Below are 144,179 nucleotides of genomic sequence, written 5' to 3'. Positions count from 1 at the left end.
TAGTATTCACACCCCTTTAGAAAGTATTCACACCTCTTTAGATAGTATTCACACCCCTTTAGATAGTATCCACACCTCTTTAGATAGTATAGTATTCACACCCCTTTAACAAGTATTCACACCCCTTTAGATAGTATTCACACCCCATTAGATAGTATTCACACCCCTTTAGATAGTATCCACACCCCTTTAGATAGTATAGTATTCACACCCCTTTAAAAAGTATTCACACCCCTTTATATAGTATTCACACCCCTTTGGATAGTATTCACACCCCTTTAGAAAGTATTCACACCTCTTTAGATAGTATTCACACCCCTTTAGATAGTATTCACACCCCTTTAGATAGTATTCACACCCCTTTAGATAGTATTCACACCCCTTTAGATAGTATTCACACCCCTTTAGATAGTATTCACACCCCTTTAGAAAGTATTCACACCCCTTTAGATAGTATCCACACCCCTTTAGATAGTATAGTATTCACACCCCTTTAAAAAGTATTCACACCCCTTTAGATAGTATTCACACCCCATTAGATAGTATTCACACCCCTTTAGATAGTATCCACACCCCTTTAGATAGTATAGTATTCACACCCCTTTAAAAAGTATTCACACCCCTTTAGATAGTATTCACACCCGTTTGTATAGTATTCACACCCCTTTAGATAGTTTTGACACCCCTTTAGATAGTATTCACACCCCTTTAGATAGTATTCACACCCCTTTAGATAGTATTCACACCCCTTTAGATAGTATTCACACCCCTTTAAAAAGTATTCACACCCCTTTAGATAGTATTCACACCCCTTTAGATAGTATTCACACCCCTTTAGATAGTTTTCACACCCCTTTAGATAGTATTCACACCCCTTTAGATAGTATTCACACCCCTTTAGAACATATTCACACCCCTTTAGATAGTATTCACACCCCTTTAGATAGTTTTCACACCCCTTTAGATAGTATTCACACCCCTTTATATAGTATTCACACCCCTTTAGATAGTATTCACACCCCTTTTATATAGTATTCACACCCCTTTAGATAGTATTCACACCCCTTTAAAAAGTATTCACACCCCTTTAGATAGTATTCACACACCTTTAGATAGTATTCACACCCCTTTAGATAGTTTTCACACCCCTTTAGATAGTATTCACACCCCTTTAGATAGTATTCACACCCCTTTAGATAGTATTCACACCCCTTTAGAATCTATTCACACCCCTTTATATTTTATAAATGCAATCTTTATTAAACTAGGCAAGTCAGTTAAGATCAAATTCTTATTTACAATGACAACCTAGTGGGTTAACTGCCTTGTTCAGGGGAAGAAAAACATATTTTACCTTGTCAGATCGGGGATTTGATCCAGCAACCTTTCGGTTACTGGCCCAACACTCAAACCACTAGGCTACCCTGCCGCCACATATTTCACATTTCATTGTGTTACAGCCTGAATTGAAAATGTATTAAATATGTTTTTTTTTTCTCACCCATCTACACTCCATACCTCATAATAACAAAGTAAAAACATGATTTTAGAAATGTTTGCACATTTATTGAAAATGAAATTCAGAAATATCTGATTTACATAAGTATTCACATCCCTCATTCAATACATGTTAGAATCACCTTTGGTGGCAACTACTGAGTCTTTAGAGCTTCTGGACACCTGGATTGTACAATATTTACAATATTTATATGTCCAATATTTACCCATTATCAGTTCTTTTTATTATTCAAGCTCTGTCAAGATGGTTGTTGGTCATTGCTAGACAGCCATTTTCAAGTCTTGCCATAGATTTTCAAGCCAATTTAAGTCAAAAGTGTTACTCAGTCACTCAGGAACATTCAATGTTGTCTTGGTAAACAACTCCAGTGTAGAGCTGGCCTTGTGTTTTAGGTTATCTTCCTTCTTTTCACCGTCAATTAGGTTAGCGTAGTGAAGTAGCTACAATGTTGTTGATCCATCCTCAGTTTTCTCATATCACAACCCTGAAACTCTGTAACAGTTTTAAAATCACCAATGGGCTCATAGTGAAATTCCTGAGCAGTTTTCTTCCTCTCCGGCAACTGAGTTAGGAAGGATGCCTGTGTCTTTGTAGTGACTGTGTACTGATACACCATCCAAAGTTAATAACTTGCCAAAAGGGATGTTCTATAATTTTTTACACATCTAACAATAGGCGCCCTTCTTTGCCAAGCATTAAAACCCTCCCTGGTCTTTGTGGTTGAAAATGTTTTAATTTACTACTCGATAGAGGGACCTTACTGATAATTGTATGTGTGGGGTACAGAAAACATTTAAACCACTATTATTGAACATGGAATGAGTCCATGCAACTTATTATGTGACTTGCTAAGCACATTTTAACCCTGAACTTATTTAGGATTGCCATAACAAACGGGTTGAATATATTTTCATGTGTGTGTAGATCAGTGACACAATAACTCAATATAATCCATTTTAAATTCAGGCTGTAACATGTGGAAGAAATCAAAGGGTGTGAATACTTTCTGAAGGCACTGTAGTGTACTACAGTGTGGAAGTGCAGTCTGACAGACATTCCCTGATAGAAAGGGTCTTTCAATAGGCACAGCCTGTCAGCCATTACTGTTGCTCCTCATTGCCACTGCAATGGTTAAAGCAGTGTGCTGCTGTTCCTAGCTACAGTATCCTGTCCCTTCCAATACCTACCACCCTGGACAAGACAACAGCTAAATACTGGAGCTGTCAACAAGTTGTGTCTGACATTCAAGCCGGGTTGTTCACCGAGCAAAGTCTGCCAGCCTTCACTGCTGCTGTGTTCTGCTATCTAGGGTACTGTAGGGGTTGAGGCTGTGTTCTGCTATCTAGGGTACTGTAGGGGTTGAGGCTGTGTTCTGCTATCTAGGGTACTGTAGGGGTTGAGGCTGTGTTCTGCTACAGTACTGTAGGTGTTGAGGCTGTGTTCTGCTACAGTACTGTAGAGGTTGAGGCTGTGTTCTGCTAGCTACAGTACTGTAGGGGTTGAGGCTGTGTTCTGCTAGCTACAGTACTGTAGGGGTTGAGGCTGTCTTCTGCTACAGTACTGCAGGGGTTGAGGCTGTGTTCTGCTACAGTACTGTAGTGGTTGAGGCTGTGTTCTGCTAGCTACAGTACTGTACAGGATAAGGCTGTGTTCTGCTACAGTACTGTAGGGGTTGAGGCTGTGTTCTGCTACAGTACTGTAGGGGTTGAGGCTGTGTTATTTTAGCTACAGTACTGTAGGGGTTGAGGCTGTGTTCTTTTAGCTACAGTACTGTACAGGATAAGGCTGTGTTCTGCTACAGTACTGTAGGGGTTGAGGCTGTGTTCTGCTACAGTACTGTAGGGGTTGAGGCTGTGTTCTTTTAGCTACAGTACTGTAGGGGTTGAGGCTGTGTTCTACTAGCTACAGTACTGTAGGGGTTGAGTCTGTGTTCTGCTACAGTACTGTAGAGGATGAGGCTGTGTTCTGCTACAGTATGAGTTAAGGCTAGGAGAGAGGAGATAGTGGTAGAGACTGTAATATGATATACCGTATGAGCTGTGCAGAGCAGCAATCACTGTTTAAAGAGGGTCTCTGCAATCAGATAAGTAACAGGTATGAAGAGATTGGTCTAGAGAGAGGAGAGGCAGACCGACAGGGGGGCTGGGGATGGAGATAGGATGGAGGGAGGGACAAAAGTAGGGAGGGAGGGAGAAACACCAGCAAATGTACAGAAACCCTTTTAGTCTTCACATTCAGATCCAGACAGCCACTGGCTGTTCACTTATACATTCAGTCACCCCAGTACTGGCTCGGCCCTCGCTTCTAGCTATACCGGAAGCCTGAAAATCACCATGAGATCTGACTGAAAGTCAACATGAGATCTGACTGAAAGTCAACATGAGATCTGACTGAAAGTCACCTTGAGATCTGACTGAAAGTCACCTTGAGATCTGACTGAAAGTCACCTTGAGATCTGACTGAAAGTCAACATGAGATCTGACTGAAAGTCACCTTGAGATCTGACTGAAAGTCAACATGAGATCTGACTGAAAGTCAACATGAGATCTGACTGAAAGTCAACATGAGATCTGACTGAAAATCACCTTGAGATCTGACTGAAAGTCAACATGAGATCTGACTGAAAGTCACCTTGAGATCTGACTGAAAGTCAACATGAGATCTGACTGAAAGTCAACATGAGATCTGACTGAAAGTCACCTTGAGATCTGACTGAAAGTCAACATGAGATCTGACTGAAAGTCAACATGAGATCTGACTGAAAATCACCTTGAGATCTGACTGAAAGTCAACATGAGATCTGACTAAAAGTCAACATGAGATCTGACTGAAAGTCAACATGAGATCTGACTGAAAGTCAACATGAAATCTGACTGAAAGTCAACATGAGATCTGACTGAAAATCAACATGAGATCTGACTGATAATCAACATGAGATCTGACTGAAAGTCACCTTGAGATCTGACTGAAAGTCACCTTGAGATCTGACTGAAAGTCAACATGAGATCTGACTGAAAGTCAACATGAGATCTGATTGAAAGTCACCATGAGATCTGACTGAAAGTCAACATGAGATCTGATTGAAAGTCAACATGAGATCTGATTGAAAGTCACCATGAGATCTGACTGAAAGTCAACATGAGATCTGATTGAAAGTCAACATGAGATCTGATTGAAAGTCAACATGAGATCTGATTGAAAGTCAACATGAGATCTGATTGAAAGTCAACATGAGATCTGATTGAAAGTCAACATGAGATCTGATTGAAAGTCACCATGAGATCTGACTTAAAGTCACTATATTCCACAGTAGGATTGGATAAAGCGTTTTTTAAAGATGAACAGTAAAACCATTTAAATCAAAAATTTGATAAATAAACATTATTTGTTAAAGAATACACAGTAGGTCAAATCATTTGAATACAGGGAGGGACCAGGAAATCTCGTCACAATGAGGACACAGTGGACGGACAACGAGACACAATTTAGACACATGCCTGAAAGTGATCTGAATGGACAAGACCACGACGGCTGTTAGAGCCAGGTATAGAAGAGGCTTTAGACTAGCGCCAGGTAGAGAAGAGGATTTAGACTAGCGCCAGGTATAGAAGAGGCTTTAGACTAGCGCCAGGTAGAGAAGAGGAGTTAGACTAGCGCCAGGTATAGAAGAGGATTTAGACTAGCGCCAGATATAGAAGAGGATTTAGGACTAGCGCAAGGTATAGAAGTGGATTTAGACTAGCGTCAGGTATAGAAGAGGATTTAGACTAGCGCCAGGTATAGAAGAGGCTTTAGACTAGCACCAGGTATAGAAGAGGATTTAGACTAGCGCCAGGTATAGAAGAGGATTTAGGACTAGTTATTAACACTTCCCCTGTTCAGTGATCATGTTCTATCTTCCCCTGTTCAGTGATCATGTTCTATCTTCCCCTGTTCAGTGATCATGTTCTATCTTCCCCTGTTCAGTGATCATGTTCTATCTTCCCCTGTTCAGTGATCATGTTCTATCTTCCCCTGTTCAGTGATCATGTTCTATCTTCCCCTGTTCAGTGATCATGTTATATCTTCCCGTGTTCAGTGATCATGGTACACACTCCAGCTTTGATGCAATAGACTGAAGATGAATATAGAATAGAACGGAATAAAACAGAATAGATTTGAACCGAATTGAACAGAACAGAATAGACAGTAGATTATAATGTGTATAGATATATCAGATAGAACAGAACAGAATGTAGATTATACTGTATATAGATATATCAGATAGAACAGAACAGACTGTAGATTATACTGTATATAGATATATCAGATAGAACCGAACAGAACAGACTGTAGATTATACTGTATATAGATATATCAGATAGAACAGAACAGAACAGACTGTAGATTATACTGTATATAGATATATCAGATAGAACCGAACAGAACAGGCTGTAGATTATACTGTATATAGATATATCAGATAGAACAGAACAGACTGTAGATTATACTGTATATAGATATATCAGACAGAACAGAACAGGCTGTAGATTATACTGTATATAGATATATCAGATTTAACAGAACAGACTGTAGATTATACTGTGTATAGATATATCAGATAGAATATAACAGAACAGAACAGACTGTAGATTATACTGTATATAGGTATATCAGACAGAACATAACAGGCTGTAGATTATACTGTATATAGATATATCAGATTTAACAGAACAGACTGTAGATTATACTGTGTATAGATATATCAGATGTAATGATCTGGCAGCTACTGTATTTGCCTTCATCAGGCTTTTCCACATTACCTGCATCTAATTCCTCAACCGATTTAATTTCCTTTTCACACATAATATTTTGATTTGTCAGTTATTTTCTAAACCTCTCTGTGATTTCTAAAGTAAGTCGCACATACAAATATGAAGGTAAATCTAGGATGTACTGTAAATTTGATACAGAAGCCAGAAGACTGAGCTGTAATTCCTTCCACAGTGATCCATTCCTCCATCCCACATTCCCTGTAACATCCTTAACCCAAAGCTCTTAAACTAATTGCGTTGCCACCCTCCCAGGTTCCCTCCCAGGTCTGCTACTCATTACATTGAGTTGAATCTCACACAGTTTCTACTGACTGATGAACAGAGAGTAGGGATCCAGGAGAAGACATGTACGCCATCTTGAGAAGCTGGTTATGTGGACCTAACATCAGTCTGGATTAGGATATGTCTCTCCTCTCCTCTCCTTTCCTCTCCCCAGGTGGTGGCTGACTGTTGGATTAAAACATCATAGTATTGCTTACGTCACATTCCACAATGAATGAAACCCTCTACACTGTCATTCTGTTTTTAAGGAGGAGAGTAGAGAGTGAGGGGGTACTAGAGTAAGCATAACATCTATAAATGCAACTAGCATCTTTTGTTGCTCGACTAAGAATGTGCTGGAAGGAGGAAATAGCCTATTTCTATGTAGCATAATTACAAAGTCCCCTGCTGTTAACCAATCAACACCCTACTGCCACCAGACCTGCTGTTACCCAATCAACACCCTACTGCCACCAGACCTGCTGTTAACCAATCAACACCCTACTGCCACCAGACCTGCTGTTACCCAATCAACACCCTACTGCCACCAGACCTACTGATACCCAATCAACACCCTACTGCCACCAAACCTGCTGTTACCCAATCAACACCCTACTGCCACCAGACCTGCTGTTAACCAATCAACACCCTACTGACAACAGATCTGCTGTTAACCAATCAACACCCTACTGCCACCAGACCTGCTGTTACCAATCAACACCCTACTGCCACCAGACCTGCTGTTAACCAATCAACACCCTACTGCCACCAGACCTGCTGTTAACCAATCAACACCCTACTGCCACCAGACCTGCTGTTACCAATCAACACCCTACTGCCACCAGACCTGCTGTTACCAATCATCACCCTACTGCCACCAGACCTGCTGTTAACCAATCAACACCCTACTGCCACCAGACCTGCTGTTAACCAATCAACACCCTACTGCCACCAGACCTGCTGTTAACCAATCAACACCCTACTGACAACAGATCTGCTGTTAACCAATCAACACCCTACTGCCACCAGACCTGCTGTTACCAATCAACACCCTACTGCCACCAGACCTGCTGTTAACCAATCAACACCCTACTGACAACAGATCTGCTGTTAACCAATCAACACCCTACTGCCACCAGACCTGCTGTTACCAATCAACACCCTACTGCCACCAGACCTGCTGTTAACCAATCAACACCCTACTGCCACCAGACCTGCTGTTACCCAATCAACACCCTACTGCCACCAGACCTGCTGTTACCAATCATCACCCTACTGCCACCAGACCTGCTGTTACCCAATCAACACCCTACTGCCACCAGACCTGCTGTTCACCAATCAACACCCTACTGCCACCAGACCTGCTGTTACCAATCAACACCCTACTGCCACCAGACCTGCTGTATCACCATTATCTCAAGTAACCTATCAACAAATACTGTACCTCTTACTGTCTCTAGCAATACTTTGTAAACCTGTAACCTCTAGACTAACTACCACCAATACCTCTTCCCCAGTCAATACTATATACCCCTGTAACCTCTAGACTAGCTACCACCAGTACCCCTGCCCCAGTCAATACTATGTACCCCTGTCACCACTAGACTAACTACCACCAATATCCCTGCCTCTAGCAGTACTGTATACCCATGTTACCACTAGGCTATCCCCAGTCCCTGGTTGTGATACAACTAATATATTTGTACAATGCAGAATTGGTGTGGTGCCTCCATAACACTATTGTAATTATTTTTGTTCAGCTAAACTCTCTGTTGTAATACAACCAGTGTCAAATGTTGTATAAGTAGACTGTGTACAGGGCTTCAGTACCTCATTGCTGTAGCATGATTAGCTACGCTGGGACACAATAAAACAAACCATCATCATAATAATACAACACTGGGAGTCTGAAGCGCGGCAAAAAATTGCACCCTATTCCCTACATAGTGCACTTCTTTTGACCAGAACCTGGACTCTCGTCAAAACTAGTGCACTGTATAGGGAATAGGGTTCCATTTTGGATTCACAATCATCTGTAAAGAGAGTCAGTGGGGGTTGAGATTGCTAATCTGATTGGTTATCACCATCCTGGGAGGCTCTGATAGTGTCCGATAAGGGTCCGGGCAGCTCGCGGCTGGGTTCCCCTTTGTAGTCCATAATAGTTTTCAAGCCCTGCCACATTCGACGAGCGTCAGAGTCGGTGTAGTAGGATTCAATCTTAGTCCTGTATTGACGCTTTGCCTGTTTGATGGTTCGTCTGAGGACATAGCGGGATTTCTGATAAGCGTCCAGATTAGTGTCCCGCTCCTTGAAAGCAGCAGCTCTAGCTTTTAGCTCGGTGCGGATGTTGCCTGTAATCCATGCCTTCTGGTTGGGATTATATACAGTACCAGTCAAAAGTTTGGACACACCCACTAAATCAAGGGTTTTTCTGTATTCTTACTATTTTCTACATTGTAGAATAACAGTGAAGACATCAAAACTATGAAATAACACATATGGAATCATGAAGAAACCAAAAAAGTGTTAAACAAATCCAAATATATTTTAGATTTGAGATTCTTGTGTAGCCACCCAGTTTTGATGACATCTATTAAACGAGAAAGATCCCATCAGCTTTCTATAGGCCTACTGTATTTATTTCTTAACTTTCCTAATATTAAGTACATTGCTTATCTTTACAACGGGAGTATAGCCTACCTGACTGGCATGAAAGTAAACCATGGGAAAAGTGTCCCTTTTTTCGCTTTAAGTGCATAGAGGACATGTATTTTTCCCATGCCCCTGTTTTGAGACAGGGGCATGACAATGGTCCATTCTAAATGAAAACAAACTTCACAAATATGTTATTTAGCATACAGTATGTAAAGAGAAGATTAAATCAAGGATCGTCTGATGGGTGACAATAATATCACTGCCGAATTATATATTATCCCAGCTTGTGTGCAATGAGGCAAGAAACATTACATTCCTGTTTTTCAAATCATAGTCTCACACCGTTTGTAGCCTAGCCTATATGTTTTAATAAGGTTTGCTTAACAACTAAAGTGGCCAAATAACTTAAAAACTTTTAAGCACATTGGTCCGCTTTACAACGGGTGTAGAGCCAAACTGGTATACATAAGCAGCGCGTGAGTTTGAAGTTTGGGGAAGTTAATGTTCACCATATAAATGCACCTTTATGATAAAAGCATTACCTGCATGATCACATTTGCGGTCACTTTTGATAATGTTGTTTTTCCGCTAATTGATAGCATTTTGGAAAATTAGCGCTTATGGCCTACTGCTGTGTCTGCGTTGCTCTGCTTATAATGTGAAGGAAATAGCCTAATAGTTTATCAACATTTTAAGCTAAACGTTCAGCGCTGTTGTCAGCCTCATTGCCTTTAAAAGTTGTTTTTTTATGTTAATGGTTATATTTATTTGGGATCTATCGCATCTCACAACTGTCTATGAATATTTATTTCTAGCACAGAGTAGAATAAGGTCAACGTTTGTACTATGGGGGAAAGGAGATTGACAAATTGATTGGCTTGTGCTTTTGCTATTGAGTAGGACTACTCATCTTGCTGGTTTATCAATATGTTTATCAATAAGTTTATCAATACGTTTATCAATATGTTTATCAATATGTTTATCAATATGTTTATCAATATGTTTATCAATACGTTTATCAATATGTTTATCAATAAGTTTATCAATATGTTTATCAATATGTTTATCAATACGTTTATCAATAAGTTTATCAATATGTTTATCAATAAGTTTATCAATATGTTTATCAATACGTTTATCAATAAGTTTATCAATACGTTTATCAATAAGTTTATCAATACGTTTATCAATAAGTTTATCAATACGTTTATCAATAAGTTTATCAATATGTTTATCAATATGTTTATCAATACGTTTATCAATAAGTTTATCAATACGTTTATCAATAAGTTTATCAATATGTTTATCAATATGTTTATCAATACGTTTATCAATAAGTTTATCAATACGTTTATCAATAAGTTTATCAATATGTTTATCAATATGTGCCTGGGAACGCCCACAGTTGGGTCCCCGATGTGTCTGTCTTCACATGTAGCCTGTGAGAACCCAGGACCCAATCACGTAACGGGCATTGTCTAATAAGAATTGAGATATCTGAGAGATAGAGCCATGTGAGTGAGAGGTGCATCGGAGCACGCAGCATGGAGAAGGGAAGTATAAATCTTAGATTCATCCCAAGGACACAACATCCACTGGCCACTAAAGGCATGGATTTTTTTTAGGGGGAATTACGGCCACACAAAGGGAATGCCGCCGATAATTAAAGCCTTTGTCAAATAGTGAATGAGAGACTGATGAGCTGTGTACAGACTGCCCAGAAAACAAAGCAGAGCTCATGACTTCATGCCCCTTTTTTCAAATCACCATTAGAGTCGCATCGTGCAACCTTAGAATGTATTAAACATCAAACATACAGACCAACATTTGTATCACAACTAAAGTTGCATAAAAAGCTCTTCATATAGTTGTACCTGTTTATTTGTTATCCGATCAACACAGAATAGCCGCACTCCCTCAGAAATCATTTGGAGAAAATATCCTTTCAATTTTATTTGGCTTTGTTCAATTGTATTCTTCATTACCATAAAATAATATAAAATAATGCCACAGAATTCTAAGCAAATCTAGTCTGCTAAATGAACTAGTGTAGCCCACAGCCATATGGCATAGCCAGATCAGGACCTAACATAAGAACAACTCAGAGTATGCTATTCTGTTCTTCTGAAATAAACTGCATTTTCTTCATATCATGTTTCTTTAGACCTGTGTCTTGTCTTTACTATCATTAAACTGAAGACTTCGTTTTTATCAAAGATTCTCTGTAATTAGTTACTCGCTTAAACTGAATAATCATGTAACTGTAATTAACTAGGAAGTTGGGGTACCAAGGAAAGTATTCAGATTACAAAGTTATAATTTCTCAATATAACCTTTCAGATATTTTCATATCTGATCAATAGTCTTCTGATTAATGATTTATTTATTTTACCTCACGTTAGTCTCATTCCAAACGTCATAAATTGTTGGTTATCTGCACAAACCCCGTCTTCACTATGAGTCCGATAATGGCGGCCATTTCCCCTTTGTCTAACAAGCCGCCATGCCGGTTCAGCCCACTAGGGCACATCCTCCTATCATTACATTTAACTTTGTTTGTTTGTCGACCAAGAAGTCACTACATAGTGATAATTATAACAATTCAAATGCTAATCCTTTACACATGAACGCTCACACATTCGGGAGCAATTGCAATCAATATATATATTTACGCTCAGTTTGTCGTCTTGATCGCTGGTGAAAAGTCTTTCTTTTGTAGAATTGTCCGTCTCTCTCCCTCTCTCTCTCTGTCTCGGTTAGAGGGGATAGTTCAAAGTGACATTCGTTATAGAATGGGTGCTTCGGCGGTTGTCATTCTTCGCGTTCAATGATACTGAATTCCTAGCTGTAGACTAATAATTAGTATCAAAGACTTGTTCTCATTCTGTCGGTATCGATAGTCTAAGAGTTTAACCACGTGGTATGGTTAAAAGATTCTGCAATGGTCTTACAACCTTTGTACTCCAGTGATTGAGAGAAACATGGTCTGACGATAATTTCTCAAAGTTGAGTTTTATTCAGAATGGCAGAAAAGGGCTGTCCCAGGATGTCTGACCCTAACTGGGCTCAGGGGCGGTCCTCTGATTTAGTTCAAATCAAAAGGGAATTGTATTTTTCTTCATTAAACAGTCCAAAATCATATTACACCATTATTCAAACAGTATCATCATCACTCATTCATCTTACACAACAATTAGATGTAAACCTCATATCTGAGGCTATTATATAAACAGCGTTATGGTAATGTGGCCACACCGTCTCTCTTGAGCTTCCCAAGTTGTTCCAAACGGACCAGTTCGTAGCTGGATTCTTCACCGATCTTTTACACTTTCTCTGGAACGTGAAATTTGTTCGTACCTCAAGTTCTGTGAGGTGGAAGGATTTCCTTTGTCTCCATGAAAACTACTCTCTATAACTGTGTGTCCAGTTATTTTTTAGACTTTTTAAACTGTAGATTTTCCAAAGGTCTGCATCTGTGGCTTGTAGGCTGAGTGGAAGCCAGGAGATGCTAAATGTATTTATATAAACTGACGGTCAATTACCGTGAGACCGACGGTTATTTGCTTGACAATCACCGACTGACAAAATGTCATGATCGCCACAGAGGAGGGAATCCAGAGTCAGAGGAGAAGTGGGCGTGTTGTTTGGCCGTAGCAATTAGCCATGTTGACAGATCACAGAAACCATGAGAAATGTGTTTGTCAAAAGACATCTATCATATTATGAGATAAAAAGACGCTGCTTTAAAATTACTACACAGAAACACAATAGAGGTCACATCAATCACAGTGAATTATTTGTATAATATTTGTCCATCAGAGGTCACATGGTGATCCCATTAACCCTTCTTCTCGACTAAATCACTCCGAAATGGAAGATTTGAGACAGAAATTACCATATGGTTAATACCATCCGGGATTCTTTTATTCATTATTGAGACTGATTGCTCTTGGGGAAGGACATTTCTCTCACTGTGGATTTATTGGGTTGATTAAAACATTTTGTTTAAGGGATAATTAAAGTCAGAAAATTCCAAAGTATAAATTACAAACTTCAGAAGCCTTTTTAAACTTTAAATACACTATAAGTTTGAAATCGAGGACCACTTTACTTTGTTTTTCCATCGAGGACCCCTTTATAAATAACTGTTTGAATTAATGAATCCATATCCTCTAGGCACCAAAGCATTGTGTTTAATTCATGTTTTTTTTACTCAATTAAAGTTGCAATATGTAACTTTAGGCGACCCACCCAAATTCACACAGAAATGAGAGTTATAGATCTGTCATTCTCATTGAAGTCTATTAGTCTAAGTATTATTTAACCTTTATTTATCTAGGCAAGTCAGTTAAGAACAAATTCTTATTTAGAATGACGGCTTACCGGGGTCAAACCGGGACGACGCTGGGCCAATTGTGTGCCGCCCTATGGGACTCCCAACCACGGCTGGTTGTGATACCCGGACAACGCTTGGCCAATCATGCGCCACCCTATGGGACTCCCAACCACGGCTGGTTGTGATACCCGGACAACGCTTGGCCAATCATGCGCCACCCTATGGGACTCCCAACCACGGCTGGTTGTGATACAACTATGTGAGCACTATTTCTTTGCTTCCAAGTCTTAAGTTTTGTTTTTGCGTTTTCTTTTCACGTTTGTACACTAGCTTCAAACAACTGAAAATATAATATTTGTTATGGAAAATATATTTCCCAGCAGTTTAGACGGTACAATGATTCTCTACACTACACTTGCTTGTTTTGTCGTAAACTATTAGCATTTTTGCAACCAGGAAAAGGCGGTGTGATTTCTGCATAGTGCATCTTTAAATTAAATTGCTTCACACTGTTTGAGAATCTGAGCGTGCATAAAAATATGCAGCAAAACCTATCCAATGTTCTCTGTTTAATATCCTAGCAGAGAGAAGGAGAGAGAGAGAGGACAGGGAGAGAGATAGGGAGAGAGGACAGTAGAGAGAGAGAGAGAGGACAGGGAGAGAGATAGGGAGAGAGGACAGGAGAGAGAGAGAGAGAGAGAGAGAGAGAGAGAGAGAGAGAGGATAGGGAGAGAGATAGGGAGAGAGGACAGGAGAGAGAGAGAGAGAGAGAGAGGACAGGGAGAAAGGACAGGGAGAGAGATAGGGAGAGAGGACAGGAGAGGGAGAGAGAGAGAGAGAGAGAGAGAGAGAGAGAGAGAGAGAGAGAGAGAGGGAGAGAGGACAGGAGAGAGAGAGAGAGAGGACAGAGGAGAGAGAGATGGAGAGCGGAGGAGAGTAGAAAGAGAAAGAGAGAGGGAGAGAGGACAGGAGAAAGAGAGAGGGAGAGAGGACAGGAGAAAGAGAGAGGGAGAGAGAGAGAGAGAGAGAGAGGGGACAGGAGAGAGAGAGAGAGAGAGGACAGGAGAGAGAGAGAGAGAGAGAGAGAGAGAGAGAGAGAGAGAGGGAGAGAGAGAGAAGACAGGGGAGAGAGAGGGGAGAGAGAGAGGACAGGAGAGAGAGAGGGAGAGCCGAGGAGAGGAGAAAGAGGAAGAGTGACGGTGTCCCTACAGCCCTTTAAGCTGAGGTGTCCCTACAGCCTTTAAAGCTGATGGTGTCCCTACAGCCTTTATAGCTGATGGTGTCCCTACAGTCTTTATAGCTGATGGTGTCCCTACAGCCTTTATAGCTGATGGTGTCCCTACAGCCTTTATAGCTGATGATGTCCCTACAGTCTTTATAGCTGATGGTGTCCCTACAGTCTTTATAGCTGATGGTGTCCCTACAGCCTTTAAAGCTGATGGTGTCCCCACAGACCTTTATAGCTGATGGTGTCCCTACAGTCTTTATAGCTGATGGTGTTCCTACAGCCTTTAAAGCTGATGGTGTCCCTAAAGTCTTTATATCTGATGGTGTCCCTACAGTCTTTATAGCTGATGGTGTCCCTACAGCCCCTACAGCTGATGGTGTCCCTAGAGTCTTTAAAGCTGATGGTGTCCCCACAGACCTTTATAGCTGATGGTGTCCCTACAGTCTTTATAGCTGATGGTGTTCCTACAGCCTTTAAAGCTGATGGTGTCCCTACAGCCTTTAAAGCTGATGGTGTCCCTACAGCCCTTTATAGCTGATGGTGTCCCTACAGCCTTTAAAGCTGATGGTGTCCCTACAGCCTTTAAAGCTGATGGTGTCCCTACAGCCCTTTATAGCTGATGGTGTCCCTACAGCCTTTAAAGCTGATGGTGTCCCTACAGCCTTTATATCTGATGGTATCCCTACAGTCTTTATATCTGATGGTGTCCCTACAGTCTTTATAGCTGATGATGTCCCTACAGCCTTTATAGCCGATTGTGTCCCTAAAGTCTTTATACCTGATGGTGTCCCTACAGTTTTTAAAGCTGATGGTGTCCCTACAGTCTTTATAGCTGATGGTGTCCCTACAGCCTTTATAGCTGATGGTGTCCCTAAAGTCTTTGAAGCTGATGGTGTCCCTACAGTCGTTATAGCTGATGGTGTCCCTACAGCCTTTATAGCTGATGGTGTCCCTACAGTCTTTATAGCTGATGGTGTCCCTACAGTCTTTATAGCTGATGGTGTCCCTAAAGTCTTTATATCTGATGGTGTCCCTACAGTCTTTATAGCAGATGGTGTCCCTACAGCCTTTAAAGCTGATGGTGTCCCTACAGTCTTTATAGCAGATGGTGTCCCTACAGCCTTTAAAGCTGATGGTGTCCCTACAGTTTTTATATCTGATGGTGTCCCTAAAGTCTTTATATCTGATGGTGTCCCTACAGTCTTTATATCTGATGGTGTCCCTAAAGTCTTTATAGGTGATGGTGTCCCTACACACCTTTAAAGCTGATGTTGTCCCTACAGTCTTTATATCTGATGGTGTCCCTAAAGTCTTTATAGGTGATGGTGTCCCTACACACCTTTAAAGCTGATGTTGTCCCTACAGTCTTTATATCTGATGGTGTCCCTAAAGTCTTTATAGGTGATGGTGTCCCTACACACCTTTAAAGCTGATGGTGTCCCTACAGTCTTTATAGCTGATGGTGTCCGTACAGCCTTTATAGCTGATGGTGTCCGTACAGCCTTTAAAGCTGATGGTGTCCCTACAGTCTTTATAGCTGATGGTGTCCCCACAGCCTTTAAAGCTGATGGTGTCCCTACAGTCTTTATAGCTGATGGTGTCCGTACAGCCTTTAAAGCTGATGGTGTCCGTACAGTCTTTATAGCTGATGGTGTCCCTACAGCCCTTTAAAGCTGATGGTGTCCGTACAGCCTTTAAAGCTGATGGTGTCCGTACAGTCTTTATAGCTGATGGTGTCCCTACAGCCCTTTAAAGCTGATGGTGTCCGTACAGCCTTTAAAGCTGATGGTGTCCGTACAGTCTTTATAGCTGATGGTGTCCCTACAGCCCTTTAAAGCTGATGGTGTCCGTACAGCCTTTAAAGCTGATGGTGTCCCTACAGTCTTTATAGCTGATGGTGTCCCTACAGCCTTTAAAGCTGATGGTGTCCCTACAGTCTTTATAGCTGATGGTGTCCGTACAGTCTTTATAGCTGATGGTGTCCCTACAGCCCTTTAAAGCTGATGGTGTCCCTACAGCCTTTAAAGCTGATGGTGTCCGTACAGTCTTTATAGCTGATGGTGTCCCTACAGCCCTTTAAAGCTGATGGTGTCCGTACAGCCTTTAAAGCTGATGGTGTCCGTACAGTCTTTATAGCTGATGGTGTCCCTACAGCCCTTTAAAGCTGATGGTGTCCGTACAGCCTTTAAAGCTGATGGTGTCCCTACAGTCTTTATAGCTGATGGTGTTCCTACAGCCTTTAAAGCTGATGGTGTCCCTACAGCCTTTAAAGCTGATGGTGTCCCTACAGCCCTTTATAGCTGATGGTGTCCCTACAGCCTTTAAAGCTGATGGTGTCCCTACAGCCTTTAAAGCTGATGGTGTCCCTACAGCCCTTTATAGCTGATGGTGTCCCTACAGCCTTTAAAGCTGATGGTGTCCCTACAGCCTTTATATCTGATGGTATCCCTACAGTCTTTATATCTGATGGTGTCCCTACAGTCTTTATAGCTGATGATGTCCCTACAGCCTTTATAGCCGATTGTGTCCCTAAAGTCTTTATACCTGATGGTGTCCCTACAGTTTTTAAAGCTGATGGTGTCCCTACAGTCTTTATAGCTGATGGTGTCCCTACAGCCTTTATAGCTGATGGTGTCCCTAAAGTCTTTGAAGCTGATGGTGTCCCTACAGTCGTTATAGCTGATGGTGTCCCTACAGCCTTTATAGCTGATGGTGTCCCTACAGTCTTTATAGCTGATGGTGTCCCTACAGTCTTTATAGCTGATGGTGTCCCTAAAGTCTTTATATCTGATGGTGTCCCTACAGTCTTTATAGCAGATGGTGTCCCTACAGCCTTTAAAGCTGATGGTGTCCCTACAGTCTTTATAGCAGATGGTGTCCCTACAGCCTTTAAAGCTGATGGTGTCCCTACAGTTTTTATATCTGATGGTGTCCCTAAAGTCTTTATATCTGATGGTGTCCCTACAGTCTTTATATCTGATGGTGTCCCTAAAGTCTTTATAGGTGATGGTGTCCCTACACACCTTTAAAGCTGATGTTGTCCCTACAGTCTTTATATCTGATGGTGTCCCTAAAGTCTTTATAGGTGATGGTGTCCCTACACACCGTTAAAGCTGATGTTGTCCCTACAGTCTTTATATCTGATGGTGTCCCTAAAGTTTTTGTAGGTGATGGTGTCCCTACACACCTTTAAAGCTGATGGTGTCCCTACAGTCTTTATAGCTGATGGTGTCCGTACAGTCTTTATAGCTGATGGTGTCCGTACAGCCTTTATAGCTGATGGTGTCCGTACAGCCTTTAAAGCTGATGGTGTCCCTACAGTCTTTATAGCTGATGGTGTCCCCACAGCCTTTAAAGCTGATGGTGTCCCTACAGTCTTTATAGCTGATGGTGTCCGTACAGCCTTTAAAGCTGATGGTGTCCGTACAGTCTTTATAGCTGATGGTGTCCCTACAGCCCTTTAAAGCTGATGGTGTCCGTACAGCCTTTAAAGCTGATGGTGTCCGTACAGTCTTTATAGCTGATGGTGTCCCTACAGCCCTTTAAAGCTGATGGTGTCCGTACAGCCTTTAAAGCTGATGGTGTCCGTACAGTCTTTATAGCTGATGGTGTCCCTACAGCCCTTTAAAGCTGATGGTGTCCGTACAGCCTTTAAAGCTGATGGTGTCCCTACAGTCTTTATAGCTGATGGTGTCCCTACAGCCTTTAAAGCTGATGGTGTCCCTACAGTCTTTATAGCTGATGGTGTCCGTACAGTCTTTATAGCTGATGGTGTCCCTACAGCCCTTTAAAGCTGATGGTGTCCGTACAGCCTTTAAAGCTGATGGTGTCCGTACAGTCTTTATAGCTGATGGTGTCCCTACAGCCCTTTAAAGCTGATGGTGTCCGTACAGCCTTTAAAGCTGATGGTGTCCCTACAGTCTTTATAGCTGATGGTGTCCCTACAGCCTTTAAAGCTGATGGTGTCCCTACAGTCTTTATAGCTGATGGTGTCCGTACAGCCTTTAAAGCTAAGCTGACACCATCAGCTACTGTCATTCCTGTGGAACACTTGGCACACATCTCTGAACCCTTTTTGTAAGACATTTAGGAATGACATTTGAGGCTGTGTTAGTCAGTTGTTCATATGTTTGTCAGCTGGTTTATTTCTCAATTGTCAGGACAGTGGAAAGAGGATAGATGGGGTATCTACTACAGTTGTTGTTAAACTGGCTTCTCTTTCTGTCTGCCAGAATTCTCTGGTGTCTCCTCTCTAAGGGCACTACATCTCTCTGGTGTCTTCTCTATAGGGATACTACATCTCTCTGGTGTCTCCTCTCTAGGGGCACTACATCTCTCTGGTGTCTCCTCTCTAGGGGCACTACATCTCTCTGGTATCTCCTCTCTAGGGACACTACATCTCTCTGGTGTCTGCTCTCTAGGGACACTACATCTCTCTGGTGTCTCCTCTCTAGGGATACTACATCTCTCTGGTGTCTCCTCTCTAGGGACACTATATCTCTCTGGTGTCTCCTCTCTAGGGGCACTACATCTCTCTGGTGTCTCCTCTCAAGGGACACTACATCTCTCTGGTGTCTCCTCTCTAGGGACACTACATATCTCTGGTGTCTCCTCTCTAGGGGCACTACATCTCTCTGGTGTCTCCTCTCTAGGGACACTACATCTCTATGCTGTCTCCTCTCTAGGGACACTACATATCTCTGGTGTCTCCTCTCTAGGGACACTACATCTCTCTGGTGTCTCCTCTCTTGGGGCACTACATCTCTCTGGTGTCTCCTCTCTAGGGGCACTACATCTCTCTGGTGTCTCCTCTATAGGGATACTACATCTCTCTGGTGTCTCCTCTCTAGGGGCACTACATCTCTCTGGTGTCTCCTCTCTAGGGGCACTACATCTCTCTGGTATCTCCTCTCTAGGGACACTACATCTCTCTGGTGTCTGCTCTCTAGGGACACTACATCTCTCTGGTGTCTCCTCTCTAGGGATACTACATCTCTCTGGTGTCTCCTCTCTAGGGACACTATATCTCTCTGGTGTCTCCTCTCTAGGGGCACTACATCTCTCTGGTGTCTCCTCTCAAGGGACACTACATCTCTCTGGTGTCTCCTCTCTAGGGACACTACATATCTCTGGTGTCTCCTCTCTAGGGGCACTACATCTCTCTGGTGTCTCCTCTCTAGGGACACTACATCTCTATGCTGTCTCCTCTCTAGGGACACTACATATCTCTGGTGTCTCCTCTCTAGGGACACTACATCTCTCTGGTGTCTCCTCTCTTGGGGCACTACATCTCTCTGGTGTTTCCTCTCTAGGGACACTTCATCTCTCTGGTGTCTCCTCTATAGGGATACTACATCTCTCTGGTGTCTCCTCTCTAGGTGCACTACATCTCTCTGGTGTCTCCTCTCTAGGGACACTACATCTCTCTGGTGTCTCCTCTCTAGGGGCACTACATCTCTCTGGTATCTCCTCTCTAGGGACACTACATCTCTCTGGTGTCTCCTCTCTAGGGACACTACATCTCTCTGGTGTCTCCTCTCTAGGGACACTACATCTCTCTGGTGCCTCCTCTCTAGAGACACTACATCTCTCTGGTGTCTCCTTTCTAGGGACACTACATCTCTCTGGTGTCTCCTCTCTAGGGGCACTACATCTCTCTGGTGTCTCCTCTCTAGGGGCACTACATCTCTCTGGTGTCTCCTCTCTAGGGACACTACATCTCTCTGGTGTCTCCTCTCTAGGGGCACTACATCTCTCTGGTGTCTCCTCTCTAGGGACACTACATCTCTCTGGTGTCTCCTCTCTAGGGGCACTACATCTCTCTGGTGTCTCCTCTCTAGGGACACTATATCTCTCTGGTGTCTTATCTCTAGGGACACTACATCTCTCTGGTGTCTCCTCTCTAGGGACACTACATCTCTCTGGTGTCTCCTCTCTAGGGACACTACATCTCTCCATGGTAATTGAGGTTTGAAGCCCAGGATGATTGTGTTATAGTGTACTGCCACCAGTTACCTCATATCACTGGATACCACAGCTTTATACTAGAACACAAAGGGAGGGTTGAATCTCTTCTGTCTCTTCTCTTGGGCTGAGCCTCTTTCTCTGTTAAATGTCAAACTCAGCCAAGTGGTAGCCTGTTGGACCTGCTGGTATTTAAGGCCCTTCCACTGACAGCAGAGATGGGAGGGGAGGACGGCTCTTAATAATGTCTGGAATGGAGTGAATGGAATGGTATCCAACAAACAATGTTTTTGATACCATTCCAATCATTCCTTTCCAAGCAGGGGCAGACTTAGTGATTTGGAGGCTCTAGGCAGAGGCAAGTCTGATGCCAACTTTGTATTTGTAGTCAACTTCATTGTGAAGTTATCGGCGGTCACAAAGAGACAGATAAACATCTTGATTCTATGTTTAACAGAGATATTTTTACGCTGTAAAGAAAATACTAATCTAACGACCATAGCCGCTGAATAAAAAAATAAAAAAAATAATTATAATAAAACCAAAATAAAATAAAACAATCCCAGAAATACTGGGCCTTTACAAGTCCTGTGTTAGTGGACCGACACAGGCTAAAAATAATGATTCTGCACCCACCCCCACCCCTTGACAAAGAAATCTCAGCACCCGCTGAAAAGATCGCAGCACCCCTAAACATCGTCCCACGGCAGTGCTGACAACGAACTCGCTGTCCTACGAGTGGTCTGAGGTAAATAACAAGTGTTTTCAAGTGCAACTTCAGAAACAAAGGATTTGGGAAACACGGTTTCTATGATGCTTTAACGATGCTTTTATGAAGGTTCTAACGATGTAGTTAGCCTTAGATACTTTTGGGGAACCGGGCCCAGAACCTTTATTTTAAAATCCTTAGGATCGTTGAATAAAGTTTGTTTTTACTTCCAAAAATATTCTTAACGTCTAGTATATGATTGTGTAATAATGCACTGTTGGGGTGGTGGGTAGCCTAGTGGTTAGAGTGTTGGACTAGTAATCTAAAGGTTGCAAGTTCAAATCCCTGAGCTCACAAGGTCTGTTGTTCTGAGTTTGAGTAATCCACTCGTTCAGCAGATGGGAATCTGAATATCTATCCCTGAACTTTGTTACAACAAGTCAAAACATGTTTTGCTTTCTGTCTTCATCTAGCGAGCATACACACATTTCCAAGACACATTTCCATTTCCTTCTACTAAAACTGGTATTTCTTATTCGTTTTTGAAGTTACAAGTCTGAAACCTTGAACATAGACTGCTGACACCCTGTGGAAGCCAAAGGAATTGCATCCAGGGAGCAAATTTTCAATATGACCTTTCTCTTGCATTTCTAAGAGGATGGTCTCTCTCTCAAAACAAATCTGGTTGTTTTTTCTTTGGATTTTCTCCTACCATATCTATTGTGTTATACTATCCTCCATTATTTTAACTTTTCTACGAACGTCAAAGTGTTTTCTTTCCAATGGTTCAAATTATATGCATATCCTGGCTTCAGGGCCTGAGATACAGGAAGTTTACTTTGGGCACGCCATTCAGACAAGAAATTGAGAAAAAAGGGGCCTAGCCCTAAGAAGTTCAGGGTCGTTGTGTCCACCTAGATCAAATTCTAGATGTCAGATTAAAACAAGACTATAGCTTCCATAAAGTGACCATCGGAATTAAAACATGTCAGATTTCCTGACTGAGTTTGTAGATGGAACAGTTTAAAAACTGTAAAATGTAGTCGCTCTCACGTGCCCATTTCTGTCCATTACAGAACCAACGATGTGCTATCTTTTCTAGCATTTCTGACAATGATAACATATTTTTCAGCCAAAGAAAAGAAAGGAAATTCACATGAGCATCACAATGCCTATTCCACCCACGCTCTACCAAGGTTTTCCAGCACACAGCTTTGACCTAATACAGTACCTACAGTATGTTGGTCTATTGTACTTCAAACAATGTGTATGCAGGTTACTTAAGATTCAAACGTATTACTATGTAGATCAGTAGTCTATACTGTATGTACAGTAACAAAAGGAAAACAACCTTCTGCCACTGAAAAGACAATGTGTCACTTGTGACACGAAACACGTCTCATGTTTCATGTGTATCAATACGGAGGGATCAGACACACTGCTTACTGGTTTGACACTTGGCCACAGGGTTCTCTGTCCAGATTGCTGACCAATGATGCTGAAGCACATGGGGGTTCTGTCCAGATTGCTGACCGTGGTGCTGAGTAGAGCAGATACATAATGTACATTAAACCTATCATCCTCAGACTTCTGGCCGTCTCAGGGATACATATTGGATGGAATCCCAAATGGCAGCCTATTCCATTTATAGGGCCCTTGTCGAATAGGGCTCTGGTCAAAATTGGTGCACTATGTAGGGAACAGGGTACCATTAGGGATGTGTACATTGGCTCTGGTGTGATCACTAAGCTGCTCCTCCGTCAGACTATTGGGTTTAAACTCATATCAAGTTTTTCTCTAAACAGTCAATGTGCTATAAATGGAGGTAGGCTGAATGGCTAAATCACCCTGAATGCAGGTACTTGCTGAAAACCTCATTATGCTGCTTCTGCATTTTGATATAGAAGAGACTTTTTGTTAGAGGAGACATCCCAAATTACAACCTATTCACGATATAGTACATTACTCAAGAACAGGGTCCATAGGGACAGTAGTTACACTTGACCAGGGCCCATAAGGACAGTCATTACTCTTGACCAGGGCCCATGGGGACAGTCATTACTCTTGACCAGGTTCCATAGGGACAGTCATTACTCTTGACCAGGGACCATAGGGACAGTCATTAGTCTTAACCAGGGCCCATAGGGACAGTCCTTAATCTTGACCAGGGCCCATAGGGACAGTAGTTTCTCTTGACCAGGGCCCATGGGGACAGTCATTACTCTTGACCAGGGCCCATGGGGACAGTCCGAGTGAACCACAGCAGCTCAGCTGTCTCTCCCTGATGAGACAATTTGATTATTCATTAGTATTTTTTTTTTCAGATTAAACTAACTGCCATTATTCTGTCATTTTGTAAATGTTCATGAAATTTGAGCCTGACGATTTTAATAGTAAATTATCCTGTTTTCCAATCTAAGATATCGAAGTCAAATCACATATTATTGCAGGTGTAGCGAAACACTTCTCGTGGACAGATGAAATGGTGAAAATCTGTCAAGGCTCACGTAGATTTGTGTGATTATTTGCAGCAGTAGTTCCTGGTTTTGGGTTTACCTCATTGATTATTTGGACAAATCAGGATTAGGCGAAGGTGATGCTTAAACTGGTGCATTGACTTTCAAGCCTGTGTGCAGATTAAAAAATATATCGTAACATTTTTGGAAAACAAAAATGTATTTTTTTGGTCATGATAAATATGGGTTTTTGGCTTAGAGTTTCCATTTTCAGGGAGGAGACTTCACTTCCTTCCTTTGCACAAAGGTAATCACAGTGTTTTTTTTATTTAACTAGGCAAGTCAGTTTAAGAGCAAATTCTTATTTACAATGACGGCTTACACCGACCAAACCCAGACGACGCTGGGACAATTGTGTGCCGCCCAATGGGACTCCCAATCACGGCCGGATGTGATACAGCCTGGATTTGAACCAGGGACTGTAGTGACACCTCTCACACTGAGATGCAGTGCCTTAGAACGCTGCTCCACTCAGGGTGGCTTATTAATCTACGTCACTACATCACACTCACTACATCACACACACTACATCACACACACACACACATACACAAACTGACACTCACAAGTGCCTGATATGACTGACTCTATTAGCCAAACAATGTTGTAGTCATGCTTTGTGTGTTTCCTTTCTTCATATTATGTCAACGATAAGCTTCCAAGATATTCCCAGGACATGTACAGTACATATCCACCTCAATTACCTTGTACCGCTTCACATCAACTCAGTACTGGTACTCCCTGTATATGTACTGGTACTCCCTGCTAATGCCCTTGTTTGAAATTAATAATATAAAATATTATTTGTGATTTGTTTTAAATTTTAGAAGCAATATATAAACATGTAATGTCATGAAATGTGAGATGCGTGTGTCTGCCGCCCCACCCCAACCCACATGAAATAGCCTGTTTGAGGCTGTTGAGGAGAGGGCAGGACCACATCAATGGCCAAAGTGAAATGGAGACAGTAGATACAGCTGGTCTGTTGTAATATAATAAAGACAGTAGATCTAGCTGAAATGTCATAATATAAAATAGATAGTAGATCTAGAAGGTCATAATAATATATTCAACCTCATGTTCCCTGTATATCTGTTTATTATACCTGTTATCTTGTTCATTTTAAAGATGATGATACAAAAATAAAATAAAAAAATGTATGTTTTTTTTCATTGTTTTATCTAAACCTATTTTGTGATATTCTCCTACATTCAATTCACATGTACACAAAATTCAGAGTGTTTTCTTTCAAATGGTACCAAGAATATGCATATCCTTGGTTCTGTGCCTGAGCTACAGGCTGTTAGATTTGGGTATGTCTTCAGGCGGAAATTGCACAAAGTAGGGGGGGAGCTGTAAGAGGTATTAACAAAGAGTTGCAGTCTGTTTTGGAAGAGGTGGTCAGTAATAAACTGTTCCTGAACATCTCTAAAACTAAGAGCATCATTCCAAATCATTCCTTAAGTGCTAGACCTCAGCTGAATCTGGTAACGAATGGTGTGGCTGTTGAACAAGTTGAGGAAACTAAACTGTCAAAACATATAGATTCAATGGTTGTTATTTGTTGTTTTTACCTTTATTTAACTAGGCAAGTCAGTTAACCTCACTAGGGTATGTGGACGCAAGCGTCCCACCTGCCCAACATCCAGTGAGATTGCAGAGCGCCAAATTCAAATACAGAAATACTCATTATAAAAATTCAGAAAAAATACAACTATTAAACGTAGGTTTAAAGATTAACTTCTTGTGAATCCAACCATGGTATCATATTTCAAAAATGCTTTATGGCGAAAGCATACCTTACAATGATTTGAGAACATAGCCCAGCAGACAAATCATTACCAACAGTAACCAGCCAAGTAGAAGAGTTACACAAGTCCAAATTGTATCCGCAAAGTTCATAGAAACATGTCAAATGATGTTTATATTCATTCCTCAATAATACTAGCTGTCACCATTGGCTAATGGGGATCTTAATTAATCTAATAAAACAATCCTAACCTTCTCTTAAGGAGGATTCTTAAGCAGTGTATGTGCAAAGTGATTGATCCAATGAACCATTGCATTTCTGTTCAAAATGTTGTATCAAAACTGCCCAAATGTGCCTAATTTGTTTTTTAATAACTTCCCATGTTCATAACTGTCCCTGACCATAGTTTGCTTTGTATGTTTCTATGTTTTGTTTGTGATCGGAGTGGGCATTTTATGTTGGATGTCTAGTTTGTCTGTTTCTGTGTTTGGGCCTGATATGGTTCTCAATCAGAGGCAGGTGTTAGTCATTGTCTCTGATTGGGAACCATATTTAGGTAGCCTGTTTTGTGTTGGGTTTTGTGGGTGATTGTCTATGTTGATTGCTTGTGTCAGCACAGTTCTAATTAGCTTCACGGTCATTATTTGTTTATTGTTTTTGTATAGTTTGTATTCAGTGTTCATTGCTTTCTTTAATTGAATATTCATCATGAACACATACCACGCCGCATTTTGGTCCTTCTCGCCTCTCCTCTTCAGATGAAGAGGAGGACGTCCGTGACAATAACTGTGCACTCTCCTCAAACAATAGCATGGTATTCTTTCACTGTAATAGCTACTGTACATTGGACAGTGCAGTTAGAGTAAGAATAATTTAAGCTTTCTGCCTATATCAGATATGTCTTTGTCCTGGGAAATGTTCTTGTTACTTACAACCTCATGCTCATCACCTTAGCTCAACCGTCCAGCGACGGGGACACCGATCCCGTAGTTAAAATCCAACCAGCCTTTATAGCTTGGCCTTTAATCAATGACACCTTTGTGTTTTATGTTATTGGATAACATTTGATCTCTTTCACTGGCTTCTTCTTCTTATGTTTTAAGTGTGTTGCTATTTTAAATAAACTTCATATGAAGTTTAAATTGAGGGTTGATTTGATGTTGGATCTTTAAATGATGATTGTGTGAATGTAGACTCCATTAACTTTATAGTCTATCATTCTTATTAAGTCATTTTTTAAATGTGTGAACTAGGTTATAGGCCTACTAAATACACTAGGTTATAGGCCTACTAAATACACTAGGTTATAGGCCTACTAAATACACTAGGTTACAGGCCTACTAAATACACTAGGTTACAGGCCTACTAAATAAACTAGGTTACAGGCCTACTAAATAAACTAGGTTACAGGCCTACTAAATAAACTAGGTTACAGGCCTACTAAATACACTAAGTTATATGTCCACTAAATACACTAGGTTACAGGCCTTTAGGGCTGGGTGTAGGCCTCAAATTTGATCACATATAGCCGACATTAGCGGGCTATAACATTTAGCCGATATTAGCGGGTTAGGCTTGGCTTTGGACCTCTGATTCCATCACATGTTCTCAGTGGTTGAGTATTTGCATCTTATATTCAAATGTACTGTACCTAACACTACATATATATATTTACCATCAGTTCATATTCCAGCAGGATTGTACAGAGAAAATAAGAATTTCTTGTGACACTCCTCGGTCTGATGTGCCGCACACACACACACACACACACACACACACACACACACACACACACACACACACACACACACACACACTCATCCCCACAGATAAGCATGGCGGTAAAATAAGACTTTTTTATTTATTTTGATGATATCTTGAAACTGCAGTGCATGAGGATTACTCAGGAGGAGGAGAGGAGACTCAGCACAGACTAGTGATCGGTCAGGAGGATTACTCAGGAGGAGGAGAGGAGACTCAGCACAGACTAGTGATCGGTCAGGAGGATTACTCAGGAGGAGGAGAGGAGACTCAGCACAGACTAGTGATCGGTCAGGAGGATTACTCAGGAGGAGGAGAGGAGACTCAGCACAGACTAGTGATCGGTCAGGAGGATTACTCAGGAGGAGGAGAGGAGACTCAGCACAGACTAGTGATCGGTCAGGAGGATTACTCAGGAGGAGGAGAGGAGACTCAGCACAGACTAGTGATCGGTCAGGAGGATTACTCAGGAGGAGGAGAGGAGACTCAGCACAGACTAGTGATCGGTCAGGAGGATTACTCAGGAGGAGGAGAGGAGACTCAGCACAGACTAGTGATCGGTCAGGAGGATTACTCAGGAGGAGGAGAGGAGACTCAGCACAGACTAGTGATCGGTCAGCAGGATTACTCAGGAGGAGGAGAGGAGACTCAGCACAGACTAGTGATCGGTCAGGAGGATTACTCAGGAGAAGGAGAGAAACGGCCAACCAAGTGAAAAATAAACCAAAAAAATTGCCATTTAAATCCTGTCTCCGACTGAATGGCACCCTATTCACTATTGGGCGCTGGTCAAGAGCCAATCGACATGAAGGAAATAGGGTGCCGTTTGGGACACAGGAAATGCCTGTTATTTTCTACTGGACTCAACATAATCCTCAGGAAATAGTACCGTCTTCCTGTGATCCTGATTACCGTCTTCATGTGATCCTGAATACCGTCTTCATGTGATCCTGAATACCGTCTTCCTATGATCCTGATTACCGTCTTCATGTGATCCTGATTACTGTCTTCATGTGATCCTGATTACCGTCTTCATGTGATCCTGAATACCGTCTTCCTGTGATGCTGAATATCGTCTTCCTGTGATCCTGATTACCGTCTTCATGTGATCCTGAATACCGTCTTCCTGTGATCCTGATTACCGTCTTCATGTGATCCTGAATACCGTCTTCCTGTGATAATGAATATCGTCTTCCTGTGATCCTGATTACCGTCTTCATGTGATCCTGAATACCGTCTTCCTGTGATCCTGATTACCGTCTTCATGTGATCCTGATTACCGTCTTCCTGTGATCCTGATTACCGTCTTCCTGTGATCCTGAATACCGTCTTCCTGTGATCCTGATTACCGTCTTCCTGTGATCCTGATTACCGTCTTCCTGTGATCCTGATTACCGTCTTCCTGTGATCCTGATTACCGTCTTCCAATGATCCTGATTACCGTCTTCCTGTGATCCTGAATAGCGTCTTCCTGTGATCCTGATTACCGTCTTCCTGTGATTCTGATTACCGTCTTCCTGTGATCCTGAATACCGTCTTCCTGTGATCCTGATTACCGTCTTCCTGTGATCCTGAATACCGTCTTCCTGTGATCCTGATTACCGTCTTCCTGTGAACCTGAATACCGTCTTCCTGTGATCCATTCATTGATTTATTTATTCAGGCATTTAGGATTGACTGAGCTATCAGTACTCATTAGTTCTGTATTTAATGTGCAGACCAAACCATCCAAACTGTTAACTTATATATATATATATATATATACACCTTTTTCAGCATCAAACGTCAAAGAAACATTTAAATATTAAAGTGTCACAGAGAATGTGATTCGCAGTCCTTACGCTCTCACTACAGTAAGTGATTATCAGTCCTAACAGCGTTCATGCTACTGGCCCAGTCCGCGGAGCAACAACAACCCAAACATTTGCAAATATAGGCCAACCGTTTTCGAAAATTCATGATTTGCTTAAGTTTTTTGTAATGTTGAGATTAGTTTAATTCTCAAGAAACTCATGATTTAAATGCGACTGTTATTGTGACATTTCAAATAAATTTTTAGAAAAGAAGCCAGCGAGCGATGAGTCTCAGCAAATCAAATCAAACTTTGTCACATGCGCTGAAAAAACAGGTGTAGTAGACCTTACCGTGAAATGTTACCTGACCGTGACGCCCTTAACCAACAGTGCAGTTCAGGAAAGAGACTAGCACAGACTCAGCACAGACTAGTGTGTGTTAATCGGTCAAGACACACATACATACACCCCCCCGCCCCCTTGCGAAAGTGCCTTGCGAAAGTATTCGGCCCCCTTGAACTTTGCGACCTTTTGCCACATTTCAGGTTTCAAGATATAAAACTGTATTTTTTTGTGAAGAATCAACAACAAGTGGGACACAATCATGAAGTGGAACGACATTTATTGGATATTTCAAACTTTTTTAACAAATCAAAAACTGAAAAATTGGGCGTGCAAAATTATTCAGCCCCCTTAAGTTAATACTTTGTAGCGCCACCTTTTGCTGCGATTACAGCTGTAAGTCGCTTGGGGTATGTCTCTATCAGTTTTGCACATCGAGAGACTGACATTTTTTCCCATTCCTCCTTGCAAAACAGCTCGAGCTCAGTGAGGTTGGATGGAGAGCATTTGTGAACAGCAGTTTTCAGTTCTTTCCACAGATTCTCGATTGGATTCAGGTCTGGACTTTGACTTGGCCATTCTAACACCTGGATATGTTTATTTTTGAACCATTCCATTGTAGATTTTGCTTTATGTTTTGGATCATTGTCTTGTTGGAAGACAAATCTCCGTCCCAGTCTCAGGTCTTTTGCAGACTCCATCAGGTTTTCTTCCAGAATGGTCCTGTATTTGGCTCCATCCATCTTCCCATCAATTTTAACCATCTTCCCTGTCCCTGCTGAAGAAAAGCAGGCCCAAACCATGATGCTGCCACCACCATGTTTGACAGTGGGGATGGTGTGTTCAGCTGTGTTGCTTTTACGCCAAACATAACGTTTTGCATTGTTGCCAAAAAGTTCAATTTTGGTTTCATCTGACCAGAGCACCTTCTTCCACATGTTTGGTGTGTCTCCCAGGTGGCTTGTGGCAAACTTTAAACGACACTTTTTATGGATATCTTTAAGAAATGGCTTTCTTCTTGCCACTCTTCCATAAAGGCCAGATTTGTGCAATATACGACTGATTGTTGTCCTATGGACAGAGTCTCCCACCTCAGCTGTAGATCTCTGCAGTTCATCCAGAGTGATCATGGGCCTCTTGGCTGCATCTCTGATCAGTCTTCTCCTTGTATGAGCTGAAAGTTTAGAGGGACGGCCAGGTCTTAGTAGATTTGCAGTGGTCTGATACTCCTTCCATTTCAATATTATCGCTTGCACAGTGCTCCTTGGGATGTTTAAAGCTTGGGAAATCTTTTTGTATCCAAATCCGGCTTTAAACTTATTCACAACAGTATCTCGGACCTGCCTGGTGTGTTCCTTGTTCTTCATGATGCTCTCTGCGCTTTTAACGGACCTCTGAGACTATCACAGTGCAGGTGCATTTATACGGAGACTTGATTACACACAGGTGGATTGTATTTATCATCATTAGTCATTTAGGTCAACATTGGATCATTCAGAGATCCTCACTGAACTTCTGGAGAGAGTTTGCTGCACTGAAAGTAAAGGGGCTGAATAATTTTGCACGCCCAATTTTTCAGTTTTTGATTTGTTAAAAAAGTTTGAAATATCCAATAAATGTCGTTCCACTTCATGATTGTGTCCCACTTGTTGTTGATTCTTCACAAAAAATACAGCTTTATATCTTTATGTTTGAAGCCTGAAATGTGGCAAAAGGTCGCAAAGTTCAAGGGGGCCGAATACTTTCGCAAGGCACTGTACATACACCCCCCCCGCCCCACACACATACATACACCCCCCCACCCGCCCCCACACATACATACACCCCCCACCCCCCCGCCCCCTCACATACATACACCCCCCCGCCCCACACACATACATACACCCCCCCACCAGCCCCCACACATACATACCCCCCCCTCCTCATACCCCCCCATACGTACACTCCCCTCCCCCCCACATACATACACCCCCCTCCCCCACACATACATACACCCCCTTCCCCCACACATACATACACCCCCCTCCCCCCGCCCCCACACATACATACAACCCCTCCGTCACCCGCCCCCATGTTATCAACAAACTCATATCAGACCATGTCTCTTTTCCAGTCTATTAGGATCGGACCCTTTTTTTCAATTTCCTCCTACCTAACATACCCAAATCTAACTGCCTGTAGCTCAGTTCCTGAAGCAAGGATATGCATATTTTTCATAACATTTTAAAGTTAACATGATGAAGTTTGTGGAAATGTGATAGTAATGTAGGAGAATATAACACATTAGATCTGGTAAAAGATAATACAAAGATAAAAACAACAGTGTTTTTGTATTTGTTTTGTATCATCTTTGAAATGCAAGAGAAAGGCCATAATGTATTATTCTAGCCCAGGTATTCTAGCCCAGGTGCAATTTAGATTTTGGCCACTAGACAGCAGCAGTGTATGTGCAAAGTTTTAGACTGATCCAATGAACCATTGTATTTCTGTTAAAATATTTGTATCAACACTGCCCAAATTTGCCTAATTTGTTTATTAATAACTTTTCAAGTTCATAACTCTGCACTTTCCTCAAACAATAGCATGGTATTCTTTCACTGTAAGGTATAGTGCAGTTAGATTAACAAGAATGTAAGCTTTCTGCCAATATCAGAGGGTGCCACTTTGGGACTCAACCCTACATGTGCCTTTCCATGACCTCTGATGTATTCACCATAACCATTTGGGAATAATCCCATTATCAGAGTTTTAAAATTAGAGAATTGGTTTGAGCAGGATATGTCTGCTACATTGACTTCTCATTGGATGATTGATTAGAGTGTGACTTCATACATGTCATCTTTGAATTGATTCTATTCCTGGGCTGGGAAATAAGAATCCTTTGTGTCACATGTATCATTTTGTCTGTCTGTCTAATATCTGTGTCTCCCTGTCTAATCTCTGTCTCCCTGGCTAATCTCTGTCTGTCTCCCTGTCTAATCTCTGTCTGTCTAATCTGTGTCCCCCCGTCTAATCCCTGTCTGTGTCTCCCTGTCTAATCTTTGTCTGTCTAATCTCTGTGTCCCCCAGTCTAATCTCTTTCTGTCTAATCTCTGTCTGTCTAATCTCTGTCTATCTAATCTATGTTTGTCTAATCTCTGTCTGTCTCCTTGTCTAATCTCTGTCTGTCTCCCAGTCTAATCTCTGTGTCTCTCTGTCTAATCTCTGTCTGTCTCCCAGTCTAATCTCTGTGTCTCCCTGTCTAATCTCTGTCTGTCTCCCTGTCTAATCTATGTCTGTCTAATCTGTCTAATCTATGTCGGGGTCTCTCTGTGCATGTTATTAAAGTCTAATCTCTGTCGGTGTCTCCCAGTCTAATCTCTGTCTGTCTCCCTGTCTAATCTATGTCGGGGTCTCTCTGTGCATGTTAAAGTCTAATCTCTGTCGGTGTCTCCCAGTCTAATCTCTGTCTGTCTCCCTGTCTAATCTCTGTCAGGGTATCTCTGTGCATGTTAAAGTCTAATCTCTGTCTGTGTCTCCCAGTCTAATCTCTGTCTGTGTCTCCCAGTCTAATCTCTGGCTATGTCTCCCAGTCTAATCTCTTTCTGTCTAATCTATGTCTGTCTAATCTCTGTCTATCTAATCTATGTTTGTCTAATTTCTGTCTGTCTCCTTGTCTAATCTCTGTCTGTCTCCCTGTCTAATCTCTGTCTGTCTCTCAGTCTAATCTCTGTGTCTCCCTGTCTAATCTCTGTCTGTCTCCCTGTCTAATCTCTGTCTGTCTAATCTGTGTCCCCCAGACTAATCCCTGTCTCGGTCTCCCTGTCTTATCTCTGTCTGTCTAATCTCTGTGTCCCCCAGTCTAATCTCTTTCTGTCTAATATCTGTCTGTCTAATCTCTGACTATCTAATCTATGATTGTCTAATCTCTGTCTGTCTCCCTGTCTAATCTCTGTCTGTCTCCCAGTCTAATCTCTGTCTGTCTCCCAGTCTAATCTCTGTGTCTCCCTGTCTAATCCTTGTCTGTCTCCCAGTCTAATCTCTGTCTGTCTCCCTGTCTAATCTCTGTGTCTCCCTGTCCAATCTAAGTCTGTGTCTCCCTGTCTAATTTCTGTCTGTCTCCCTGTCTAATCTCTGTGTCTCCCTGTCTAATCTCTGTGTCTCCCTGTCCAATCTAAGTCTGTGTCTCCCTGTCTAATTTCTGTCTGTGTCTCCCTGTCCAATCTATGTCTGTGTCTCCCTGTCTAATCTCTGTCCGTGTCTTCCAGTCTAATCTCTGTCTGTCTCCCTGTCTAATCTATGTCGGGGTCTCTCTGTGCATGTTAAAGTCTAATCTCTCTCTGTGTCTCCCAGTCTAATCTCTGTCTGTCTCCCTGTCTAATCTATGTTGGGGTCTCTCTGTGCATGTTAAAGTCTAATCTCTGTCTGTGTCTCCCAGTCTAATCTCTGTCTGTATCACTGTCTAATCTATGTCAGGGTATCACTGTACATGTTAAAGTCTACTCTCTGTCTGTGTCTCCCAGTCTAATCTCTGTCTGTGTCTCCCAGTCTAATCTCTGTCTGTGTCTCCCAGTCTAATCTCTGTCTGTGTCTCCCAATCTAATCTCTGTCTGTGTCTCCCAGTCTAATCTCTGTCTGTGTCTCCCTGTCTAATCTCTGTCTGTGACTCCCTGCCTAATCTCTGTCAAGGTCTCTCTGTGCATGTTAAAGTCTAATCTCTGTCTGTGTCTCCCAGTCTAATCTCTGTCTGTGTCTCCCAGTCTAATCTCTGTCTGTGTCTCCCTGTCTAATCTCTGTCTGTGTCTCCCTGTCTAATCATGACTGTGTCCCCCTGTGCATGTCAATGTCTACTCTCTGCCTGTGTCTCCCTGTCTAATCGCAGTCTCTCTCCCTGTCTCCAGTAGGTATATCTCACTGGTCACCCCCAAAGCCAATTCCTCCTTTGGCCGCCTTTCCTTCCAGTTCTCTGCTGCCAATGACTGGAACGAATTGCAAAAATCAATGAAGCTGGAGTCTTATATCTCCCTCACTAAATGTAAGCACCAGCTGTCACAGCAGCTCAGAGATCAGCCAGCTCTAGGAAGAGCCCAAACAGTTTTTAAGTTTGGGCTTTAATTTTGTTTGACCTCTTCTTGGGCACATTTAGTGGGCGTTCATGGTAGGTGTCTTTTAGGATCCCTATACAACTTTCAGTGGACACCCGCATGAATGTCTTTAAGAACCCCTCCTAAAACCACACCTCTTTCGTTTTGGTTATTGTGACCGTTGGTTCTGTTTGAGTGACATTTTTGTTTTGTTGCTGGGGAACATAATACTGTCTAATCTTTATTTAATAAACTAATCAACATTACATACAGTACAGTACATTCGGAAAGTATTCAGACCCCTTCCCTTTTTCACCTTTTGTTACGTTACAGCCTTATTTTAAAAACACAGAAATGCCTTATTTAAATATTTATTCAGACCTGTTGCTATGAGACTCGAAATTGTTTCCATTGATTATGTTTCCATTGATTATCCTTGAGATGTTTCTACAATTTGATTGGAGACCACCTGTGGTAAATGCAAATGATTGGACACGATTTGGAAAGGTACACATCTGTCTATATAAGGTCCCACAGTTGACAGTGCACATCAGAGCAAAATCCAAGCCATGAGGTCGAAGTAATTGTTCCTAGAGCTCCGAGACAGGATTTTTTTCGAGACAGAGATCTGAGGAAAACTACCTGCATTGAAGGTCCCGCTGAACACAGTGGCCTCCATTATTTTTAAATGGAAGTTTGGAACCACCAAGACTCTTCCTAGAGCTGGCTGCCCGGCAAAACTGAACAATTAGGGGAGAAAGTCCTTGGTCAGGGAGGTGACCAAGAATCCGATGGTCACCCTAACAGAGCTACAGAGTTCCTCTGTGGGGATAGGAGAACCTCCCAGAAGGACAACCATCTCTGCAGCACTCCACCAATCAGGCATTTACGGTAGAGTGGACTGAAGTAAATCACTTCTCAGTAAAAGGCACATGACAGTTGCCACATTAATCCAATAAGTGTCTCAACATATTGACAATCTAAATACAACTGGTTAACCTTGATCTCTGGAGTTCTCACTTTGTTAGTGGTTCATCACACCAAATGATTTAATCGGAACTATAGAAGTGATTCATAGTGAATGGTTTAGACCACATATGTCAGAGTCAAGGCCCGCGGGCCACATCCGGCCCGCAAGAAGGTTTTTTACGGCCCCTGGGATGATCTTGATTTATTATTAGAACCGGCCCGCAGCAAGCCGGCAGCCCGCAGATCTTTTACACGCACCAATACTACATTTCCCACAATGCAAAGGTGACGCACCGAGCAGTAGGCTGCTTCATTTCAATATTTATTGGCACAGCAGTCGTCAGCATCACAGTAAAATTAACTTTCAGATACCCATCAAAAATGGCAAAACGGAAGGTGGATACTGAGAACCGGGGGTTTCAAACAAGGTGGGAGTCGGAGTATATGTTCACGAAGGTAGCTGGAAAACCTGTGTGTCTTCTGTGTGGAGAAAGTGTGGCGGTACTGAAAGAGTATAATCTGAGACGACATTATGAAACGAAACACGCGGACACACACGCGGACGCAACTGTCAAGGCCAGTTTTATTTTGGCAGAAGAGATCGCTAAATCAGCCCGGCCATTTACGGAGGGGGATTTCATCAAAAACTGCATGATTAAAGTTTGTGACGAAGTTTGCCCAGAAAAAAGGCAACTCTTTTTAAATGTGAGTCTGAGCAGAAACACCATTGCCGAGAGAGTAGACCAGTTGTCCATCAATCTAAAAGAGCAGCTTGTGAAAAAGGGAAAAGATTTTATTGCATATTCCTTGGCTGTGGATGAGAGCACCGACATTTCTGACATTGCCCAGTTGTCAATTTTCATCCGCGGAGTGGACTCCAACCTAAGCGTGACAGAGGAGTTTTTGGCTTTACGTCCTATGCATGGCACAACTACGGGGCATGATTTGTATGAAGAGGTGTCAAGATGTGTAAATGAGATGGAGCTGCCTTGGGAAAAACTCGTGGGTTTGACAACCGACGGAGCACCTGCGATGTGTGGACACAGGAGCGGACTGGTGGCGAAGATACGGGAAAAGATGCAAGAGGAAAACGCGACAGGTGAGCTGACAGCTTATCATTGTATCATACACCAGGAAGCGTTGTGCGGTAAAGCCTTGAAAATGGAGCATGTAATGAGCATCATCACGCGCACAGTTAACTTTATCAGAGCCAAAGGTTTGAATCACCGCCAGTTCAAGGCATTTCTGACGGAGTTAGAAACGGAGCATGGTGATTTGCCTTATCACACAGAGGTGCGATGGCTAAGCCAGGGAAAGGTGCTTCAAAGATGTTTCGAGCTTCGTGAGGAGATTTGTCTGTTCTTGGACAGCAAAGGGAAAGACACAACACAACTCCGAGACGAAATGTTTCTGTGTGAAATGGCTTTTCTGTGTGACATTACGAGTCATCTGAATGCAATAAACTTGCAGCTGCAGGGTCGGGATCGTGTCATCTCTGATATGTACAGTACAGTGAAGGCATTTAAAACCAAACTGACTCTGTGGGAGACGCAGATGCGGAAAGAAAATTTGAGCCACTTTCCCAGCTGCCAGACCATGAAAGAGAAGCTCTCTACCAGTGCGTTCCCGAGCACACAGTTGGCTGATAAAATAGGTATGCTTGCCGCTGACTTTCGACGCCGATTTGCTGACTTTGAAGCACAAAAAAGCAGGTTGGAACTGCTCGGTAACCCATTTGCTGTTGACGTGGAAAGCTCACCACCAAACCTCCAAATGGAGTTGATTGACCTCCAATGCAATGATGCACTGAGGGCAAAATATGCGGCAGTGGGTGCTGCGGAGTTCGCCCGTTTCCTCCCCGGCACAATGCCCCAGCTGCGCATCCAGGCTGCTCAAACGTTGTCTATGTTTGGCAGCACATACCTGTGTGAACAACTGTTTTCTTTGATGAACCTGAACAAAACATCACACAGAAGTCGACTTACTGCTGAACACCTCCACTCAATTCTGAGGATTTCTTCAGCTCAGAGCCTTACCCCGAACATTGATGAACTTGTGGAAAAGATGGGACACCACCAAGTATCACCCTCAACCTCAAACAAGTGAACATTACTGTGCAATCACATATTTAGAGTTTTTACTCAATTCAAGTTTAAAAGTTAAAATTTAATATTTGTTTTCACTGCATGTTACTTCTCCTTAAACAAAGTGTTGTTTTTGATTAATAGATTTTTGCACTTTATTTTTTTGTATTTCAATCCAATTATATTTTAAAAATATTTCAGTTGAGTGGATGATAGAAAATTGCTATTATTGTTTTTTCTTTGAAGTAAATTTAGCCCACTTTTGCTAAAATAGAAAATATAGTCTACTGATGGTGCCTTGAATACCGGTTTCTTTCATTTAATGTTCATGTTATGGGGATATTTATATAAAGGAAATTTGTCTTTTGTGTCTGTTGAAAATTAAAGATTACTGACAGAGCCATAAGAAAATATTGCTTTATTTATCTGATCATATTGTAATATATTTGTTAGGTTTTCAGTAGGTTCAATTAGGTTCACTAGACTATATGCGTCATTTAAAAAATTTTCAATGAACATTCGAACAGTCCGGCCCTCGTCTTGTAGCTGATTTTTTTATTTGGCCCTCCGTCCATTTGACTTTGACACCCCTGGTTTAGACGTATGTTTTTTTCAGAAAACATTATTATGAAATAGTCTCGATATTAGTCACAAGAAATGTTCGTCGGGAGCTTAATGAAATGGGTAGCAGCACACAAGCCTAAGATCACCATGCGCAAAGCTAAATGTTGGCTGGAGTGGTGTAAAGATCGCCGCCATTGGACTGGAGCAGTGGAAACGCATTCTCAGGAGGGATGAATCACGCTTCACCATCTGGCAGTCCGACAGACAAATCTGGGTTTGGCGGATGCCAGGAGATTACTACCTGCCCCAATACATAGTGCCAACTGTAAAGTTTGGTGGATGAGGAATAATGGTCTGGGGCTGTTTTTTCATGGTTTGGGCTAAGCCCCTTAGTTCCAGTGAAGGGAAATTTTAACGCAACAGCATACAATGACATTCTAGATGATTCTATGCTTCAAACTTTGTGGCAACAGTTTGGGGAAGGCTCTTTCCTGTTTCAGCATGACAATGCCCCTGTGTATAAAGTGAGATCCATACAGAATTGGTTTGTCGAGATTGGTTTGAAAGAACTTGAGAGCACTGACCTCAACCCCATCTAACACCTTTGGGATGAATTGGAACGCCGATTGTGAGCCAGGCCTAATCACCCAACATCAGTGCCCGACCTCACTAATGCTCTTGTGGCTGAATGTAAGCAAGTCCCTGCAGCAATGTTCCAACATCTAGCGGGAAACCTTCCCAGAAGAGTGGAGGCTGTTATAGCAGCAAAGGGGGGACCAACTACATATTTATGCCCATGATTTTGGGATGTTGAGATGTTGGACAAGCAAGTGTCCACATTATTTTGGTCATGTAGTGTATATAGGCTAAACACCAGTCATGTTTGACAATGATAATGCAGGATCATTAACAGTAACAGTCTACAGTCTTGATTCCGTTGACATACTCGAGGCACCATTCTTTCAGATCAAACGAGCGTAGAGAAAGACCAGTGCCTGTTACGCACCGTACACATCAGCCACCTTGCAATCGGAACGGAGCCAGTCAGCAATCAAAGATCCTACCCAAATTAGCAACGCGTGTTGCATCTGTAGACCTCCCCTCTTTCTAAATTTCAAATCAATATTTTATTCTCTGTCAGGACTCTGCTCACATGGGCTGTGCATGTTATAGTATGGTGTGTTATAGTATGGTGTGTTATAGTATGGTGTGTTATAGTATGGTGTGTTATAGTATGGTGTGTTATAGTATGGTGTGTTATAGTATGGTGTGTTATAGTATGGTGTGTTATAGGATGGTGTGTTATAGTATGGTGTGTTATAGGATGGTGTGTTATAGTATGGTGTGTTATAGGATGGTGTGTTATAGTATGGTGTGTTATAGTATGGTGTGTTATAGTATGGTGTGTTATAGTATGGTGTGTTATAGGATGGTGTGTTATAGTATGGTGTGTTATAGTATGGTGTGTTATAGTATGGTGTGTTATAGGATGGTGTGTTATAGTATGGTGTGTTATAGTATGGTGTGTTATAGTATGGTGTGTTATAGTATGGTGTGTGATATAGTAGCATTATAGTAATGCTTATTGCATTTTGTAACATTTCACTCAGCTGCCTGCTGCAGTGCTCTCTCAACACCAATGACAATACTCAACACTCACTCCCTCAGCCCTCCCCACCTCTCCCTCAGCCCTCCCCACCTCTCCCTCAGCCCTCCCCACAGCTCCCTCAGCCCTCCCCACCTCTCCCTCAGCCCTCCCCACCTCTCCCTCAGCCCTCCCCACCTCTCCCTCAGCCCTCCCCACCTCTCCCTCAGCCCTCCCCACCTCTCCCTCAGCCCTCCCCACAGCTCCCTCAGCCCTCCCCTCCCCACCTCTCACTCAGCCCTCCCCACCTCTCACTCAGCCCTCCCCAACTCTCACTCAGCCATCCCCACCGCTCACTCCCTCAGCCCTGCCAAACCCTGCTGACAGACTCCTGCCAAACCCTGCAGACAGACTCCTGCCAAACCCTGCTGACAGGCTCCTGCCACACCCTGCTAACAGACTCCTGCCACACCCTGCTGACAGACTCCTGCCAAACCCTGCTGACAGACTCCTGCCAAACTCTGCAGACAGACTCCTGCCAAACTCAGAAGACAGACTCCTGCCAAACCCTGCTGGCAGACTCCTGCCAAACCCTGCATACAGACTCCTGCAAAACCCTGCAGACAGACTCCTGCCAAACCCTGCTGACAGACTCCTGCCAAACCCTGCAGACAGACTCCTGCCAAACTCTGCAGACAGACTCCTGCCAAACTCAGAAGACAGACTCCTGCCAAACCCTGCTGACAGACTCCTGCCAAACTCTGCAGACAGACTCCTGCCAAACTCTGCAGACAGACTCCTGCCAAACCCTACTGACAGACTCCTGCCAAACCCTGCTGACTCCTGCCAAACTTATTTGACCTGCAAATGTATCAGTGTTTCCTCTGTATACATTTTGCAGCCACTCACAATTTTTGTATTTAAAAAAAATGATAACTGGGCTGGTCAAACGTTTTCAGTGCATAATTAAAGGACTAAAACTAGATATAGATATAGAGTAAAACAGATAACAGACCTATATATATATATATATATATTAAATAAGATCCTCTTTAAGAACTAACAATCACCAAAATAGAAACTAGACTGTCGAGGAGAATCTAAAATTCGCCAAATGATTTTGTTATGTTTGAGTTACAAAGATAGCTTAATTAAGAACACTGCATAAGAACACTGCATAAGAACACTGCATAAGAACACTGCATAAGAACACTGCATAAGAACACTGCATAAGAACACTGCATAAGAACACTGCATAAGAACACTGCAAGAACACTGCATAAGAACACTGCAAGAACACTGCATAAGAACACTTCAAGAACACTGCATAAGAACACTGCATAAGAACACTGCAAGAACACTGCATGGCAAAATGTGTAGAATTGCATGAAACCAGCTTTAAAACTACATTTAGTGCCTCTTTTCTTGGCCATGTAAAATGTATCAACTCTTACAAAATATCAATGAATTATAATCCACATAATAATTCACATGTACTGTTGTTGCAGGATTATTTTGGCTCAATTTAGGACCCTAAATCTGTAAACATCAGGAAGATTTCCAGCAGCACACATATGTGCAGTTTGTGCACATCAAAGCAGAATTAAATCAAATCAAATTTTCTTTGTCACATACACATGGTTAGCAGATGTTAATGCGAGTGTAGCGAAATGCTTGTGCTTCTAGTTCCGTGCAGTAATAACAAGTAATCTAACTAACAATTCCAAAACTACTGTCTTGTACACAGTGTAAGGGGATAAAGAATATGTACATAAGGATATATGAATGAGTGATGGTACAGAGCAGCATAGGCAAGATACAGTAGATGGTATCGAGTACAGTATGTACAAATGAGATGAGTATGTAAACAAAGTGGCATAGTTTAAAGTGGCTAGTGATACATGTATTACATAAGGATACAGTCGATGACATAGAGTACAGTATATACGTATGCATATGAGATGAATAATGTAGGGTAAGTAACATTATATAAGGTAGCATTGTTTAAAGTGGCTAGTGATATATTTACATCATTTCCCATCAATTCCCATTATTAAAGTGGCTGGAGTTGAGTCAGTGTCAGTGTGTTGGCAGCAGCCACTCAGTGTTAGTGGTGGCTGTTTAACAGTCTGATGGCCTTGAGATAGAAGCTGTTTTTCAGTCTCTCGGTCCCAGCTTTGATGCACCTGTACTGACCTCGCCTTCTGGATGATAGCGGGGTGAACAGGCAGTGGCTCGGGTGGTTGATGTCCTTGATGATCTTTATGGCCTTCCTGTGACATCGGGTGGTGTAGGTGTCCTGGAGGGCAGGTAGTTTGCCCCCGGTGATGCGTTGTGCAGACCTCACTACCCTCTGGAGAGCCTTACGGTTGAGGGCGGTGCAGTTGCCATACCAGGCGGTGATACAGCCCGCCAGGATGCTCTCGATTGTGCATCTGTAGAAGTTTGTGAGTGCTTTTGGTGACAAGCCGAATTTCTTCAGCCTCCTGAGGTTGAAGAGGCGCTGCTGCGCCTTCTTCACGATGCTGTCTGTGTGAGTGGACCAATTCAGTTTGTCTGTGATGTGTATGCCGAGGAACTTAAAACTTGCTACCCTCTCCACCACTGTTCCATCGATGTGGATAGGGGGGTGTTCCCTCTGCTGTTTCCTGAAGTCCACAATCATCTCCTTAGTTTTGTTGACGTTGAGTGTGAGGTTATTTTCCTGACACCACACTCCGAGGGCCCTCACCTCCTCCCTGTAGGCCGTCTCGTCGTTGTTGGTAATCAAGCCTACCACTGTTGTGTCGTCCGCAAACTTGATGATTGAGTTGGAGGCGTGCGTGGCCACGCAGTCGTGGGTGAACAGGGAGTACAGGAGAGGGCTCAGAACGCACCCTTGTGGGGCCCCAGTGTTGAGGATCAGCGGGGAGGAGATGTTGTTGCCTACCCTCACCACCTGGGGGCGGCCCGTCAGGAAGTCCAGTACCCAGTTGCACAGGGCGGGGTCGAGACCCAGGGTCTCGAGCTTGATGACGAGCTTGGAGGGTACTATGGTGTTGAATGCCGAGCTGTAGTTGATGAACAGCATTCTCACATAGGTATTCCTCTTGTCCAGATGGGTTAGGGCAGTGTGCAGTGTGGTTGAGATTGCATCGTCTGTGGACCTATTTGGGCGGTAAGCAAATTGGAGTGGGTCTAGCGTGTCAGGTAGGGTGGAGGTGATATGGTCCTTGACTAGTCTCTCAAAGCACTTCATGATGACGGATGTGAGTGCTACGGGGCGGTAGTCGTTTAGCTCAGTTACCTTAGCTTTCTTGGGAACAGGAACAATGGTGGCCCTCTTGAAGCATGTGGGAACAGCAGACTGGTATAGGGATTGATTGAATATGTCCGTAAACACACCGGCCAGCTGGTCTGCGCATGCTCTGAGGGCGCGGCTGGGGATGCCGTCTGGGCCTGCAGCCTTGCGAGGGTTAACACGTTTAAATGTCTTACTCACCTCGGCTGCAGTGAAGGAGAGACCGCATGTTTTGGTTGCAGGCCGTGTCAGTGGCACTGTATTGTCCTCAAAGCGGGCAAAAAAGTTATTTAGTCTGCCTGGGAGCAAGACATCCTGGTCCGTGACTGGGCTGGATTTCTTCCTGTAGTCCGTGATTGACTGTAGACCCTGCCACATGCCTCTTGTGTCTGAGCCGTTGAATTGAGATTCTACTTTGTCTCTGTACTGGCGCTTAGCTTGTTTGATAGCCTTGCGGAGGGAATAGCTGCACTGTTTGTATTCGGTCATGTTACCAGACACCTTGCCCTGATTAAAAGCAGTGGTTCGCGCTTTCAGTTTCACACGAATGCTGCCATCAATCCACGGTTTCTGGTTAGGGAATGTTTTAATCGTTGCTATGGGAACGACATCTTCAACGCACGTTCTAATGAAGTCGCACACCGAATCGGCGTATTCGTCAATGTTGTTATCTGACGCAATACGAAACATCTCCCAGTCCACGTGATGGAAGCAGTCTTGGAGTGTGGAGTCAGCTTGGTCGGACCAGCGTTGGACAGACCTCAGCGTGGGAGCCTCTTGTTTTAGTTTCTGTCTGTAGGCAGGGATCAACAAAATGGAGTCGTGGTCAGCTTTTCCGAAAGGGGGGCGGGGCAGGGCCTTATATGCGTCGCGGAAGTTAGAGTAACAATGATCCAAGGTCTTTCCACCCCTGGTTGCGCAATCGATATGCTGATAAAATTTAGGGAGTCTTGTTTTCAGATTAGCCTTGTTAAAATCCCCAGCTACAATGAATGCAGCCTCCGGATAAATCGTCTCCAGTTTGCAGAGAGTTAAATAAAGTTCGTTCAGAGCCATCGATGTGTCTGCTTGGGGGGGGATATATACGGCTGTGATTATAATCGAAGAGAATTCTCTTGGTAGATAATGCGGTCTACATTTGATTGTGAGGAATTCTAAATCAGGTGAACAGAAGGATTTGAGTTCCTGTATGTTTCTTTCATCACACCATGTCACGTTGGCCATGAGGCATACGCCCCCGCCCCTCTTCTTACCAGAAAGATGTTTGTTTCTGTCAGCGCGATGCGTGGAGAAACCCGTTGGCTGCACCGCTTCGGATAGAGTCTCTCCAGTGAGCCATGTTTCAGTGAAGCAAAGGACGTTACAGTCTCTGATGTCCCTCTGGAATGCTACCCTTGCTCGGATTTCATCAACCTTGTTGTCAAGAGACTGGACATTGGCAAGAAGAATGCTAGGGAGTGGTGCACGGTGTGCCCGTCTCCGGAGTCTGACCAGAAGACCGCCTCGTTTCCCTCTCTTTCGGAGTCGTTTTTTTGGGTCGCTGCATAGGATCCACTCCGTTGTCCTGTTTGTTAGGCAGAACACAGGATCCGCGTCGCGAAAAACATATTCTTGGTCGTACTGATGGTGAGTTGACGCTGATCTTATATTCAGTAGTTCTTCTCGACTGTATGTAATGAAACCTAAGATGACCTGGGGTACTAATGTAAGAAATAACACGTAAAAAAACAAAAAACTGCATAGTTTCCTAGGAACGCGAAGCGAGGCGGCCATCTCTGTCCTCGCTGGGTTCTTAGTGGTGAATCAGACAGCATTACAGACAATATGTTGCTGTCCAGACAGGTGTGATGCTGAACTCCTCAGTCAGACAGGTGTGATGCTGAACACCTCAGTCAGACAGGTGTGATGCTGAACTCCTCAGTCAGACAGGTGTGATGCTGAACTCCTCAGTCAGACAGGTGTGATGCTGAACTCCTCAGTCAGACAGGTGTGATGCTGAACGCCTCAGTCAGACAGGTGTGATGCTGAACGCCTCAGTCAGACAGGTGTGATGCTGAACTAATCAGTCAGACAGGTGTGATGCTGAACGCCTCAGTCAGACAGGTGTGATGCTGAACTCCTCAGTCAGACAGGTGTGATGCTGAACTCCTCAGTCAGACAGGTGTGATGCTGAACTCCTCAGTCAGACAGGTTATGTGGGGTGGCCAGTCCTCTTCTGGCTGTGCCGGGTGGAAATTATAACAGAACATGGCCAAGATGTTCAAATGTTCATAAATGACCAGCATGGTTGAATAATAATAAGGCAGAACAGTTGAAACTGGAGCAGCAGCACAGCCAGGTGGACTGGGGACAACAAGGAGTCATCATGTCAGGTAGTCCTGGGGCATGGTCCTAGGGCTCAGGTCCTCCGAGAGAGAGAAAGAGAGGAGAGAATTAGAGAACGCACACTTAGATTCACACAGGACACCGAATAGGACAGGAGAAGTACTCCAGATATGACAAACTGACCCTAGCCCCCCGACACATAAACTACTGCAGCATAAATACTGGAGGCTGAGACAGGAACTCCTCAGTCAGACAGGTGTGATGCTGAACTCCTCAGTCAGACAGGTGTGATGCTGAACTCCTCAGACAGACAGGTGTGATGCTGAACTCCTCAGTCAGACAGGTGTGATGCTGAACTCCTCAGTCAGACAGGTGTGATGCTGAACTCCTCAGTCAGACAGGTGTGATGCTGAACTCCTCAGTCAGACAGGTGTGATGCTGAACTCCTCAGTCAGACAGGTGTGATGCTGAACTCCTCAGTCAGACAGATGTGATGCTGAACACCTCAGTCAGACAGGTGTGATGCTGAACTCCTCAGTCAGACAGGTGTGATGCTGAACTCCTCAGTCAGACAGATGTGATGCTGAACACGTCAGTCAGACAGGTGTGATGCTGAACTCCTCAGTCAGACAGATGTGATGCTGAACTCCTCAGTCAGACAGGTGTGATGCTGAACTCCTCAGTCAGACAGATGTGATGCTGAACTCCTCAGTCAGACAGATGTGATGCTGAACTCCTCAGTCAGACAGATGTGATGCTGAACACGTCAGTCAGACAGATGTGATGCTGAACACGTCAGTCAGACAGATGTGATGCTGAACTCCTCAGTCAGACAGATGTGATGCTGAACACGTCAGTCAGACAGATGTGATGCTGAACTCCTCAGTCAGACAGGTGTGATGCTGAACTCCTCAGTCAGACAGATGTGATGCTGAACACCTCAGTCAGACAGGAGTGATGCTGAACTCCTCAGTCAGACAGATGTGATGCTGAACACGTCAGTCAGACAGGTGTGATGCTGAACTCCTCAGTCAGACAGATGTGATGCTGAACTCCTCAGTCAGACAGGTGTGATGCTGAACTCCTCAGTCAGACAGATGTGATGCTGAACTCCTCAGTCAGACAGATGTGATGCTGAACTCCTCAGTCAGACAGATGTGATGCTGAACACGTCAGTCAGACAGATGTGATGCTGAACTCCTCAGTCAGACAGGTGTGATGCTGAACTCCTCAGTCAGACAGATGTGATGCTGAACACCTCAGTCAGACAGGAGTGATGCTGAGCGCTTCAGTCAGACAGATGTGATGCTGAACACCTCAGTCAGACAGGAGTGATGCTGAACTAATCAGTCAGACAGATGTGATGCTGAACACCTCAGTCAGACAGGAGTGATGCTGAACTCCTCAGTCAGACAGATGTGATGCTGAACACCTCAGTCAGACAGGAGTGATGCTGAGCGCTTCAGTCATTAATGTAAGTATTTTTTTTAAATACATTTGACTCTCTTGGTGGCTCATTTCTTTCCTTTTTAGATAAAAACAAACCTCTGTTTTCCACCACGTGAGACTTACAGAAGTCTCTACCGCCCTCTTGTGGAGAACTACCTTCTACACAGTTGTACAGGACTGGAGCAGGAGGCCAGCCTGGATCAGAAGGGACCAAAACATAACTCTGACCTATAGAAGGAGACATCTGCACACGGAAAGGCTCTTCCTTCACTGATAACAGTCAGAAAAAGGTTTCCTACCCCATCACAACCAGGGCTTCTTCATAGTGCTTCAACAAGTCAATGAAAATAGTCATTCATAATACGATAATACGTTCAGATCCTGCTGATCTCTAATGGTTGTGTCTCAAATGACCTGAGGTCTGGTCAGAAGTAGTGGACTAGATAGGAGATAGGGTGCCATTAGGTCCTGGTCAGAAGTAGTGGACTAGATTGGAGATAGGGTGCCATTAGGTCCTGGTCAGAAGTAGTGGACTAGATAGGAGATAGGGTGCCATTAGGTCCTGGTCAGAAGTAGTGGACTAGATAGGAGATAGGGTGCCATTAGGTCCTGGTCAGAAGTAGTGGACTAGACAGGAGACAGGGTGCCATTAGGTCCTGGTCAGAAGTAGTGGACTAGATAGGAGATAGGGTGCCATTAGGTCCTGGTCAGAAGTAGTGGACAAGATAGGAGATAGGGTGCCATTAGGTCCTGGTCAGAAGTAGTGGACTAGACAGGAGATAGGGTGCCATTAGGTCCTAGTCAGAAGTAGTGGACTAGACAGGAGATAGGGTGCCATTAGGTCCTGGTCAGAAGTAGTGAACTAGACAGGAGATAGGGTGCCATTAGGTCCTGGTCAGAAGTAGTGGACTAGATAGGAGATAGGGTGCCATTAGGTCCTCGTCAGAAGTAGTGAACTAGACAGGAGATAGGGTGCCATTTGGTCCTGGGAATAACTATCTTTGCTACATTCCAGCTGGTCATGTCTGAACTCAGGGTTAGTTTTGGTTGGTTAAATGTCTGAACTCAGGGTCAGGGTTAGTTAGGGTTGAGTTAGATGTCTGAACTCAGGGTTAGTTAGGGTTGAGTTAGAAGTCTGAACTCAGGGTCAGGGTTAGTTGGGGTTGAGTTAAATGTCTGAACTCAGGGTTAGATAGGGTTGAGATAGATGTCTGAACTCAGGGTCAGGGTTAGTTAGGGTTGAGTTAGATGTCTGAACTCAGGGTTAGTTATGGTTAGTTAAATGTCTGAACTCAGGATTAGAGTTAGTTAGGGTTGAGTTAGATGTCTGAACTCAGGGTCAGGGTTAGTTAGGGTTGAGTTAGATGTCTGAACTCAGGGTTAGTTATGGTTAGTTAAATGTCTGAACTCAGGGTTAGTTATGGTTAGTTAAATGTCTGAACTCAGGGTTAAGGTTGAGTTAAATGTCTGAACTACCCCTCACCCCGCCCAGGGCAGGACAGCCTCCCCTCTACCCCCACCCCACCCAGGGCAGGACAGCCTCCCCTCTACCTCCACCCCACCCAGGGCAGGACAGCCTCCCCTCTACCCCCACCCCACCCAGGGCAGGACAGCCTCCCCTCTACCTCCACCCCACCCAGGGCAGGACAGCCTCCCCTCTACCCCCACCCCACCCAGGGCAGGACAGCCTCCCCTCAGCATCTACCCCTCTACCCCCACCCCACCCAGGGCAGGACAGCCTCCCCTCTACCCCCACCCCACCCAGGGCAGGACAGCCTCCCCTCTACCTCCACCCCACCCAGGGCAGGACAGCCTCCCCTCTACCCCCACCCCACCCAGGGCAGGACAGCCTCCCCTCTACCCCCACCCCACCCAGGGCAGGACAGCCTCCCCTCTACCTCCACCCCACCCAGGGCAGGACAGCCTCCCCTCTACCCCCACCCCACCCAGGGCAGGACAGCCTCCCCTCTACCTCCACCCCACCCAGGGCAGGACAGCCTCCCCTCTACCCCCACCCCACCCAGGGCAGGACAGCCTCCCCTCAGCATCTACCCCTCTACCTCCACCCCACCCAGGGCAGGACAGCCTCCCCTCTACCCCCACCCCACCCAGGGCAGGACAGCCTCCCCTCTACCCCTCACCCTTCCCAGGGTAGGACAGCCTCCCCTCAGCATCTAACCCTCCCCTCTCCCCTCTCTCAGAACAGCCTCATCACTCAACCCCCCGCTGGGCTATGTTGGTCTCTAATAGGCTCCATGGCTTGGTCTCCGGGTGCCCCTCATCTGTCAAACTCTCTCCCCGTTAGAGGGATCGGAGCTGAGAGTAGCGCAGGGACCCTGGGAAAGTCAAACAACCATTTAAATACCAAACCACCAGGCTCTAAACAGGCTCTGTCCAAATGGGCTCCCTATTCTCTATATAGTGCACTATGGGAGCTGGTCTAAAGTAGTGCAGTACATAGGGAATAGGGTGCCATTTGTCCTGGTCTTAAGTAGTGCAGTACATAGGGAATAGGGTGCCATTTGTCCAGGTCTAAAGTAGTGCAGTACATAGGGAATAGGGTGCCATTTGTCCTGGTCTTAAGTAGTGCAGTACATAGGGAATAGGGTGCCATTTGTCCTGGTCTAAAGTAGTGCAGTACATAGGGAATAGGGTGCCATTTGTCCTGGTATAAAGTAGTGCAGTACATAGGGAATAGGGTGCCATTTGTCCTGGTCTAAAGTAGTGCAGTACATAGGGAATAGGGTGCCATTTGTCCTGGTCTAAAGTAGTGCAGTACATAGGGAATAGGGTGCCATTTGTCCTGGTCTTAAGTAGTGCAGTACATAGGGAATAGGGTGCATTTTGTCCTGGTTTTAAGTAGTGCAGTACATAGGGAATAGGGTGCCATTTGTCCTGGTCTTAAGTAGTGCAGTACATAGGGAATAGGGTGCCATTTGTCCTGGTCTTAAGTAGTGCAGTACATAGGGAATATGGTGCCATTTGTCCTGGTCTTAAGTAGTGCAGTACATAGGGAATAGGGTGCCATTTGTCCTGGTCTAAAGTAGTGCAGTACATAGGGAATAGGGTGCCATTTGTCCTGGTCTAAAGTAGTGCAGTACATAGGGAATAGGGTGCCATTTGTCCTGGTATAAAGTAGTGCAGTACATAGGAAATAGGGTGCCATTTCAGATGCAGATTCTCTGCTATAGATACCAGGCAGATCATAACATCAGAGGGTCAGAAGACTGGCATGGCTGTCCTCTTCCTCCTGCTCTTCTCAATTGGTTGTTTACATTAGAATTACATTTTTGTCATTTTTCAGACACTTTTATCCATATCCACGTTGTCATAGCTATAATCGACCCACTGGTGTTTAAAATGTTTACAGTGTGAATCCCGGAAAAGGTTATGCTAACATGTTGACCCCACCGCTCGCACACATGTGGATTTTGTCCACCCATACCAGATGCGATCAGGACACACATGTTAATTTTGTCCACCCATACCAGATGTGATCAGGAAACGCCTGTTGATTTTGTCCACCCATACCAGATGTGATCAGGACACGCATGTTGATTTTGTCCACCCATACCAGATGTGATCAGGACACGCATGTTGATACACCAGATGTGATCAGGACACGCATGTTGATTTTGTCCACCCATACCAGATGTGATCAGGACACACATGTTGATTTTGTCCACCCATACCAGATGTGATCAGGACACGCATGTTGATACACCAGATGTGATCAGGACACGCATGTTGATTTTGTCCACCCATACCAGATGTGATCAGGACACGCATGTTGATACACCAGATGCGATCAGGACACGCATGTTGATTTTGTCCACCCATACCAGATGTGATCAGGACACGCATGTTGATATACCAGATGTGATCAGGACACGCATGTTGATACACCAGATGTGATCAGGACACGCATGTTGATTTTGTCCACCCATACCAGATGTGATCAGGACACGCATGTTGATACACCAGATGTGATCAGGACACGCATGTTGATACACCAGATGTGATCAGGACACACATGTTGATTTTGTCCACCCATACCAGATGTGATCAGGACACACATGTTGATTTTGTCCACCCATACCAGATGTGATCAGGACACACATGTTGATTTTGTCCACCCATACCAGATGTGATCAGGACACACATGTTGATTTTGTCCACCCATACCAGATGTGATCAGGACACGCCTGTTGATACACCAGATGTGATCAGGAAACGCCTGTTGATTTTGTCCACCCATACCAGATGTGATCAGGACACGCATGTTGATACACCAGATGTGATCAGGACACGCATGTTGATACACCAGATGTGATCAGGACACGCATGTTGATACACCAGATGTGATCAGGACACGCATGTTGATTTTGTCCACCCATACCAGATGTGATCAGGACACGCATGTTGATACACCAGATGCAATCAGGACACGCATGTTGATTTTGTCCACCCATACCAGATGTGATCAGGACACGCATGTTGATACACCAGATGTGATCAGGACACGCATGTTGATTTTGTCCACCCATACCAGATGTGATCAGGACACGCATGTTGATACACCAGATGCAATCAGGACACGCATGTTGATTTTGTCCACCCATACCAGATGTGATCAGGACACGCATGTTGATACACCAGATGTGATCAGGACACGCATGTTGATTTTGTCCACCCATACCAGATGCGATCAGGACACACATGTTGATTTTGTCCACCCATACCAGATGTGATCAGGAAACGCCTGTTGATTTTGTCCACCCATACCAGATGTGATCAGGACACGCATGTTGATACACCAGATGTGATCAGGACACGCATGTTGATACACCAGATGTGATCAGGACACGCATGTTGATACACCAGATGTGATCAGGAAACGCCTGTTGATTTTGTCCACCCATACCAGATGTGATCAGGACACGCATGTTGATACACCAGATGTGATCAGGACACGCATGTTGATACACCAGATGTGATCAGGAAACGCCTGTTGATTTTGTCCACCCATACCAGATGTGATCAGGACACGCATGTTGATACACATTATTGGCAAATGAGCTAGCTAGCTTGTTGTTGAAAGCTCATTTGTTATGGGAAATACACAATTGTGTTGATATTGGTTGATATTATAGCTGGTTGTTTGATACTATAGCTGGTTGTTTGATACTATAGCTGGTTGTTTGATAATATAGCTGGATGTTTGATATTATAGCTGGTTGTTTGATAATATAGCTGGTTGTTTGATATTATAGCTGGTTGTTTGAAACTATAGCTGGTTGTTTGGTACTATAGCTGGTTGTTTATTGGAGGCTTGATACCATAGCTGGTTGATTATTGGAGGTTTGATACCATAGCTGGTTGGTTATTGGAAGTTTGATGCTATCACAGGAGGTTTAATACTATATCTGGTTGTTTGGTACCTTAGTTGGTTGTTTGGTACTATAGCTGGTTGTTTGATACCATAGCTGGTTGTTTGGTACTATAGCTGGTTGTTTGATACTATACCTGGTTGTTTGATACTATACCTGGTTGTTTGATACTATAGCTGGTTGTTTTATACTATAGCTGGTTGTTTTATACTATAGCTGGTTGTTTTATACTATAGCTGGTTGTTTGATACTATAGCTGGTTGTTTGATACTATAGCTGGTTGTTTGATACTATAGCTGGTTGTTTGATACTATAGCTGGTTGTTTGATACTATAGCTGGTCGTTTGATACTATAGCTGGTTGTTTGATACTATAGCTGGTTGTTTGATACTATAGCTGGTTGTTTGATACTATAGCAGGATGTTTGATACTATAGCTGGTTGTTTATTGTAGGTTTGATACGATAGCTCGTTGTTTGTTTGTGTAAGCACTAGCTGGTTGTTTATTGGTGTAAGCACTAGCTGGTTGTTTATTGGTGTAAGCACTAGCTGGTTGTTTGTTGGTGTAAGCACTAGCTGGAGGGAGTTTCCACCATTGTCAAATCCATGTGAGAAAGTGTGCAAGTCCACACTTCTGGAGAAGGGTGCAGAATTGGGATACAACCAAGCCTTTGTTCTGAATGGAGCCTAGACAGGTCACTTGTTTTACTAGTTAGTATTCCACATCCACCCATATCTGAAGACATCAGGAGATGACGTGGAAACCGGCCACTTGGGGCAGCAGTGAGCGCTGTTACCTTCAAGTAGGTTTCTGTTTGCTAAACTTAACTCGGACCGTAAACATTTCTTCCAAATCTGTTGTGTGAGAAACATGGATGAACATGTAATTCTGACATTAGACTGTCAGAGCTGGTTGGTAAGACAACACTAACAAAAAGTACTGCAATACTGATTATATCCACTAGATGGCACTAGCCACAACACACATCTATTCAGGGGTAGCCTGTTATGGTCCATCAATATAATAACATGCCAAATCCCACTGTTTTCCACAGGAAAATAAAATATAATCTGGGTTAGAGATACAGATTAGACAGATTCCTTATAAATTTACAAACAAAAAACAAAGACATTGTCACAACTGTTAAAGTGATGAAACAGCCTAGGCTACTACTTTTGTGATGAATATTTTTAGTTTGATCTGTTCACTACTAGATCGACATGATCTAAGTACAACATGAGTAGACACACAACCTGTCAGTCAGTCAGTTTAACGTCCTCTAGTCTCAGGAGCCTGTCAATTACACTCAGTTTTGTTGTATGTGACCATAGTTTACATTTTACAGTACGTATACATTTGTATATACATTTTTTATATATATATGTTTTGCAATGGATACTACTTTACTGTGAATGAAGTATGTGTAAATTACCGACAGAAGGCTGAAGGTGAAATCATGTTAAACCACCAGAGGGCGCCCTCTCATTGGTGCTTTTCTTTCTCTAGTCAGCCCAGCCAGAACAGAGAGAAGCTACAGTTGGCTACAGTAAACGTGGCAGCAGTGATGGGGACACTGCCAGGAGCCAGGAGACCAAACTGCTGATGTTTTCTTTATTTTTGTGGAGCTCGCTGTCTTTGTTTAAAAGCTGTGATATTTTAAAGGCTGTTGACAAATGACATGTTTATTCATGATACGTTTAAATACCAAATGGTCACACCCTCCCTTTCTGCCTCCTTCCCTCAGTCCTTCCCTCAGTCCTTCCCTCAGTCCTTCCCTCAGTCCTTCCCTCAGTCCTTCCCTCAGTCCTTCCCTCCCCTAGGATAGAAGGAGAGGAGAAAAAGGAGGAGAAAGTCAACAGCAGCAGTTAACAGCTCTAATGTTCACACCCTGGATCTCTGCCAAATTACAACACAAGCACTTAGACTGAGGCAAGAACCACACAGACAGGCTAGAGAAACTGTTCTATAGGTGAAGAGAACTTTGTGCAGAGAGATTTAGTACAGACAACTGTAATTATTACTAAACTGTGTGTGCATGTGTGTGCGTGTGCGTGTGTGTGCACCAGCATTGGATACAGGCACAGATGCATTTCTCAACCATTTTCAGTCAAGACTTTGATTTCTGTTCAAACAAACAGAAAGGGGGACTTAGAAAACATCTGCCAGAAAAAGTCTTAAACAGTATTAGAAATACATCAAAACACATTCATGTTGAAGTAAATACCTCTGCCAACTGACAATGCAACAGCCATTAATGAGGTCATGAGGTAGTCAATGTAACAGCCATTAATGAGGTCATGAGGTAGTCAATGTAACAGCCATTAATGAGGTCATGTGGTAGTCAATGTAACAGCCATTAATGAGGTCATGTGGTAGTCAATGTAACAGCCATTAATGAGGTCATGTGGTAGTCAATGTAACAGCCATTAATGAGGTCATGTGGTAGTCAATGTAACAGCCATTAATGAGGTCATGTGGTAGTCAATGCAACAGCCATTAATGAGGTCATGAGTTAGTCAATGTAACAGCCATTAATGTGGTCATGAGGTAGTTAATGTAACAGCCATTAACGAGGTCATGTGGTAGTCAATGCAACAGCCATTAATTAGGTCATGAGGTAGTCAATGTAACAGCCATTAATGAGGTCATGTGGTAGTCAATGTAACGGCCATTAACGAGGTCATGTGGTAGTCAATGCAACAGCCATTAATTAGGTCATGAGGTAGTCAATGTAACAGCCATTAATGAGGTCATGTGGTAGTCAATGTAACGGCCATTAATGAGGTCATGATGTAGTCAATGTAACAGCCATTAATGAGGTCATGAAGTGGTCAATGCAACAGTCATTAACGAGGTCATGTGGTAGTCAATGCAACAGCCATTAATGAGATCATGTGGTAGTCAATGTAACAGCCATTAATGAGGTAATGTGGTAGTCAATGTAACAGCCATTAATGAGGTCATGAGTTAGTCAATGTAACAGCCATTAATGTGGTCATGAGGTAGTTAATGTAACAGCCATTAATGAGGTCATGAAGTAGTCAATGTAACAGCCATTAATGACGTCATGAGTTAGTCAATGTAACAGCCATTAATGAGGTCATGAGGTAGTCAATGTAACAGCCATTAATGAGGTCATGAGGTAGTCAATGTAACAGCCATTAATGAGGTCATGTGGTAGTCAATGTAACAGCCATTAATGAAGTCATGAGGTAGTCAATGCAACAGCCATTAATGAGGTCATGAGGTAGTCAATGTAACAGACATTAATGAGGTCATGTGGTAGTCAATGCAACAGCCATTAACGAGGTCATGTGGTAATCAATGCAACCGCCATTAATGAGGTCTTGTGGTAGTCAATGCAACAGCCATTAATGAGCTCATGAGGTAGTCAATGTAACAGCCATTAATGAGGTCATGAGGTAGTCAATGTAACAGCCATTAATGAGGTCATGTGGTAGTCAATGTAACAGACATTAATGAGGTCATGAGGTAGCCTTTTACTTAATTTAGAATTATCATTGTTCTTCTACCTTTGCTGTAAAAGTACAAGGAAGTTGTTGAGAGCAGTTTTGATTCTGAATTTAGAAACTGAATTTGAATATTGAATTAAATAGAAATGACATTTTTATTCAATTTAGTTTCAAATCATGGAATACAAGTTCAATTTAGTAATTATTATAAATGTAATTGTTTTTAGTTTAACCTTTATTTAACTTTAATGATTCAAATTGTGCTTTATGAAATCAAATACAATATCCTAACATAAATTCCAAATGATACAATTCAAATACAATATCTGTTGGTACTGAAATCGCTCCATAGGGAGAACAGTAGCAGGTGACCAAACTGTGGTTTGTGACTATTATGATGTCCCATTGTGGCCAATTCAGCTGCAATACTCCAATTACTGGTTTTTGGTCATTCTGTAACCAATTTGGTAACAGATTTAAGAATTTAATGATTCAATTTGTGCATTATGAATTCAAAAATATTGAATTCAAATTCAATACCCTAACATAGATTCAAAATTATAAAACTGAAATACAAATTTTGTTGGCACTGAAATCGCTTCATACCTCCCTTCCACTGGCATCCTGTTCAGCATACAGCTCTTTTCTTTGTCTTGAAGTTGTCTGGTAGTCAAACCAAGAGTGTTATAGCAGTCTGTGTCTGGACAATCCTTCCTTCTCTCTCACATGACTGGGAATACTGTTAGTCACATACACCTTCAAAAAAAGGTATGGGTGTGGATCAGAAAACCAGTCAGTATCTGGTGTGACCCCCATTTGCCTCATGCAGCGCGACATCTCCTTCACATAGAGTTGATCAGGCTGTTAATTGTGACCTGTGGAATGTATGCATTATCATGTTGAAACATGAAGTGATGGCAGCGAATGAATGGCACGACAATGGGCCTCAGGATCTCAAATTGCCAGTACAATACAATCCAGTAGTACAGTACAATGCAATACAATAGTACAGTACAATACAGTAGTACAATACACCTCTACGCAGACGACACCATTCTATATACTTCCGGCCCGTCCTTGGACACTGTGCTATCTAACCTCCAAACGAGCTTCAATGCCATACAACACTCCTTCCGTGGCCTCCAACTGCTCTTAAACGCTAGTAAAACCAAATGCATGCTTTTCAACCGTTCGCTGCCTACACCAGCACGCCTGACTAGCATCACCACCCTGGATGGTTCCGACCTTGAATATGTGGACATCTATAAGTACCTAGGTGTCTGGCTAGACTGTAAACTCTCCTTCCAGACTCATATCAAACATCTCCAATCGAAAATCAAATCTAGAGTCGGTTTTCTATTCCGCAACAAAGCCTCCTTCACTCACGCCGCCAAACTTACCCTAGTAAAACTGACTATCCTACCGATCCTCGACTTCGGCGATGTCATCTACAAAATTGCTTCCAACACTCTACTCAGCAAACTGGATGCAGTTTATCACAGTGCCATCCGTTTTGTCACTAAAGCACCTTATACCACCCACCACTGCGACCTGTATGCTCTAGTCGGCTGGCCCTCGCTACATATTCGTCGCCAGACCCACTGGCTCCAGGTCATCTACAAGTCCATGCTAGGTAAAGCTCCGCCTTATCTCAGTTCACTGGTCACGATGGCAATACCCACCCGTAACACGCGCTCCAGCAGGTGTATCTCACTGATCATCCCTAAAGCCAACACCTCATTTGGCCGCCTTTCGTTCCAGTTCTCTGCTGCCTGTGACTGGAACGAATTGCAAAAATCGCTCAAGTTGCAGACTTTTATCTCCCTCACCAACTTCAAACATCTGCTATCTGAGCAGCTAACCGATCGCTGCAGTTGTACATAATCTATCGGTAAATAGCCCACCCATTTTTACCTACCTCATCCCCATACTGTTTTTATTTATTTACTTTTCTGCTCTTTTGCACACCAATATCTCTACCTGTACATGACCATCTGATCATTTATCACTCCAGTGTTAATCTGCTAAATTGTAATTATTCGCCTACCTCCTCATGCCTTTTGCACACAATGTATATAGACTCTCCTTTTTTTCTACTGTGTTATTGACTTGTTAATTGTTTACTCCATGTGTAACTCTGTGTTGTCTGTTCACACTGCTATGCTTTATCTTGGCCAGGTCGCAGTTGCAAATGAGAACTTGTTCTCAACTGGCCTACCTGGTTAAATAAAGGTGAAAAAAATACAAAAATAAAAAATAAACAATACAGTAGTACAGTACAATACAATACAGTAGTACAGTACAATACAAAACAGCAGTACAGTACAATACAAAACAGTAGTACAGTACAATACAGTAGTACAGTAGAATACAATACAGTAGTACAATACAATACAGTAGTACCGTACAATATAATACAGTAGTACAGTACAATACAATACAGTAGTACAGTACAATACAATACAGTAGTACAGTACAATACAATACAGTAGGACAGTACAATACAATAGTACAATATAATACAGCAGTACACTGCAATACAGTAGTACAGTATAATACAGTAGTACAATACAATACATTAGTACAGTACAATGCATTTGTACAGTACAATACAGTAGGACAGTACTACAGTACAATACAGTAGAACAATACAATACAGTAGTACAATACATGTAGTAACATAAAATACAGTAGTACAATACAATACAGTAGTACAGTACAACACAATTCAGTATTAAAATACAATAGCGTAGTACAGGACAATACTGTTGTACAATGCAATACAATAGTACAGTGCAATACAGTAGTACAATACAATACAGTATTACAACACAATACAGTAGTGCAATACAATAGTACAATACAATACAGTAGTACAGTATAATACCGTAGTACAGTGCAATACGGTAGTACAGTACAATGCAGTATGAGAGTACAAACAGTAATACAAAACAATAAAGTAGTACAATATAGTACAGTAGAACTGTACAATACAGTAGTGCAATACAATACAATACATTAGTACAGTACAATACAGTAGGACAGTACTAAAGTACAATACAGTAGAACAATACAATACAGTAGTACAATACAATACAGTAGTACAATACAATACAGTAGTACAGTACAATACAGTAGTACAATACATGTAGTAACATAAAATACAGTAGTACAATACAATACAGTAGTACAGTACAACACAATTCAGTAGTACAATACAATACATTAGTACAGCACAATACATTAGTACAGTACAATACAATACAGTAGTACAATACATGTAGTAACATAAAATACAGTAGTACAAGCCAATACAGTAGTACAGCACAATACAGTACAGTAAGGAAAAGTAGAATAAAGTACAGTAGAATATAGTACAGTATATTGTACTGAAGTATACTCAACTTTACTGTATCAATCTCTACTGCACTGTAATAAACTCAACCGTGCTGCCTTGATGTGCTGTATTCTATTGTACTGTACTCTACATTTCATTGTTGTGCTGCGCTGTGACGTCCAAACTTGTGAAACGTGAGAAGATTGACATTCATACCCGTAATTATGCATTTGTATATAGTACAGATCAGGGACTGTTACTGTAATTTAATTACCGGGTGCAAATCCACTTCACTTACTGTAGTTCAATAATCAAAATATATTTTTTTCAAACTCAAGGTGTCATATCATAGCCGACACCTCATTCTTTCTGCAGACATCTTTGAATCTTAGTTTAAGAGACGATATTTTGGCGTTTTTTGGTAAACGTGGTAGCATAAAAACCTGAGGGAGATTTGGCTGTAATTCCCTTACCGAAGTTTGCATCTGCACAGTTCTTACACTAAATTGTTTTTGAAAATGTTTCAGATTAAATTTTTAAAAGTAGTCATTGTGTATATAGTTATATGGTTTGATAAACTTTGAAAACATTGGTTTTTGTTTGGCATCCATTTTACAGTGAAACAGCTGCTTGAAAGCTCATTTACCGTGGAATTGCCTCTTGAAAGAACAGTTCAAGCTAATACCCCCAGCAGCATCTGGTTCCCTGCAAATCTTTTTCACTTCATATATTTATAACATATTTGAAATGTTTTATGTGAGTCTACTGTCGAGTTTGTATCTTGGGTTTAGTCATGATGTAGAGATTATATCTTGGGTTTAGTCATTATGTAGAGATTATATATTGGGTTTAGTCATGATGTAGAGATTATATCTTGGGTTTAGTCATTATGTAGAGATTATATATTGGGTTTAGTCATGATGTAGAGATTATATCTTGGGTTTAGTCATGATGTAGAGATTATATCTTGGGTTTAGTCATGATGTAGAGATTATGTATTGGGGTTAGTCATGATGTTTAGTTCATTTCTTGGGTTTAGTCATGATGTTTAGTTCATTTCTTGGATTTAGTCATGATGTTTAGTTCATTTCTTGGGTTTAGTCATGATGTCAGCTGCTGTAGTTACATTTACAGCATCTTGGGAAAGATGGGAACAGAGACTGCATTCCAAATAGCACCCTATTCCCTATGTGCCCTGGTCAAAAGTAGCACACTACATAGGGAACAGGGAATAATAGGATGCAATGAAATTCAGCTAGTTCTGTGAATATTATGGCAGTAGGGAGTAGTTGTACGGTCTACATTCACACAGCTAGTTCAGTGAAGAGTAGTTGTACGGTCTACATTCACACAGCTAGTTCAGTGAAGAGTAGTTGTACGGTCTACATTCACACAGCTAGTTCAGTGAAGAGTAGTTATACGGTCTACATTCACACAGCTAGTTCTGTGAAGAGTAATGGTACGGTCTACATTCACACAGCTAGTTCTGTGAGGAGTAGTTATACGGTCTACATTCACACAGCTAGTTCAGTGAAGAGTAGTTGTACGGTCTACATTCACACAGCTAGTTCTGTGAAGAGTAGTTATACGGTCTACATTCACACAGCTAGTTCTGTGAAGAGTAGTTATACGGTCTACATTCACACAGCTAGTTCTGTGAGGAGTAGTTGTACGGTCTACATTCACACAGCTAGTTCTGTGAAGAGTAGTTATACGGTCTACATTCACACAGCTAGTTCTGTGAAGAGTAGTTGTATGGTCTACATTCACACAGCTAGTTCAGTGAAGAGTAGTTGTACGGTCTACGTTCACACAGCTAGTTCAGTGAAGAGTAGTTGTACGGTCTACATTCACACAGCTAGTTCTGTGAGGAGTAGTTGTACGGTCTACATTCACACAGCTAGTTCTGTGAAGAGTAGTTGTACGGTCTACATTCACACAGCTAGTTCTGTGAAGAGTAGTTATACGGTCTACATTCACACAGCTAGTTCTGTGAAGAGTAGTTGTACGGTCTACATTCACACAGCTAGTTCTGTGAGGAGTAGTTGTACGGTCTACATTCACACAGCTAGTTCTGTGAAGAGTAGTTATACGGTCTACATTCACACAGCTAGTTCTGTGAAGAGTAGTTGTACGGTCTACATTCACACAGCTAGTTCTGTGAAGGTAAGTTATACGGTCTACATTCACACAGCTAGTTCAGTGAAGAGTAGTTGTACGGTCTACATTCACACAGCTAGTTCTGTGAAGAGTAGTTGTACGGTCTACATTCACACAGCTAGTTCTGTGAAGAGTAGTTGTACGGTCTACATTCACACAGCTAGTTCAGTGAAGAGTAGTTTTACGGTCTACATTCACACAGCTAGTTCTGTGAAGAGTAGTTGTACTGTCTACATTCACACAGCTAGTTCAGTGAAGAGTAGTTATACGGTCTACATTCGCACAGCTAGTTCTGTGAAGAGTAGTTATACGGTCTACATTCACACAGCTAGTTCTGTGAAGAGTAGTTATACGGTCTACATTCACACAGCTAGTTCTGTGAAGAGTAGTTGTACGGTCTACATTCACACAGCTAGTTCTGTGAAGAGTAGTTGTACGGTCTACATTCACACAGCTAGTTCTGTGGAATGACTCCATTCCTCTCTTTATTGTAATGGATGTATTACACATTCAATCCTATCCTTTACTTTTTTCCCAACCTCCATATTATGATAGTGGAGGGGTGTTCACACAGCTAGTTCTGTGAATAGACTCCATTCCTCTTTATGCTTCCTGTCCAACTCAAAGGTCTCTCTTATTTGAACAGATGTGGCCAGACACAGCGCCCCCCCCCCTTCCCCCCATCTCCGCTGCACCCCGACGACCCTAACGTGCACTTCCTGTGCAGTAAGCTAACACCCAGCACCAGAACAATCCCACTTTGTACCCAATGCTACGCTAGACGTTCCCCTCTATAGTGCTTCCACTGTGGGCTCTATAAGAGAAGAGCTTCAACTGAAGGTGAAGGTCAGAGGGAGACACCATTACTCAGTTTCCTCTCTTACATGTATGACTCTGGTAGTAGTGTTAGGGTTAGATATATTTTTTGTCAAGTGTTAGACAAAATAAATGAATGTTTATCTCCTGTGTGGTCCAGGGAGTTGTTAAGGTACACTACTTTCCCGAAAGGGTTCACACCCCTCCACTTCTTCCCCATCGTGTTGTTACAAAGTGGGATTAAAAATGGATTGAATTGTCTTTTTTGTGTGTGTCAACGATCTACACAAAATATTCTGTCACAGTGGAAGAAATCTTCTAACCTTTATAAACAAATCTTTACAAATAAAAACATTCATATATCTTAATTAGATAAGTATTCACCCATCCCCCCCCCCCTCCCTCAGACAGTACATGTTAGAAACACCTTTAGCAGGGATTAAAGCTGTGGGTCTCTGTAAGAGCTTTCCACACCTGGATTGCACAATATTAGCCCATTATTATTTTTACAATTCTTCAAGGTATGTCAAGTTGGTTGTTGATCATTGCTAGAAAGCTATTTTCATGTCTTGCCATAGATTTTCAAGCTGATTTAAGTCCAAAATGTAACTACGCCACTCAGGAACATTCAATGTTGTCTTGGTAATCAACTCCAGTGTAGATTTGGCCTTGTGTTTTAGGTTATTGTCCTGCTGAAAGGTAAATGGGTCTCCCAGTGTCTGGTGGAAAGCAGACTGAACCAGGTTTTCTCTAGGATTTAGCCTGGGCTTAGCTGTATTCCATTTATTTTTTATCCAAAACAACTCCCTGGTCCTTGACGATGGATAAACTTACTCAAATGGATATTCATGGTTTGTTTTTTTATATTTACACATCTACCAATCGGTGCCCTTCTTCACAAAGGCACTGAGGAACCTCCCTGGTCTTTGTGGATGAATCTGTACTTGAAATTCACTACTCGATTGAGGGACTTTACAAACCACTGGAGGCTTCTCAGAGGAGGAAGGGGAGGACATTCCTATTCAGTGAATTTCAAAAAAATAGTGAGACAATTAAAAAGTTATCCTTTTTAGATAAAACTATACTAAATATATTCATGTCACCAAATAATTTATTAAAACACATTGTTTTGCAAGGTCTACAGTAGCCTCAACAGCACTCTGTGACAACATGGTGTACATGGTGTATTTACCACAGGTGTTTGTAGCATGCTAGATAGCTAATTACCACAGGTGTTTGTAGCATGTTAGATAACAAATTACCACAGGTGTTAGGAGCATGTTAGATAACTAATTACCACAGGTGTTAGGAGCATGCTAGATGACCAATTACCACAGGTGGTTGTAGCATGCTAGATAGCTAATTACCACAGGTGTTTGTAGCATGCTAGATAGCTAATTACCACAGGTGGTTGTAGCATGCTAGACAGCTAATTTAATAGGTGTTAGGAGCATGTCAGATAACCAATTACCACAGGTGTTTGTAGCATGTTAGACAGCTAATTTAACAGGTGTTAGGAGCATGTCAGATAACCAATTACCACAGGTGATTGTAGCATGTTAGATAGCTAATTAGCACAGGTGGTCCCTCTGTCTTCGGTAAACACTCGCTGTAACATCGAGATATCGGCGTGTGGGAACACTAACCCTAACCCCATAAAGGTGTGTATCAATTAAATGATTTGTTTTCTGGAAATTATTTCTCGCTGATATGAAAGATAAGTTCCTTAATGTTCAGACGGAGCGTTGCTCTGAGCAAAAATCTCCCCTACAGGAGACGCCTTCGGCCAATGACTTTTACGCGTAATGTAAAAGATCAGATGATCATGACTAAGGGCCTACATGAGCGTTTTGTTTTGTAATTGTTTTTACAGTCATGACTGATTGTGTTTATACCACGTTAAAAGGTAGGCTAATACATTTTAAAAGTTAAACGACATATCAGGGCTACTAAACCCATAGAGATTATATTGAATGAATAGGGATTCTACATGTAGCCTAATTGTATGATTACAAGGGGGTGGGTGGGGGGGGGCACTCCAACCCACTAAACCTGGGTAGGCTCCTCTCCTTCCCCCCTCTCCTAGCTGCTGCTGTGTATGACTGCCAGAGATGGATCAGGTCAAGGTTGGCTTGAAACCCGACCACCTGGGTTCAAGAAGTAATTGTTTACTTTCAAATACCTCAATACCTTAGCCGCCGCTCTTATCGAGCTTTCCTGTTGAAACAGAATCGATGGAACAGTTCCGAAACCTACCCATCTGACACTCCAGGCAGGCTATCTGAGTATTTTGAAAGAAAACAAACACTACGTGAAAGCAAAGCTGAGGCTGGGTGGAAACGTGTCTAACTGTGCTGTAGCAGGGGAACTCCTAGTACCAAGGGAGGATGTAACGGTAGGGCAGATATCTTACTTTTTCCCTCTTTAACTTCCTCCCAACCTTTCTACAGTGCAGCCAGTATGGGGATAGGAGAGGGTGTAACACTGCTCTATTCTGTCCAGGGCTCCGACCTGTTGACTGGGCTTGGCTACAGACAGTAACCACCTTCCTCCCAACCTGGGGAGAGTGATATCCTGCTGATTCCATGGGATAAGTCATTTAGGTGAAATACATTAGAATTCAGGGTGTTTTTTTCCTGTAATGAGCATGGGGCTGACATAATGCTCAACCAAGTACCTCTCCTCATACTATATAGTAGTTGATCTGATTAACAAAACAAGGTATTGATGAAATCATCACCCACATGTTCCTGGTTATCTGACATCATCACCCACATGTTCCTGATTATCTGACATCATCACCCACATGTTCCTGATTATCTGACATCATCACCCACATGTTCCTGATTGTACCATCTGACATCATCACCCACATGTTCCTGATTGTACCATCTGACATCATCACCCACATGTTCCTGATTGTACCATCTGACATCATCACCCTCATGTTCCTGATTATACCATCTGCTTTTTTTTTTTACCTATAACCGGGATTGGTATTAAAAAATAACATTTTTGGCAAGCAATTATTATTTGTTGGCAAACAACTACTGTGATTCATCCAATACATTCCAGCATTACCCCATAGCAACAGATGTAGAATACATTCTATACTGTCCCTAACATAATTTCCCCATAGCAAAAGATGTAGAATACATTCTATACTGTCCCTAACATCATTACCCCATAGCAACAGATGTAGGATACATTCTATACTGTCCCTAACATCATTACCTCATAGCAACAGATGTAGAATACATTCTATACTGTCCCTAACATCATTACCCCATAGCAACAGATGTAGGATACATTCTATACTGTCCCTAACATCATTACCCCATAGCAACAGATGTAGGATACATCCAATACATCCCATAACATCATTACCCCATAGCAACAGATGTAGGATACATCCAATACATCCCATAACATCATTACCCCATAGCAACAGATGTAGTATACATTCTATACTGTCCCTAACATCATTACCCCATAGCAACAGTTGTAGGACACACACACACTCACCACCCTTCCCCCACAAACAACGACAAGCTCAGATGTTCAACAGTTGCTCCATCCTGAGCCCATCCTGAGCCTCAACAGAAGACTTAATGTCTGAATGCATATACAGTTGTAGCTTTTTGAGAAGGTATGCAAAATTCAGCAAGAATGGGTAGATTTGATTAACCAATGGTAAGTCCTAGCTGATGGAGAACAGATACTACCCCTTCTCCAGAAACACACACACACTGGTCCCCCATTGTGACCATTTCCCACCAGGGCCACAATAATTTGCCACCTCTCTGATTGTCAGAGTGTGACCCCCCTCCCCATAGGTTACTGCTGCCAGCACTGCCACTACCTGGAAGGGGGCAACCCACCGGAATTCACATTCCTTCTGAAACGAGAGTCTCAAACAAATGCGGAATTTCAAACTCAAAAAAAAAAAATGGGGAATGACAACTGCAAGGGTAGGTTTAACCAGCCAATCCAAGCGTTCGAAATATCAGGAGGAATTTACCAGTAGGTGCATCATCCAAATCAAATCAATTTGTATTTGTCACATGTGCCGAAATAACAGGTGTAGGCCTTGAAATGCTTACGTAAAAGCATTTAACCAACAATGCTTTAAGAAGTTTTAAGAAATAAAAGTGTTAATAAGTAAAAAATAGAAAAGTAACAAATAATTAAAGAGCAGCAGTAAAATATCAATGTGGAGGCTATATACAGGGGGAACCGGTACAGAGTCAATGTGGAGGCTATATACAGGGGGTACTGGTACAGAGTCAATGTGGAGGCTATATACAGGGGGAACCGGTACAGAGTCAATGTGGAGACTATATACAGGGGATACCGGTACAGAGTCAATGTGAAGGCTATATACAGGGGGTACCGGTACAGAGTCAATGTGGAGGCTATATACAGGGGGTACCGGTTCAGAGTCAACGTGGAGGCTATATACAGGGGGTACCGGTACAGAGTCAATGTGGAGGCTATATACAGGGTATTACGGTACAGAGTCAATGTGGAGGCTATATACAGGGGGTACCGGTACAGAGTCAATGTGGAGGCTATATACTGGGGGTACCGGTACAGAGTCAATGTGGAGGCTATATACAGGGGGTACAGGTACAGAGTCAATGTGGAGGCTATATACAGGGTATTACGGTACAGAGTCAATGTGGAGGCTATATACAGGGGGTACCGGTACAGAGACAATGTGGAGGTTATATACAGGGGGTACCGGTACAGAGTCAATGTGGAGGCTATATACAGGGGGTACCGGTACAGAGTCAATGTGGAGGATATATACAGGGGGTACCGGAACAGAGTCTATGTGGAGGCTATATACAGGGGGTACCGGTACAGAGTCAATGTGGAGGCTATATACAGGGGGTACCGGTACAGAGTCAATGTGGAGGCTATATACAGGGGGTACCGGTACAGAGTCAATGTGGAGGCTATATACAGGGGGTACCGGTACAGAGACAATGTGGAGGCTATATACAGGGGGTACCGGTACAGAGTCAATGTGGAGGCTATATACAGGGGGTACCGGTACAGAGTCAATGTGGAGGATATATACAGGGGGTACCGGTACAGAGTCAATGTGGAGGCTATATACAGGGTATTACGGTACGGAGTCAATGTGGAGGCTATATACAGGGTGTTACGGTACAGAGTCAATGTGGAGGCTATATACAGGGTATTACGGTACAGAGTCAATGTGGAGGCTATATACAGGAGGCACCGGTTAGTCGAGGTAATATGTACATGTAGGTAGAGTTAAAGTGACTATGCATAGATAATAAGTAAGAGAGTAGCAGTAGTGAAAAACTGTGAGATGTGGGGCAATGCAAAATGTCTGGGTAGCCCTTTGATTAGCAGTTCAGGAGTCTTATGGCTTGGGGGGTAGAAGCTGTTCAGAAGCCTTTTGGACCTAGACTTGGCACTCCGGTACCGCTTGCAGTGAGGTAGCAGAGAGAACAGTCCATGACTAGGGTGGCTGGAGTCTTTGAAAATTAGGGCCTTCCTCTGACTCCGCCTGGTATAGAGGTCCTGGATGGCAGGAAGCTTGGCCCCAGTGAATTACTGGGCCATACGCATTACCCTCTGTAGTGCCTTGCGGTCGGAGGCCGGGCAGTTGCCATACCAGGCAGTGATGCAACTAGTCAGGATGCTCTCGATGGTGCAGTTGTAGAACCTTTTGAGGATCTGAGAAGCCATGCCAAATCTTATCAGTCTCCTGAGGGGGAATAGGCTTTGTCGTGCTCACTTCACTACTGTCTGGACCATAATAGTTTGTTGTTGATGTGGACACCAAGGAACTTGAAGCTCTCAACTTGCTCCACTGCAACCCCATTGATGAGAATGGGGCATGCTCAGTCTTCATGTTCTTGTTGTCCACAATCATCTCCTTTGTCTTGATCACGTTGAGGGAGAGGTTGTTATCCTGGCACCACACGGCCAGGTCTCTGACCTCCTCCCTATAGGCTGTCTCATCGTTGTTGGTGCTCAGGCCTACCACTGTTGTGTTGTCGGCAAACTTGATGATGGTGTTGGAGTCGTGCCTGGCCATGCAGTCATGAGTGAACACGGAGTACAGGAGTGGACTGAGCACGCACCCCTTAGCAAAACAGTCATGTAGCTTAGCATCTGCTTCATCTAACCAATTTCTTGTTGACCGACTCACTCGTGCTTCAGTTTTTGCTTATAAGCAGGATTCAGGATGATAGAATTATGGTCAGATTTGCCAAATTGAGGGCGAAGGAGAGCTTTGTACATGTGTGGAGTAAAGGTGGTCTAGAGGTTTTTTTCCCTCTGGTAGAAATCAGGTCAAAAGGATTTGAGTTTTCCTGCATTAAAGTCCCCGGAAACTAGGAGCGCTGCCTCTGGATGAGCGTTTTCCTGTTTGCTTATGGCCTTATACAGCTCATTGAGTGCCAGCATTGGTTTGTGGTGGTATAGTGGCAAGCAAAAGTATTCACCCCTCTTGGCATTTTTCCTATTTTGTTGCCTTACAACCTGGAATTAAAATAGATTTTTGGGAGGTTTGTATCATTTGATTTACACAACATGCCTACCACTTTGAAGATGCAAAATATGTTTTATTCGTGAAGTAAACAAGAAATAAGACCCCAAAACATTACAACTTGAGCGTGCATAACTGTTCACCCCCCCAAAGTCAGTATTCTGTAGAGCCACCTTATATAGTATTGCAGCTGCAAGTCTCTTGGGGAATGTCTCTATAAGCTTGGTACATCTAATCACTGGGATTTTTGCTCATTATTCAAGGCAAAACTGCTCCAGCTCCTTCAAGTTGGATGGGTTCTGCTGGTGTACAGCAATCTTTAAGTCATACCACAGATTCTCAATTGGACTGAGGTCTGGGCTTTGACTAGGTCATTCCAAGACATTTAAATGTTTCCCCTTAAACCACTTGAGTGTTGCTTTAGCAGTATGCTTAGGGTCATTGTCCTGCTGGAAGGTGAACCTCCATCCCAGTCTCCAATCTATGGAAGACTTGTTTCCCTCAAGAATTTCCTTGTATTTAGCGGTATCCATCATTCCTCCAATTCTGACCAGTTTCCCAGTCCCTGCTGATGAAAAACATCCCCATAGCATGATGCTGTCCCCACCAAACTTCACTGTGGGAATGTTTTTCTCGGGGTGATGAGAGGTGTTGGGTTTGCGCCTGATATAGCATATTCCTTCTTTACGAGGTGAGTAATGGCTGTCCTGATATCTAGAAACTATTTTCGGTCATAAGACACGGTGGCAGAAACATTATGTACAAAATAAGTTACAAATAACGCACAACAACATACACAATAGCACAATATCGTGATTGTAAAATGGCTGCCATCTCCTTTGTCGCCATTCTCATTCAATGTGTTCTGGGCTCTGAAAGCAGAAACACCATGCCGATGAATCAATAGACTTTTACCAGAGGAAGGAAGGAGAGCTGGAAGGCTGTGGGGCCAAAAGATAACTCAGCAAACCACAATCCCCACCAGAGCTGAAAAGGCATCCTATGAAGTTCAAGACCACAGTCCAAAAAGCCACATACAATGGGGAAAACCCTAATCAAGCCCACTGCAGTGGCCATGTATGGTGCTAAAATAGCCTGTGAGCTTAAACAGTCCTGCTGTATAATGACATTGTTGCTCAGTGTATTAATGACATGGCAAATGATTGACAGGGTGAAGGGAGGGAAACAACATGTTTTGCAGCTAGATGAGTCAACTTGTATTCATCAGTTTTGATGGAAAACTTGACGAGGACATGCTTTTCGCACAGATCCACAGATGATGCAATCTCTATTGCACTCCACGTTGCCCTTTCCCTCTTGGACAAAAGGAACATCTACGTTAGAATGCTATTCATTGACTCCATTCAACACCATAGTGCCCTCAAAGCTCATCACTAAGCTAAGGACCCTGGGACTAAACACCTCCCTCTGCAACTGGATCCTGGACTTCCTGACGGGCCGCCCCCAGTTGGTGATGGTAGGTAACAACACATCTTCCACGCAGATCCTCAACACGGGGGGCCCCTCAGGGGTCCTTGCTCAGTCCCCTCCTGTACTCCCTGTTCACCCATGACTGCATGGCCAGGCCCGACTCAAACACCATCAATACGTTTTCTGACGACACAACAGTGGTAGGCCTGATCACCGACAACGATGAGACAGCTCATAGGGAGGAGGTCAGAGACCTTACAGTGTGGTGCCAGGACAACAACCTCTCCCTCAACATGATCAAGACAAAGGAGATGATTGTGGACAACACACACCCCCAGCACACCCCCATTCTCATCAATGGGGCTGTAGTGGAGCAGGATGAGAGCTTCAAGTTCCTTGGTGTCCACATCAACAACAAACTAGAATGGCCCAAACACACCAAGACAGTTGTGAAGAGGGCACAACAAAGCCTATTCCCCCTCAGGAAACTAAAACGATTTGGCATGGGTCCTCTGATACTCAAAAAGTTCAACAGCTGCACCATCAAGTGAGTCCTGACTAGTTGCGTCACCGCCTGTTACGGCAACTGCTCGGCCTCTGACCGCAAGGCACTACAGAGGGTAGTGCATATGGCCCAGTACATCACTGGGGCAAAGCTTCCTGCCATCCAGGACCTCTATACCAGGCGTTGTCAGAGGAAGGCCCAAAAATTTGCCAAAGACTCCAGCCACCCTAGTCATAGACTGTTCTCTCTGCTACCGCACTGCAAGCGGTACCGGAGCGCCAAGTCTAGGTCCAAGAGACTTCTAAACAGCTTCTTCTCGCAAGCCATAAGACTCCTGAACCTCTAATCAGATGGCTACCCAGACTATTTGCATTGTCCCCACCCCCTCAAACCCCATTTTTACGCTGCTGTTACTCTCTGTTTATTATCCATGCATAGTCACTTTACCTACATGTACTGTACGCTCTCGTTGGCTGGCCCTCGCTTCATACTCATCGCTAAACCCACTGGCTACAGGTTATCTACAAGCCTCTGCTAGGTAAAGCCCCGCCCTATCTCAGCTCGCTGGTCACCATAGCAGCACCCACTCGTAGCACACGCTCCAGCAGGTATATCTCACTGGTCACCCCCAAAGCCAATTCCTCCTTTGGTCGCCTTTCCTTCCAGTTCTCTGCTGCCACTGACTGGAACGAACTGCAAAAATCACTGAAGCTGGAGATTCCCATCTCCCTCACTAGCTTTAAGCACCAGCTGTCAGAGCAGCTCACAGATCACTGCACCTGTTCATAGCCCATCTGTATACAGCCCATCTATCTACCTCATTCCCATACTGTATTTATTTATTTTGCTCCTTTTGCACCACAGTATCTCTACTTGCACATCCATCTTTTGCACATCCGCCATTCCAGTGTTTAATTGCCATATTTTAATGACTTCGCCACCATGGCCTATTTATTGCCTTAACTCCCTTATTTGCACACACTGTATATATACTTTTTTTATTTTTTTTCTACTGTATTATTGACTGTATGTTAGTTTATTCCATGTGTAACTCTGTGTTGTTGTATGTGTCGAACTGCTTTGGCCAGGTCGCAGTTGTAAATGAGAACTTGTTCTCAACTAGCCTACCTGGTTAAATAAAGGTGGTGTAACGGTTCTCTTCTTGTGAAGTAGAGGCGGACCAAAGCGCAGCGTGGTGGTTGTTCATTGTATTTTATTTACGATACATGAACAAACTAACGAAAAAACAATAAACGTGAGAACTCAAAACCTAATACAGCCTATCTGGTGAACACTACACAAAGACAGGAACAATCACCCACCAACAAACAGTGAAACCCAGGCTACCTAAGTATGATTCTCAATCAGAGACAACTAATGACACCTGCCTCTGATTGAGAACCATACTAGGCCGAAAACATAGAACTGCCCCAAAACATAGAAAAACAAACATAGACTGCCCACCCAACTCACGCCCTGACCATACTAAATAAATGCAAAACAAAGGAAATAGAGGTCAGAACGTGACAGTACCCCCCCCCAAAGGTGCGGACTCTGGCCGCAAAACCTTGACCTATAGGGGAGGGTCTGGGTGGGCGTCTGTCCGCGGTGGCGGCTCTGGCGCGGGACGCGGACCCCACTTCGCCATTGTCTTAGTCCGCCTTATTGTCCGCCTCCGTGGCTTACTCACCATGCCCACCCCTCTCAATGACCCCACTGGACAGAGGGGCTGCTTGGGACAGAGGGGCAGCTCGGGACAGAGGTGAAGCAGCTGCTCGGGACAGAGGGGCGGCAGCTGCTCGGGACAGAGGGGCGGCAGCAGCTCGGGACAGAGGGGCGGTAGCTGCTCGGGACCGAGGGGCGGCAGCAGCTCGGGACAGAGGGGCGGCAGCAGCTCGGGACAGAGGGGCTCTAGCGGCCCCTGGCTGACTGGCGGCACTGGCGGCCCCTGGCTGACTGGCGGCCCCTGGCTGACTGGCGGCACTGGCGGCCCCTGGCTGACTGGCGGCCCCTGGCTGACTGGCGGCACTGGCGGCCCCTGGCTGACTGGCGGCACTGGCGGCCCCTGGCTGACTGGCGGCACTGGCGGCCCCTGGCTGACTGGCGGCACTGGCGGCCCCTGGCTGACGGGCGGCACTGGCGGCCCCTGGCTGACGGGCGGCACTGGCGGCCCCTGGCTGACGGGCGGCACTGGCGGCCCCTGGCTGACGGGCGGCACTGGCGGCCCCTGGCTGACGGGCGGCACTGGCGGCCCCTGGCTGACGGGCGGCACTGGCGGCCCCTGGCTGACGGGCGGCACTGGCGGCTCCTGGCTGACGGGCGGCATTGGCGGCTCCTGGCAGACGGGCGGCACTGGCGGCGCTGGGCAGACGGGCGGCACTGGCGGCGCTGGGCAGACGGGCGGCACTGGCGGCGTTGGGCAGACGGGCGGCGCTGGCGGCGTTGGGCAGACGGGCGGCGCTGGCGGCGTTGGGAGGTGGGTAGAGAGGTGGGTAGAGAGAGGTAGGGAGGGGTATAGAGGTGGGTATAGAGAGGTAGGGAGGGGTATAGAGGTGGGTATAGAGGTGGAGGTAGAGAAGTGGGGTAGAGAGAAGTGGAGAGGTGGAGTAAAGAGAGAAGGGGGTAGAGGGAGGGAGAGGCAGAGAGGAGGGGGTAGAGGGAGGTAGAGAGAGGTAGAGAGGGGTATAGAGGTGGGGTAGAGAGAGGTAGAGGTAGAGAGAGGTAGAGGTAGAGGTAGAGAGAGGTAGAGTTAGAGAGGAGGGGGTAGAGAGAGGTAGAGGCAGAGTAAGGTGTAGAGGCAGAGAGACGTGGGGAGGTAGAGAGAGTTAGAGTGGGCGTTTACAGCCAGTCTGTGTGGAAAGAAGGGTAATTGTTTCCTGGTGTCAAGTTTCTGCTCTTTGCCTGCTTCTCTAAATAATAGGCCCTTTTCCATTCCTCCGATCTGAGGGTGGCTGGAGTTCTTTCTAGAAGTATGTGTGTGTGTGTGTAGCAGTTTAGCGTGGCGCTAAAGATGCTAATCAGATTCATGTTTCAGCTGCTGCTCTACCCCATCTCCACTCAGTCTCCCAGTCAGACTGAATGACTCAACTCTGGGGAATGTAGTTACCGCTAGGTTTCTTCTAACACAAGGCTAGCCTATCCCACTACTGCTACGGCTAGGTTACTGCTAACAAGGCTAGCCTATCCCACTACTGCTACGGCTAGGTTACTGCTAACAAGGCTAGCCTATCACACTACTGCTACTGCAAGGTTACTGCTAACAAGGCTAGCCTATCACAGTACCACTACTGCTATGTTACTGCTAACAAGGCTAGCCTATCCCACTACTGCTACGGCTAGGTTACTGCTAACAAGGCTAGCCTATCACACTACTGCTACTGCTAGGTTACTGCTAACAAGGCTAGTCTATCCCACTACTGCTACGGCTAGGTTACTGCTAACAAGGCTAGCCTATCACACTACTGCTACTGCTAGGTTACTGCTAACAAGGCTAGCCTATCCCACTACTGCTACTGCTAGGTTACTGCTAACAAGGCTAGCCTATCCCACTACTGCTACTGCTAGGTTACTGCTAACAAGGCTAGCCTATCACACTACTGCTACTGCTAGGTTACTGCTAACAAGGCTAGCCTATCCCACTACTGCTACTGCTAGGTTACTGCTAACAAGGCTAGCCTATCCCACTACTGCTACTGCTAGGTTACTGCTAACAAGGATAGCCTATCACACTACTGCTACTGCTAGGTTACTGCTAACAAGGCTAGCCTATCACACTACTGCTACTGCTAGGTTACTGCTAACAAGGCTAGCCTATCACACTACTGCTACTGCTAAGTTACTTTTATATTTACTTCACCTTTATTTAACCAGGTAGGCTAGTTGAGAACAAGTTCTTATGGCCAAGATAAAGCAAAGCAGTGTGACACAAACAGCGGAGTTACACATGGAATAAACTAACATACAGTCAATAATACAGTAGAAAAAGTTTATATACAGTGTCTGTTAATGAGGTAAGATAAGGGAGTAAGGCAATAAATAGGCCATGGTGGCAATTTAATCACAATATACCAATTAAACACTGGAGTGATAGATGTGCAGAAGATGAATGTGCAAGTAGAGATACTGGGGTGCAAAGGAGCAAGATAAATAAATACAGTATGGGGATGAGGTAGTTGGATGGACTATTTACAGATGGGCTGTGTACAGGTGCAGTGATCTGTGAGCTGCTCTGACAGCTGGTGCTTAAAGCTAGTGAGGGAAATACGAGTCTCCAGCTTCAGTGATTTTTGCAGTTCGTTCCAGTCATTGGCAGCAGAGAACTGTAAGGAAAGGCGGCCGAAGGAGGAATTGGCTTTGGGGGTGACCAGTGAAATATACCTGCTGAAGCGCGTGCTGCAGGTGGGTGCTGCTATGGTGACCAGTAGGCTGAGATAGGGCGGGGCTTTACCTAGCAGGGTCTTGTAGATCACCTGGAGCCAGTGGGTTTGGCGACGAGTATGAAGCGAGGGCCAGCCAACGACAGCATAGAGGTCGCAGTGGTGGGTAGTATATGGGGCTTTGGTGACAAAACAGATGGCACTGTGATAGACTGCATCCAATTTGTTGAGTAGAGTGTCTCCTCCTTTGAAGAGGGGGATGATCGCGGCAGCTTTCCAATCTTTAAGAATCTCAGACGATACGAAAGAGAGGATGAACAGGCTAATAATAGGGGTTGCAACAATTTCGGCAGATAATTTTAGAAAGAGAGCGTCCAGATTGTCTAGCCCAGCTGAATTGTAGTTGTCCAGATTTTGCAGCTCTTCAAAACATCAGCTGTCTGGATTTGGGTGAAGGAGAAGCAGGGGGGGGGGGGGGGGGGGGCTTGGGCCAGTTGCTGTGCGGGGTGCAGGGCTGTTGGCCGGAGTAGGGGTAGCCAGGTGGAAAGCATGACCAGCTGTAGAAAAATGTATCAGTGGTGACAATGTTCCCTATCTTCAGTGCAGTGGGCAGCTGGGCGGAGGTGCTCTTATTCTCCATTGACTTTACAATGTCCAATAACTTTTTTGAGTTTGTGTTACAGGATGCAAATTTTGCCTTAACTTTCCTAACTGCCTGTGTATATTGGTTCCTAACTTCCCTGAAAAGTTGCATATCATGGGGGCTATTCGATGCTAATAGGATGTTATTGTGCTGGTCAAGGGCAGGCAGGTCTGGAATGAACCAAGGGCTATATCTGTTCCTGGTTCTTAATTTTTTGGTGAGGAAGGCACTTTTAAAGAATAACCAGGCATCCTCTACTGACAGGATGAGGTCAATATCCTTCCAGGATACCCGGGCCAGGTCGATTAGAAAGGCCTGCTTGCTGAAGTGTTTTAGGGAGCGTTTGACAGTGATGAGGGGTGGTCGTTTGACCGCAGACCCATTACGGATGCAGGCAATGAGGCAGTGATCGCTGAGATCCTGGTTGAAGACAGCAGAGGTGTATTTGGAAGGGCAAGTTAGTTAGGATGATATCTATGAGGGTGCCTTTACTCTGAGATGAGTCATAGTGGCTGTCTAATGGAACAGGGAGGTTGTCAACTCTACTCTGAGATGAGTCATAGTGGCTGTCTAATGGAACAGGGAGGTTGTCAACTCTACTCTGAGTTGAGTCATAGTGGCTGTCTAATGGAACAGGGCGGTTGTAAACTCTACTCTGAGATGAGTCATAGTGGCTGTCTAATGGAACAGGGAGGTTGTCAACTCTACTCTGAGATGAGTCATAGTGGCTGTCTAATGGAACAGGGCGGTTGTAAACTCTACTCTGAGATGAGTCATAGTGGCTGTCTAATGGAACAGGGAGGTTGTAAACTCTACTCTGAGATGAGTCATAGTGGCTGTCTAATGGAACAGGGAGGTTGTAAACTCTACTCTGAGTTGAGTCATAGTGGCTGTCTAATGGAACAGGGAGGTTGTAAACTCTACTCTGAGATGAGTCATAGTGGCTGTCTAATGGAACAGGGAGGTTGTAAACTCTACTCTGAGTTGAGTCATAGTGGCTGTCTAATGGAACAGGGAGGTTGTCAACTCTACTCTGAGTTGAGTCATAGTGGCTGTCTAATGGAACAGGGAGGTTGTCAACTCTACTCTGAGATGAGTCATAGTGGCTGTCTAATGGAACAGGGCGGTTGTAAACTCTACTCTGAGTTGAGTCATAGTGGCTGTCTAATGGAACAGGGAGGTTGTAAACTCATCTCCATTGTGTTGCCATTTCACTATGTCACACTCTGTCCTGACATCACTACGTCTCCTGGCTGGAGAGTGATTAGACCAGACCGGCGGGGAAGAAGTGAAACACATTCAGTCACTGACTTCTCAGCATCTGGGCTGTGCAATTTAGACTGACAGACTGAAAAACAGTAATTACATAAACCTCTCTAAAGCCACAAGCAACTCAGAGCAAACTGAAGGAAACAACAGCGACATTCAACTTGTTGATGATTCCTGACTGACGGCCACAGGGGATAATCTCAGGTAGCAGGAAACGTGGAAAAACCAAAGGAAAAGGAAGAAAAAAAATAGTGGATCCCGAGTTCCCCAGAGAATAGGGTGTCATATGGGACTTACCCTTAGTTCCCCAAGGAAGTGACCCCCCACCCCCTCTACTGACCCCCCACACCCTCTACTGACCCCCCACCCCCTTCACTGACCAACCACCCCCTCTACTGACCAACCACCCCCTCTACTGAACCCCCACCCCCTCTACTGACCCCCCACCCCCTCTACTGACCTACTGACCCCCACCCCCTTCACTGACCCCCCCACTCCCTCTACTGACCCCCCACCCCCTCTACTGACCCCCACCCCCTTCACTGACCACCCACCCCCTCTACCGACCACCCTAGCCCCTACACTGACCACCCTAGCCCCTCCACTGACCACCCTAGCCCCTCCACTGACCACCCTAGCCCCTGTACTGACCCCCCACCCCCTCTACTGACCCCCCCACCCCCTCTACTGACCACCCTAGCCCCTGTACTGACCCCCCACCCCCTCTACTGACCCATACAGTCATGAGTGGAGGTAAACTGACTGTACTAAAGACAGGAGGCTGGTGGTATCTTAATAGGGAAGGATGGACTCGTGGTAATGGAACAGAATAAGTGGAATAAGTGTGTTTATGTAAACACAAACAGAACACAACTAAAGAGATTTATCTAGGTAATGTGTTTTTGTAAACAGAACACAACTAAAGAGATTTAGCTAGGTAATGTGTTTTTGTAAACAGAACACAACTAAAGAGATTTAGCTAGGTAATGTGTTTTTGTAAACAGAACACAACTAAAGAGATTTAGCTAGGTAATGTGTTTTTGTAAACAGAACACAACTAAAGAGATTTAGCTAGGTAATGTGTTTTTGTAAACAGAACACAACTAAAGAGATTTAGCTAGGTAATGTGTTTTTGTAAACAGAACACAACTAAAGAGATTTATCTAGGTAATGTGTTTTTGTAAACAGAACACAACTAAAGAGCTTTAGCTAGGTAATGTGTTTTTGTAAACAGAACACAACTAAAGAGATTTGTCACAACTTGCAGACTTGTTTTTGAGTTGCTGTGCGTTTTGTTGCCAACCTGTTTTGCTACCTGACAAATTTACGGTTTTTACTTTTTAATTACTGTTTATATATATATATTTTTTTCCTCAACTTTTTCACTCCGGACGCTTTATCTGGACACGATTCGTCAGGACCTCCAACAGCCGAAGCTAAGTAGTAACAATAACATGATGCCTTCTAATTGCAGTCGCTGTACTCGCCTTACGGCGAGGATAGCTGTGCTGCGAGCCCAGCTTCAGACGCAATCGTTAGGCAAGGGTAATTTCAGTGTAGGAAAGGATGAAACAGCGTCTGTGCCACCAGTAAGTACAGATAGTAGTATAAATCCCCTGGCACAGTCCCTGCAGCCGAACAACTTTCTCTTACTTACTTTCTCTTACTCGACTTAAAACGAATCATCCAGCGATCATACACTGTTTACCGGGGGCAGGGCTACCGACGTTAAGGCTAATCTGAAGATGGTGCTGGCTAAAGCTAAAACTGGCGAGTGTAGAGAGTATAGAGATATTGTTATCCACGTAGGCACCAACGATGTTAGGATGAAACAGTCAGAGATCACCAAGCGCAACATAGCTTCTGCGTGTAAATCAGCTAGAAAGATGTGTCGGCATCGAGTAATTGTCTCTGGCCCCCTCCCAGTTAGGGGGAGTGATGAGCTCTACAGCAGTCTCACAACTCAATCGCTGGTTGAAAACTGTTTTCTGCCCCTCCCAAAAGATAGAATTTGTAGATAATTGGCCCTCTTTCTGGGACTCACCCACAAACAGGACCAAGCCTGACCTGCTGAGGAGGGACGGACTCCATCCTAGCTGGAGGGGTGCTCTCATTTTATCTACCAACATAGACAGGGCTCTAACTCCTCTAGCTTCACAATGAAATAGGGTGCAGGCCAGGCAGCAGGCTGTTAGCCAGCCTGCCAGCATAGTGGAGTCTGCCACTAGCACAGTCAGTGTAGTCAGCTCAGCTATCCCCATTGAGACCGTGTCTCTGCCTCGACCTAGGTTGGGCAAAACTAAACATGGCGGTGTTCACCTTAGCAATCTCACGAATAAAGACCTCCATTCCTGTCATTATTGAAAGAGATTGTGATATCTCACATCTCAAAATAGGGCTACTTAATGTTAGATCCCTTACTTCAAAGGCAATTATAGTCAATTAACTAATCACTGATCATAATCTTGATGTGATTGGCCTGACTGAAACATGGCTTAAGCCTGATGAATTTACTGTGTTAAATGAGGCCTCACCTCCTGGCTACACTAGTGACCATATCCCCCGTGCATCCCGCAAAGGCGGAGGTGTTGCTAACATTTACGATAGCAAATTTCAATTTACACAAAAACAAATTGACGTTTTCGTCTTTTGAGCTTCTAGTCATGAAATCTATGCAGCCTACTCAATCACTTTTTATAGCTACTGTTTACAGGCCTCCTGGGCCATATACAGCGTTCCTCACTGAGTTCCCTGAATTCCTATCGGACCTTGTAGTCATAGCAGATAATATTCTAATCTTTGGTGACTTTAATATTCACATGGAAAAGTCCACAGACCCACTCCAAAAGGCTTTTGGAGCCATCATCGACTCAGTGGGTTTTGTCCAACATGTCTCTGGACCCACTCACTGTCACAGTCATACGCTGGACCTAGTTTTTTCCCATGGAATAAATGTTGTGGATCTTAATGTTTTTCCTCATAATCCTGGACTATCGGACCACCATTTTATTACGTTTGCAATTGCAACAAATAATCTGCTCAGACCCCAACCAAGGAACATCAAAAGTCGTGCTATAAATTCACAGACAACACAAAGATTCCTTGATGTCCTTCCAGATTCCCTCTGTCTACCCAAGGATGCCAGAGGACAAAAATCAGTTAACCACCTTACTGAGGAACTCAATTTAACCTTGCGCAATACCCTAGATGCAGTTGCACCCCTAAAAATTAAAAACATTTCTCATAAGAAACTAGCTCCCTGGTACACAGAAAATACCCGAGCTCTGAAGCAAGCTTCCAGAAAATTGGAACGGAAATGGCGCCACACCAAACTGGAAGTCTTCCGACTAGCTTGGAAAGACAGTACTGTGCAGTACCGAAGAGCCCTTACTGCTGCTCGATCATCCTATTTTTCTAACTTAATTGAGGAAAATAAGAACAATCCGAAATTCCTTTTTGATACTGTTGCAAAGCTAACTAAAAAGCAGCATTCCCCAAGAGAGGATGACTTTCACTTTAGCAGTGATAAATTCATGAACTTCTTTGAGGAAAAGATTATGATTATTAGAAAGCAAATTACGGACTCCTCTTTAAATCTGCGTATTCCTTCAAAGCTCAGTTGTCCTGAGTCTGCACAACTCTGCCAGGACCTAGGATGAAGAGAGACGCTCAAGTGTTTTAGTACTATATCTCTTGACACAATTATGAAAATAATCATGGCCTCTAAACCTTCAAGCTGCATACTGGACCATATTCCAACTAAACTACTGAAAGAGCTGCTTCCTGTGCTTGGCCCTCCTATGTTGAACATAATAAACGTCTCTCTATCCACCGGATGTGTACCAAACTCACTAAATGTGGCAGTAATAAAACCTCTCTTGAAAAAGCCAAACCTTGACCCAGAAAATATAAAAAACTATCGGCCTATATCGAATCTTCCATTCCTCTCAATTTTTTTTAGAAAAGGCTGTTGCGCAGCAACTCACTGCCTTCCTGAAGACAAACAATGTATACGAAATGCTTCAGTCTGGTTTTAGACCCCATCATAGCACTGAGACGGCACTTGTGAAGGTGGTAAATGACATTTTAATGGCATCGGACCGAGGCTCTGCATCTGTCCTCGTGCTCCTAGACCTTAGTGCTGCTTTTGATACCATCGATCACCACATTCTTTTGGAGAGATTGGAAACCCAAATTGGTCTACACGGACAAGTTCTGGCCTGGTTTAGATCTTATCTGTCGGAAAGATATCAGTTTGTCTCTGTGAATGGTTTGTCCTCTGACAAATCAACTGTAAATTTCGGTGTTCCTCAAGGTTCCGTTTTAGGACCACTATTGTTTTCACTATATATTTACCTCTTGGAGATGTTATTCGAAAACATAATGTTAACTTTCACTGCTATGCGGATGACACACAGCTGTACATTTCAATGAAACATGGTGAAGCCCCAAAATTGCCCTTGCTAGAAGAATGTGTTTCAGACATAAGGAAGTGGATGGCTACTTTTAAACTCGGACAAAACAGAGATGCTTGTTCTAGGTCGCAAGAAACAAAGAGATCTTCTGTTGAATCTGACAATTAATCTTAATGGTTGTACAGTCGTCTCAAATAAAACTGTGAAGGACCTCGGCGTTACTCTGGACCCTGATCTCTCTTTTGAAGAACATATCAAGACCATTTCAACGACAGCTTTTTTCCATCTACGTAACATTGCAAAAATCAGAAACTTTCTGTCCAAAAATGATGCAGAAAAATGTATCCATGCTTTTGTCACTTCTAGGTTAGACTACTGCAAATGCTCTACTTTCCGGCTACCCGGATAAAGCACTAAATAAACTTCAGTTAGTGCTAAATACGGCTGCTAGAATCCTGACTAGAACCAAAAAATTTGATCATATTACTCCAGTGCTAGCCTCTCTACACTGGCTTCCTGTCAAAGCAAGGGCTGATTTCAAGGTTTTACTGCTAACCTACAAAGCATTACATGGGCTTGCTCCTACCTATCTCTCTGATTTGGTCCTGCCGTACATACCTACACGTATGCTACGGTCACAAGACGCAGGCCTCCTAATTGTCCCTGGAATTTCTAAGCAAACAGCTGGAGGCAGGGCTTTCTCCTATAGAGCTCCATTTTTATGGAACGGTCTGCCTGCCCATGTCAGAGACGCAAACTCGGTCTCAACCTTTAAGTCTTTACTGAAGACTCATCTCTTCAGTGGGTCATATGATTGAGTGTAGTCTGGCCCAGGAGTGGGAAGGTGAACGGAAAGGCTCTGGAGCAACGAACCGCCCTTGCTGTCTCTGCCTGGCCGGTTCCCTTCTTTCCACTGGGATTCTCTGCCTCTAACCCTATTACAGGGGCTGAGTCACTGGCTTACTGGGGCTCTCTCTTGCCGTCCCTGGAGGGGGTTCGTCACCTGAGTGGGTTGATTCACTGATGTGGTCATCCTGTCTGGGTTGCCCCCCCCCTTGGGTTGTGCCGTGGCGGAGGTCTTTGTGGGCTATACTCAGCCTTGTCTCAGGATGGTAAGTTGGTGGTTGAAGATATCCCTCTAGTGGTGTGGGGGCTGTGCTTTGGCAAAGTGGGTGGGGTTATACCCTTCCTGTTTGGCCCTGTCCGGGGGTGTCCTCGGATGGGGCCACAGTGTCTCCTGATCCCTCCTGTCTCAGCCTCCAGTATTTATGCTGCTGTAGTTTATGTGTCGGGGGGCTAGGGTCAGTTTGTTATATCTGGAGTACTTCTCCTGTCCTATTCGGTGTCCTGTGTGAATCTAAGTGTGCGTTCTCTAATTCTCTCCTTCTCTCTTTCTTTCTCTCTCTCGGAGGACCTGAGACCTAGGACCATGCCCCAGGACTACCTGACATGATGACTCCTTGCTGTCCCCAGTCCACCTGGCCGTGCTGCTGCTCCAGTTTCAACTGACCTGAGCCCTAGGACCATGCCTCAGGACTACCTGACATGATGACTCCTTGCTGTCCCCAGTCCACCTGACCGTGCTGCTGCTCCAGTTTCAACTGTTCTGCCTTATTATTATTCGACCATGCTGGTAATTTATGAACATTTTAACATCTTGGCCATGTTCTGTTATAATCTCCACCCGGCACAGCCAGAAGAGGACTGGCCACCCCACATAGCCTGGTTCCTCTCTAGGTTTCTTCCTAGGTTTTGGCCTTTCTAGGGAGTTTTTCCCTAGCCACCGTGCTTCTACACCTGCATTGCTTGCTGTTTGGGGTTTTAGGCTGGGTTTCTGTACAGCACTTTGAGATATCAGCTGATGTACGAAGGGCTATATAAATACATTTGATTTTATTTGATTTGATCTAGGTAATGTGTGTTTATGTAAACACAAACACAACACAACTAAAGAGCTTTATCTAGGAAATGTGCTTATGTAAACATATCTCGTGTTCAAAAATACTTACACGTTTCTGATGCCCCCCTCATCCCTGAAAACATGTCACCTACTGTTGCATAACATAAATCTAGCCATGTTGTTCAAAGCAAACTTTATCAGGAAATCATGCAGATATCTGTTGTCACCTGCTTAATTAAAAATAAAATATGCATTTTAAACTAATTAGGCATGCATGAGTAGCAGTTCTGTCTTAAATTAATTTTCAATTTGACTAGCTATGATGCTGCGTCATGTGATGCTCATTAGCGTCACTGTAGACCTAACGTTTGCGTGCCAATACAACGTTATTAAAAACAATCTTTCTATGTATTTAATCTTAGCCTATAATATCACAAAGAAAAATAAAACGACCTAAATTAGAACATATAGGAAGCTAATTGGTAAATAATACAATCGCGTGTCTCCCCCCCCCTCGCGCTACAAAAAAGAGTGTTTTCAATTATGCGCTCAAGAAAAAAGTGTGACGTCATACAGCGGTCCAGTCCCGTCGAGTGGCGAACAGGACTCTGAGACGCTGCAGAGGAGGACGCAAGGGAAGTAGAGAGCCACCATAACTATGCAATCACAAAAACACAGTCGTCTCTATGGACTGTAAAATGAAAAGATCACACATCCTCAACTTGGATTGGAAGAAACAACACATGCGACTCTGATGACCAACACAATAACGGAATTCACTTTTTGGAGTTTGGGAGTTCACTCCGAAATAATCTTTTGGCGTTTCAAGCAACAGTTTGTAAATATCGCTGAGACAGAACGACTGTAAGTAGGAATTTATTTGTTTATCTCGAACTTAAAACATTTTAATCTCCAACGCGTAGCCTATAGATATTTACGAGATGTGTCCATTTTTCCTTCTCCCTCGCGCACCTTCAGCTGCATCTTCAGGTGTCTATGCAAACGTAGGTAGGTTGTTTTCAAAAGTCGAACTAGTATGTTACCGGCCACGTATTATCATTCACAATCAATTGACAACTGTTTAATGGTAGTTACCGCCGATGTCGTGTTCCTGGTCAACGTCTATTTAATATGTCTGGATCTCACGGCAGAAAACCGTACAGCTGAATCATAACTTGTTGCGCCTGTGCAGCGCCATGTCAAGCTATTTAATTTTTTACATTAGTTCAATATATGAATCTTCGTTTTTGCATCGACAAAAAAACAACAGATGAAATGTGGGTTTTAGAAAATGGGAATAACTGTTACCTGGGTTGATTGATTTGGGCAATTTTTTTCACTTTTTCTTCCATGAATCCTTGGTAGACTAATTATTCAGAATAAAACACCTGGGTCCTGTAATCCCCCAGGCTCTATCCTGTCGTCCTGTAATCCCCCAGGCTCTATGCTGTCGTCCTGTAATCCCCCAGGCTCTATGCTGTCGTCCTGTAATCCCCCAGGCTCTATGCTGTCGTCCTGTAATCCCCCAGGCTCTATGCTGTCGTCCTGTAATCCCCCAGGCTCTATGCTGTCGTCCTGTAATCCCCCAGGCTCTATGCTGTCGTCCTGTAATCCCCCAGGCTCTATGCTGTCGTCCTGTAATCCCCCAGGCTCTATGCTGTCGTCCTGTAATCCCCCAGGCTCTATGCTGTCGTCCTGTAATCCCCCAGGCTCTATGCTGTCGTCCTGTAATCCCCCAGGCTCTATGCTGTCGTCCTGTAATCCCCCAGGCTCTATGCTGTCGTCCTGTAATCCCCCAGGCTCTATGCTGTCGTCCTGTAATCCCCCAGGCTCTATCCTGTCGTCCTGTAATCCCCCAGGCTCAATCCTGTCGTCCTGTAATCCCCCAGGCTCTATCCTGTCGTCCTGTAATCCCCCAGGCTCTATCCTGTCGTCCTGTAATCCCCCAGGCTCTATCCTGTCGTCCTGTAATCCCCCAGGCTCTATGCTGTCGTCCTGTAATCCTCCAGGCTCTATGCTGTCGTCCTGTAATCCTCCAGGCTCTATCCTGTCGTCCTGTAATCCCCCAGGCTCTATGCTGTCGTCCTGTAATCCCACAGGCTCTATGCTGTCGTCCTGTAATCCCCCAGGCTCTATGCTGTCGTCCTGTAATCCCCCAGGCTCTATGCTGTCGTCCTGTAACCCCCCCAGGCTCTATCCTGTCGTCCTGTAATCCCCCAGGCTCTATCCTGTCGTCCTGTAATCCCCCAGGCTCTATGCTGTCGTCCTGTAATCCCCCAGGCTCTATGCTGTCGTCCTGTAATCCCCCAGGCTCTATGCTGTCGTCCTGTAATCCCCCAGGCTCTATGCTGTCGTCCTGTAATCCCCCAGGCTCTATGCTGTCGTCCTGTAATCCCCCAGGCTCTATCCTGTCGTCCTGTAATCCCCCAGGCTCTATCCTGTCGTCCTGTAATCCCCCAGGCTCTATCCTGTCGTCCTGTAATCCCCCAGGCTCTATCCTGTCGTCCTGTAATCCCCCAGACTCTATCCTGTCGTCCTGTAATCCTTCAGGCTCTATGCTGTCCTGTCGTCCTGTAATCCTCCAGGCTCTATGCTGTCGTCCTGTAATCCTCCAGGCTCTATGCTGTCGTCCTGTAATCCTCCAGGCTCTATGCTGTCGTCCTGTAATCCTCCAGGCTCTATGCTGTCGTCCTGTAATCCTCCAGGCTCTATGCTGTCGTCCTGTAATCCTCCAGGCTCTATGCTGTCGTCCTGTAATCCTCCAGGCTCTATGCTGTCGTCCTGTAATCCTCCAGGCTCTATGCTGTCGTCCTGGAATCCTCCAGGCTCTATGCTGTCGTCCTGTAATCCTCCAGGCTCTATGCTGTCGTCCTGTAATCCTCCAGGCTCTATGCTGTCGTCCTGTAATCCTCCAGGCTCTATGCTGTCGTCCTATAATCCTCCAGGCTCTATGCTGTCGTCCTGTAATCCTCCAGGCTCTATCCTGTCGTCCTGTAATCCTCCAGGCTCTATGCTGTCGTCCTGTAATCCTCCAGGATCTATGCTGTCGTCCTGTAATCCTCCAGGATCTATGCTGTCGTCCTGTAATCCTCCAGGATCTATGCTGTCGTCCTGTAATCCTCCAGGATCTATGTTGTCGTCCTGTATTCCCCCAGGCTCTATGCTGTCCTGTCGTCCTCTAATCCCCCAGGCTCTATGCTGTCCTGTCGTCCTGTAATCCCCCAGGCTCTATCCTGTCGTCCTGTAATCCCCCAGGCTCCATCCTGTCGTCCTGTAATCCCCCAGGCTCTATGCTGTCGTCCTGTAATCCCCCAGGCTCTATCCTGTCGTCCTGTAATCCCCCAGGCTCTATCCTGTCGTCCTGTAATCCCCCAGGCTCTATGTTGTCATCCTGTAATCCCCCAGGCTCCATCCTGTCGTCCTGTAATCCCCCAGGCTCTATGCTGTCGTCCTGTAATCCCCCAGGCTCTATCCTGTCGTCCTGTAATCCTTCAGGCTCTATGCTGTCCTGTCTTCCTGTATTACTCCAGGCTCTATGCTGTCGTCCTGTAATCCTCCAGGCTCTATGCTGTCGTCCTGTAATCCTCCAGGCTCTATGCTGTCATTCTGTAATCCTCCAGGCTCTATGCTGTCGTCCTGTAATCCTCCAGGCTCTATGCTGTCGTCCTGTAATCCTCCAGGCTCTATGCTGTCGTCCTGTAATCCTCCAGGATCTATGCTGTCGTCCTGTATTCCCCCAGGCTCTATGCTGTCCTGTCGTCCTGTAATCCCCCAGGCTCTATGCTGTCCTGTCGTCCTGTAATCCCCCAGGCTCTATGATGTCCTGTCGTCCTGTAATCCCCCAGGCTCTATGCTGTCCTGTCGTCCTGTAATCCCCCAGGCTCTATGCTGTCCTGTCGTCCTGTAATCCCCCAGGCTCTATGCTGTCCTGTCGTCCTGTAATCCCCCAGGCTCTATGCTGTCGTCCTGTAATCCCCCAGGATCTTTGCTGTCGTCCTGTAATCCCCCAGGCTCTATGCTGTCCTGTCGTCCTGTAATCCCCCAGGCTCTATGCTGTCCTGTCGTCCTGTAATCCCCCAGGCTCTATGCTGTCCTGTCGTCCTGTAATCCCCCAGGCTCTATGCTGTCCTGTTGTCCTGTAATCCCCCAGGCTCTATGCTGTCCTGTTGTCCTGTAATCCCCCAGGCTCTATGCTGTCCTGTCGTCCTGTAATCCCCCAGGCTCTATCCTGTCGTCCTGTAATCCCCCAGGCTCTATGTTGTCATCCTGTAATCCCCCAGGCTCCATCCTGTCGTCCTGTAATCCCCCAGGCTCTATGCTGTCATCCTGTAATCCCCCAGGCTCTATCCTGTCGTCCTGTAATCCTTCAGGCTCTATGCTGTCCTGTCTTCCTGTATTACTCCAGGCACTATGCTGTTGTCCTGTAATCCTCCAGGCTCTATGCTGTCGTCCTGTAATCCTCCAGGCTCTATGCTGTCGTCCTGTAATCCTCCAGGCTCTATGCTGTCGTTCTGTAATCCTCCAGGCTCTATGCTGTCGTCCTGTAATCCTCCAGGCTCTATGCTGTCGTCCTGTAATCCTCCAGGCTCTATGCTGTCGTCCTGTAATCCTCCAGGCTCTATGCTGTCGTCCTGTAATCCTCCAGGATCTATCCTGTCCTGTAATCCTCCAGGATCTATCCTGTCCTGTAATCCTCCAGGATCTATCCTGTCCTGTAATCCTCCAGGATCTATGTTGTCGTCCTGTATTCCCCCAGGCTCTATGCTGTCCTGTCGTCCTGTAATCCCCCAGGCTCTATGCTGTCCTGTCGTCCTGTAATCCCCCAGGCTCTATGCTGTCCTGTCGTCCTGTAATCCCCCAGGCTCTATGCTGTCGTCCTGTAATCCCCCAGGATCTTTGCTGTCGTCCTGTAATCCCCCAGGATCTTTGCTGTCGTCCTGTAATCCCCCAGGCTCTATGCTGTCCTGTCGTCCTGTAATCCCCCAGGCTCTATGCTGTCCTGTCGTCCTGTAATCCCCCAGGCTCTATGCTGTCCTGTCGTCCTGTAATCCCCCAGGCTCTATGCTGTCCTGTCGTCCTGTAATCCCCCAGGCTCTATGCTGTCCTGTCATCCTGTAATCCCCCAGGCTCTATGCTGTCGTCCTGTAATCCTCCAGGCTCTATGCTGTCGTCCTGTAATCCTCCAGGCTCTATGCTGTCGTCCTGTAATCCTCCAGGCTCTATGCTGTCGTCCTGTAATCCTCAAGGCTCTATGCTGTATTCTTGTAATCCTCCAGGCTCTATGCTGTATTCCTGTAATCCTCCAGGCTCTATGCTGTTGTCCTGTAATCCTCCAGGATCTATGCTGTCGTCCTGTAATCCTCCAGGCTCTATCCTGTCCTGTAATCCCCCAGGCTATATGCTGTCGTCCTGTAATCCTCCAGGCTCTATGCTGTCGTCCTGTAATCCTCCAGGCTCTATAATGTCGTCCTGTAATCCTCCAGGCTCTATGCTGTCGTCCTGTAATCCTCCATGCTCTATCCTGTCGTCCTGTAATCCTCCAGGCTCTATGCTGTCGTCCTGTAATCCTCCAGGCTCTATGCTGTTATCCTGTAATCTCCCAGGCTCTATGCTGTCCCGTAGCTCTTACAGATTAGTTCAGTCTTTTGCTTAAACATTGTCTAGGACAGATTGATAGTCATCAAACATTCCTGTTGGTTTTTGGCATGTCCCCAAAGTCTACGCCTTGGTGTAGTCTCTCTCTGGCTCTGAGAGGCCTGTGTTCAATGCTGGGTGCCGATCTGAGGTCTCAATAACAATGGTTTGGACATTTGACAAAAGTAATCCTTTTTTTTTTTCACTTTGTTTTGCTTTGAATCAGAACTACCTTTATTTGCCAATACATTAAGATGTACATGGATTTGATATGGTGCTGACAACGCCTTAAAATTAACTGAATATTGAAAATAGAATTTGTCAGATCCTGTCATCTAATACATGGACTACATGACCGAAAGGATGTGGACACCTGCTCGTTGAACATATCATTCTAAAGTCATGGGCATTAATATGGACTTGCCCCCATCCCCGCCCTTTGCTGCTATAACAGCCTCCACTCTTCTGGGAAGCCTTTCCACTTGATGTTGGAACATTGCTGCTATAACAGCCTCCACTCTTCTGGGAAGCTTTTCCACTTGATGTTGGGACATTGCTGCTATAACAGCTTCCACTCTTCTGGGAAGCCTTTCCACTTGATGTTGGAACATTGCGGCGTGTCCAACAGCTTTAGTGAGGTCGGGTACTGATGTTGAGTGATTAGGCCTGGCTCGCAGGTGGCATTTCAATTCATCCCAAAGGTGTTAACCCCATCTAAGGTTAGGGCTCTGTGCAATCCAGTCAAGTTTTTCCTCTTCGATCTCGACAAACAATTTCTGTTTGGACCTCGTTTTTCTGCACGGGGGAATTGTTGCCACAAATTTGGAAGCACAGAATCGTCTAGATTGTCATTGTATGCTGTAGCGTTTAAGATTTCCCTTCACTGGAACTAAGGGGTCAAGCCCGAACCATGAAAAACAGCCCCAGGCCATTATTCCTCCTCCACCAAACTTTACAGTTGGCACTACGCATAGTCTTCTCCTGCCATCCACCAAACCCAGATTTGTCCGTCGGACTGCCAGATGATGAAGCGTGATTCATCACTCCAGAGAACGTGTTTCCACTGCTCCAGATTCCAATGGCGGTGAGCTTTACGCCTCCCCAGCCGTTGCGTGCGTGGCAGAACAGTTTGTAGGACAAACCGTTCCAGATGATTTTGTGAGAAGACTGTTTTTCGTGATGTCTCATGGTCTGTGCAGACACCGCTCTGTCATCTTTCACAGCAGATGCAAAAGTGCGATATAGGCAGATGTGGTAGCTTGAGACATTTGTTTAGTATTATGCTATTTAGATTTCCGCGGGGGCGTAGACATCGACCATAGCAGGTTAAGTGTTAAAATTTGCCTTCTGAAAATGTATCTGTAATCGGCTTTATAGCCGCTAGTCGGAAACACTGCATGGGTTTCACCACGTTAACACAGTGGGCATCATAGTAAGAAGACCCTGGTATGGGTTTCACCACGTTAACACAGTGGGCATCATAGTAAGAAGACCCTGGTATGGGTTTCACCACGTTAACACAGTGGGCATCATAGTAAGAAGACCCTGGTATGGGTTTCACCACGTTAACACAGTGGGCATCATAGTAAGAAGACCCTGGTATGGGTTTCACCACGTTAACACAGTGGGCATCATAGTAAGAAGACCCTGGTATGGGTTTCACCACGTTAACACAGTGGGCATCATAGTAAGAAGACCCTGGTATGGGTTTCACCACGTTAACACAGTGGGCATCATAGTAAGAAGACCCTGGTATGGGTTTCACCACGTTAACACGATGGGCATCAGTATCACAGGGACGTGAGGCAGGAAGTAGATTAAAGGCACCTCGGTGGTTTTCTAAATGGCTTGCCCTTTTATAGGGGTGTGGTCTAAAGTAGTGTACTATATAGGGCTCTGGTCTAAAGTAGTGTACTATATAGGGCTCTGGTCTATAATAGTGCACTATATATGGAATAGGGGCTCTGGTCTAAAGTAGTGCACTATATAGGGAATAGGCCCTGGTCTATAGTAGTGCACTATATAGGGAATACGGTGCAATTTGGGACTGTCCCTGTCTTTTTGTGAATGTGACAAATGATGAGTGGTGATAGTGATTGTTGGTGCTGTCAAACCAACCAGATGGGAAGAGCCTGCACCGGCCGGTAGGTCAGATGGAATGCAGGTCAGTCACAGGAGAGACCTGCGTCCTGTCCCAGCCTCAACCCCAGCCCCTTCCTAAGCTCTCCCAGGGATGGCTTCATGTTCATTGGGCAAGTAAACATGTAACACCCCTCACACTGTCTGTCTGGTGTATTATATACCCACGTCGGTCACACTCCATGCCAAACTTGGAGGGAGAATAACACGTGGTTACTCTGTAGTAGAGGTCAACCGATTAATCGGAATGGCCGATTTCAAGTTTTCATAACAATCGGAAATCGGTGTTTTTGGGCGCCGATTTGTATTTATTTATTTTTACACCTTAGTTATAGTAGTGGTAGTGACTGGTTATAGTAGTGGTAGTGACTGGTTATAGTAGTGGTAGCTACTGGATATAGTAGTGGTAGTGACTGGTTATAGTAGTGGTAGTGACTACAGTAGTAATGGTAGTGACTGGTTATAGTAGTGGTAGTGACTACAGTAGTAATGGTAGTGACTGGTTATAGTAGTGGTAGTGACTGGTTATAGTAGTGGTAGTGACTGGTTATAGTAGTGGTAGCTACTGGATATAGTAGTGGTAGTGACTGGTTATAGTAGTGGTAGTGACTACAGTAGTAATGGTAGTGACTGGTTATAGTAGTGGTAGTGACTACAGTAGTAATGGTAGTGACTGGTTATAGTAGTGGTAGTGACTGGTTATAGTAGTGGTAGTGTCTGGTTATAGTATTGGTAGTGACTGGTTATAGTAGTGGTAGTGACTGGATATAGTAGTGGTAGTGACTGGATATAGTGGTGGTAGTGACTGGATATAGTAGTGGTAGTGACTGGTTATAGTTATAGTAGTGGTAGTGACTGTTTATAGTAGTTGTAGTGACTGGATATAGTAGTGGTAGTGACTGGTTATAGTAGTGGTAGTGACTGGTTATAGTAGTGGTAGTGACTGGATATAGTAGTGGTAGTGACTGGTTATAGTTATAGTAGTGGTAGTGACTGGTTATAGTAGTTGTAGTGACTGGATATAGTAGTGGTAGTGACTGGTTCTAGTAGTTGTAGTGACTGGTTCTAGTAGTGGCAGTGACTGGTTCTAGTAGTGGCAGTGACTGGTTCTAGTAGTGGCAGTGACTGGTTCTAGTAGTGGCAGTGACTGGTTCTAGTAGTGGCAGTGACTGGTTCTAGTAGTGGCAGTGACTGGTTCTAGTAGTGGCAGTGACTGGTTCTAGTAGTGGCAGTGACTGGTTATAGTAGTGGCAGTGACTGGTTATAGTAGTGGTAGTGACTGTATACAGTAGTGGTAGTGACTGTATACAGTAGTGGTAGTGACTGGTTATAGTTATAGTAATGGTAGTGACTGGTTATAGTAGTGGTAGTGACTACAGTAGTAATGGTAGTGACTGAATATAGTAGTGGTAGTGACTGGTTCTAGTAGTGGTAGTGACTGGATATAGTAGTGGTAATGACTGGTTATAGTTATAGTAGTGGTAGTGACTGGTTATAGTAGTGGTAGTGACTGGTTCTAGTAGTGGTAGTGACTGGATATAGTAGTGGTAATGACTGGTTATAGTTATAGTAGTGGTAGTGACTGGTTATAGTAGTGGTAGTGACTGGATATAGTTGTGGTAGTGACTGGATATAGTTGTGGTAGTGACTGGATATAGTTGTGGTAGTGACTGGATATAGTAATGGTAGTGACTGAATATAGTAGTGGTAGTGACTGGTTCTAGTAGTGGTAATGACTGGTTATAGTTATAGTAGTGGTAGTGACTGGTTATAGTAGTGGTAGTGACTGGATATAGTTGTGGTAGTGACTGGATATAGTAGTTGTAGTGACTGGTTCTAGTAGTTGTAGTGACTGGTTCTAGTAGTGGTAGTGACTGGTTATAGTTATATTAGTGGTAGTGACTGGTTCTAGTAGTGGTAGTGACTGGTTATAGTTATATTAGTGGTAGTGACTGGTTATAGTAGTGGTAGTGACTGGTTATAGTAGTGGTAGTGACTGTATACAGTAGTGGTAGTGACTGGATATAGTAGTGGTAGTGACTACAGTAGTAATGGTAGTGACTGGTTATAGTAGTGGTAGTGACTGGTTATAGTAGTGGTAGTGACTGGTTATAGTAGTGGTAGTGACTGGTTATAGTAGTGGTAGTGACTGTATACAGTAGTGGTAGTGACTGGATATAGTAGTGGTAGTGACTGTATACAGTAGTGGTAGTGACTGGATATGGTAGTGACTGGATATAGTAGTGGTAGTGACTGGTTCTAGTAGTGGTAGTGACTGGTTATAGTTATATTAGTGGTAGTGACTGGTTATAGTAGTGGTAGTGACTGGATATAGTAGTGGTAGTGACTGGATATAGTTATAGTAGTGGTAGTGACTACAGTAGTAATGGTAGTGACTGGTTATAGATATAGTAGTGGTAGTGACTGGTTATAGTTATAGTAGTGGTAGTGACTATAGTAGTAATGGTAGTGACTGGTTATAGTAGTGGTAGTGACTGGTTATAGTTATAGTAGTGGTAGTGACTGGATATAGTTGTGGTAGTGACTGGATATAGTAGTTGTAGTGACTGGATATAGTAGTGGTAGTGACTGGTTCTAGTAGTGGTAGTGACTGGTTCTAGTAGTGGCAGTGACTTGTTCTAGTAGTGGCAGTGACTGGTTCTAGTAGTGGCAGTGACTGGTTCTAGTAGTGGCAGTGACTGGTTCTAGTAGTGGCAGTGACTGGTTCTAGTAGTGGCAGTGACTGGTTCTAGTAGTGGCAGTGACTGGTTCTAGTAGTGGCAGTGACTGGTTCTAGTAGTGGCAGTGACTGGTTCTAGTAGTGGCAGTGACTGGTTCTAGTAGTGGCAGTGACTGGTTCTAGTAGTGGCAGTGACTGGTTCTAGTAGTGGCAGTGACTGGTTCTAGTAGTGGCAGTGACTGGTTATAGTAGTGGCAGTGACTGGTTATAGTAGTGGTAGTGACTGGTTATAGTTATAGTAATGGTAGTGACTGGTTATAGTAGTGGCAGTGACTGGTTATAGTAGTGGTAGTGACTGGTTATAGTTATAGTAGTGGCAGTGACCTGGTTATAGTAGTGGTAGTGACTGGTTCTAGTAGTGGTAGTGACTGGTTATAGTAGTGGTAGTGACTGGTTATAGTAGTGGTAGTGACTGGATATAGTAGTGGTAGTGACTGGTTATAGTTATAGTAGTGGTAGTGACTACAGTAGTAATGGTAGTGACTGGTTATAGATATAGTAGTGGTAGTGACTGGTTATAGTGGTGGTAGTGACTGGATATAGTAGTGGTAGTGACTGGATATAGTAGTGGTAGTGACTGGATATAGTAGTGGTAGTGACTGTATACAGTAGTGGTAGTGACTGGATATAGTAGTGGTAGTGACTGGTTATAGTTATAGTAGTGGTAGTGACTGGTTATAGTAGTGGTAGTGACTGGATATAGTAGTGGTAGTGACTACAGTAGTAGTGGTAGTGACTACAGTAGTAGTGGTAGTGACTGGTTATAGTAGTGGTAGTGACTACAGTAGTAGTGGTAGTGACTGGTTATAGTAGTGGTAGTGACTGGTTATAGTAGTGGTAGTGACTGGTTATAGTAGTGGTAGTGACTGTATACAGTAGTGGTAGTGACTGGACATAGTAGTGGTAGTGACTGGATATAGTAGTGGTAGTGACTACAGTAGTAATGGTAGTGACTGGTTATAGTAGTGGTAGTGACTGGTTATAGATATAGTAGTGCTAGTGACTGGTTATAGTAGTGGTAGTGACTGGTTATAGTAGTGGTAGTGACTGGATATAGTAGTGGTAGTGACTGGTTATAGTTATATTAGTGGTAGTGACTGGTTATAGTAGTGGTAGTGACTGGTTATAGTAGTGGTAGTGACTGGATATAGTAGTGGTAGTGACTGGTTATAGTAGTGGTAGTGACTGGATATAGTAGTGGTATTGACTGGATATAGTTATAGTAGTGGTAGTGACTTGTTATAGTAGTGGTAGTGACTACAGTAGTAATGGTAGTGACTGGATATAGTAGTGGTAGTGACTGGATATAGTAGTGGTAGTGACTGGATATAGTAGTGGTAGTGACTGGATATAGTAGTGGTAGTGACTGGATATAGTAGTGGTAGTGACTGGTTATAGTAGTGGTAGTGACTGGTTATAGTAGTGGTAGTGACTGGATATAGTAGTGGTAGTGACTGGATATAGTTATAGTAGTGGTAGTGACTTGTTATAGTAGTGGTAGTGACTGGATATAGTAGTGGTAGTGACTACAGTAGTAGTGGTAGTGACTGGTTATAGTAGTGGTAGTGACTGGTTATAGTAGTGGTAGTGACTGGTTATAGTAGTGGTAGTGACTGGATATAGTTATAGTAGTGGTAGTGACTGGTTCTAGTAGTGGTAGTGACTGGTTCTAGTAGTGGTAGTGACTGGTTATAGTTATAGTAGTGGTAGTGACTGGTTCTAGTAGTGGTAGTGTCTACAGTAGTAGTGGTAATGACTGGTTATAGTAGTGGTAGTGACTACAGTAGTAATGGTAGTGACTGGATATAGTAGTGGTAGTGACTGGTTATAGTAGTGGTAGTGACTGGTTATAGTAGTGGTAGTGACTGGTTATAGTAGTGGTAGTGACGGGTTATAGTTATAGTAGTGGTAGTGACTGGTTATAGTAGTGACTGGTTATAGTAGTGGTAGGGACTGGTTATAGTAGTGGTAGTGTCTGCAGTAGTAGTGGTAGTGTCTACAGTAGTAGTGGTAGTGACGAGTTATAGTAGTGGTAGTGACTGGTTATAGTAGTGACTGGTTATAGTAGTGGTAGGGACTGGTTATAGTAGTGGTAGTGTCTACAGTAGTAATGGTAGTGACTGGTTATAGTAGTGACTGGTTATAGTAGTGGTAGTGACTGGTTATAGTAGTGACTGGTTATAGTAGTGGTAGTGACTGTATACAGTAGTGGTAGTGACTGGTTATAGTTGTAATGGTAGTGACTGGTTATAGTAGTGGTAGTGACTGGATATAGTAGTGGTAGTGACTAGTTATGTTAGTGACTGGTTATGGTTATAGTAATGTTAGTGACGGGTTATAGTTCTAGTAGTGGTAGTGTCTACAGTAGTAATGGTAGTGACTGGTTCTAGTAGTGGTAGTGGTAGTGACTGGTTATAGTAGTGGTAGTGTCTACAGTAGTAATGGTAGTGACTGGTTCTAGTAGTGGTAGTGACTGGTTATAGTAGTGGTAGTGTCTACAGTAGTAATGGTAGTGACTGGTTCTAGTAGTGGTAGTGACTACAGTAGGTATTAGTCTGAACATGAGAAAGTTGGTTTGGTGTCTCTAGATTTATATGGTTGATAAATGTTTTTTATAATTTGAATTTGTATTGAAATGCTTGTATTTCTAGCTCCAATAGTGCAGTAATATCTAACAATTTCACCACATATTCCCAAACAGATCTAAGTAAAGTAATGTATTTAAGAATATTTAAAATAAATGGACGCGCAATGTCAGAGCGGCAAAGACTAAGATGCAGTATATACATATGAGATGATTTAATACAAAATATGTGAACATTATTAAAGTGAACATTATTACGGTGAAGGATCTGCATTTGTCCATCAGGTATTCCAAGACGGGTGAATACTAGTGACCCACCACGACAACATCCGGTGAAATCGCACAGCGCTAAATTCAAAATACAAAAATCATAATATTAAACATTCATGAAAATACAAGTGTCTTACATCGTTTAAAAGCTTAACTTCTTGTTAATCCAGACGCTTTGTCAGATTTCAAAAAGGCTTTACGGCGGAAGCATACCATGCAATTATCTGAGGACAGCAGAGGCAGAAACTACAACTACTTGCTCAAAACAGCAGAGGCAGAAACTACAACTACTTGCTCATTTTTCAAAAACAAGCCTGAAACCCTTTCTAAAGACTGTTGACATCTAGTGGAAGCCATAGGAACTGTAATCTGGGAGGAAGTCTTTTGAATATCCCATAGACTAGCATTGAAATGGCCTGTGACCTCAACAAATATTTTTTCCCGAATGGATGCTCCTTGCGTTTTCACCTGCCATATCAGTTCTGTTACACTCACAGACATCATTTTAACCTCTTGAGACTAGGGGGCAGTATTTTCATTTTTGTAAAAATAACGTTCCCAAAGTAAACAGGCTATTTCTCAGGACAAGATAATAGAATATGTATATAATTGACAGCTTAGGATAGAAAACACTCTAAAGTTTCCAAAACTATAAAAATATTGTCTGTGAGTATAACAGAACTGATATTGCAGGCGAAAGCCTGTGAAAAATCCAATCAGGAAGTGACACTTTTTTTTTTTTTTTTTTTACTTCTGCGTTCCTGTGCCTCCCTATTGAGCATTGAAAGGGATATCAACCAGATTCCTTTTTCTGCTTCCCTAATGTGTCTAGAGTCACAAGACATAGTTTCAGGCTTTTATTTTGAAAAATGAGCGTGAACGACAACATTGCGTCAGTGGTCAGATGGTGGCTCTCCGAGTGATTTGTGCGTAACAGACAAAGGCAGCCATTGTTTCTCTCGCTCCTACTAAGAAGCCAATTGTCCCGGGTTGATATATTATCGAATAGATATTTGAAAAACACCTTGAGGATTGATTATAAAAAAATGTTTGCCATGTTTCTGTCGATATTATGGATATAATTTGGAATATTTTTCGGGGTTGTTGTGACCGCAATTTCCAGTGGATTTCTCAACCAAACGTGAAGAACAAACTGAGGTATTTCGGCTATAAAAATAATCTTTATGGGACAAAATGAACATTTGCTGTCTAACTGGGAGTCTCGTGAGTGAAAACATCCGAAGCTCATCAAAAGTAAACGATTTAATTTGATTGCTTTTCTGATTTTCATGACCAAGTTACCTGCTGCTCGCTGGACATAATGCTATGCTAGGCTATCGATAAACTTACACAAATGCTTGTCTTGCTTTGGCTGTAAAGCATATGAATATTTTGTAGTAAGATTTGTTGTCTAAGAAGTTAACAGTTCTGTAAACTTCAGAGTGTTTTCTATCCAATGCTACCAATTATATGCATATCCTAGCTTCCGGGCCTGAGTAACAGGCAGTTTACTTTGGGCACATCAGTCAACCGAACTTCCGAATACTGCCCCCTAGCCCAAACAGGTTTTAACAAACTATAGTTTTGCAAGTCGGTTAGGACATCTACTTTGTGCATGACACAAGTCATTTTTCCAACAATTGTTTACAGACAGATTACTTCACTTATAATTCACTGTATCACAATTCCAGTTGTTCAGAAGTTTACATGCACGAGTTGACTGTGCCTTTACACAGCTTGGAAAATTCCAGAAAATTATGTCATGGCTTTAGAAGCTTCTGATAGGTGTACATGTTGATGTATTTCAAGGCCTACCTTCAAACTCAGTGCCTCTTTGCTTGACATCATGGGAAAATCAAAAGAAATCAGCCAAGACCTCAGAAATAATTTGTAGAACTCAAAAAAGTTCCCAATGCCTGAAGGTACCACATTCATCTGTACAAACAATAGTACGCAAGTATAAACACCATGGGACCACGCAGCCGTCATACTGCTCAGGAAGGAGACGCGTTCTGTCTCCTAGAGATGAACGTACTTTGTTGCGAAAAGTGAAAATCAATCCCAGAACAACAGTAAAGGACCTTGTGACGATGCTGGAGGAAACAGGTACAAAAGTATCTATATCCACAGTAAAACAAGACCTATATCGACATAATCTGAAAGGCCGCTCAGCAAGGAAGAAGCCACTGCTCCAAAACTGCCATAAAAAAGCCAGACTACGGTTTGCAACTCCACATGGGGACAAAGATCGTACTTTTTGTATAAATGTCCTCTGGTCTGATGAAACAAAAATAGAACTGTTTAGCCATAATAACCATCGTTATGTTTGGAGGAAAAAGGGGGAGGCTTGCAAGCCGAAGAACATCATCCCAACCGTGAAGCACGGGGGTGGCAGCATCATGTTGTGGGAGTGCTTTGCTGCAGGAGGGACTGGTGCACTTCACAAAATAGATGGCATCATGAGGAGGGGAAATTATGTGGATATATTGAAGCAACATCTCAAGACATCAGTCAGGAAGTTAAAGCTTGGTCACAAATGGATCTTCCAAATGGACAATGACCCCAAGCATACTTACAAAGTTGTGGCAAAATGGCTTCAAGACAACAATGTCAAGGTATTGGAGTGACCATCAAAGCTCTGACCACAATCCCATAGAACATTTGTGGGCAGAACTGAAAAGGCCTGTGCGAGCGAGGAGGCCTACAAACCTGACTCAATTACACCAGCTCTGTCAGGAGGAATGGGCCAAAATTCACCCAACATATTGTGGTTAGCTTGTGGATGGCTACCCAAAACATTTGACCCAAGTTAAACAGTTTAAAGGCAATGCTACCAAATATGAATTGAGTGTATGTAAACTTAAGACCCACTGGGAATGTGATGAAAGAAATAAAATCTGAAATAAATCATTCTCTCTACTATTATTCTGACATGTCACACTCTTAAAATAAAGTGGTGATCCTAACAGACCTAAGGCAGGGAATTTTTACTAGGATTAAATGTCAGGAATTGTGAAACTGAGTTTAAATGTATTTGGCTAAGGTATATGTAAACTTCCGACAACTGTACTTTCTTTAGGCACTGTAGGTAAGTCAAAAGGAGATTTTTCTCATGAGGTGTTTGTGACAAAACAGACATTGTGACACAGTGTGACTAACAGATATCTCACTAGGTTGTATTACCACCCAGCAGTATTGAAAACGGGTCTTTTCCGTCTGGGCTGTGTTTTTCAGAGTTTTCCTGCTTTAAAACTCAACAGAGGAACTCAGTCAGCAGAGCAATGCACTGGTTGAGTTAAACACAGGCTCTCTCTCTCTCACACACACACACACACACATACACATACATATACACATTCACACACACACACACACACACACACATGGTGCATGTCCAGTGTATTCAGGCCAGAGCTCTAGAGTTGAATTGGCTGATTCTCTTCTCCCCCAACACCCTGGCAGGAAGTAATGGGCCTCTGGGCTGTGCCTTGAGCACGTGCACATGTTTGTGAAAAAGCCTGGAGCCTCAGCGTGGGTCTTGTAATCGAATCCTTATCATTTACGCACAGCAATGTGGATGTGTGTGGTCATCTTATATGTTCACATTCCTTAGTGTCTCTATAGCAGCGTGACACAACAATTCTTGAACTATACTGAAAAAAAATATAAACTAACCCTGTTTTGACCCCAGGAAGAGTAGCTACTTTGGCAGCAGCTAATGTGGATCCTAATTTAATACTAAATAAACAAAAATATGAAAGCAACATGTAAAGTGTTGGTCCCATGTTTCATGAGCTGAAATAAAAGATCCCAGAAAGGTTCCATACGCACAAAAAAAACATATTTCTCTCAAATATGATGCATAAAATTTGTTTACATCCTTGTTAGTGAGCATTTCTCCTTTGCCAAGATAATCCATCCACCTGACAGGTGTGGCCTTATCAAGAAGCTGATTAAACAGCATAATCATTACACAGATGCACCTTGTGCTGGGGACAATAAAAGTCCACTCTAAAATGTGCAGTTTTGTCACACAACACAATGCCACAGATGTCTCAAGTTTTGAGGGAGCGTACAATTGGTATTCTGACTGCAGGAACGTCCACCAGAGCTTTTGCCAGATAATTTAACATAAAATTATCTACCATAAGCCACCTCCAACATTGTTTTAGAGAATTTGGTAGTATGTCCAACTGGCCACACAACTGCAGACCACAAGTAACCACGGCAGCCCAGGACCTCCACATCTTCCTCCTTCATCTGCGGGCTGAGACCAGGAAACTGTTTTACACAACCTAATAATTTCTACACAAACTGTCAGAAACAGGCTCAGGGAAGCTCATTTTGTTCAGTATAGTCCTAAGCTATGTCAGGGGTTCGGCGGGGGTCTGTGTAAGTTAGGGGTTGGGGGGGGGGGGGGGGGTCCTGTCTAAATACTATAAACTGTGGAATTCATGGGCTGTGCCTGAAATGGAGGACTTTGGGGGTTGGGTGTGTTAGCACAACTTAGTGTTATATCTGTCAGTATGTAAAACATTTCCATCTGTTCTGCTTTTATGAGTACGGCCTGACGCTATTTCAGATCCCCCTTAACAGCTGTTTGTAAAATAATGATGTAAAATCTTCCAACCTTCTGCATGGCTCTTGCTCAACACCAAAACAGCTGTGGTGAAAGGTATTAACAATCTGCTGTTGACTGCAGATTCTGGATCTCCCAGCATCCTCTTTTTGTTTGTTTCTTTCTTGAGCGGATGGTCGGGGGGGCTGGAACATAATTACAAATCATTTGTAGACTGCAAATTGACCGCAAGAAGCCCAAACTGATGTGTTTAACTAAAACACAATCATTATAAACGTATATCTCTATACGATCACGTGTGTCTCTATTACGCGTTGGAATATATGTCTTCATTAAACTCACTTGGAGCTGATGTTTACTGGTGTTTTTACAGTCTATTGACCATCAATAACAAATAAAACATTTTGCTCAACTTTGGGGGGATAAATAAAACGGCCACCAGTTGGGGAACCCTGCCGTAGAAAACACCATCCTCCTGCAGTGTCTCAGAGAGCACACTGCTGTCTAGACCATAGCATCCTCCTGCGGTGTCTCAGAGAGCACACTGCTGTCTAGACCATAGCATCCTCCTGCAGCATCTCAGAGAGCACACTGCTGTCTAGACCATAGCATCCTCCTGCAGCATCTCAGAGAGCACACTGCTGTCTAGACCATAGCATCCTCCTGCGGTGTCTCAGAACACACTGCTGCTGTCTCTAGATCACTCCATCCTCCTGCAGCATCTCAGAGAGCACACTGCTGTCTAGATCATAGCATCCTCCTGCGGTGTCTCAGAACACACTGCTGCTGTCTCTAGATCACTCCATCCTCCTGCAGCATCTCAGAGAGCACACTGCTGTCTAGATCATAGCATCCTCCTGCAGCATCTCAGAGAGCACACTGCTGTCTAGATCATAGCATCCTCCTGCGGTGTCTCAGAACACACTGCTGCTGTCTCTAGATCACTCCATCCTCCTGCAGTGTCTCAGAACACACTGCTGCTGTCTCTAGATCACTCCATCCTCCTGCAGTGTCTCAGAGAGCACACTGCTGTCTAGATCATAGCATCCTCCTGCGGTGTCTCAGAACACACTGCTGCTGTCTCTAGATCACTCCATCCTCCTGCAGTGTCTCAGAGCACACTGCTGCTGTCTCTAGATCACTCCATCCTCCTGCAGTGTCTCAGAGAGCACACTGCTGTCTAGATCACACCATCCTCCTGCAGTGTCTCAGAACACACTGCTGCTGTCTCTAGATCACTCCATCCTCCTGCAGTGTCTCAGAACACACTGCTGCTGTCTCTAGATCACTCCATCCTCCTGCAGTGTCTCAGAGCACACTGCTGCTGTCTCTAGACCACTCCATCCTCCTGCAGTGTCTCAGAGAGCACACTGCTGTCTAGACCACACCATCCTCCTGCAGTGTCTCAGAGCACACTGCTGCTGTCTCTAGACCACACCATCCTCCTGCGGTGTCTGAGAGCACACTGCTGTCTAGACCACACCATCCTCCTGCAGTGTCTCAGAACACACTGCTGTCTAGACCACACCATCCTCCTGCAGTGTCTCAGAGCACACTGCTGCTGTCTCTAGACCACACCATCCTCCTGCGGTGTCTCAGAACACACTGCTGCTGTCTCTAGACCACACCATCCTCCTGCGGTGTCTGAGAGCACACTGCTGTCTAGACCACACCATCCTCCTGCAGTGTCTCAGAGCACACTGCTGCTGTCTCTAGATCACTCCATCCTCCTGCAGTGTCTCAGAGAGCACATCCTCCTGCGGTGTCTCAGAGAGCACATCCTCCTGCGGTGTCTCAGAGAGCATATCCTCCTGCGGTGTCTCAGAGAGCACATCCTCCTGCGGTGTCTCAGAGAGCACATCCTCCTGCGGTGTCTCAGAGAGCACATCCTCCTGCGGCGTCTCAGAGAGCACACGGCTGTCTCTAGGAGAACCAGTTGTTCCAATCTCTCCATTGGGAGAGTCCAGATCGGAGGAGTCTGCAGTCACATGCAATGTCCCACCATGATGTCCCACCGGGCTATGTTTCTGTCCGTCCTTTACAAGCTCCCTCTCGGCCAAATCCTCAGATTCCGTAACATCAACTTCCACGGCTGTGGAACTATGGGATTAACTTTTAAAAGCCTCAAAGTGTTGAAAGCCTTGAATGTATTGAGTCCCACCTCCATTTCTATCAATGAACCACCTCACACTCCACTGCTTGTCTTACTGAATACTCAATAAATTAGCAGGAACACTTAAGAGCAGTCCCCATTTTTTTTAGTGTGTGTGTGTGGATGAAAGAAACACTTAACACACGTCTGTCATTAATCAGGATACATCCCAAATGGCACCCTATTCCCTACTAGTGCACTACTTTTGACCAGATACTATAGGTTGCAATTTGGGACTCTGTCTTGAGGGAGCTTTGTGTGCGAGCGTTGCAAAATACATTTACGTAAGCATGTTATTCAATCATTTCATCCTAACTGATCACGTGATCCTGCAGGTAAAGAAGCTGGATGTGTTCCCGTGGTTACACGTGGTCTGCGGTTGTGAGGCCGTTTGGACGTACTGACAAATTCTCTAAAATGACATTGGAGGCAGCTTATGGTAGAAAAATACTCTTCCTGGGGTCCACACATGGGACCAACACTTTACATTTCAGAACAACTTCTCATGTACAACTGTGACCTGGCCAAGATAGAGCAAAGCAGTGCGACACAAACAACAGAGTTACACATGGAGTAAACAAACTTACAGTCTATATACAGTGTGTGCAGATGGAGTAAGGAGCTAAGGCAATAAATAGGCCACAGTAGCGAAGTAATTACAATTTAGCTAAATCTTCGCTGGAGTGAGATGTGCAAGTAGAAATACTGGTGAGCAAAAAAAGTCTAACAATATGGGGATAAAGTAGGTGGATTGGGTGGGCTATTTACAGATGGGCTGTGTACAGCTGCAGCGATCGGTAAGCTGCTCAGATAGCTGATGCTTAAACTGAGTGAGGGAGATGGGAGTCTCCAACTTCAGCGATTTTTTTTTTTTTTTTTTTTTTTTTTTTTTTTTTGCAATTAATTCCAGTCATTGGCAGCAGAGAACTGGAAGGAAAGGCGGCCAAAGGAAGTGTTGGCTTTGGGGATGACTAGTGAGATATACCTGCTGGAGCGCGTGCTACGGGTGGGTGTTATGGTGACCAGTGAGCTGAGATAAGGCGGAGCTTTACCTAGCAAAGACTTATAGATGACCTGGAGCCAGTGGGTCTGACGACGAATAAGTAGCGAGGGCCAGCCGACAAGAGCATACAGGTCGCAGTGGTGGGTAGTATATGGGGCTTTGGTGACAAAACGGATGGCACTGTGATGCATCCAATTTGATGAGTAGAGTGTTGGAGGCCATTTTGAAAATGACATCGCCGAGGATCGTTAGGATAGTCAGTTTTTTACAAGGGTGTGTTTGGCGGCGTGAGTGAAGGTCGCGTTGCTGTGAAATAGGAAGCTGATTTCTAATTTTGGATTGGAGATGTTTTAATGAGTCTGGAAGGAGAGTTTACAGTCTAACCAGACACCTAGGTATTTGAAGTTGTCCACATATTCTAAGTCAGAACCGTTCAAAGTAGTGATACTAGTTGTGTGTGTGTGGTGAGGGCAGAAAACGGTTGAAAAGCATGCATTTGGTTTTTCTAGCGTTTTTAAGAGCAGTTGGAGGCCACGAAAGGAGTGGTGTATGGCATTGAAGCTTGTTTGGAGGTTAGTTAACACAGTGTCCATAGAAGGGCCAGATGTATACAGATGTGTTGTCTGCGTAGAGGTGGATCAGGGAACCACCAGCAAGCAAGAGCGACATCATTGATATATACAATGAAAAGAGTCAGCCTGAGAATTGAACCCTGTGGTACCCCATAGAGACTGCCAGAGGTCTGGTCAACAGGCCTTTCCGATTTGAAATCTATCTGAGATGTAGTTGGTGAACCAGGCAAGGCAGTCATTTGAGAAACCAAGGCTGTTGAATCTGCCGATAAGATTACGGTGATTGACAGAGTCAAGCCTTGGCCAGGTCGATGAAGACGGCTGCGCAGTACTGTATTTTATCAATGGTGGTTATGATATTGTTTAATACCTTGAGCGTGGCCGAGGTGCTCCCGTGACCAGCTCGGAAACCGGATTGCACTGCGGAGAAGGTACGGTGGGATTCTAAATGGTCTGGTCGAAATGGTCGAAATCTGTTTAACTTGGCTTTCGAAGACTTCAGAAAGGAAGGGCAGGATGGATATAGGTCTGTAACAGTTTGGGTCTAGATTGTCACCTCCTTTGAAGAGGGGAATGACCGCGGCAGCTTTCCAATCTTTAGGAATCTCGGATGATACGAAAGAGAGGTTGAACAGACTAGTGATTGGGGGTTGCAACAATGGCGGCGGATAATTTTAGATAGACAGGGTCCAGATTTTCTAGCCCAGCTAATAGGAGGTTTTGTAGCTCTTTCAGAACATCTGCTATCTGGATTTGGGTGAAGGAGAAGCTGGGGAGGCTTGGGCAAGTAGCTGCGTGGGGTGCGGCGCTTGTTGGCCAAGGTTGGGGTGGCCAGGAGGAAAGCATGGCCAGCTGTAGAGATGCTTATTGAAATTCTTGATTATCGTGGATTTATCGGTGGTGGTAGTGTTTCCTAGCCTCAGTGCAGTGTGCAGCCTGGAGGAGGTGCTCTTATTCTCCATGGACTTTAGTGTCCCAGAACTTTTTGGAGTTAGAGCTGGAGATTTCTGTTAGGAAAGGCTCGCTTTTAGAAACTGATTGTGTGTATTTTTTTTCCTTACTTCCCTGAAAAGTTGCATATCGCGGGGGTTATTCGATGCTAATGCAGTACGCCACAGGATGTTTTTGTGCTGGTCGAGGGCAGTCCGGTCTGAAGTGAACCAAGGGCTATATCTGTTCTTAGTTCTACATTTTTTGAACGGGGCATGCTTATTTAAGATGGTGAGGAAATTACTTTAAAAGAACAACCAGGCATCCTCTACTGACAGGATGAGGTCAATATCCTTCCAGGATACCTGGGCCAGATCGATTAGAAAGGCCTGCTCGCAGAAGCTCACTATAACACGTTTGACAGTGATGAGGGGTGGTCGTTTGACTGCTGACCCATTACGGACGCAGGCAATGAGGCAGTGATTGCTGAGATCCTGATTGAAAACTGCAGAGGTGTATTTAGAGGGCAAGTTGGTCAGGATAATATCTATGAGGGTGCCCATGTTTACAGATTTAGGGTTGTACCTGGTGGGTTCCTTGATAATTTGTGTGAGATTGAGGGCATCCAGCATAGATTTTAGGACGGCCGGGGTGTTAAGCATATCCCAGTTTAGGTCACCTAACAGTACAAATTCTGAAGATAAATGGGGGGCGATCAACTCACATATAATGGTGTCCAGGGCACAACTGGGGCCGAGGGGGTCTATAACAAACGGCAACAGTGACTTATTTCTGGAGAGATTAATTTTTAAAACCAGAAGGTCGAACTGTTTGGGGACAGATTTGCAAACTATCTCTGCAGTAGATTGCAACTCCTCCCCCTTTGGCAGTTCAATCTTGATGGAAAATGTTGTAGTTGGGTATGGAAATCTCAGAATTTTTGGTGGCCTTCCTAAACCAGGATTCAGACATGGCTAGGACTTCAGGGTTGGTGGAGTGTGCTAAAGCAGTGAGTATAACAGACTTTGGGAGGAGACTTCTGATGTTAACATCGCAAAACCAAGGCTTTTACGGTTACAGAAGTCAGCAAAAAGTAGAGTGCCTGGGTACACACAGGGCCTGGGTTATCCTCTACATCACCGAGGAACAGAGTAGGATGAGGGTACGGCTAAAGGCTATCAAAACTGGTCGTCTAGGGCGTTAGGGGCAGAGAAATAAAGGAGCAGATTTCTGGGCTTGGTAGGGGCTTGCTTTTTTTTATCTTATGTTATAAAATTGCAAAGTTCTCTCTGCCCTCCGGAATTGCAGAAAACTTCCAGAAAACATTTTCTTTACGGCAAAATGTGTAGATTTGCTGGAAATTATCTTTCCACCGTGAAGAGGGGGGCGACTAAAATGTTTTGTCGAGAGATGTGGGGGGGGGGCAAAAGGCTAGGGCCGGCCCTGTCTGTGAACCTTTTGATGGGACTGTGTTGAAGTGAAGGGAGGACAAAAGCTTTCTATGCTTAACTGTGTGCAGACAGTCCTCCCTCTCTCTCTCTCCATCAATGGGATAAAAAGACCAGGCGGTGTGCATCCTAAATGGCACTCCATTCCCTATATAATGCACTACTTCTCACCAGATGCACATGGGCCATTTGGGACACGTCCATTCGTCTTCTCTTGTAGACAGGACCACCCTGGAGCACCCTGTGTCTAGTACTGATGAGGTCACAGCCTGCCTATTATCCTGTCGCTCCCAGAAGAGACAGAACAAAGGAACTCTTATCTGGTCGGGGATACAATTAAACACAGCCATTCCATGAGAATCAATGGATGCGTTCCCAAATGGCTCTCTCTTCTGTATTTAGTGCACTACTTTAGACTGTCACAGGGACTAGAGTTCCATTTGGGACACAGTACTTCCATCTGCCCAGCAGAAGGTGATACATGGATAATACATATTACTGGAGAGGCGGTATGGCTGAAATTCATATGACTGGAGAGGAGAGGAGAGGGTATGGCTGCATTACATATGACTGGAGAGGAGAGGGAATGGCTGTATTACATATGACTGGAGAGGAGAGGAGGTATGGCTGAAATTCATATGACTGGAGAGGAGAGGAGGTATGGATGAAATTCATATGACTGGAGGAGGAGAGGAGGTATGGCTGTATTACATATGACTGGAGAGGAGAGGGAATGGCTGTATTACATATGACTGGAGAGGAGAGGAGGTATGGCTGTATTACATATGACTGGAGAGGAGAGGGGAGGGTATGGCTGTATGGCATATGACTGGAGGAGAGGAGGGGAGAGGGTATGGCTGTATTGCATATGACTGGAGAGGAGAGGGGGGGGTATGGCTGTATTACATATGACTGTTGAGGAGAGGATATGGCTGTATTACATATGACTGGAGTGGAGAGGAGAGGGTATGGCTGTATTACATATGACTGGAGAGGAGAGGAGAGGGGAGGGTATGGCTGTATTACATATGACTGGAGAGGAGAGGGGAGGGTATGGCTGTATTACATATGACTGGAGAGGAGAGGAGAGGGGAGGGTATGGCTGTATTACATATGACTGGAGAGGAGAGGGGAGGGTATGGCTGTATTACATATGACTGGAGAGGAGAGGATATGGCTGTATTACATATGACTGGAGAGGAGAGGAGAGGGTATGGCTGTATTACATATGACTGGAGAGGAGAGGAGAGGAGAGGGGAGGGTATGGCTGTATTACATATGACTGGAGAGGAGAGGGGAGGGTATGGCTGTATTACATATGACTGGAGAGGAGAGGGGAGGGTATGGCTGAAATTCATACAGAACCAGTCAAAAGTTTGGACAACTACTCATTCAAGGGTTTTTCTTTTCTTTAATTTGACTATTTCCTACATTGTAGAATAATAGTGAAAACAAACTATTTAGTAACACATAGAAAGAATCATGTAGTAACCAAAAAAGTGTTAATCAAATCAAAAGTATTTTATATTTGAGATTTTTCAAAGTAGCCCCCCTTTGCTTTGATGACAGCTTTGCTCACTCTTGGTGTTCTCTCAACCAGCTTCACCATTCTCTCAACCAGCGTCACGAGGAATGCTTTTCCAATGTTCTTGAAGGATTTCCCAGATATGCTGAGCACTTGTTGGCTGCTTTTCCTTCACTCTGCGGTCCAACTGATCTCAAAACATCTCAATTGGGTTGAGGTCAGGTGATTGTGGAGACCAGGTCATGTGATGTAGCACTCCATCACTCTGCTTCTTGGTCAAATAGCCCTTACACAGCCAGGAGGTGTGTTGGGGCAATGTTCTGTTGAAATACAAATGATAGTCTCAATAAGCACAAACCAGATGGGATGGCGTATCGCTGCAGAATGCTGTGGTAGCCATGTTGGTTAAGTGTGCCTTGAATTCTAAATAAATCACTGACCGTATCGTCAACAAAGCACCCCCACACAACATCACAACACCTCCTCCTCTTTGCTTCATGGTGGGAACCACACATGCGGAGATCATCTGTTCACCTACTCTGCATCTCAAAGACTAGGCAGTTGGAACCAAAAATCTCACATTTGGACTCATCAGACTAAAGGACAGATTTCCACCTTTCTAATGTGCATTGCACCTGTTTCTTGGCCCAAGCAAGTCTCTTCTTGTTGTTGGTGTCCTTTTTAAAGGGGTTTCTTTACAGCAATTCAACCATGAAGGCCTGATTCACGCAATCTCTGAACAGTTGATGTTGAGATGTCTGTTACTTTAACTCTGTGACCCATTTAATTGGGCTGCAATTTCTGAGGCTGGTAATTCTAATGAACTTATCCTCAACAGCAGAGGTAACTCTGGGTCTTCCTTTCCTGTGGCGGTCCTCATATGAGAGCCAGTTTCATCATAGCGCTTGATGGTTTTTGTGACTGGACTTGAAGAAACGTTAAGTTGTTGAACATTTTCATTATTGACTGACCTTCATGTCTTAAAGTAATAATATACTTTTGTTGCTCTTTGCATACTTGAGCTGTTTTTGCCATAAAATTGACTTTTACCAAATAGGGATATATTCTGTATACCATCCCTACCATCCCTACTTTGTCCCAACACAACTGATTGGCTCAAACACATTACAAAGGAAAGAAATTCCACAAATTAACTTTTGACAAGGCACACCTGTTAATTGAAATGCATTCCAGGTGACTACCTCATGAAGCTGGTTGAGAGAATGCCAAGAGTGTGCAAAGCTGTCATCAAGGCACAGAGTGGCTATTTGAAAAATCTCAAATAAAACATTTTGATTTGTTTAACACTTTTGGTCACTATGTGTTATTTCAGAGTTTTGATGTCTTCACTATTTTTCCACAATGTAGAAAGTAGTGAAAATAAAGAAAAACCCCTTGAAGGAGTAGGTTTGTCCAAACTTTTGACTGGTACTATATCAAACAAACAGTGCATTCGGAAATTATTCAGACCCCTTGACTTTTTCAGCATTTTGTTCATTTACAGCTTTTCTAAAATGGATTAAATAAATAAAAATCCTCATCAATTTACACAATATCCCATAATGACAAAGTGAAAACAGGTTTTAGAAATTTTTGCAAATGTATTGAAAATTACAAACAAATACCTTTATTTACAAAAGTATTCAGACCCTTTGCTACGAGACTCAAAATTGAGCTCCGGTGCATCTTGTGTCCATTGATCGTCCTTGATGTTTCTACAACTTGATTGGAGTCCACCTGTGGTAAATTCAATTAGTTGGAAATGATTTGGGAAGACACACACCTGTATAAATAAAGTCCCGAAGTTGACAATGCAGGAAAAAACAAGTAATGAGGTCGAATGAATTGTCCGTAGCGCTCCAAGACCGTATTGTGACGAGGCACACATCTGGGTAAGGGTACCAAAATATTTCTGCAGCATTGAAGTTCCCCAAGAACACAGTGGTCTCCATCATTCTTAAAAGGAAGATGTTCAGAACCATCAAGTCTCTTCCTAGAGCTGACCACCCAGACAAAATGAGCAATTAGGGGAGAAGGTCCTTGGTCAGGGAGTTGACTACATAATTCCATATGTGTTATTTCATAGTTTTGATGTCTTAACTATTATTCTGCAATGTAGTAAATGATCGAAATAAAGAAAAGCCCTTGAATGAGTAGGTGTCCAAACATTTGACTGGTACTGTACATTTTAAATATACATTTTGACATACATTGTACTTCTCTATACAGCGATCACATAACAAAAATATGTTACTGAACATAAGCTCTTTATCCCAACCCTCAGCCACTCAGACCACCTGTTTGGTTTCCATGTGCCATATATATTTTTCAATTATGCTGTGATGCTTTACGTTTTTGTCAAAGATTTATATACACTGCTCAAAAAAATAAAGGGAACACTTAAACAACACAATGTCACTCTCAAGTCAATCACACTTCTGTGAAATCAAACTGTCCACTTAGGAAGCAACACTGATTGACAATAAATGTCACATGCTGTTGTGCAAATGGAATAGACAACAGGTGGAAATCATAGGCAATTAGCAAGACACCCCCAATAAAGGAGTGATTCTGCAGGTGGTGACCACAGACCACTTCTCAGTTCCTATGCTTCCTGGCTGATGTTTTGGTCACTTTTGAATGCTGGCGGTGCTTTCACTCTAGTGGTAGCATGAGACGGAGTCTACAACCCACACAAGTGGCTCAGGTAGTGCAGCTCATCCAGGATGGCACATCAATGCGAGCTGTGGCAAGAAGGTTTGCTGTGTCTATCAGCATACTGTCCAGAGCATGTAGGCGCTACCAGGAGATAGGCCAGTACATCAGGAGACGTGGAGGAGGCCCTAGGAGGGCAACAACCCAGCAGCAGGACCGCTACCTCCACCTTTGTGCAAGGAAGAGCAGGAGGAGCACTGCCAGAGCCCTGCAAAATGACCTCCAGCAGGCCACAAATGTGCATGTGTCTGCTCAAACGGTCAGAAACAGACTCTATGAGGGCCCGACGTCCACAGGTTGGGGTTGTGCTTACAGCCCAACACCGTGCAGGACGTTTGGCATTTGCCAGAGAACACCAAGATTGGCAAATTCGCCACTGGCGCCCTGTGCTCTTCACAGATGAAAGCAGGTTCACACTGAGCACATGTGACAGACGTGACAGAGTCTGGAGACGCCGTGGAGAACGTTCTGCTGCCTGCAACATCCTCCAGCATGACCGGTTTGGCGGTGGGTCAGTCATGGTGTGGGGTGGCATTTCTTTGGGGGGCCGCACAGCCCTACATGTGCTCGCCAGAGGTAGCCTGACTGCCATTAGGTACCGAGATGAGATCCTCAGACCCCTTGTGAGACCATATGCTGGTGCAGTTGGCCCTGGGTTCCTCCTAATGCAAGACAATGCTAGACCTCATGTGGCTGGAGTGTGTCAGCAGTTCCTGCAAGAGGAAGGCATTGATGCTATGGACTGGCCCGCCCGTTCCCCAGACCTGAATCCAATTGAGCACATCTGGGACATCATGTCTCGCTCCATCCACCAACGCCACGTTGCACCACAGACTGTCCAGGAGTTGGCGGATGCTTTAGTCCATGTCTGGGAGGAGATCCCTCAGGAGACCATCCGCCACCTCATCAGGAGCATGCCCAGGTGTTGTAGGGAGGTCATACAGGCACGTGGATGCCACACACACTACTGAGCCTCATTTTGACTTGTTTTAAGGACATTACATCAAAGTTGGATCAGCCTGTAGTGTGGTATTCCATTTTAATTTTGAGTGTGACTCCAAATCCAGACCTCCATGGGTTGATAAATTTGATTTCCATTGATTTATTTTTGTGTGATTTTGTTGTCAGCACATTCAACTATGTAAAGAAAAAAGTATTTAATAAGAATATTTCATTCATTCAGATCTAGGATGTTATTTTAGTGTTCCCTTTATTTTTTGAGCATTGTGTATTTACTATCAGTTTCTTTCAGCCAATCCTCAGTCATTTCTGTGCTGAGCATGATGAGTGCCCTGTCCTATAAGCATTTTATTTTGTAAATTAACTTTGTATTTGATCAAATACATTTTTTCCCAAAAGTTTACTAAGCACTGGTTGATCAGCTGTTTGAACTATGAAAGGGTGATCTGCTCTTCTTGGGTAGCTGAATGACCGTTGACCCCCTCCAGGTCTGAGGGCACACACAGTTTTCTAGGCTTAAATTGAAGATGTGGAAAACAAGTCACAATGTATTTACCAATCTCAGTAATTTACCATCCAAAAAGCCTTCTGACCATCTTGCCTTTTCTATTAAGAACTTTGGAAGCGTTCAACTTTACATCCTAAATAATAAATGTAATAAAAATATTTATAAAAATGTCCTGAAGCAAAAATATACACAAATAGTAGATTATCTGATGAAATTGCTTTAGAAAGGGGCATAAGACCGGAATGAACCGCTTGCAGAAATAATTTGACAGGACCCAAACGTTAACAGGTGTTGGTAAACAATCAAATAAAATGATTTACAGATCTCCTGATATACCTGACCAATACTGAAAACTCTATGTCCCCCTTGCTATGAATATTTTCAGAATATTCCAAAATCTCTCAATTAAAAAATGCATGTGGCAAAAACAGAAATAATGGCAATAGGAAAAATGTAAAAGAATAACTCAGCAATCCTTTAAGTGGACCACAAAAATACTGCATGCTTAAGGATCAAACCCTTTTTTTAAATTTGTATTCCTAAATTGACACCCAAATCTAACTGCCTGTAGCTAAGGACCTAAATGATATGCATATTCCCGATACCATTTAAAATGAAACACTTTGAAGTTTGTGAAAATGTGAAATTAATGTAGGAGAATGTCACATTAGATCTGGTAAAAGATCATATAAAAATATGTTTTCTATTTGTTTTTTTGTTCCAAATGACCATACATTGAGATTGGGTTTTAGGTGTAATGTAAATGTTGTCCACAAGATGGCAGCAGTGTGTGCAAAGTTTCAGACTGATCCAGTGAAGAATTACATCACTACACAATATTTTGCATCAATTTTGCACAAATGTGCTGAATTGGTCAATTTATACATTCTCAACTACATAGAGACTAACTATAGAAAACATAGCATGTTTGTATGGTAATACATTTTTGTTTAGTTTACACATTCCCAGGAATGTCATACACGATGGATCATTAGCTTCCCTACAGAAAAGACACTAACCTTCACACATCTAGATGGCCGGGTGGGGTGGGTGTGGAGACAGCAGGTGTTCAAGCTGTAGAACCCAGTTCCTACATTTGAGTGTAAAAATAGATTTTTATCAAACAAAACTATGCTGCATTTTATCTCTGGGACCCTCAGGATGACAAATCAGAGCAAAATTACTGAATGTATCAAACCAGTTGCTGTGATTTTGTTATTTTTGCACTATCCTCAAACAATAGCATGTTATTTTTTTTTTGCTGTGAAATCTACTGTAAGGTGGACACTGCAGTTATATTAACAATAATTTAAGCTTTCTACCCATATAATATATGTCTATGTCCCGGAAAGATGGCTGTTGTTTACAATGTCATTCTAGTCTCATTATCTCATATTAAGCAACAACTGTCCTGGTTGAGGGACACCGATCCCGTAGAGGTTATTAATAAGTGACAAATATATAAAGATAACTTTATTCCATTTACTCAATAATATGAAAGCAGATCTAATTAAATGGAACATTCTTCCCATAAATTTTAAAGGTAGAATAAACCTCTTGAACGGCATGGCAAGTTTTTAGATTTATTCTTGATAATACCGAAGACGTTCTTTTAAAAAAAGTATACTCGGTCATAAGACTTTTTATATGGGCGAATCAAACTCATCGAATAACTAGGAAAGTTTTATGCCTTCCTGAGTCTGTGGGTGGTTTTAACCTTCCGGATTTGGAATTGTATCAACTCACCACCCAGGGACTTGCAACATCTAGTTAAATCACTAAAGAGGAACAATGGGTACATATTAAAGATGCACATGCTCATTCCCAGAATATTTTGTCTATTTTGAAAGGATACAGCTGAGAACATGAACAACTATATAGTTAACTACAATATGGAGGAAAATGAAACCAATATCGCTCCCTACAAACACAACCCTTGGATAGATAGATTTTCACAATTCACTGATAGTTGACCCACATGGAATACTAAAGGCATAGAAACCGTAAATGACTTGTTAACAGGAAATACATATATTTCCATGACAGAATTAAAAATCAATTTTGGACTGACTAATGTGCTTTTCAGAAAGTATTCACACCCCTTGACTTTTTCCACATTGTGTTAGTCTAAATTTAAAATGGATTATATTGAGTTTTTTTGGCCACTCCATATTTTCAAGCATACTGCTGCCTGCATCATGTTATGGGTATGCTTGTAGTCGTTAAGGACTGGGGAGTTTTTCAGGATAAAACATTTACTGAATGGCGCTAAGCACATATTAAAATCCCAGAGGAAAACCTGGTTCAGTCTGCTTTCCACCAGACACGGAGATATGAATTCACCTTTCAGCAGGATAATAACCTAAAACACAAGGCCAAATCTACACTAGTTGCTTACCCACCTTGCAGCAAAATATTTTATTGCCCCCCCCCCCCCCCCCCTCCTCTTGACGGTGGAGAGAAATTAAAATAGAGAAAATGTTGCAGTTTTAAAGGCCCAGTGCGGTCAAAAATGTGATTTTCTTTGTTTTATATACAGTATTTAGACCCCATTCCCTTTCCCAAATGTATTACAAGTAAAAACATGAATACCTTATTTACATAAGTATTCAGACCTTTTGCTATGACTTATACCATGCTAATATGATATCTGAGTGACAGGTCAGGGCCCCTCCAGTTTTTGCTTGTCCTAGATTACTACTAGCACCTGTCTCCCTAACAACCTACTGTGTCTCCCTAACAACCTACTGTGTCTCCCTAACAACCTACTGTGTCTCCCTAACAACCTACTGTGTCTCCCTAACAACCTACTGTGTCTCTCCAACCCCTGTCTCCTCTCCTCCAGACCCCTAACAACCTACTGTGACTCCCTCTGACCCACTGTGACTCCCTCTGACCCACTGTGACTCCCTCTGACCCACTGTGACTCCCTCTGACCCACTGTGACTCCCTCTGACCCACTGTGACTCCCTCTGACCCACTGTGACTCCCTCGCACCCACTGTGACTCCTTCTAACCCCTGTCTCCTCTCCTCCAGATCCCCTAGCCAGTCTTCAAGATGGAGGAGGAACAGTGCTTCTACAATGAGTCCATTGCCTTCTTCTACAACCACAGTGGAAAGTACCTGGCTACAGAGTGGAATACTGTCAGTAAGCTGGTGATGGGGCTGGGTATCACAGTATGTATCTTCATCATGCTGGCTAACTTGCTGGTCATGGTGGCTATATACGTCAACCGCCGCTTCCACTTCCCTATTTACTACCTGATGGCCAACCTGGCGGCCGCGGACTTCTTTGCCGGTCTGGCGTACTTCTACCTGATGTTCAACACGGGCCCGAACACGCGGCGCCTCACGGTCTCCACGTGGCTGCTCCGACAGGGTCTCATCGACACGTCCCTCACGGCGTCCGTGTGTAACCTCCTCGCCATCGCCATCGAGCGCCACATCACCGTTTTCCGCATGCAGCTACACACGCGCATGTCCAACCGGCGTGTGGTGGTGGTGATTGTAGTCATCTGGACCTTGTCTATCGTCATGGGAGCCATCCCGTCGGTAGGGTGGAACTGTATCTGTGACATCGGCACGTGTTCTAGCATGGCTCCGCTGTACTGTAACTCCTACCTGGTGTTCTGGGCTGTATTCAACCTGGTCACCTTCCTGGTCATGGTGGTGCTGTACGCTCACATCTTTATGTACGTGAGACAGAGGACCATGAGGATGAGCAGACACAGCTCTGGGCCACGCAGGAACAGAGACACCATGATGAGTCTGCTGAAGACTGTCGTCATCGTATTGGGTAAGAACCTCCACTACCTTCACAACATACACTATGTGTTAGATACTAGTACTGCGTAGAACCACGTAGGAACAGAGACATCATGATGAGCCTGCTGAAGACTGTCAGGATTGTACTGGGTAAGACGTTACCCTTGACATCCCATAATAACTTAACACAGTATCCCTGTAACACAGTATCCCTGTAAAACTGAGGTCAAGGACCTGGAGTAAGGATTAGGGATGTTGTCATGACCGCCACACTGGACGTTGTCAGTCACGACCGCAGTAAAATTCCACGTGACTGTTGAGCCCAGGTAATCCCCTCTATTGTCCCTCCATCAGGTCCTAATGGCCTGGTACTCAGGGCTCTATTGTCCCTCCTTTCAGGTCCTAATGGCCTAGTACTCAGGGCTCTATTGTCCCTCCATCAGGTCCTAATGGCCTGGTACTCAGGGCTCTATTGTCCCTCCATCAGGTCCTAATGGCCTGGTACTCAGGGGTTTGTTGGCCCTCTAACCTAATCTGGAAAGCAATGAAATCGAAAATCGCAAACACTTATTATCAAAACAGTATTGTGCTTCTAAAACTCACCTCACTGTGATTGATCAATTTGAAGGAAGAAGGGCAACCGCAGGTTGATTTGTAAAACATGGTCGTTGTGGATGTTGTTTCAAAGCACAAAGAAATGGACAGCGCTTTCTAAGGTGATGATTCATTCAAAACACCCATATTAGGGCTTATGTATAAGCCTATAAATGAGCCCAAACCCACCCCCCCCTTCCAAAAATGAATTAAAATAATGATTGTGCCTTTATACAATACATAGCCTACTGCGTATCACACGTGGCAGATAAGCATTAACAACAACAAAAGTACTGATTTAAAATATATTTATTACCTAATTGGTCTAGCCTAAATTAAACAAATTCAGATTTAGCTTACAATTTATAGCGCATTTGTATTTAATTTTGTATAACCTAGTGAGAGGGCGTTGTTTTATATTTTCATAATTAATTGGGTGACACATTTACCTCTAGCTCCAGAATCTCTCCACCATGCGTTACCATCTTCTCCTCTCCTCTCCTCTCCTTCATTCCTTCCTCCAGAACATCTATCCACCATGCGTTTCCATCTCCTCTTCTTCATTCCTTTCTCCAGAACATCTCTCCTCATCAGTTCCGTATTTCACTGAAATAATAAAAGTTTTGTTTTCGAAATGATAGTTTCCGGATTCGACCATATTAATGACCAGCAGGCTCGTATTTCTGTGTGTTATGTTATAATTAAGTCTATGATTTGATAAAGCAGTCTGACTGAGCGGTGGTAGGCACCAGCAGGCTCGTATTTCTGTGTGTTTATTATGATTAAGTCTATGATTTGATAGAGCAGTCTGACTGAGCAGTGGTAGGCACCAGCAGGCTCATATTTCTGTGTGTTTATTATGATTAAGTCTATGATTTGATAGAGCAGTCTGACTGAGCAGTGGTAGGCACCAGCAGGCTCGTAAGCATTCATTCAAACAGCACTTTACTGCGTTTGCCAGCAGCTCTTTGCAATGCTTCAAGCATTGCGCTGTTTATGACTTCAAGCCTATCAACTCCTGAGATGAGGATGGCAATACTAAAGTACCTAATAGAACATCCAATAGTCAAAGGTATATGAAAAACAAATGTTATAGAGAGCAACGTCCTATAATAATAATAATAATAATAATAATAATAATAATAATAATAATACAACCTAAAACGTCTTACCTGGGAATATTGAAGACTCATGTTAAAAGGAACCACCAGCTTTCATATGTTCTCATGTTCTGAGCAAGGAACTGAAACGTTAGCTTTCTTACATAGCACATATTGCACTTTTACTTTCTTCTCCAACACTTTGCTTTTGCGTTATTTAAACCAAATTGAACATGTTTCATTATTTATTTGAGGCTAAATTGATTTTATTGATGTATTCTATTAAGTTAAAATAAAATAGTTCATTCAATATTGTTTTAATTGTCATTATTACAAATATATATTTATGAAAATCGGCCGATTAATCGGTATCAGCTTTTTTTGGTCCTCCAATAATTGGTTACGGTATCGGCGTTGAAAAATCATATCGACCTCTAATTTCCTCCCCTCTTCTTCATTCCTTTCTCCAGAACACAGAGAAGGGCTGTCAACAGTTTAATGAAATATGTGTCCTTGTGAAAACATGTTACTATTGATGTTCCCGAACAGATTTCACTTGGTTTCCCACATTAATCACTGGGTAGCTGCATGAACAGGGTTGGTGAGCCCATGGCATCCAGAGTACTGGGTAGCTGCAGGAACAGGGTAGGAGAGCCCATGGTATACAGAGTACTGGGTAGCTGCAGGAACAGGGTTGGAGAGCCCATGGTATACAGAGTACTGGGTAGCTGCAGGAACAGGGTTGGAGAGCCCATGGTATACAGAGTACTGGGTAGCTGCATGAACAGGGTTGGAGAGCCCATGGTATACAGAGTACTGGGTAGCTGTATGAACAGGGTTGGAGAGCCCATGTCATCCAGAGTACTGGGTAGCTGCATGAACAGGGTAGGAGAGCCCATGGCATCCAGAGTTTAGGTGGAATATCACCTGTTGCACAACAAAATAACCAGAGTGGCGAGGATCTGTACGCAATTCCTGGAAGCTGAAAATGTCCCAGTTCTTCCATGGCCTGCATGGCTTCCATCACCAGACGTCACCCATTGAGCATGTTTGGGATGCTCTGGATCAACGTGAATGACAGCTTTTTCCAGTTCCCGCCAATATCCAGTAATTTCACACTGTGGGACAACATTCCACAGGCCACAATCTGATCAACTCTATGTGAAGGAGATGTGTCACACTGCATGAGGCAAATGGGGGTCACACCAGCTACTGACTGGTTTTCTGAGCCACGCCCCCTACCTTTTCTTTAAGGTAACTGTGACCAACCGATGCATATCTGTATTCCCAGTCATGTGAAATCCATAGATTAGGGCCTAATTTATTTATTTCAATTGACTGATTTCCTTATATGAACTGTAACTCAGTAAAACCGTTGAAGTTGTTGCATGTTGCGTTTACATAGCGTTTTAGTTAGGTCCTAGCAAAGAGAGATGGACTCTTAAGCTTCCTCCTCAGTGGTTAATGTGTCAGGGTTGTGGAGTTGAACAATACAACTGATTGTCCGGGACAACTGCAGTGCCTGACACCATAGCAGCCCTGCTGCCAGACATGTCCCAGTGTCTGCAAAGCACGGCATAACGTCACATTGTTGAAGCACCAGAACCAGTCTTTACAGTAGTACAGGTCATAGGTCATAGCAAAAGCCAAGCCATGAACCCCAGTACGGTGGAGGAGGCCAGTGGTTTGTCAGACTTACCATTCCAGTTTCAGCATTATCTCAGTCCCTTTCTCACCGGAGTGAGGAGAATTTACAGTCAAGCACATCCAATTCTTTTTTTTTGTTCTGTCAGATTTGTCGCAATCAACCAACACTACAATTTGTTTTCTAAAATGACAGGGCTCTAAGTTAGATAAATTGACCACCAGGTACAATAGTGATATCTATTGTATTTTGTAGAATGAGTTGTGAGGTTCTCAGTATCACAATATATCACTTCTCAAAGTTATTGTTTGCTTCAGCTGCCTACCATTTACTAATGATGTGTATATTTCTGAGGAAGCACGGTGGGTGGATTTTGAAGTTTTCTCTCTCTTCAGCTGAAGTGAGTTTAGTTTAATAGTTGGAGGGAAACTTAACATATTTCCAAGTAACACATCTGGAAAGCAGATGAGGGCAGATTACAGCTTTCTGCTTAAAATATGTCCTGATTTCTCCTGGGAACATCTATCAGAGAAAAGGATCCCCAACTAGCACCAACCCATCTGCCCATAAACACACCCCACATGATAACCTGTTCTGGGAATAGTGCACTACGTTTGACCAGGGCTCTGAAGTGTAATACAAAGGGACGAAGATATAATACCCAGGAACATCCACATTCACCTGTCACTTCTTATTGGCTAAGGAAGACCAGTGTCACTGTGATGAAGAGCCACTCAGGTGTGAAACAAGAGTTTTATTAGTACCAGGTGTGTTTCCCAGCAGCTCCTAAAGATGACAGAGATGGAGCTATGGGACCTGGGCTGGCTGACACGGACACTCACACTAACACTCACTCACTCACTCACTCACTCACACTAACACTCACTCACTCACACTAACACTCACTCACTCACTCACTCATTCACTCACACTAACACTCACTCACACTAACTCTCACTCATTCACTCACACTAACATTCACTCACTCACTCACTCACTCACTCACTCACTCACTCACTCACTCACTCACTCACTCACACTAACCTTCACTCACTCACTCACTCACTCACAACCCAGGACTGTAACCTGAATCTGATTGATTGTCCTTGTTAACGAATCTCTGTAATGACACCAAATGTAAAGTTTCAGATTACTGAATAACCCTGTCTAATTCACTGTTATATCACTCTTTCACACACGCACACAGAGGGAGAGAATGAGAGAGAAATACAATAATACTGTTCTAGATTCAGACACACTGCCTTTGAAACAATGAGTTGTGTGTTTCTGCCCTGTGAATTCAGAACAAACGACTGGCTGCGTCACAAGTGGCACCAGGGCCCATAGGGGCTCCCTACATAATGGTCGTAGGGCTCTATGTAGGAATAGGGTGCCATTTGGGGCACAGACACTAGCCAAGCCCTCCCATCTCTGGCCTGCCTGCCTTAAACCATGGGCCAAGCCCTCCCATCTCTGGTCTGCCTGCCTTAAACCATGGGCCAAGCCCTCCCATCTCTGGCCTGCCTGCCTTAAACCATGGGCCAAGCCCTCCCATCTCTGGCCTGCCTGCCTTAAACCATGGGTCAAGCCCTCCCATCTCTGGCCTGCCTGCCTTAAACCATGGGCCAAGCCCTCCCATCTCTGGCCTGCCTGCCTTAAACCATGGGCCAAGCCCTCCCATCTCTGGCCTGCCTGCCTTAAACCATGGGCCAAGCCCTCCCATCTCTGGCCTGCCTGCCTTAAACCATGGGCCAAGCCCTCCCATCTCTGGCCTGCCTGCCTTAAACCATGGGCCAAGCCCTCCCATCTCTGGCCTGCCTGCCTTAAACCATGGGCCAAGCCCTCCCATCTCTGGCCTGCCTGCCTTAAACCATGGGCCAAGCCCTCCCATCTCTGGCCTGCCTGCCTTAAACCATGGGCCAAGCCCTCCCATCTCTGGCCTGCCTGCCTTAAACCATGGGCCAAGCCCTCCCATCTCTGGCCTGCCTGCCTTAAACCATGGACCATGTCCTCCCGTCGTGAACCATGGACCATGTCCTCCCGTCGTGAACCATGGACCATGTCCTCCTGTCTTGAACCATGGACCATGTCCTCCTGTCTTGAACCATGGACCATGTCCTCCCGTCGTGAACCATGGACCATGTCCTCCTGTCTTGAACCATGGACCATGTCCTCCTGTCTTGAACCATGGACCATGTCCTCCCATCGTGAACCATGGACCATGTCCTCCCATCGTGAACCATGGACCATGTCCTCCCGTCGTGAACCATGGACCATGTCCTCCCGTCGTGAACCATGGACCATGTCCTCCCGTCGTGAACCATGGACCATGTCCTCCCGTCGTGAACCATGGACCATGTCCTCCCGTCGTGAACCATGGACCATGTCCTCCCGTCTTGAACCATGGACCATGTCCTCCCGTCTTGAACCATGGACCATGTCCTCCCGTCTTGAACCATGGACCATGTCCTCCCGTCTTGAACCATGGACCATGTCCTCCCGTCTTGAACCATGGACCATGTCCTCCCGTCGTGAACCATGGACCATGTCCTCCCGTCGTGAACCATGGACCATGTCCTCCCGTCGTGAACCATGGACCATGTCCTCCCGTCGTGAACCATGGACCATGTCCTCCCGTCGTGAACCATGGACCATGTCCTCCCGTCTTGAACCATGTCCTCCCGTCTTGAACCATGTCCTCCCGTCTTGAACCATGGACCATGTCCTCCCGTTGTGAACCATGGACCATGTCCTCCCGTCGTGAACCATGGACCATGTCCTCCCGTCGTGAACCATGGACCATGTCCTCCCGTCTTGAACCATGTCCTCCCGTCTTGAACCATGGACCATGTCCTCCCGTCGTGAACCATGGACCATGTCCTCCCGTCTTGAACCATGGACCATGTCCTCCCGTCTTAAACCATGGACCATGTCCTCCCGTCTTGAACCATGTACCATGTCCTCCCGTCTTGAACCATGGACCATGTCCTCCCATCTTAAACCATGGACCATGTCCTCCCATCTTAAACCATGGACCATGTCCTCCCGTCGTGAACCATGGACCATGTCCTCCCGTCTTGAACCATGGACCATGTCCTCCCGTCGTGAACCATGGACCATGTCCTCCCGTCGTGAACCATGGACCATGTCCTCCCGTCTTGAACCATGGACCATGTCCTCCCGTCGTGAACCATGGACCATGTCCTCCCATCGTGAACCATGGACCATGTCCTCCCATCGTGAACCATGGACCATGTCCTCCCATCTTGAACCATGGACCATGTCCTCCCGTCGTGAACCATGGACCATGTCCTCCCGTCTTGAACCATGGACCATGTCCTCCCGTCTTGAACCATGGACCATGTCCTCCCGTCTTGAACCATGGACCATGTCCTCCCGTCGTGAACCATGGACCATGTCCTCCCGTCGTGAACCATGGACCATGTCCTCCCGTCTTGAACCATGGACCATGTCCTCCCGTCGTGAACCATGGACCATGTCCTCCCGTCGTGAACCATGGACCATGTCCTCCCGTCGTGAACCATGGACCATGTCCTCCCGTCGTGAACCATGGACCATGTCCTCCCATCTTGAACCATGGACCATGTCCTCCCGTCTTGAACCATGGACCATGTCCTCCCGTCGTGAACCATGGACCATGTCCTCCCGTCGTGAACCATGGACCATGTCCTCCCGTCGTGAACCATGGACCATGTCCTCCCGTCTTGAACCATGGACCATGTCCTCCCGTCGTGAACCATGTCCTCCCGTCTTGAACCATGGACCATGTCCTCCCGTCTTGAACCATGGACCATGTCCTCCCATGTATGTATGTATGTATGTATGTATGCATTCAGTATGCATTCTCCTGAGCACAACTCATCCGCTTCATTCTGTCTTTCCATGTCTACACTTCTGCAGTCTGCCTAATTCTGCAAAGCTGGGGATCCAACAATGTTGGTCAGTTATTTTTTTTTATCCCAATAGCTGATCCCAATAGCTGTTTCCATAACGTCAGCTATTCTTCCTGGGGTCCAACATAAAACAAAATATACATTAAGACATTACAAACATTGAACAAGTAGATGTTACAGAGAAAATACCTTGTAATACACTTAACATTTTATGTGATTTAGTATCTGTCCAGACATATGATCGATAGCGTTAGATGTTATTTTGATGTTTTCTTGAAGTTGGATTTACTTTTTACCTGATTTTGTAAAGCATTCAATTTAGTGATGGCTGTGTATATTATTGGAGATTTGTCCTTGGTCTGAGGGGTGTCAGATTACCTGAATTTGCCTGTCTGGTTTGGTGGTTATGTTTATTGCTAGTAGACATTAATTGGTCTGAAATATATATATATTTTTTTACATTCTTAAAAAAAAATCAAGACTGGACACTAATTTGCTTTCATCAGGAAACCATGAGCAGTTCAGATGCATTGAGTTGAAGTTCTAGGGGAAGCCATGCGAGATTAAGATTCATTGGGTTGACGTTTATTCATATAGAGCGAGGAAGAGCTAGTCTGGCAGCCATGTTTTGAGAGTTGGAGCTTTTTTAGGTATTTGTTTTGCTACAGATGATCATATGACTGGACACTACTCTAGGTGTGACAGAACCAGAGTTGAATCACCCGATGCAGAGTGCTGGATGTTCGATAGTCAGAACATTTTCTTGTTATGGCAATGTCCTTAGCAATTTGAATTACAACGTTATCTATATGTTCAGACCAGAATAGAGCTGCATTGGATGTGACGTTCAGTAGTCTGGTCTTTTTAACTTATTTTACAGCCAACCCTTCCTTCAAAAAGTTTAATTGATGGTCACCAGTAAGCATATATCTTGGACCAAATACAATACATTTTGTTTTAGAAAAATATTCCAACACCAATGTGTTCAAATTAACCCACTCCTCTACTCCATCTTTACTAATGGTTTACCCTCAGTAATGAACGAAGCAAGACAGACACTGTTCTTAGTTCTCTGCTCAGTACTACATATGTTAGTTTATTAAATGTTGATGCAGCACTATACATTGTATAGTCATCAGCATACTTAACCACTCTTGCTTCGTTCATTACTGAGGGTAAACCATTAGTAAAGATGGAGTAGAGGAGTGGTCCTAGGCAACTGCCTTGAGGAACACCATAAGATAAAGAGAATAGAGGATTGGTCCTAGGCAAGCTGCCTTGAGGAACACAACACGCTAAAGATAGAGTTTTTGTATTTATTATGGATCCCCATTAGTTCCTGCCAAGGCAGCAGCTACTCTTCCTGGGGTCCAAACAATTAAGGCACTTACATCACACACACAACAAAAAGTAAAACAGTACAGTATATAGCATTATTACACCACTACATATCTACAATACAACACGTATAATACCACCAATAATACAATGCATGCGTGTCTGTTCCTGTCTCTCTTCACAGTCCCCGATGTTCCATAAGGTGTATTTTTAAGTTTAAAAAAAATCTGATTCTACTGCTTGCATCAGTTACCTGATGTGGAATAGTTCTATGTAGGCATGACGCCAATGTGGTACTGTGCGCCTCCCAGAGTCTGTTCTTGACTTGGGGATTGTGAAGAGACCTTTGGTGGCATGTCTTGTGGGGTAGGGATACACCGATATGACAACCCAGACAGGACGACCACATCAGTGACTCAACCCACTCAGGTGACGCACCCCTCCCAGGGACGGTATGAGAGAGCCCCAGTAAGCCAGTGACTCAGCCCCTGTAATAGGGTTAGAGGCAGAGAATCCCAGTGGAAAGAGGGGAACCGGCCAGGCAGAGACAGCAAGGGCGGTTCGTTGCTCCAGAGCCTTTCCGTTCACCTTCCCACTCCTGGGCCAGGCTCGATGATGTACCTATCATCGAGCATGGTGGCGACACAGTAAAGAGAGAATGCCTGTTAAAGGAGTAGTGGTCCTTGTACCTAGCATCGAGCATGGTGGAGACACAGTAGAGAGAGAATACCTGTTAAAGAAGTAGCGGTCCTTGTACCTAGCAATCGAGCATGGTGGTGACACAGTAAAGAGGCTCAGAGAGAATGCCTGTTAAAACCTCTTGATACTAGCCATCCCGGATCCGGGATCGTGAATACAGCCTCAAGCTCATTAGCATAACGCAACGTTAACTATTCATGAAAATCGCAAATGAAATGAAATAAATATGCTAGCTTTCAAGCTTAGCCTTTTGTTAACAACACTGTCATCTCAGATTTTGAAAATATGCTTTTCAACCATAGCAAAACAAGCATTTGTGTAACAGTATTGATAGCTAGCCTAGCATTCAGCGGGCAACATTTTCACAAAAACAAGAGAAGCATTAAAATAAAATAATTTACTTTTGAAGAACTTCGGATGATTTCAATGAGGAGACTCTCAGTTAGATAGCAAATGTTCAGTTTTTCCAAAAAGATTCTTTGTGTAGGAGAAATCGCTCCGTTTTGTTCATCACATTTGGCTACCAAAAAAACCTGAAAATTCAGTCATCAAAATGCCAAACTTTTTTCCAAATTAACTCCATAATATCGACTGAAACATGGCAAACGTTGTTTAGAATCAATCCTCAAGGTGTTTTTCACATATCTCTTCGATGATATATTGTTCGTGGAAGTCTGGTTTCACCTCTGAATCACATGGAAGAATGCTTGCAGCTGAAGATTACGCACCAATTTCGACAAAGGACACCAGGTAAATGTAGTCTCTTATGGTCAATCTTCCAATGATATGCCTACAAATACGTCACAATGCTGCAAACACCTTGGGGAAACGACAGAAAGTGTAGGCTCATTCCTTGCGCATTCACAGCCATATAAGGAGACAATGGAAAACAGCGCCTCAAATTTTGCTCACTTCCTGTGTACCTCCTGTAGGGCAACATCTGAAAAATAGTGTGTACCGGGGCTCGACCTGTCGGCGAAAGCCAATATCATCCACGACAGAGGACGGTTGATTGTCACGGGCAATGAAATCCATTGTCTTGGCGTTAATTGTCTCGCTGAAATGTTCTTACTCTTTCAAATGAGTGCTCGACTTGTTTAGTTGTTGGAAGTGTGTAGTTGTTGGAAGTGTGCACTTAGTGTTTTTCTGCTTTTGTTCTGAGTAGCGGTGTATTTTTCATGGCGTCATTACGTCATCTATTTACGTTATACAGGTATGTAGGTCATCTACCTACGTTATACAGGTATGTAGGTCATCTACCTACGTTATGTAGGTCATCTACCTACGTTATTTAGGTATGTAGGTCATCTACCTACGTTATACAGGTATGTAGGTCATCTACCTACGTTATATAGGTATGTAGGTCATCTACCTACGTTATATAGGTATGTAGGTCATCTACCTACGTTATATAGGTATGCACGTCAGCTTTGACATCAGTTTTGCACATCGCCATTAAACTAGACATCGGGCCAATGTTGGCATTTTCAGCCTATATCGTCCAATTCCGATACGCTCGCCAATATATCGTTCATCCCTACTTGTGGGATATGAATGGGTGTCCAAGCTGTGTGCTTGTAGTTTAAACACCTCTTCTGGATAGGACCCTATAGACATCCTTTCAAAAGGATTTTCTGATGATCAATTAGCCTTTTTAAAATGATAAACTTGGATTAGCTAACACAACGTGCCGTTGGAACACAGAAGTGATGGATGCTGATACTGGGCCTCTATACGCCTATGAAGATATTATATTAAAAATCAGTTGTCTCCAGCTACAATAGTCATTTACAACATTAACAATGTCTACACTGTATTTCTGATCAATTTGATTAATTTTAATGGTAAAAAATGTGCTTTTCTTTCAAAAACAAGGACATTTCTAAGTGACCCCAAGTGTGTGTGTGTGTGTGGGGTCGTGTCTTTGGCATCATTAAAGGTGAAGACTGTTATTTTATCAAATCAATTCTCTGTAATTATTATTACGTGATTAAACTAATCATGTAGACGTAATTAACTAGGAAGTCGGGGCACTAAGGAAAATCTTCAGATTACAAAATTATAATTTTAATATCTGATCAATTAATTAGTTATTCTTTACCTTAAGTCAGTCTCATTTCAAACGCTGTAGAATTCTTGATTATCTGCATGAACCCAGCCTAAACTATGAATCATCATCAACACCAATTGGCTTAATCATTTATTTACTAACTAACTAATCAAACAGTAGATATTGGTAACAATGATAGGGAAGATTCCCAAGTGGGCTAAGCCGATATGACGGCTTGGAGGTTCATAATGATGGCTGACCTTCATGGGCTGATTTGGAGTGTTGTGTAACTTAATATAGAATAATGAAACAACTTTGGTTACCTTCTCGAGTGAAGATTGTACAGAAACTGCCCGGGTTAAGCAACGTTTTCCTGGACCGTGTTAGGATATAAAGACGGATTTTATCAAACAAAACTATGCTACATTTTATCTCTGAGACTCTCAGGATGACAAATCAGAGCCAGATTACTAAATGTAAGTACATTGTTTACCGTCAGAGGTGAATGTATCCAACCAGTTGCCTTTAAGTGTTTTGTTGTTGTGTCCTCAACCAATAGCTGTTTGTTTTGCTGTGACAGCTACTGTAGATTGGACCCTGCAGATTAACACACCTTTTTAAGGCTTCTGATTATACAATGTCTATGTCCTGGAAAGTTGGCTGTTTACAATGCCGTTCTAGTCACATTATTGAGCAAAAACTGTCCCGATTTTGAGACTGTGATCCTGTAGAAGTTAAACAGGACACCTTGGTGCATTCAGCATGTCAATACTTCTTACAAAAACAAGTAGAAATGAAGTCAACCTCCTCCTCCACTTTGAGCCATTATTAACGCTAGCTCTCCATGTTCATTTAAGGGCCTCTTTGTGCCACCTGACCACTACAGGAATGATGGAGTCCATCCAAATCATCTTGGCTCCTGGACTCTGTCCACGCATTTCAAGGCTGCGTTGAGACAATGACTGGTAAATGATCCAAGACCAGCTCAGTTAATCCCTACCATTGTGACAATGAGTCGTCATAATGATGCATCAAATGCACATGATCCTAGGGGCATTGGCAAACACAATGTAAGTAATTTAATTTATGTACCCCCAATTACACCGAATACATTTGTTTATCCTACAGCTATTGTAAGCAGTAATCACGAGCCTATAAACCAGAGTTACACTGTTAGCACTGAGGCGGTGTGCAATAGTAGGAAGTCCAATTTATGCAGCTCACCCTGCACTATTAGCTCCAATGTAAATAACATGTGTAAGTCTACCTCTGATAAGCTTCCCAGTAAAAGCATTAAAAACAATCAAGCAACCCAGAAAAGTGCTAAAAATAAATAGCCCATGAATTCTCAATTTGCAGTACGTTTGCCAATCAGTTGTGCAGCCAGACTTATTTGCCATTCCTTTTGCCTCATCCCTCTCAAACATACAATGTTAAAATCCCTCATAAATTAATTTAGATGTAATTTTTTACAGTCATTTTCTTAATGAGCTTATTAGTAACTGGAATAAGCAATTTCATAAATGTGTCAAGTGCAGCGTCTGGTTGTTCCTCATTACTCACCACAGACCAGCAAATATTCTTCACATCATCAACATAGGTATCATTATGAAACTTCTTGTATGACCTCTTATACCCTGTATTAGGCCCAGCCTTTGGAACGTTGGTTTTCCTAGATATGGCTATTCCGAACAATACATCCAACGAATTTGGATACTGCTTAAAGCAAAATTCTACAGCATTTGTAAAGATGTGATCAATACATGTTGATGGTTTATTTAATTCCTGCGCTGTTGAATTATTATTATTATTATTATTTGTATTTATTGAACCTTTTATTTTTACTAGGCAAGTCAGTTAAGAACACCATTTTGATTTACAATGACCACCTACCCTGGCCAAACCCTAACCCGTATGATCCTGGGCCAATTGTGCGCCGCCCTATTGGACTCCCAATCACGGCCGGTTATGATACGGCCTGCAATCGAACCAGGGTTTTTGGTGACGCTTCTAGCACTGCGATGCAGTGCCTTAGACCGCTGTGCCACTCGGGGGCTCTACCCTGGTAGGTTGACTGATAATCTGAAACAGGGTGCAGGGACTGGTTGGAGTTTTTTAAAATTATTATTGAGTGGGCAGCTTGATGAAAGCCAGTCCAATATTTAAATCACCCAGAAAATATACCTCTCTGTTGATATCACATACATTATCAAGCATTTCACACATGCTAACCAGATACTGACTGTTAGCACTTGGTGGTCTATAGCAGCTTCCCACCAGAATGGGCTTTAGGTAAGGCAGACGAACCTGTAGCCATATTTACTTCAACAGATGATGTGCCTCTAAGCTTTACAGGAATGTGGTTCTGAATATAAACAGAAACACCTCCACTATTGGCTTTTCTGTAGATGTTATAACCATGTATTACTACCACTGCATCGTCAAAGCTATTATTGGAGTGAGTTTCAGAGTCAGAATATACATGTAATCTGTTACTAAGAAGTTATTGATTTCATAAACCTTGTTTCTTAGGCTACATTAATGTGGGCTATTTTTTAGCAATTTTCTGTGATGCTTGATTGATTGATTGTTGTCATTGCCTCACTGGGACATGCTTTTCCAACCGTCTTGAAGGAGGTCCCACATGCTTTTCCAACCGTCTTGAAGGAGTTCCCACATGCTTTTCCAATCGTCTTGAAGGAGGTCCCACATGCTTTTCCAATCGTCTTGAAGGAGGTCCCAAATGCTTTTCCAATCGTCTTGAAGGAGTTCCCACATATGCTGAGCACTTGTTGGCTGCTTTTCCTTCACTCTGCGGTCCAACTCATCCCAAACCATCTCAATTGGCTTGAGGTTGGGTGATTGTGGAGGCCAGGTCATCTGATGCAGCACTCCACTCAAATAGCCCTTACACAGCCTGGAGGTGTGTTTTGGGTCATTGTCCTGTTGAAAAACAAATGATAGTCTCACTAAGCGCAAACCAGATGGGATGACGTATCGCTGCAGAATGATGTGGTAGCAATACTGATAAAGTGTGCCTTGAATTATAAACAAATCAGACACTCTCACCAGCAAAGTTCCATCACACCTCCTCCTCCATGCTTCACCGTAGGAACAACACATGCAGAGATCATCCGATCACTTACTCTGCATCTCACAAAGGCACTGCAGTAGGAACAAAACATGAAACATTTGGACTCTTCAGAACAAAGGACATGATGTCCATCGCTCGTGTTTCTTGGCCCAAGCAAATGTCTACTTATTGGACACTTAGTAGTGGTTTCTTTGCAACAATTTGACCATGAAGGTCTGATTCACGCAGTCTCCTCTGAACAGTTGATGTGTCTGTTACTTGAACTCTGTGAGGAATTTATTTTACCTACAATCTGAGGCTGGTAACTCTAATGAACTTATCCTCTGCAGAGGTAACTCTGCGTCTTCCTTTCCTGTGATGGACCTCATGAGAGCCAGTTTCATCATAGCACTTGATGGTTTTTGTGAATGCCCTTTAAGAAACTTTCAAAGTTCTTGAAATGTTCTGTATTGACTGACCTTAATGTCTTAAAGTAATGATGGAATGTAATTTTCTCTTTGGCAAAAACAGCTTAAATAAGCATACTATGGACTTGGTCTTTTACCAAATAGGGCTATCTTCTGTATACCACCCCTACCTTGTCACAACACAACTGATTGGCTCAAACGCATTAAGAAGGAAAGATATTTCACAGCTTTTAACAAGGCACACCTGTTAATTGAAATGCATTCCAGGTGACTCCCTCGTGAAGCTGGTTGAGAGAATGCCAAGAGTGTGCAAAGCTGTCAAGGCAAAGGGTGGCTACTTTGAAGAATCTCAAATATAAAATATATTTTCATTTGTTTAACACTTTTTTGGTTACTACTTGATACCATATGTGTTATTTCATAGTGTCTTAACTATTATTCTACCATATAGAAAATAGTACAAATAAAGAAAAACCCTTGAATGAGTAGGTGTGTCCAAATGTTGGCTTCTATGGTGGCTTCTACCTCTAGCACGGCCTACTGTACTGTAGCACGGCCTTCTGTAACACGGCCTACTGTAGCACGGCCTTCTGTAACACAGCCTGCTGTACTGTAGCACGGCCTCCTGTACTGTAGCATGGCCTACTATTGCACGGCCTCCTGTAGCACGGCCTCCTGTACTGTAGAGCGGCCTATTATTGCACTGCCTTCTGTAGCACTGCCTTCTGTAGCACGGTCTTCTGTAGCACGGTCTTCTGTAGCACGGCCTACTGTAGCACAGCCTACTGTAGCACAGCCTACTGTAACACAGCCTACTGTACTGTAGCACGGCCTCCTGTACTGTAGCACGGCTCAGCTCAGTCTTGGGTGAAAATTGGGTGAAAAATTGTGTTGACGTTATAGCTTTTTATCTCAGCGAGACTACTCCATGACTGAAACCAAAACCTCCTCAGAGACGTTGCATGTGTCCCAAATGGCACCCTATTCCCTACATAGTGCACTAAAAGTAGTGCAATATGTAGGGAATGGGGTGCCATTTGGGACGACGACATAAATATTAGAAATTATATTAAAAACAACATCATAATGGCTTCCTGTAATAGAGAAATAGGACACCAATTCCTGCATTTACCCCCAGTGCCATTTTCAAACAGAATTATTGAAAGTGCCTTTTAGACCAAATGAGTTCAGGAAATAGTTTCCATTTCTGCAGAAGAGGGTGACGATTTAGTCATTCAGAACCATTTCTATAAGAGATCTATGAGGAAGTGATGCTGTTGATGAGAATGATGATGAGGCAGAGATGGTTCCTTTCAGCACATTGTATCGTCTGTTTGTTATATGTCTCCTTTGTGATATACCCTAGTAGGACACCAGACCACAGAGTAGTGACTGGCCAATAGCGAGAGTACTATAGCAGAATACTAGAACAGCTTTCAGAGGACATGAGAGGAACAGATGTGTTATTTTAACTCTCCCAGTCTGACATCTGAAGATAGTTAGACTGAGATATGATATGTTAGGAACATTCACATTGTTTCAAACTGAATAGACAGACAATGTGAATGTTCCTAACTGAATAGACAGACAATGTGAATGTTCCTAACTGAATAGACAGACAATGTGAATGTTCCTAACTGAATAGACAGACAATGTGAATGTTCCTAACTGAATAGACAGACAATGTGAATGTTCCTAACTGAATAGACAGACAATGTGAATGTTCCTAACTGAATAGACAGACAATGTGAATGTTCCTAACTGAATAGACAGACAATGTGAATGTTCCTAACTGAATAGACAGACAATGTGAATGTTCCTAACTGAATAGACAGACAATGTGAATGTTCCTAACTGAATAGACAGACAATGTCAATGTTCCTAACTGAATAGACAGACAATGTCAATGTTCCTAACTGAATAGACAGACAATGTCAATGTTCCTAACTGAATAGACAGACAATGTGAATGTTCCTAACTGAATAGACAGACAATGTCAATGTTCCTAACTGAATAGACAGACAATGTCAATGTTCCTAACTGAATAGACAGACAATGTGAATGTTCCTAACTGAATAGACAGACAATGTGAATGTTCCTAACTGAATAGACAGACAATGTGAATGTTCCTAACTGAATAGACAGACAATGTCAATGTTCCTAACTGAATAGACAGACAATGTCAATGTTCCTAACTGAATAGACAGACAATGTCAATGTTCCTAACTGAATAGACAGACAATGTGAATGTTCCTAACTGAATAGACAGACAATGTGAATGTTCCTAACTGAATAGACAGACAATGTGAATGTTCCTAACTGAATAGACAGACAATGTGAATGTTCCTAACTGAATAGACAGACAATGTGAATGTTCATTTGCTGTTTTTCTCTGGTGTGTGTGTTCTTTTCTCAGGGGTGTGTTAGGGTTGGGCTGTGTTGTGTTTTAGTCTCTGTTCATCCCTGCCATCTGGTATAAATTTGTCCTCATCATGTTCCCACAACTTCCCAGGTCTCAGTAACTAGGAGGGAGAAGTGTTCTCACACAGCCTCTCTCCCCTTTCATACAAGGTAACCTGCTTAAATGACCAACGTCCCGTCGCACTCATGTCAGTAGACATGAAGTGCTTTGATAGGCTGCTCATGGCTCACATCAACATCATTATCCCAGAAACCCTAGACCCACCCCAATTTGCATACTGCCCCAACAGATCCACAGATAACACAATCTCAATCGTACTCCACTGCCCTTTCCCACTTGGACAAAAGCAACACCGATGTGAGAATACTTTTCATTGACTACAGCTCAGCGTTCAACACCATAGTGCCCTCAAAGCTGATCACTAAGCTAAGGACCCTGTGACTAAACACCTTCTGCAACTAGATCCTGGACTTCCTGACGGGCTGCCCCCCAGGTGGTGAGGGTAGGCAACAACACGTCTGCCACACTGATCCTCAACACAGGTGCCCCTCAGGGGTGCGTGCTCAGTCCCCTCCTGTACTCCCTGTTCACCCACGACTGCATGGCCAAACACGACTCCAACACCATCATTAAGTTTGCTGACGACACAACGGTGGTAGGCCTGATCACCGACAACAATGAGACAGCCTTTAGGGAGGAGGTCAGTGACCTAGCAGTTTGGTGCCAGAGACCTCCAGTTTGGTCTCCCTCAACGTGAGCAACACAAATAAGCTGATCGTGGACTACAGGAACAGGCAGGCCGACGGGGCTGTAGTGGAGTGGGTCGAGAGTTTCAAGTTCCTTGGTGTCCACATCATCAACTATCTATCATGGTCCAAACACACCAAGACAGTTGTGAAGAGGGCACATCAATGCCTTTTCCCCCTCAGGAGACAAAATATTTGGCGTGGGTCCCCAGATCCTCAAAAAGTTATAAGCTGCACCATCGAGACAATACTGGTTGCATTACAACCTGGTACGGCAACTGCTCATCATCCTACTGTAAGGCGATACGAAGGGTAGTGCGTACGGCCCAGTACATCACTGGGGGCAAGCTTCCTGCCATCCAAGCTTCCTGCCATCCAAGCTTCCTGCCATCCAAGATTCCTGCCATCCAAGGCAGTCACCCCAGTCATAGACTGTTCTCTCTGCTATCGCACGACAAGCGGTACCGGATCGACAAGTCTAGGACCAAAAGGCTCCTTAACAGCTTCTACCCCCAAACCATAAGACTGATGAACAATTAGGAAAATGGCCACCTGGACTATTTACATTGACACCCCTCCCCCCCTTTGTTTTTACACTGCTGCTACTCGCTGCTTATTATCTATACATTGTCACTTGACACACCCCTACCTATATGTACAAATTAACTACCCTACCTACATGTACAAATTAACTAATATTTTCTCAACTCTAATTCCTGAACTGCATTGTTGGTTAAGGGCTTGTAATTACGCATTTCATGGTATTTACCTGTTGTATTCAGCGCATGTGACACATAACATTAAATTTGACAGATGTTTGTCTCTCTCCTCATTCACAATTCACAGCTGTCAATTCAATTGGTTTTATTGGCATGGGCAGAATACTGTATGTTTACATTGCCAAAGCAAGTGAAATAGATAATAAACAATATAAAATGAACAGTAAACATTACACTCAAAGTCCCCCCCCCAAAAATAGATATTTCAGATGTCATTGTTTCTCTCTCTTTCCATTCACAACCCACAGCTGTCTTCTGTCTCTCTCTGTCTCTCTGTCTCTCTCTCTGTCTCTGTCCTGTCGGTTGGGAGAACCTAAATGTTATTTTGGGTTCCAGGTAGAACATGTGAGTCGACTGCTCTTCTCTTACAGCTTGTTTAACTCCTGAGAGCCTCTCTCGGAATATCTGAGACATGAGGTGTACAGCCAGATCCGCTGAGCAGAACATAAAGCTTCTCTCTCTGCTTTAACAAAACATCTGCTCTCTTACAAAGTCTGAATATTGTTATATTTTTAACACAGAGATTTTCAGCTGAATGTCATCGTAGAGCGTAAATCTTCATGCATCTTCGTCTTTGGATATAATCAGAATGTTATGTTGATAAAAGCAGAATTGTAGCTATATGTGTAAATGATGTTGCTGTGATGGTCAAGAACGTGTTGTCTTTAGTTGGAGATAAGAGGAGGATCATTTTGTGTCAGAGGAATCAAGGAGAGGCCTTGTCCTTAACAGAGAACTACTCAGAGGAACCAAGGAGAGGCCTTGACCTTAACAGAGAACTACTAACTATATATGTGTCCTATTTGGGACACACGTGCTCATCCCAGGGTTTTTCTTTATTTTTACTATTTTATACATTGTAGAATAATAGTGACGACATCAAAACTATGAAATAACACATGGAATTATGTAGTAACCAAAAAAGAGTTAAACGAATCATAATATATTTTAAATTTGACATTCTTCAAAGTAGCCACCCTTTGCCTTGATGACAGCTTTGCATTCTCTCAACCAGCTTCATGAGGTAGTCAACTAGAATGCATTTTAATTAACAGGTGTGCCTTGTTAAAAGTTAATTTTTGGAATTTATTTCCTCCTTTAAAACTTCTTAAGGCTAGGGGGCAGTATTCAGAAGTTTGGATGACTGAGGTGCCCAAAGTAAACCGCCTGCTACTCAGGCACAGAAGCTAGGATATGCATATAATTGGTTGTAGTTTCTAAAACTGTTAAAATAATGCCTGTGAGTATAACAGAACTGATATGGCAGGTGAAAATCCAAGTTTCTTTTGTTGTTGAGGTTTCTGCCTATTCAAATGCTTGTTTATGGGAAAATCAAAGGAATATCTCCCAGATTGCAGTTCCTAGGGCTTCCACTAGATGTCAACAGTCTTTAGAAAGAGTTTCAGGCTTGTGTTTTGAAAAATGAACCAGAATTTGTAGTTTTTCAAGGTGGCTCTCGTTTTGGCTGTAATCTTGTGGCGCGCGTGGAAAAGGGCGGCCACTTCGTTATTTATCTTCGGTAATAAACATACTATTCTCCGTCTTAAATTTGATCATCTATTTACATATTAGGGTACCTGAGGATTGATTAGAAACGTTATTTGACTTGTTTGGATGAAGTTTATTGGTAACTTTTGGGATTCCCTTCCAGGTGGATTACTGAATCAAGCGCGACAACTAAACTGACTTTTTTGGGACATAAAGAAGGACTTTATCGAACAAAATGACCATTTATGTAGCTGGGACCCTTTCCCAGCACCCCACCTTTCCCAAAGAGTTTAATGCGTCTGAGCTAATCGGTTGTGTTGTGACAAAGTAGGGGTGGTATAACAGGACTCTACGCTAACTTTCTCCCCAAGGAGTACATGTGCTCCTAAATGAAAAAATGTAGGAGCACAGTGAAAAATGTAAGAGTTTATTAACAATTTATTACATACATATTTATACTGTGTGTGTGTGTGCGAGTACTAAGGGACACACATCTGTGGAACAGCACATACCACCAAAATTGCACATTGACCCATGACCCATGCCTACTAGACGCAAAGGATATCAGTTGTCCAGCTGGTTTTGTATGTTGGCCGTCTGGCACGCTTAGAGGTCAGCCAGCGGTCCACGGCAGGAGTGGGATCCAACTCCTCGACAGAAGGCCCCTCCAGGCTGATCCTCATCAGGTCTTTGTTGATGGAGATCACAAGGCAGCTTCTTGTCGAATTCTTAATCCGGTTCTGCACAGAGAAGCCTCGCTCTCACTTGGCAGCTGAAATGGGCAGAACCTGCATAAGCTGCACCAACTCCAGTATGTTCTAGGGAAAAGATATCTTTCAATTTCATTTAAACTCTTACCATCAACTTATCAAACCAACCATAGGATAGCACTCAGGACTGTTAGTCGACCTTGTAATCGTGCCTGTAGGGATCCTTTGTCAACATGGTCCCCCACAGGCCACTGTAGGACTTGTCCTTGACACTGTGGCTGACCAGGATTTTCAGCCCCTGCCACTCATCCTGGATTGCAGCCATGTTGTACCCTGATCTGCAGGATTGAACAGAGCAAGTGAGTTTGCATATTTTCCAAACATAACATTGTCTCATATGGCAATGCAGTGTCAAATACATTCTTACCTCTCTAGAGGCTCCTTGAAATGCCTCATCAGTTCTGCCACACCATCATCGCCGAAGGTGAGGAGGCTTGGCCTGGTCATGTTTAGCACTCTGAAAGACTCCACTGGGGTCTGGACACCCTCATCCTTTAGGAAACCACCAAACATGGCTTTGAGATCATCCACGCCACCTTCTGAATGGTCAGTAGTGCCAGTTCTAGTCTGTGAAAGTCAGAACAGAATCTTCCAAAAAAATTCACCATCTCCCCCCTGTCTCTTGTGCCAACAGAAAACAATAATTCTGTGGTATTTACCATTCCAGCACTTAGCGCATGCACACACTAAATCATAGGTTTGTAACTAATAAATTCTCTATGTGGCATACAGTGGATCGGGATTATATGCCCCCCTGCCTTTCTCTGCAGGTGGGCAATCACTCCCCCACGGTGGCCCATGTTCACGGAGACACGATCTGCCCCGAAGGAGATGCACCTCTTCATCCATGACCCTCCGGGCAAACAGCACAAAATGTGGCCTTTGTGGCATCCAAAACGCCTCGAATGACAACACACAAAAAAAAAATTATACAAAAGTATTTCTGACAAACTAAATTAAATGATCCCAAATATGAATAACGGTTAAACTTTACACAAGACTAAAGCCTATAAAGAGGAACAATTTACCAATGGCATGAGAGTGCTCAAGGGTCTGTTTTCCGACCATGTGATTGACTGGCTTCCCATCCTCCAACAAGCGCAGGTAGACTATCTTTCGTTCGGTGTTGGATATATCAGCGCATGTAGAAAATGTCTCATTCGGTGTTGGATATACAGTGGGGCAAAAAAGTATTTAGTCAGCCACCAATTGTGCAAGTTCTCCCACTTAAAAAGATGAGAGAGGCCTGTAATTTTCATCATAGGTACACTTCAACTATGACAGACAAAATTAGGAAAAAAATCCAGAAAATCACATTGTAGGATTTTTTATGAATTTATTTGCAATTTATGGTGGAAAATAAGTATGCATGTAAAAACAGATGCAATTCTGTTGTAGCTTAGACCCTAATTTACATCCAGGTTTTTGTGTCGTGCCGCCATCGGTTGAGACACAGCATGCTCTTGACTACAGGGTGGGTGTCATTTCAATCATAGAAACACAATTCATAGAATGGACCTATGCCTTCAGAACACTGTAATTTACCTGGTGCACCAATGAAATTAGAATTTAAACTTTGTAATTACTACCACGAAGATGGCTTCCTGTCCACCCACCATCAAATGCCAACTTTAAATGGTCATGTCCAATGTTCCCTCCAACGTTTTGGGGCACTGAGCAAATTGTAGGTTTTGTGAGAGGAAACTTGAACGTTGTGAGAATTGTGTGCAACTTCTGGTGAGCGTTTTACAGTGGACACTGAGGCTGTACCCTTAGTTTCAGTAGCCAATAGGTTGTACCCTTAGTTTCAGTAGCCAATAGGCTGTACCCTTAGTTTCAGTAGCCAATAGGTTGTACCCTTAGTTTCAGTAGCCAATAGGTTGTACTCTTAGTTTCAGTAGCCAATAGGTTGTACCCTTAGTTTCAGTAGCCAATAGGTTGTACCCTTAGTTTCAGTAGCCAATAGGTTGTACCCTTAGTTTCAGTAGCCAATAGGTTGTACCCTTAATTTCAGTAACCAATAGGTTGTACTCTTAGTTTCAGTAGCCAATAGGTTGTACCCTTAGTTTCAGTAGCCAATAGGCTGTACCCTTACAGTTTCAGTAGCCAATAGGCTGTACCCTTAGTTTCAGTAGCCAATAGGTTGTACCCTTAGTTTCAGTAGCCAATAGGTTGTACCCTTACAGTTTCAGTAGCCAATAGATTGTATGTACCCTTACAGTCTTAGACAGTAGCCAATAGGCTGCACCCTGACAGTTTTAGACATGAGCCAATAGGTTATTGTGGATATTGGAGCATAATGTAGGCCTACCAACAAAACCAATGGAGTAAAGCACATAACATTTTCACATGGAAACAGCTTTTGATTTCTATGATAGACTATATGAGGTGTTAAATACAGGCCTACAGTAGTCTATAAGAGGTGTTCAGTGAAGGCCTACAGTAGTCTGTATGAGGTGTGAAGGCCTACAGTAGTCTGTATGAGGTGTTCAGGCCTACAGTAGTCTGTATGAGGTGTTCAGGTCTACGGTAGTCTGTATGAGGTGTTCAGGCCTACGGTAGTCTGTATGAGGTGTTCAGGCCTACGGTAGTCTGTATGAGGTGTTCAGGCCTACGGTAGTCTGTATGAGGTGTTCAGGCCTACGGTAGTCTGTATGAGGTGTTCAGGCCTACAGTAGTCTGTATGAGGTGTTCAGGCCTACAGTAGTCTGTATGAGGTGTTCAGGCCTACAGTAGTCTGTATGAGGTGTTCAGGCCTACGGTAGTCTGTATGAGGTGTTCAGGCCTACGGTAGTCTGTATGAGGTGTTCAGGCCTACAGTAGTCTGTATGAGGTGTTCAGGCCTACAGTAGTCTGTATGAGGTGTTCAGGCCTACGGTAGTCTGTATGAGGTGTTCAGGCCTACAGTAGTCTGTATGAGGTGTTCAGGCCTACAGTAGTCTGTATGAGGTGTTCAGGCCTACAGTAGTCTATATGAGATGTTGAATACAGGCCTGGTTTAGTGGTTTTTGTGCTCTTGTAGGAAACAGTAACTCCCCATTATTTAATTGGGCTATTAACTTGCTAACTAGCAAAGAATATCAACAAATGTGCATGTGCGGCTCTGCGCTCTGAATCTTAACTGATCTGAAAAGCGTTTTCACTTTGCGGATGATTGAAAGACCGTTGCGCTCTGGCTCTGCCTGCAACAAAATCATACTCAATCTAGCAAAGTTACATTTGTTTTGGTTTGTTGCATTCAAATGGTGCTGATATAATGTTGTTGATTCTATCATAGAAACAACGTGGATCTAATACACCACAAACTAATGGGGCGGATCGCATGCGTCTCCAAGCACCCAGTTTAGAGGACACATTGTTAGAATAAACATTCTAGGGGTGCACTTGTGTTCAAGTGCACGTTGTGTCTCAACTGATGGCACAACACAAACATCTCTGATGTAAAATAAGGTCCAAGCTACAACATATATGCAACACAACATTTAGATAGTTTTAACTTTTAAGGTTAAGAAATTATAAAACAGTTTGACAATCCCTGCTTGTAAACTTTTAAAAAGATATATCCATTTCAGTCGTTTATATTTTCCAGTGACGAAGACGAATGTTTCATGGTAAGGTATGTAGACGGGGTCAACTTTGACCCCATCTCCTGAATGTTTTGCCATTCAGGTCAAAAATCACTTCCTGACCACTTCTACAATGGAACAACTTGTATGGTTTCATTCAAATCAACAATCAACAATTGTAGGTTGAGACTAACTTCTGGCCACACTGAGCAGTCCCATTCTCTAACCAGTCATCTCCTTCTGGTGGTCAGATTAACTGAACAGTCTCATTCTCTAACTGAATAGTCTTACTTTCTCACTTTTCTCTTCTCCTCCAGGTGCGTTCATCGTGTGCTGGACGCCAGGGCTGGTTCTCATCCTCCTCGATGTCTTCTGTGCCAACTGTAACGTCCTGGACTTTGAGAAGTTCTTCCTGCTTCTGGCTGAGTTTAACTCTGCTATGAACCCCATCATCTACAGCTACCGGGACAAGGAGATGAGCGCCACCTTCAAGCAGATCTTGTGCTGTCAGCGCCAGGAGAACGTTAACGGGACGGCAGCCGAGGGCTCCGACCGCTCAGCCTCCTCTATCAATCACACCGTGCTGAGTGGAGGGAAACAAAACAATGATCACTCAGTGGTGTGAGGAGAGGGGCTGGAGACAGGAGGAGAGGGGCTGGAGACAGGAGGAGAGGGGCTGGAGACAGGAGGAGAGGGGCTGGAGACAGGAGGAGAGGGGCTGGGGTTGGAGGAGAGGAGAGGGACTGGGGCTGCAGAGAGGAGGAGAGGAGAAGGACTGGGGCAGGAGAGGAGAGGAGAGGGACTGGGGCTGCAGAGAGGAGGAGAGGAGAAGGACTGGGGCAGGAGAGGAGAGGGGCTGGGCTTGGAGCTAGGAGGAGAGGACTGGGGCTGGAGGAGAGGAGAGGGACTGGGGCTGCAGAGAGGAGGAGAGGAGAAGGACTGGGGCAGGAGAGGAGAGGGACTGGGGCTGGAGCTAGGAGGAGAAGGACTGGGGCTGGAGACAGGAGGAGAGGAGAAGGGCCGGAGCTAGCAGAAGAGGAGCTGGAGACAGGAGGAGAGGACTGGGGCTAGAGAACAGAGGAGAGGGGGCTGCAGTGTGAAGCCCAGCCCAGGGGTGGCCAGAAGATGGGTGGGGGGACGAGGGCAGGCTGGGGCCAGGGAGGTGGGTGGCCAGGAGATGGACAATTGGACCTACTATAATTGACCAGGGTGTTGCCATGGAGACGGGTCGGAACAGAGGGCAGATTCATTGCAGGACTCTTATTGGTTGTTAGTTATTTGTTTTCTATTTTGTTAAAGTGTTGACACCACATTAACTATTTAAAGACTTTAATGTATGATGATGTGAAGGACTTGCAGAAGCTCTCTGTATCCCCCCTCTCTCTGACTAAACGTCTTAACTATCATTATATCCATATTACCTTCACAATAGGAAGAAGGGTCTGACTAAACGGCTGAACAGCTTTTACCCAGGTCTTTTGGGCCTTCATTGTGACCACACGACTTAGATACTTGTTACTGTCTGTATTCTGTTGTTGAGCCAGACCAAAGGGGGCCAACCAAGTCGTTAGTCTGCCAAGACCTGGCCTGTGTCCCAAATTGGTCCTGGTCTAAAGTAGTGCACTACAAAGGGAATAGGGTTCCATTGGGGACATAGACCTGTTCATAATTTTAACTTTCTGTTGCCAAGTATGTTGGATCCATTAACTGAAAGCTTGGTGACCTGTTTTACCCAACTCTCGCTTTGGCCAGATTCCACCCCAAAGTCTGTCGTTGTCAAACACGACTGATCATAAAGCATGTACATTCCTGATGTTTTAATGTCAGACATTCAGGTTAACACACTCTGTCCTGGACAATGACCATAGGCAAGGGAGTGTCTCTCAATCTATCTACAGTTATGGTCTATAGATGGCCTGAATTGCTTACAGGAGGTGTATTGATGGCATTAATGCAATTGATGGGCACCTCTAATACAGCTAACCTGAGTGATATCACCTCTAATACAGCTGACCTGAGTGATATCACCTCTAATACAGCTGACCTGAGTGATATCACCTCTAATACAGCTGACCTGAGTGATATCACCTCTAATACAGCTGACCTGAGTGATATCACCTCTAATACAGCTGACCTGAGTGATATCACCTCTAATACAGCTTACCTGAGTGATATCACCTCTAATACAGCTGACCTGAGTGATATCACCTCTAATACAGCTGACCTGAGTATCACCTCTAATAAAGCTGACCTGAGTGATATCACCTCTAATAAAGCTGACCTGAGTGATATCACCTCTAATACAGCTGACCTGAGTGATATCACCTCTAATACAGCTGACCAGAGGTCCAGTTTGTTGGTGCTGTCATGCAACTACCTTTCACTCATTGTCATGCCAAATACAGGGATCTGCCTAAATCTAGGAAAACCTAATATACAGGGTAGGTTGCACCAACATGGAGGAACTCTTAAGCCTTAATTTAACCCAGTTTCATCTTCATCTTGTTGCACCAAACTTTAAATCTATTTTTAAATTAATCCTAGTTAAAATGAATCCTTCCTCTAATCATAAGTTTTAGTTTTCACTTTAAACCTAGAGTCATTTTAAGCTTGAATATAAACTTAGATTGGAGATGAATTCTGAACTGCCACTTGATGTGGTTGAACTGATAAAATGACAGGATATCGACTGTGGAGAGACCAGAACGACAGAGTTCCTCAGAGAACATTACGAGACAGGTTGTATCCTGTTGAGTTTTTTTATGATAATGATGAGTTTTCAAGGAGATGCCGCTTCTCCAAGGAATCTGTAATGCAACTGGAAAGAA

The 144,179-nt window shown here is 43.8% G+C and overlaps 1 protein-coding gene across 1 annotated transcript; it reads left to right on the top strand.

Annotated features, from left to right (window-relative positions):
• The first annotated feature begins 83,823 nt into the window (after window positions 1-83,823).
• On the top strand, window positions 83,824-142,013 carry LOC139409815 (lysophosphatidic acid receptor 1-like). Its single transcript, XM_071155197.1, has 3 exons — window positions 83,824-84,078; window positions 116,011-116,770; window positions 141,669-142,013. The coding sequence occupies exons 2-3, from the start codon at window positions 116,032-116,034 to the stop codon at window positions 141,974-141,976; spliced, it is 1,047 nt and encodes a 348-aa protein (XP_071011298.1). The 5' UTR covers window positions 83,824-84,078; window positions 116,011-116,031; the 3' UTR covers window positions 141,977-142,013.
• The last annotated feature ends 2,166 nt before the right edge of the window (window positions 142,014-144,179 follow it).

The sequence above is a fragment of the Oncorhynchus clarkii genome, chromosome 5 (assembly GCF_045791955.1).
Source record: "Oncorhynchus clarkii lewisi isolate Uvic-CL-2024 chromosome 5, UVic_Ocla_1.0, whole genome shotgun sequence".
In the NCBI taxonomy this organism is placed as follows: domain Eukaryota; kingdom Metazoa; phylum Chordata; class Actinopteri; order Salmoniformes; family Salmonidae; genus Oncorhynchus; species Oncorhynchus clarkii.
The sequence above is the reverse complement of the archived record's forward strand: the minus strand, read 5'-3'. Positions and strand labels throughout refer to the sequence as shown.

Bases quoted from the DNA above. Each gene is read 5' to 3' on its own strand.
- LOC139409815 (XM_071155197.1), top strand. From the start codon at position 116,032: ATGGAGGAGGAACAGTGCTTCTACAATGAGTCCATTGCCTTCTTCTAC. The intron at 116,771-141,668 runs GTAAGAACCTCC...CTTCTCCTCCAG, and splicing joins GACTGTCGTCATCGTATTGG to GTGCGTTCATCGTGTGCTGG.